Here is a 144,179-nt window from a genome sequence, read left to right as displayed (position 1 = left end):
AGACGAGAGCTGGACTGGAAGTGGAGCAGCCGGGACTAGAACTGGCACCCATATGGGATTCTGGCACTGCAAGTGGAGGATTAACCTAATGCACCACGGCGCCGGCCATAAGAGATGGTTTTTAAAAGCATGGTTTTGGTCATGAAATCCCCTACCTCAAACTCTTCAATGACTTTGTAAGAAGCGCCCTTCAATTGTAATCCAAACAACCTGATACTGGCACAAAAATAGACATATAGACCAACGGAACAGATAGAAACTCCAGAAACTAATCCATTCATCTACAATCAAATAATCAAAGGAGCTAAAATGAATCCCTGGAGCAAGAACAGTCTCTTCAACGAATGGTGCTGGGATAATTGGATCTCCATGTGTGTAAGTATGAAATAAGACCCTATCTTACACTTCATACAAAAATCAACTTAAATGGATGAGAGGTCTAAATTTACCAGCTGATACCATCAAATTACTAGGGAAACTCTGCAAGACATTAGCATGGGCAAAGACTTCCTGGAAAAGACCCCAGAAGCACAGACTATCAAAACCAAAATTGACAAATAGAATTACATTAAGCTAAGAAGCTTCTGTACTGCAAAGGAAACCCTCAGCAAAGAGAAGAGACAACTGACAGAATGGGGGGAGATATTTGCAAACTATGCAACTGATAATGGATTAATATCCAGAATATATAAAGATCTCAAGAAATTCAACAACAACAACAAAGCAAACATTCCAGTTAAGGTATAGGTTTTGAACAAGCATTTTTCAAGAGGAAATCCAAATGGCCAACAGACATGTGAAAAAAGGCACAGGATCACTAGTCATCAGGGAAATGCTACGTGTTTGATCTGCGAGCCTGTTGGTAGTTGGTCGCCCTCAGCGAGTTTATTTTCTCTGAATACATTTGGCCTGGCTGTGAGTTTGTATTCTGTCTCCTCTCTGTTCTGCACTCTTTTCTTACATTTTGGTGCTCCATGTGAGGAGCACCAATCTGGACTCTTTTCCTAACAGTAACTAATAGAGCACCTAAAAGGTAATCTATAGAGGTGATATTGTCACTTTGAGATGCGATGATTTTGAACGGCCCTTGTCTTGACTGTTGAGGATGTTTTTTCCATACTATTTGTTGAATTCTTTACTTAGTATAGGGTTAATCTTATGAGTAAGAAGTTAATTGAAAATATATCTTTGTAAAAAAAAAAAAAAAGAAAAAGAGGAATGAGCATAGGAGAGGCAGGAGAGGAGGAAGAGGGTAGGAGTGAGGGCAGGAGGGAGGGTAGGGTGGGAAGAATCACTGTTCCTAAATTTGCATATATGAAATGCAGGAAGCACATATACCTTAAATAAAAGGTTTCTAGGAGAGGGGGGAAATGGGCCCTTAGGGAGAAGCTCCATCTTCCACTGACTCATTCTGCCTTCAGATCTGGCCCTTCTCAGCTTCTCTGCAATCTCTTCTCTTACCACGGTAAAACCAAAACTCTTGAGACTCTTGAAAAGTCTAAAGGGGCTGTCTTCTGGGACACATCTGTCAATTACCAGAAGGAAGGCTAGGCAGCAGTTGAAAATGTTAGGTAGGAAAGTAGATAGCAGCCTGTGTGTGTGAGAGAGGCCCAAGACCAAAAATGGGAATTTGGTAAGGTTGAATGAGGGAAGAAACACAGAAGCATGCCTTGAAGGCTAACCAATATTTGAATATCAAAAGTCTTGCCCAGACCTGATAACACTGTTAGGTGGGTCCCAGTTCTTCCCCAGGGACATTGTAGGAGAACCTTCCTGGTCCTGTACCAGGAGGGCGATTAGGTCCAGTACCATTTTGCTGATAGAGTCCCAAAAGAAAATTCATGAATTCCTTGCCCAGAAAGCCCTCTGCTCAGCAAGATGCCTGACAAGGGAGGGAGGAGAGGAACAGTGGGCCCATATCCATTAAAGGTCCAGTCTGTATGAAGACTGGGCTCTCTCTTCTTTGCTGAGATACCTGCCTACCCTGCCAGGTACATCCTCATTAAACATCACTAACTTGCTTACTGGTAACGTCTGTCTCATGTCTAAAATTCTTTTCTTACGAGAAGTCAAGAACCAGTGCTCCAGCCATCTCTGCTAACGGAAAATGTCCACTGGTTCTAGAGTTAAGAGTATTTTTATAATGCGATTCTGCCAAAGGAGAGCCTAGTGAGCTTGCATTGGCTCTAGATAAGAGGGGATATAGGAAAACTTGGAGCGGCAAAAATTTGGAAGGCAGTACTTGTTGTTTCTGAATCACTTGGAGTTAACAGTCCAGAGAGTTTAGGTCCGCTGTGATGGGATTTAGTGAAGTTTCTGTATACATCCAAGAAAGTGAAGTAGCCTTCTGCTGGTCTCGCCTGTATCTGTTACCTGATAAATTCCCTTATCTTTCCCCCCTTCCATCCCTGGCCCTTGTAATGAAATGTAGGACAACTCAGAATTCTTCTCTAAGATGAATTTAGTTATACCACTGCTGAAAATCAGGACTCATACAACATAATCAAGAAACAATCTAATGTCTTTCTCTCACTGCCCCTCTAGCTGTTCTTGTGACTGATAGTAAAATGGTGCCATCTTCCTAAGCCCAGCCTGACTCACCAGATGTCAGGTGACCCAATAGTCCAATCACAAGCGTCAGCTCCATCCCCACCGTAGCGGGATTTGCTGCTCCCACTTCCTTACCTCTGCAAAGCTATGTAAGCCTGTTCTCCCAGTACAGGCTGCTGTGCTCTCTGTGCACAGGGGGCAGCCTGTGGGGTTCCCCACACTCAACAACAAACTTTTTCCCTTACTCGGTTGTTTGGTGTGTTTTGTGTTTTGTGGTGGTCTTTCCTTTCAGCAACTATTTCTCTTCTGAGAGTCAGATGGAAATGTCAGCACTTTCAATGACTTTTTGGTTTCTTCTTTGAGTAATAGAAAATTATAGTCACTCTGAATGGCAGGTGCATTCTCAGCTCAATATTTTAAAAATATCTAGTTCCATATAACTATCAAACAGGATATCAACTTGAATTGTGTCCCTCCCTGAGCAGGGGCCCGATGTGGGCTTGCAGCTTGTAGAGGAGAGGGATTGGGTTCTGGCCCTTGTTGCTTTTCTCCCACCTGGTGTTCCTACTTTCCCCACCCTCCTCCACCTTGCTCATCCTAGGTTCTGACTCCATCCACGAGGAAGGGAGGGTGTCGCTCCCCCTCTTCATGGAGGAACGACACAGGACCCTGTGCTGTTCTTTTGTCTGCTCGGCCCTCCCCGGGTTTGCTGCTGGTTCTTCCCGGGTTGGCTACCGACCCTTCCACCTCCGTGGAAGGGCGGTTCCCCCTGCCACTTTCCCCACTTCCGAGGGGGAGCGGCACACCGCCGGCCGGCTCTCTAGGGGGCTGCTCAGGTGTTCCTTCAGATAGATGTTCCCGGTGCATGTTGTCTCTCTCCTCCTTTATAGTCCTCTTCCACCAATCCCAACTCTGCTACCCACTCGCCGAGTACGCTGCTCTCCTCCAGTCAGGAGCAGGATCAGCTCCTGCAGGTCATCACTCAAGTTGGCGAGAGGCAGCTGCGTAGAAGTTGTTACTCCTCTCCCAGCGCCATATTGTGGGAGAGCAGATGCATAGAATAAGTCTTAATTCCAGTAACAGTCTAGTCCGAGTTGCTGCCCACAGGAGGGCAACTAAAGAAAGGATTAAAGTCCTTTTCTGGCTGATAGGCTAGCAGGATGCCACAGCACGTTCCCACTGCTGGCCTCTTCTGAATCTGTAGTTGTGAGGACTCTGGGCATTTTGCCTGCAGAATTTTAAAGCGTGAGTGGAGCTCAGTCCACCATGGCCCCCCGAATTCCTCACTGTAACCCTCTCACCTGTCTTGAAGTAAAAAGGATGGCAACAAAGCAGTTGGAAAAACAGCTCTCCCCCCAAAAAATCATCTCCTTAGAAGTCTTACCTTTATGTCCAGTCTCCCTACCTTTTTAGATCCTTATGTGGTCAAGAGATTGTTGAGTCATGTGAATGTCTTCTTAACATCTACCTTAAAATTACTCAAAGGTGGGGCAGGCATTGGGCTTTGTTGTTAAGCTGCTGCTTGTGATACCTGTGTGCCATATCAGAGTGCCTGGTTCAAGTCCTATACAGCTTCCCATACAGCTTCTTGTAAATGAGCATCCTGGGAGGCAGCAGATGATAGCTGAAGTACCTGGGTCCCCGCCACCTATAAACGAAAGGAGAAACAAGTTCTGGATTTCAGAGGTTTCAGCGTGGCCCAACCGTGAGTATTATGGGCATTTGGAGAGGGACCCAGCAGGTGGACGGTCTCTCTCAATCTCTCTCTGTTTCTGTTGTTCTTTTAAAAAAAAGAAAAATAAATTTTAAAAAATCTTTTAAATTACTAAAAACGTAGTCTTCCTTGGAACTTGCTTCAGTTGCTGATTGCTGTCTAACCTTAAGCTCAAAGCTTTAACATCGGGTTGCATGGAGTTTCTGTGGGTTTCTCACACGTGCACTTTGTCATTGACTTCTGGGCTTTCAAACACAGCGTCTCTTGGGAAGCTGTGTGTGCAACAGCAGCATCTCATAGGAGTGTCAGTTCCAATTCTGGCTGCTTCAATTCCAATCCAGTTCCCTATTATTCCTGGGAAAGCATTAGAAGATGGCCCAAGTACTTGGATCCCTGCCACCCATGTGGGAGACCTGGGTGGCGCTCCAGGCCCTGGTTTTGGAATGGCCCAGTCCTGGCCACTGCAGCCATTTAGGAAGTAAACCAGCAGGTGGCAGATGTCACTCTGGGTCTCTGTCTCTGTAACTCTGCCCTTAAAGTAAACAAATCTTGAAAAGAAAAAAAAAAAAAAAAAAAAAAAAAAAGAACCATAGCTCTATGAGACAAAATGGATTACTGTCTGGAATATAATGTTAACTTTAAAATGCAAATTGCAGGGGCTGGCACTGTGACATAGTAGGCTACGGCCCGAGCTACGCCGATCTGAAGCCAGGAGCCAAGTGCTTCCTCCTGGTCTCCCATGCAGGTGCAGGGCCCAAGCACTTGGGCCATCCTCCACTGCACTCCCGGGCTACAGCAGAGAGCTGGACAGGAAGAGGAGCAACCAGCACAGAATCCGGCCCCCGACCAGGACTAGAACCCAGGGTGCCGACGCCGCAGGCAGAGGATTAGCCTATTGAGCCGGGGCGCCAGTGGTCTCTGTTTTCTTAACTACAAAACGGGAGTCACACTCCCTATAGGATTGCTGTGAAGATTAAGTGAGATAAATAGGCACCAAGTACTTGGGACACAGTAAGTACTCAGAACATGTTAATTTCCTTCCATGTCATGAAAGAAAAAGGCAAAGGCACATGTTCAAAATGGTGCACAACTATCATTGTTATTTACAAACCAGATTTGGTTAAGTCTGTGCACTATTTTAGCTAGCTCATTATTTCATTTGACAGATAGTCATTGAATGGTTACTATGCCACAGATATTTTGAAGATAGCTCAGTAGCTTCAATATCACAGATGAAAAATGGTGTCTTTTCATAATCTCAGAGCTGGACCCAGTGAAGAGACTTCTGACCCAAGCCATATGCTACACAAGAATGAAGTTACAGACACTTGGACTCTGAGCAATTAAAATGCTTAATAAAAAATGACAGTCTGTGGACAGCAGCAGGGCACTTAAGGCCACTCACACTCCCTGCCACCCACTGAGTCACTGCAAAGCTGGGGAAACAGGAGTTCCTGAAGCTACCTGTAAGGCTGGTTATGTCATGTCCTCTTGCCGGCGGAGAGGGAAGGGTTTCAGATGCTGGGAAGTGAGGTATTACTTTGTTCCAGTTTACAAAAAGGGCCTTTTGGACTCCATTCCCAGAAACACTCCCAAGTGACTTAGGGCAGGGCTAAGGAAATAGAATAAATTTTTAAAGATTTATTGATTTATTTATTTGAAAGGCAGAATGAGAGAGGGACGGAGAGAGATCTTCCGCTCGTTGATTCACTCCCCCAAATGGCCACAATTGCAGAGGATGGGCCAGGCTGAAGCCAGGACCTGGAACTATATCTGGGTCTCCCACATGGTGGCAGAGGCCCAAGCATTTGGGCTATCATCTGCTGCCCCCCAGGGAGAGCATTCTCAGGGAGCATCTGGGTCTTGAACCAGCATTCCCATATGGGATGCTGGTGTCACAAGCCGTGGTTTAATGTGCCCTGCCACCATGCTGGTCAGCCCCAGAACACAAATTTTTGATTGATTGATTCTGTCTTTGAATCAAGGAGCTCGTTGCATTCAGAGTGACTGCAAAAACGATGATCTAATTTGGGATGTCACACGCATCACAGCCACAGATCATCACAAACAGATCTGCTGCTTTGATTAATTGTGGGCTGTGCGGAAGGGTGTCCTCTTCTCATCTGCTTTCCCCTTCACTCCATTGGGCCTCTGTTCTCAAAATCAGGGACATGAATCAAATCTCTCCTCCTATTAATAATTCAGATGTTAGGTCATAGCAGTATCAGGAGTTTGGAGCTGGCAAGTGGCGCTCAGAGTTGAGCACATTGTTCAAGGTCACATCTTACTTGAGTGATTCTGGAACTGTGGCATGATTCAGAATAATCTGGAGGATTCCTTAAAATAGAGCTCGCTGGACCCCATCCCCATTTTCTAATACAGTGTCTAGGAGGTGGGGCCTGTGACTGGCATTTCTAGCAAGTCCCCAGGTATTACTGATGCTTCTGGTCTGGGAACCACACCTTGAGAACCACTGCCTTAGTGAATTAAGGCCAAGTGTCCAGGAGTCCAGCACTTTTCCAAGGGGCTCTTGTCTAGGGTCTGCAATGAGTGCTAAGGATGCTGTATATACACCTGTATATGTGGAAGACTTCTCCCCAGGCCTCCTGAAAGGGGAAGATTTCCTTGATGGTAGAGCTAAAATCTGTGGGGAGCAACTCGGACTAGACTAAGTTACTGGAATTAAGACTTATTCTATGCATCTGCTCTCCCACAATATGGCGCTGAGAAGGGAGTAACAGCTTCTACACAGCTGCCTCCAGTTCAGCCAATAAACTGTAGGACCTGCTCCTGATTGGAGGAGAGCAGCGTGCTCGGCCTGTGGGTAGCAGAGTTGGGATTGGTGGAAGAGGACTATAAAGGAGGAGAGAGACAACATGCACCAGGAACATCTAAGGGGAACATCTATCTGAAGGAACACCTGTGCAGCCCCCGAGAGAGCCGGCCGGCGGTGTGCCGCTCCCCTGCGGAAGTGGGGAAAGTGGCTAGGGGGAACCGCCCTTCCACGGAGGTGGAAGGGACGGCAGCCAACCCGGGAAGAACCAGCAGCAAACCCAGGGAGGGCCGAGCAGACAAAAGAACAGCACAGGGTCCTGTGTCGTTCCTCCACGAAGACGGGGAGCGACAAAAATCATGGGCTTTGGAATCAGATCTGGGCAAGGGATCAGGCAGTCTACCACTTAGCTTTGTGAGTTTGAGCAAGTCACTTACTTGATTTTATTCCCAGTTTCTTCATCTGCAAATTGGGCATTGTCAGTTATGAAGATATGGGACTTCTTAAGAATCACCCAAGTGTGATTCTTAAGTGTGGGTGAGTAGGTTAAGTGACTGCTTGGGATATCTGCATCCCATATTGGAGGGCCAGATTGGAAATCCACCTACACTGTACTTCTGATCTGCTTCCTGCCAATACACTTGGGAGACAGCAAATAACAGCCCAAGTACTTGGGTTTCTGCCACCCATGTGGGAATCCTGGATGGAGTTTCTTGCTCCTAACTTCAACCTAGCCTAGCCCTGGATGTTATGGCCATTAGGTAACAAATCAGAGGATAAAAGATCTCTCTCCCTGTCATTCTGCCTTGCAAATAAATTAATCTTAAAAAAAAGTAAAGAATAATCCAACAACTATTTGAGATAGAATTATAAGAGTATAAGCATCCAATTAATGGAACATCTAATTTAGTTTCTTTATGTTCAGATGTGGAAATAAATCTTCAGGGAAAGTGTCTTAGCCAAGATGTCATGGCATGCAGCAGAATCAGGGACCAGAACTTGATCTTTTAAAGCATTCTGTTTTGTCGCTCCCCCTCTTCATGGAGGAATGACACTAAACCCTGCCTAGGCTTCCTATCCGAGTCACGGCACCATTATGTCGCCCCCCGTCTTCGTGGAGGAACGACACAGGACCCTGCGCTGTTCTTTTGTCTGCTCGGCCCTCCCCGGGTTTGCTGCTGGTTCTTCCCGGGTTGGCTACTGACCCTTCCTCCGGTTCCCCCTGCCACTTTCCCCACTTCCGCAGGGGAAGCGGCACACCGCCGGCCGGCTCTCTCGGGGGCTGCTCAGATGTTCCTCAGGTGTTCTTGGTGCATGTTGTCTCTCTCCTCCTTTATAGTCCTCTTCCACCAATCCCAACTCTGCTACCCATATGCCGAGTACGCTGCTCTCCTTCAATCAGGAGCAGGTCCTGCTGTTTATTGGTTGAACTGGAGGCAGCTGTGTAGAAGCTGTTTCCTCCTCTCCCAGCGCCATATTGTGGGAGAGCAGATGCATAGAATAAGTCTTAATTCCAGTAACAGTCTAGTCCGAGTTGCTCCCCACACTGTTTTGTTTTGATCCTCATGTTGGATGGATATTTCCAAACCAGACACTTAAAAACTAGCCCTTTTCATAGGGGACGTCCATTCGTAAGATGGAAATGTTGGCTTGTAATGAGCATTTAGAGAGCCATATTAATCAAGTTATGTGATTTCACTACTTTTCAAAATAACTTTTCCTTAGACAATATTAAGACATATTATAATTTAAATTTTTAAATTTCTTCCTTCTTTATCTTCCTCCCCTCCCCCCTCCTTTCCCTCCTTTCCTTTCAGAGGCAGAGTGACAGAGAGGGAGAGACAAAGAGAGAACTCCCACATGTTGGTTCACTCCCCAAACTATAGCAACTGCCAGGGCTGAGTCAGGCTAATGCCAGGAGCCTAGAACTCCATCCAGGTCTCCCATATCAATGGCAAGGACCCAAGTACTTGAGTCATCATCTGCCCCTTCCCAGGCACATTATCCAAAAGCTGGGTTGGAAGTGTGGTATCCAGGAATCCTATGGTATGGGATTGTAGGCAGCAGCTTAACCTGTAATACCACAACACCAGCTCAAGGTGAAAAGATAATAAAGTATTTATTCTTTTCATGTCTAACTACTAAAAGAAAATTTATATGACGTCTCCAAAAATTGATTTTCTCTTTATTTATAGTGGATTTTCAGGAGAGTCTTCTTGGCATAACTTCTTGGCTATTTATGGAGTTCCTGTCTTTGCTGTTAGAAATAATAATATTCAAGAAAGTGGAAATTAGTAGATGGGAGATCAATTTCAACATGAAAGAGAAAAAAAGGCTTAAATACATTAGTAAAACAAAAATAATCATTTAAAAATTAAAAACACAACTCACTCAAGCTGTATTTGCATTTGTTTGAAATGTGTAAAAACTAGTGTTTTAGAGCCAGCTAAAACTCCTCATCTAGTAGACATGGGTCCTGGAGTACACGAGTGTTGAACTGAGCGCCTGGCCATGGCAGAGAGAGAAATGGAACACAAGACTCCTCTACCCTAGTTCAGTGTTTTTTTTTTTTTTTTCACCATGACAAATTTATCATAATCATTATTCTTGATGTTAAGTTTCATATTTTGAGAAAGCCAGGAAATAAAAGGTCTGTGTTGTATTTTAAGAGACCACAATAGGGGCTGATACTGTGGTGTCATGGGTTAAGCCACAGCCTGCAGCACTGGCATCCCATATGGATGCTGGTTTAAGCCCTGGCTATTCCACTTCTGGTCCAGCTCCCTGCTAATGTGCCTAGGATGACTCAAGTGCTTGAGTCCCTGTATCCAGGTGGGAGACACAGAAGAGGCTCCTGGCTCCCGGCTTTGGCTTGGCCCAGTCCTGGTCCTGTAGCCATTTGGGGAATGAACTAGCAGATGAAAGATCTCTCTCTCTCTCTCTTTCCTTCTCTCTCTGACTTTCAAATAAATAATCTTTTTTTTTAAAAAAAGACCATGATATACTTTAGTGTTCTCTTATTTGCCTTGATATCAGCCAACTGTTTTATATCTGTTTAAAAAATGATATAGGGCCGGTGCTGTGGCTTAGTAGATTAAGCCTCCACCTGTGCCACTAACATGCCTTATAGGCGCTGGTTTGTGTCCTGGCTGCTCCTCTTCTGATCCAGCTCTCTGCTTGTGTCCTGGGAAAGCAACAGAAGATGGCCCTGCATGCACATGGGAGACTCAGAAGAAGCTCCTGGCTCTCAGCTTCCGATAGGCCCAGCTCTGGCCATTGTAGCCATTTGGGGAGTGGCCAGCAGATGGAAGACCTCTCTCTCTTTGTCTCTCCCTCTCTGTAACTGTGCCTCTCAAATACGTAAATCTTTAAGAAAAAATAATGTAAATACTTGTTAAAGACAGTGAGGCAGACTTCATTTAGGAGGGGGCTTGGTGATAGGTATAAGGATTATTGCAGTAGGGGAAACAGATAGGATTTCACTCTGACTCCAAGGACAGTGGGGTCAGGATGGAGGTCAGTAGATGGAAAATAACAAACAGGAAACATAAAGGATAATAGGTTTTTGGCTGAACTGACTTGACCAGATTCTTGCTGAAGGCAGCCCAGGGTGACAAGATATCAAGGGTGGGTTGATACAAGGGGTGGTGGATATTTGATAAAGTGATTTAGCAGGAATCTTGCTAGCACTAGATTCTACAAAGACTGAAGGAAGCCCAAGATTGAACCTAGTTAGGCAGAGGATGCAGAGGAGCCTCACTGAAGTTTGGTGAACGGAGTCTTTGTCTGGACCGGTGTTGTGGTACAGCAGGTTGAGCCACCTGGGACACTGGCATCCCTGAGTGCAAGTTTGAGTTCTGGCTGCTTCTGATCCACCTCCCTGCTATGTGCCTGGAAAGCAGTGCAAGATGGACCAAGTAATTAGGCCTCTGCAATCCATGTGGGAGACTTAGATGGAGCTTCAGGCTCCTGGCTTTGGCCTGGCCAATTCCCAGCCAGTGGATGGAAGATACTTTGTTTCTCTCCCTCTCTCTCTGTAACTCTGCTTTTCAAATAATTTTTTTTTTTGGTAAGAAGCTCTCTGTCACACGGAAATCTACACCTGGTTTATAGTAACGCTGGAATCAATGGTCTATTTTATAAAATTACTTTTGTTGTGGGCATTTGGGTATATTCTGAGCTTCATTCCAGATTCTTGTCCGACACAAAGATAAGCATTCTAAGTTGAGACATTTAAAGGTGCACAAATAACAACAGGACTTATTTAATAGTGTGACCATACATACATTCACATGCAAGTATGAACTGCCCCACATGGAGAAACACCCATCAGGAGTGGGCCAGAGCGGTATCCAAAGGTGGGGAGAGATTATCTGAATAGTCGCTTCAACTATGGTCTGTGGAGAGAGAGGGCTCTCTCCCATCATTGGTAGGGGGTGGTGCCTCTACATGCATGATACCTCCATAAAATTGCATGTGGAGCTTAATACCCATACTTTCATGAAACAGGTGCATCCTGGAAAAGGGGGTGTTTTGATCGACAGGTGGGGGGATAGCATTACTTGGGGGGCTTGCAGGGTCTTCCCTCTCACTCAGACCTAAACTCACTATCTAGTTACAACACACCACTTTGACCCAAGCTCTTATTTTAAGGAGACATAAATCCATTAACTGGATATAATTGCTTAAGTAGACAAGGAAAATATGCTTACAACTATTTAGCTACCTGTATGACACATCCATGTCCAGGTTTATGCAGTGAGGCAGACATTCCCATATGGCATTTTTTCCTATTGCTTTGGAAAGACATACTGATGAGAAACATATCAATGAGAGGTAGAAGGGATGTATTGCCAGCTAAGGGGCAGGGAAGTATGCATATCAGAAAGCCTGTGTTGTCTACCAGCACCTGGTAATTAATAACCCTTACTGCTGGGAAGATGTTGTCCAGGGAGATAATGGAAAAATCCCTTTAAAAAGTCAAATTGACTTGGAGCTCATTTTAATCAGCCTGAAAATGTGAAAATAAATTATTTTGAAGTGATGATATAAATTATGTATGAGTATCAATTGAATATTCAAGTATAATGAGTTTATAGAACACAAGAGAGTGTTTCTTTTGAGATGCTGCAATACTGCTATTGTTAGGTTCAGAGCTCAGCTGATCGTTTATAGGGAGCCTTTGTGCAGATTTGAAAAAGGCACCCCTCTGAGTGCTGCAGCCCTGTGGGTACACGATTGGGCAGGCAGAACTTGGGTTGAATCCTAGCTCTCTTTTGTCCCATTGGCTGCTTTTGTGCAATGCACGAACTGCACTCCCTTAAGTGGCAGCCCCAGTTGCTGTTGGAAAAGTGAGCCAGCAGAAAAGATGTAAAGGCAAGAAAAGCTTGCATTGGCTGTTAGAGAATACGTAAAAGTGATTGATTTCTTCTCTTATCCCAAAACACAACTGCAAGAGATAAAATACCAATTAAGCTCTAAAATGCCAATTCCCGTGAACCTCCGGATGTTAGAGGAAGGCCAAGTGGGGAAGTGGAGTTTTCCTCCTCACCTGGCACTAAGGAGACCATCCTCCCCCAAACTTCTGCCCCCTATGCCTGCCAGTGAAGACCATGTAGAGAGGCAGCAATGAAAGCCTGTCTCTGCCAGGGTGGTGTTAGAAAGGGCTGAGTGGGAAGCTAGGACTTTCAAATCTTCCAGTGCTAAGTAGGCTTCCTACCTCCAGGCAGTGTCAGCAGAGTCTTCGTGTGGGGCCTTAGTGCCCACTCCTGCCTCAGGGTTCACTGGAGACCAAGGAGGAAAACCTAGACTTACAGACCTCTTGCCACAATAAGGCTTCTCACCCTCCTTCCCCCACTGATGTGTTGTCACAGAGGCCTGCTAAAGCAGCTTGAAATATGATCCAGAACTTTGTAACCTAAGAGCAAAAATGTTCAAGATACAATTGAAAGTCATTCCTATTATGAATCAGGAAAATCTCAAATGAAAAGAGACAACCAACAGACAGCAGCATCAAGATTGATGCAGAGGCTGTGATTAAAGGATTTGAAAGTGCTATCGTTAAAAGACAAACAAGACAACACTGCTTCAGGGGCCAACTTTATGGCAAAGTGGGTTAAGCCACCGCTGTGACACAATTTCCCATATTGGGAAAATGGTTCAATACTGAACCTTTCATCTAGCTACCAGCTAATGCGACTCTGAAAGCACCAGAAGATGGCCCAAGTACTGTGCCTCTGCCACCCACATAAGAGACCCAGATGAAGTTCTAGGCTTCGGCCTGGCCCAGCCCTGGTTGTTGCAGCCATTTGGAAACTCTTTGCTTTAGTAACTCTGACTTTCAAATAAATAAATAAACCTTTAGAAAAAATCCTGCCGGCACCGCGGCTCACTAGGCTAATCCTCCACCTTGAGGCGCCGGCACACCAGGTTCTAGTCCCGGTTGGGGCACCGGATTCTGTCCCAGTTGCCCCTCTTCCAGGCCAGCTCTCTGCTGAGGCCAGGGAGTGTAGTGGAGGAGGGCCCAAGTGCTTGGGCCCTGCACCCGATGGGAGACCAGGATAAGTACCTGGCTCCTGCCATCGGATCAGCGTGGTGCGCCGGCCACAGCGCGCCGGCCACGGCGGCCATTGGAGGGTGAACCAACGGCAAAAGGAAGACCTTTCTCTCTGTCTCTCTCTCTCACTGTCCACTCTGCCTGTCCAAAAAAAAAAAAAAAAAAAATCCTTCAATAAGAAATACACACACATACACACACACAAATAAACCTTGAAACAAATGAAAAAACAAACCTAAAAACTGCAGAAAAGAAGTAGAAGATGTAAAAAGAAACCAGATGGCAATTTTAGAATGAAGCATACAATAAAATCAGAATAAGAGATCCAATCAATGAGATCAATAACCGAACACAGAGGTCAGAGAAAAGCACAACGAGCTAGGAGGTAAAATGATGGCAAATACCTCGTCTGAGGAGCCAGTGCTGTGGTGCAGCAAGTTAAGCAGCTGCTGGAAAAACGCCGGTTCCAGTCCCAGCAGTTCCGCTTCGGATCCAGCGCCATGCTAGTGCACCTGGAAAAGCAGCAGAAGATGGCCCGAACGCATGGGAGATCGGGATGGAGTTCCAGGCTCCTGGCTTCCGCTTGGCCCAGCCCCTGCTGCTGTAGACATTTGGGGAGTAAACCAGTGGATGGAAGATCTCTTCTCTCTCTCACTCTGCCTTTCAAATAAATAAAAGAGTCATGAAAAAAAGAATGAAGAAATTCACAAAATGAAGGTTGTAGCTGAATTCCTCCTACCTGGAGCAGCCTCATGGCTGACACAAAGCTGCCATTCTTTTTACGTTGCTATCTCAGAAAGCACCCTCACTTCATCCTATTTTGAGATTTTAGCAATGAAATCATGACGGTAAATCTTACTTAACTTTAATTAATGAAAATAAAAAGCTTGTTGAATGACACAGACTATAAATGAGAACAGTGTTCCAGAATAAATATTGTTTTAAAAAATGTTTGCTAATTTTCACCTACTTGACAGCACTATAGATGTGGCAGCAGGGGTGGGGAGTGAAGAGACTGATTTTTTCCTTGCCAATTCAGTCTCCAAATGTCCACAACAGCCAGCGCTGCACCAAACTAGAGCCAGGAGCCCCAAACTCCATCCAGGTCTCCCACGTGTGTGGCCGGGGCCCTAGCACTTGAGCCATCTTCCACTGCCTCCCAGGAGGCATTAATTGGCAGGGAGCTGAATCAGAAGCAGAGTAGACAGGGCTGCAAACAGGCACTCTGATATGGGATGAGGGTGTTAACCCACTGGGCCACAATACCCACTCCAGAGTAAGGATTCTTGTGGCAGAACTGCGTCTCTTCAGTGTTTAATAAATGGCTGTAAATACTACGTTTCTTCAATGTTTTCCCTCATTGTAACAAATACCTGTGTCTACTTTGCTGTGCCCACCACAAGAAGGATCCCTATTCTTGAGGGGAATGTAGTCGAGACATTTGCTAGGGTTTTTTTTTTTTTTTTTTTTTTTTTTTAGCATATTGAGTCTGTTATCAGTTTTGTCCTCATCTGAGCAATCAGAGCTTTGAGTTTTTCTGAGCCTTTGGATAATGTTCTTTATTTTTTTCTCCCCCAAACTATAGAAGTTAATTATGTGATTATTATTATTATGATTCTCAGTTTAGTATCTGGAACACCTCTAAATACTTTCATCCAGAAGCTTGGTGAACAGCTAAAAACTCCAAATAAGGGTCTCCACAGCTGTTACAAATCCTCCTTGGAGGGCCCATCTTCTTTTTTTTTTTTTTTTTTTTTTTTTTTTTAATATTTAAAAGACTCTTTTATTTTTTTGACAGGCAGAGTGGACAGTGAGAGAGAGAGAGACAGAGAGAAAGGTCTTCCTTTTGCCGTTGGTTCACCCTCCAATGGCCGCCACGGCTGGTGCGGCTGGTGCGCTGCAGCCGGCGCACCGCGCTGATCCGAAGGCAGGGGCCAGGTACTTCTCCTGGTCTCCCATGGGGTGCAGGGCCCAAGCACTTGGGGCCATCCTCCACTGCACTCCCTGGCCACAGCAAAGAGCTGGCCTGGAAGAGGGACAACCGGGAAAGAATCTGGTGCCCCGACCAGGACTAGAACCCAGTGTGCCCGCGCTGCAAGGTGGAGGATTAGCCTAGTGAGCTGCGGCGCCGACCCTATGGAGGGCGCATCTTCTCCTCATCTCCTTCCCTAGCCAGTCATAAGGACTCAACCAGGTTCTCCTATGCAAGAATGTATCAGTCCAGGAACCTCTCCTCACTGGAGAATTAAAAACATCAACATATCTTCTCCGTTACAGTTATTTCTTCTTATTTTTTCCTCTCCTTTCCACACTCCTCTCCCATCCAAATGAGTTTTGCCATTTAGTATTATCCTGCTGTTCTCCCTCCCCGTTCCACACCCCGCGTGATTACAGGAATTCTGAGAACAGTCCTTATAATCCTCCAGGTATGTGCAAAAGGCAGGGGCTGGGCTGGTGTCTCATCTTGTTCATTAAAAGACAGTCTGAGAAAGGCTTTGGTCTCTGCCAAGACACTGTGACCTGAATGTGATAAAGCTGTGGCAAACACTTTGATGTGAATTTGAGTTGATGTTTTTGGTCTTCTTCAGAATCGCTGAGTTCTCTGAAGTGGTGTTTTAAAATGCTAAGGCTTAGGGTTGGCTAACTGTGTTTGAATTAAAATTTTTATGTAACTCAATGTCATATTGCACACGCTCATGAAAGGGGAATGTCCTTGCATGCCCTCTTAGTTCACTCACCAACCCTCTTGATGTTTGGCACTGTGCCTATCACATGCTCCTTAGAACATGCTGTGGGGAGGGGCGGGGCAATGCAATCACTTCATTTAAATAAACAAAATCTGGCCCCACCTCACCCAATACAGCTGTGTTTGAGCAGGACTCTGTTTAGTTTCTTTCCTTCCTTCCTTCCTTCCTTCCTTCCTTCCTTCCTTCCTTCCTTCCTTCCTTCCTTCCTTCCTTCCTTTCTTTCTTTCTTTCTTTCTTTCTTTCTTTCTTTCTTTCTTTCTTTTTTTACAGGCAGAATGGACAGTGAGAGAGAGAGAGACAGAGAGAAAGGTCTTCCTTTGCCGTTGGTTCACCCTCCAATGGCCGCCGCGGCTGGCGCGCTGCGGCCGGCGCACCGCGCTGATCCAAAGCCAGGAGCCAGGTGCTTCTCCTGGCGCCGCAAGGTGGAGGATTAGCCTAGTGAGCTGCGGCGCCAGCCTCTGTTTAGTTTCATGATGAATCAACAAATCAGTTATTTCCTGATAGCAGAAATTTAACTTTGCACCAGCAGATAATAAGCATAGGTTACTTGGTGGTTGCTGTTTATTTTCCAGGCTAGAATGAGATATAATAGTTCGCTAAGATTGTCTATTATTGACTTAGCAGAGACAATTTTGAATGGGATTCAAAGAGGGGAGAGGGAAGAGGAGGAAGAAAGGGAGAGATGAGAAGCAAAGAAAGATCTTTTCATAGGGAAAGAAGAGAAAACAGCTACAGCAAACAACATATAACCTACGCCAAAACTTCCTGGATACAAATTAAGTTTCTTTAGCAGCAAAAAAAAAATATTCTTTTTTATTCTTATTCAAAAGCACAATCCTTTGTTAACATTCAAGTAAAATAGCCGATTAATCCACATCTAAAAGAACTCAATATTCTTGCATACAACATAAAGGGGAAAACATTTAAGAAACTGCCCACAACGTAACTGTATAAACACCATTCCTCCTCATTTGTTCTGTAATCACAACATAAGCCAGGTTCTGCAGCCACCTGTCTCAGCTTCTAAAATGGAGTAATTTACGGCAAAAACGTATTTCATATCTATGTTTTCTGTGATATGTACAGTAAATCTTTGACTATTTGTTATGAAATCTTTGAATGCTTTAGGAGAAATTCAATATTCTCAGATTACTCTCACCTTTTTCTCAGTATGTCCCATGGAAAGTGATGAATCAGACAATTTTTTCTTGTTTTTGTGTGCTGTTAGATGGCAGGCAGTCATGATACACGAAGTCAGCCACAACTGAAGTGATATTAGGAAGGTAAATCATTTGTCCATTTTGTGTGAGTTTCCTTTTTCTTCTCATGTTGTTTTCCTTTAACAGTTGAATATATTTTTATAACTATTGAAAGCTAATTCTATCATTTTGATCACTTTTGGCTCTGTTCCTATTATTTTTCTCTGGTTATGAGTTAGCATTTGCTATTTTTTTTTTTTTGAAGTTCAATAATTTTTGTTTGGATGCTGGAGTTTATGTTACATTTTTAGTGATGACATTTTGTCATCCTCTTTAAAAGGAAGTTGAAATTTATTTTGATAGGCAGTTACTTACAGATAACCTTGCATCCTTTGAGTTTTATTTTTTTAAGATTTTATTTATTTATTTGAGAGGCAGAATTATAGACAGAGAGGAAGAGACACAGAAAAAGGTCTTCCATCGATTGGTTCACTCCCCAAATGGCCACAAAGGCCAGAGCTGAGATAAGCCAAAGCCAGGAGCCAGGAGTCAGGAGCTTCTTCCAGGTCTCCCATGTGGATGCAAGGGCCCAAGCGCTTGAGCCATCTTCTACTGCTTTCCAAGGCTATAAACAGAGAGCTGGATTGGAAGAAGAGCAGCTGGGACATGAACCGGTGCTCATATGGGGTGACAGCGCTGCAGGTGGAGGTTTAACCTACTATACACAGCGCCCACCACTGAGGCATGCTTTAAAGCTTAATTATGGGACCAGCGCTGTGGCATAGTGGGTTAAGCTGCCAGCTAAAGTGCTGGAATCCCATATGGTTCGAGTCCTGGCTGCTCCACTTTCTATCCAGCTCTCTGCTATGTCCTGGTAAAGCAGTAAGAGATGGGCCAAATTCTTCACTCCTGCACCCATTTGGGAGACTCAGAAGAAACTCCTGGCTCTGGATCAGCACAGCTCTTGCCATTGTGGCCAACTGGGGAGTGAACCAGCAGATGGAAGACCTCTCTCTCTCTCTGTCTGCCTCCGCCTCTCTGTAACTCTGCCTTTCAAATAAATAAATAAGTAAATAAATAAATCTTTAAGGAAAAAAGCTTAATTACATTGGTTCTGGTGTTGCTTTATTCTAGAACCAATTAGCCATGTGACTAAGGCATGAATCTTCTCAGATCTCTGACGTCTTCAAATGTTTGAAGAAGTCTCTGTGACCTAGATGGGTGGAATTCAAATGACCCCAAATCCTGTGTCACCTCTTCAGTCTTCATTCTCTTCCTTATGGCCTTGTGGATATTCACTGTACATAGACACAGAATAGTATTCACCTAAGAAATCAAGAGGTTCTTGTGGACCCTTCTGGAGCTCTTCCCTGTGTAGCTTGCTCTGCTACAGTGTTCTGCCCTGCAAAGTATAGCCACCTCAGCTTCATCAAATTTCTGACTCCTCATCCTAGTGAAATTAGCATATACATTTAGGTTTCCTCTCCCTGTGTAAGTCTAAAAATTGTCTCCAGGTAGGACTGCCATATTTAGGAAATAAAAATAATATTGCATTATTTTATTGGAGAGGCAGAGAGAGAGAGAGAGAGAGATAGCTCCCATGCACTAGTTCACTCCCCAAATGCCCACACCAGATGGGGCTGGGAGAGGCTCAATCCAGTTCTCCAATATGGATGGCTCCAGTCATCTGAGCCATAACCACTGTCCTTGACAGTGTTCAACAACAGGAGGCTGGAATTGGAAGCTGGATCTGGGTATCAAATCTAAGCATTCCAGTATGGGATGTGGGCATCCTAACTGGTATCTTAATCACTAGGTCAGATGCCTGTCCTCAAATACACAGTTTTACAAAAAAAAAAAAAAAGGCATTATAATCTGAAATTCATTGTACATCTGAAATTTCACTAAATGTCCTGTGTTTTATTTACCTTCAAGTAGAAAGGCCAATTGTGGGGGCTCACTTCAATTGTTTCTCTTCTCTTAGGAATCAAAATCTTGGACACACTGTGGTCCCATATATGGTGTCCAGTTTTCTAGCTATTTACAGTGACAGGATGATTCTGTACCATTTACTCCTTCTTAGCTAGAAATGAAAGTCCATAGTGAGTTGCACTGTTTGTTTGCTTATGCTTTCAGAGGTTCATGGTCCACATTGCTTTACAGGCTTTGCTTCTGGTCCCCTTGCTATGCATTCTTAGTTAATATCTCTTTTTCTCTAGGTACCTCCTCTTTGGCATATAAGGGCTTCCATGGTTTATCACATAGAACCTCCCTCTTCAGGTCAGGGAAGGAATTGTAGAAATTTTAAAGTACTACTCATTACTTCCTCCCATTCTGTAAACAAATTCTTCATTTTAAATGTAGTCACCACCTGCCCTAGACCTGGAATGTCTTCTCCAGTTATTCTAGTTTCAACTAGTATCATGAAACTTGGCTCAGTCAATAGTTACAATAGTATCTGTCTATCTTTCTATCCATCCATCCCTCCATCTAAGCACTCAAGGTATTGATGTTCTTTCATATGCATTATTTTACCAGGTCTTTGTAAAGACCCAGTAGGTAAAGTAGGTAGGGTAGGTAATTACACTGTAAATACTTACAGATGAGGATATTAAGGTTTAGAAAGGATTGGATCGTCACATCATAAGTGGTAGAGGCAGAACCTGAAACCAAGTATTTTCTTGCTCCAAAGCCTCTCTTTCCATTATTCTGAGAGTCTAAGGTTCCTTCCATGCAGTTCTGAATATTTCATGATACAGTGACTCTGAGAATTACAAATATGTTTTGAGCAATGACAGAATCTTTTTAGAGATTGCTCCAGAAGCAGAGCCTGAGACAAGGATCATTTTAAATAAAAGTATGTTTATTTCCCCCTTCTCTACGATCTGGTGAAATGAACTGATTTCAGTGACGCCGTCTCTGAGAAGTAATGGGTGAACTCCGGGAGGCAGAAGTAGGGATTCTGTATCAGCTTATGTTTCAGGATAGGTAAATGAATGGTAACTCTCCCTGGACAATTGCTGTAAAAGGTCTATCTTCCATGGGTTGAAATCCTATTTTAAAAAATTCTTTCATCTCAATCTAATAATTTTGTGTTAGTGCAAAGAAGTGACTCTGCTGTCACCACACTGGAATGAGAAAACAAACAACATAGACTATAAGAGCTTGGTCAGGGTGTACAGTTTCATGTAGGTCTTATTTTTGTGTTATTGCAAGAGAACTCTATTAAGAAGTTAAAGTTTACATTTTAAATCTTCCTGCAAATATGCAATTTTATTATCTACGACCATGTCAATAATTTATTAAGTTTTCCCAGTTAAACATCAAACCTCTAATAGATTGAATTTGAATAATTCTTGCATCAGTGGAGAAGCAGCATAATAGAAACGATGCATTCAGGAATTTTTTTTTTAAGGAGAAGTGAGCACTCAGGCTTTGCCACTACAGGTTCAATCTTTTCTGAAACCATATGACAACACTCTTTTCAGCTGGCCCACTGTTGTTTGTTGCCTCCCGTCTTTCTAGTTTAACCCCCAAATCTAAGAACACAAAGAGAGCATGTCTAGGGACAATAGGGCACATTTGGAGTCAGTGTCACGAGATCAAGGCAGTTTTGAACAAGACAAACAGAGCATTTGCTCTTGGTTGCTGTGCATCATCCAGCTGTGCCAGTTTCCTGGAGGACCACGACTTTATGGCACTAGAGGGGGAGTTTTTGGTTGCTTCAGATTCTCCCAGTCATACCCTACGGCCAAAGTCAGAAATGGGCCAGCTTTAAGCAGAGTTCCGCAGACTCAGAGTGTTCTCTGCTCATTTACTGGTAAACTGGAACATTATTAAGAATAAACACTCCCTACAATGATCTATAAGTAATGCATGGCCTGGCACTCTTCATTACTAGGAACATGTCCACACACAGAACATAAATAACCTCTTGTGTATGTGTGTGTGTGTGTTTAAAAGAAGTATTTATTATTATTGTTTGGTTTATCTGAAAGGCGAGCGAAATTCCCCCCTCCCCTGCCATCCCCCAACACACACACAAATCAAGAGTGATCTTTCATGCCCTGGTCTACTCCCCAAACGGCTGCAATGGCCAGGACTCGGCAAGCCTGAAGCCAGGAGCCCAGAACTCCACCTGGGTCTCCTACAGGGGTGGCAGAGGCCACCATCTACTAGTTTCCGAGGCACATCCACAGGAAGCAAGATCAGAAGCAGAGCAGCCAGGACTCTAACCAGCATCCATATGGGATGCTGGCACTGCAGGCCAGGGCTTTAACCAGCTGTGCTGCAGCGCTGGCCCTGGGAACATTTTTTTTCCTATAAATTCAGTTGCCAGAAAGCTGTCAGTTACCAAGGGAAGGGAAAAGAGATAAAAAGGAAAGGTACATGCCGTGCCCTTCAGAGATTTCCAGTCTAATAGATAAGAAGGTAACAGATAGCTTCTCAGGCAGATCTACAGCATTCAAGGGCCTGTGTCTCTAGGGATCGCCCTTCTTCACAACATTATGTTGCTTAGAGAACTATCTGGAACTGGGAGGATGAAAGAGGCACTGCAAAGTTAATACTTCCCTTTTTGGATTGAGAGTCTAAGTACAGCCTTAGTGACAAACCTAGGCAGGATCTAAAGATTAGTGCAGCTACAACAGCTACCTGTCAGGCTTTCTCCATGTCCTTTATATTATTTCAATCATTGTTCTTTGCTTTTTTCTCTTAGGCAGAACTTGACTTGTCTGAAACACAAAAACACCAAGTTCAGGGGCAGGCATTTGGTGCGGTGGTTTAAGATGCTGATTGAGAGGCCCACAATCTTTACTGGAGTGCTTGGGTTTCTGTCCTGGCTCTGCTCCAAATTCCAGCTTCCTGCCAATGCACACCCTGGGGGCCAGCAGTAATGGTTCAAGAAATTGGGTCTCTGTCACTCATGTGGCAGACCTGGATTGAATTCCCAGCTCCTGGCTTTGACGTGGCTGTCTGCTGCGGGCACGTGGGGAGTGAACTAGCAGATGGTAGCACTGTTTTTGTCTCATATAAATAAATGGGAAAAAATCCTCCAAAATTAAAATTTAAAAGATGATTAAGAAGAAAAAAGCAAAGTACAAACGTAATCAAAATAAGGGCTTAAATAGTGTTGAAGAGGCAATTTTTTTTTTTTTTTTTTTTTTTTTTTTTTTTTTTTTTGTTACAGGCAGAGTGGACAGTGAGAGAGAGAAAGGTCTTCCTTTGCCATTGGTTCACCCTCCAATGGCCGCCATGGCCGGTGTGCTGCGGCTGGTGTACCGCGCTGATATGAAGGCAGGAGCCAGGTGCTTACCCTGGCTCCCATGGGGTGCAAAGCCCAAGCATTTGGGCCATCCTCCACTGCCCTCCCTGGCCACAGCAGAGAGCTGGGAAGAGGCAATATTAATACCTATTCACATCTATGCCAATACAGCCCATTTCCAGCATTCCAAAATACGATATACTCAAATTAACTATTAACCCCCAATTTTTTTTTTTATACTGAATGTTCCTCAATTGGGTGTTTGGGATTATTTACACCTTTGCCTTTCTCCTGATTATGTGTATTTGTTTGGGGGAATTTTTAGACCTAAAACATACTGTCTTGTGTCTTCCTATTCTTTCTTGTATTCTTGAACAAGAATCATTTTCAAGATCACAAGATCACTCTAAATTGTATTCCATACTCTCTGATGTTTACAACTGCTCAATTGCATCGCTGATCCTGAAGTAAACACTTTCAAATCCATCATCACAGTTAGTGACAGCTTTTATTTATTTAAGATGCTTATTTGTTTTCATCTATTTGAAAATAGTTACACACACATACACACACACACAAACACACACACACAGAATCTTCCATCTGCTGGAATTAATTCCCCTAAATGTCTGCCATAGCCAGGGATATAGGGGGTAGGCCAGCTGAAGCTCATCACATCTTCCATGTGGGTAGCAGGGATCCAAGTATTTGGACCATCACCCCCTGTCTCCCAGGCCCATTGGTAGAAAGGTAGATTGGGAGCACGGAGTAGTTGGGGTGTGAACTGGCACTATGAAATGGGATGCAGGCATTCAAGAAGTCACTTACTTAACCCTCTGTGCCACAATGTTTGTCCCTCTATCTTAAAATTAAAAATTAAAAAAAAATTTCAGTGGTAGAGAGACAGACAATGACAGAGTGAACTCCCATCTGCTGGTTAAGTCTCAAATGCCTGCAAAGGCTGGCTGCAGCTGGACCAGGGTAGAAGCCAGCAGTTGGAAACTCAATTCTGGCCTCTGATGTGGGTGGCAGGAACCCAATTACTTGACCATCATTGTCTCCCAGGGTCTGCATTAACAGGAAGCTAGACTCCGGAGCCGGAGGTAGATATTGGATACAGGAATTCTAAATATGGCATGAGGGTGTTTTCATGGCTAGGCTAATGACCCACAACTTAAATATCAGAACTTTTAAAGTCTTAACACATTTTTATGGGGTACAATATGTTTCTACACAGTGCATACTGAACAAATCATAGTAGTGCTTCCTTCTCCCTGTCATGACTTTGGAGTCATTGAGCTATTCTATTTGTTCATAGAATACACAACAGGTTGTAGTGAACCTCACTGTGCTGTCAAATACCATATCTTTTTCCTTCTGTCTTTCTGTGTTTTGGTACCTATTATCCAACTTTAATTTATCCCTTCTCCCGTATATTTCCCACTTTTCTACATACAGAGCTGACTTTTTTTTTTTTTTTTTTCTAATTGGAAAGGCAGAGTTATAGAAAGGGAGAGAGAGAGAAAAAGAGAGAGATATCTTCCACGCACTGGCTCACTCGGAGGGTGGGCCAATCCGAAGCCAGGAGCCTGGAGTTTCTTCCAGGTCTCCCACATGCATGCAGGCACCGGTCTAAGCAATTGGGTCATCCTCTCCTGCATTCCCAGGTACATTAGCAGGGAGCTGGATTGGAAGCAGAGCAGCTAGGACTTGAATCAGTGCCCTTATGGGATGCTGGCACTGCTGGTGGCGGCTTTACCCACTATGCCATAGAGCCACCCCCTGACAAGTTTTTGAGAAACCACTTTCAACATTGGCAAAACTTGGGAATGGTATCTTGTTGTTTATCTTGAAAATTCATATTTTTTTCCTTTTAAAAGCAATATAATGACAGGAACATCTGCCATTGAAGCAGGCTCTTAGCACCAAATCCTAGAATTCTAAATCTGCTGAATATAACCCAATCAGTTGGGTAGCCAGTAACTAATTCTTACCTCAGGGTGGGGGCAGCCTTGGTTGTGCCTGTCTGGCTGTAGCTCTTAAGACTTTCAGGGCCTTATGCAGAAGTGTTTTTCTCTTAATTTAGACATACTTTAATGAGTTCAACTATGTGGTTTCTTAGATCATCTAAGTAGAAACACAGAAACAGCAAGTCAAGGAAGAATCAAACAGTAGCAAGTAGTGACAGTTAACAGTGTGAAAAGGCAATAAGGGAAACTGGGAAGCAAACAAAAGAATCTAAAAAGCAAACCAGTCAGGATCCATTAACATAAAAGTGGATGTAATCCTTAGGTGAGGTGCCTGAGCTGAGAGTACCAGCAGAGGAAAAAAAAATACATTTGAAGAAGCAAAGGCAGGAAACCCCAAATTTATTGAAAACAAAAAAATATATATCCAGGAAGCTCAGCTCCAAGGATGAATGCAAAGAAACACATAGTCATCCAATAGTATAAATGCTGAAAGTCAAAGACAAAGAGAAATCTTGAAATTAGCACAGGAAAACAGTGTCACTAAAAAGGGAACCTTGGGGGCCCGCGCTGTGGCTTAGCGTGGAAAGCCACTGCCTGCAGTGCCAGCATCCCATATAAGTCCTGGCTGCTCCACTTATCATCCAGCTCTCTGCTATGGCCTGGCAAAGCAGTAGAAGGTGGCCCAAGTCCTTGGCCCCCTGCACCCGCATGAGAGACCTGGAAGAAGCTCCTGGCCTCAGATCGGCGCAGCTCCGGCCTTTGTGGCCAATTGTGGAGTGAACCATCGGATGGAAGACCTCTCTCTCTCTTTGCCTCTCCTTCTCTTTCTGTTGTAATTCTGACTTTCAAATAAATAAATAAAATCTATAAAAATAAATAAATAAAATAATAAAAAAGGGAACCTTGTAAGTTTGGCATCTTACTTCTTGTCAAAATCAGCTGAAGCCAGAGACAGTGGGAAAACATATTCTAAGTGCTCCAAGAAAAAACTGGCAGCTGGGAATCTTATATCCAGCAAAGATGTCTTTCACACTGAAGATCAAATACATGCCCAGGTAAACAAAAACTGAGAGAAATTGTTGCTAGCAGACCTGCGTTACACTACTGAAGGAAGCTCTTCAGGCTGAAACCAAGTGACCCCCATGGTAATACAAACCTACAGGAACAAATTATATTGTTAAGGCAGTTATGGAACTATAAATGCTTATTTTTCTTTTTTCTTAACTGATTTAAAAAGCAATTGCATAGCGCCGCAGCTCAATAGGCTAATCCTCTGCCTGCGGCGCCGGCACACCAGGTTCTAGTCCCGTTCGGGGCGCTGGATTCTGTCCCGGTTGCCCCTCTTCCAGGCCAGCTCTCTGCTGTGGCCTAGGAGTGCAGTGGAGGATGGTCCAAGTCCTTGGGCCCTGCACCCGCAAGGGAGACCAGGAGAAGCACCTGGCTCCTGGCTTCGGATCGGCGCGGTGCGCTGGCAGCAGTGGCCATTGAAGGGTGAACCAATGGTAAAAAAAAAAAAAAAAAAAAAAAAAAAAAGCAATTGCATAAAATAGTATACATATAGTTGGACTTAAATGTAATAGATATGTAGTATTTTTGCCAATAATAGCATAAATAAAGTGCCTACAAGCAAAGCTATAATAGCCTAAGGAATCAACTATAGAGGGTAAAGTAGTAATTATAACGATGCATTGTTGGATCTGTAACATTAATAAATGTAATAAGTAGTATCATGAGGGTAAGTTTCAGATAGTAAACAATTCACTTGCTATTCAGAGTGAATTGGTTATTCTTACTGGCTGCTGAAAGGCAGGCTAAAAATACATTAGGAGTTACTTGTCCTTTATCTGTCCCAGATTCTGGAAACCAGTTCCTGACAAAAAAAACCAGGAACCAGTGAAGAACCAGGTTTTTGCTTTTATAAACTTATTTTTTAATAATAAAAAATGCCACAGCAACACAAATGTAATAAAAAGAAAGTGCTCATCCATGATTCTATCCTCTTGATGACCCATTTTCTCATTCTAAGCATTCCATTTTAGTGTTATTCCATAAGCATTCACATTTCATTTTAAAGAGGCATAATCATTTATATACTTTTTTGCTTAGTATTACACAGGGTATTTCAGAATGCTTAATTATTCTTGATGGTATTCAGGTATATATATGAGCCATTTCTCTCCTTCCTACCCATTCTATTTTCTGTTGGTGGACCTAGAAAGCTTGGAGCCCAATCCTCAGACTTTCTTGAAAAAACAATCAAAATCTCTTACTTTGCTAAAATCATATATATGGCCTCTCACTTTGCCCAAGTGACTAGGTGCTTACACACAAACACAAGTTTCATTTAAAATTCTTAGTGCAAATTTTAAGTTTTGATTTAGACTTTATAAATCTATACTTAATAGGTAGTTTGTAAAGGAACAGTACATTAAAGCATTTTGATTCAGGTGCCCCTGTTACTGGAGAAGGCAGGGTTCTTGTCTTCCCGCAAGAAAGAATTCAGGCGTGAGACAGAGAATAGTGGAAAGCAAAATAGCAAGGTTTATTAGGGTAGGGACATCCATAAGAACGGATGGGCACCTCTCCAGACAGAACCTGAGAGAGTGGTTCAGACTTGGGGAGAGCGAGGTTACATGGTTGAGTGGAGAGAATACACCTGGGCAGGCCAGGCGGGCAGCTCAGCAGAGAGCAGAGGGCTGAGCGCACAGTCCGGTTGAGGCCGGGGTTTTTAAGGGGATGGGTCTTGCCTTCCCTTCCCCCTCTCCTTCTCCTCCTCCCGAACAAAGGACTTTTTGGATGTAAATATGAAAAATTCCTTTCTGAGTTTTCCCACTGAAGTTATCAGACAGAGGGAAGCCTGGCAGGCGTTGCCCCAGCTTAGAGGAAGGATGGTTATCGATGGTGGGGCCGGGGGGAGATAGAAGAGGCAGGGCATTTGAAGTGCAGATATTGGGCTGCACCTGGAAAGTTATCGGGATGACTTTGAGATGTGGATGCTGGACCTAGATGTCAACTCCTTAGGCCTTTGTCATACACATATAAGCTCATTTGTGACTTCCTACCTAACACCCCTATATCCATAAACCAATCTACTATCCTACCTACCTCAAAATCGATATCCTGCCTTAAGCAGTTACCTTGGAAAGAAAATTTTAATTCTGAATTAATCAAGTGCTACAATAGCTGAAATTTGCCCTTTATCATCAGATAAAAAGTCATACATTATTTTAAAATGGCATTTTCCACTACTTTTCTTATAAAAGAATCTCATTTCTTAAAGCACGATATTAAAACTTTTTTCGAGAAGTGCAGTAACTGTATCAGCCACTTCCAGGACATGGCCTACACAAGGAAGTAAGAGAGAGGTATTATAACAATTTCAAGTCCACCTAGCTTCATATAACAGCTTTCAGCTCACTGGCATTTGCAAAGATTCTATTCTTTACTTCCTGCTTTGTTTTTAACTCTGATATCTAGTGAGAGATTTCCAGGCTGGAACTGTTTCCTTCCTTCCTTAGTATTATTCATTCAAATATTCAGAAAGAGGCACAATCCACTGAGATGTGGCACACGAGTGCCTTCTCTGCATATGCATAAATTAATTTTGGTTATTGGACATTTATGGTGTTCACTCTTATTAAAATGTAACATGCTATATTATTTGAATATATTGCCTGTTTCAAGCCAAAGGAACAAACTAAAAGCAAAGTAGTAGTAAGTACTTTGATACTTTATTTTCAATGTAATTACTTATTCTCAGCACGTTATAATCAAAAGGGGTTGCTGAAGTAAACATTTGATAGTTTATTCATGTGCCCATGGTTACTACCTTCACTAGGTTCTGACACATATACAAAGCTGTTAGTGTGCCTAGGAAAATTAGTGTTAAACTTTAAATACACAAATCACTAATTTTAGAGATGTGTAAAGTACAACCTATCATTTTATTATTCAGTGAAAAACAAGCTGATGAATAAGCTAGGAACTGTTAATACAATTAAAATGACTAACACTGGAGAGAAAATAAATATGCTATATTACAGTTCAAAAGGATCACTGGTATATTACTCTAGATAAATGTAACAAAATAATGGGATCCACTGACAAAACTGGAGATTTAGAAAAGTCATTTCCCTCCTTTGGGCTTGTTTCTGCACCTGTAAAATGAGATTAGTTTACATTATCTTTAAAATCTTAAATGATTTTAATTATTAGCTAACATTACATAATATCTTTTTTAAAAAATATGTATTAATTTGAAAGGCAGAGTTACAGACAGGCAGAGGTGGCGAAAGAGAGAGGGAGAGAGAGAGAAAGCAAGCAAGCGAGGTCTTCCATCTGCTGGTTCACTCTCTAGATGGCTGCAACGGCCAGAGCTGGGCCGATCCGAAGCCAGGAGCCCAGGAGCTTTTTCCGGGTCTCCCATGCAGGTACTGGGGCCCAAAGACTTGGGCCATCTTGTACTGCTTTCCCAGGCCATAGCAGAGATGGGAAGTAGAGCAGCCGAACTCGAACCAGTGCCCATATGAGATGCTGGCACTACAGGCAGCAGCTTTAACCACTATGCCACAGTACTGGCCCCTATATAGATCTTTTTTTTTTTTTTTTTTTTTTTTTTTTGGACAGGCAGAGTGGACAGTGAGAGAGAGAGACAGAGAGAAAGGTCTTCCTTTGCCGTTGGTTCACCCTCCAATGGCCGCCGCGCTGCGGCCGGCGCACCGCGCTGATCTGATGGCAGGAGCCAGGAGCCAGGTGCTTTTCCTGGTCTCCCATGGGGTGCAGGGCCCAAGCACCTGGGCCATCCTCCACTGCACTCCCTGGCCACAGCAGAGGGCTGGCCTGGAAGAGGGGCAACAGGGACAGATGCCACAGTACTGGCCCCTATATAGATCTTTTAATGCAAAGTTCCTCTTTTTTTTTTTTTTATCATATAGACTATCAAAGCACATCAAGAATATCACTTACATGACAACTGCCATCAGTTTATAATTTCTAAAATTCACTTTATCAATTTTTTAAAAAAAATTAAGCTGAGGGGTAGAGATAGGAGAGAGAGCCCCCACCATGGCCCTCTGCCCAAGTGTCAGCAATGGTTGGAGGCTGAAGCTGGAAACCCAATCCAGATCACCTATGCGAGTGGCAGGATCCCAACCACCTGAACCACCACTGTGGCCTCCTAAGGTCCACACTAGCAGGAAGCAAGAATCAAGAAACAGAGCCAAGGACTGAATCCAGACAGTCCACTGTAGGACACAGGTATCCAAAATGGCATCTTACGGGGCCGGTGCTGTGGCGTAGCGGGTAAAACTGCCGGCTACAGTGCCGGCATCCCTTATAGGTGCCAGTTCGAGTCCACTTCCTATCCAGCTCTCAGCAATTGCCTGGGAAAGCAGTAGGAAGATGGCCAAAGTCCTTGGGCCTCTGCACCCGTGTTGGAGGCCAAAAAGAAGCTTCAGGCTCCTGGCTTTGGCCTGGCCCAGCTACGGCCATTGTGGCCAGTTGGGGAGTGAACCAGCAGATGCAAATCCACCCTCTCCCCCTCTTCCTCTGCCCCTCTGTAACTCTTTCAAATAAATGGCATCTTATGTCATTTCTACCCCAAATGTTCATCTCATTAGGCTCTCTTAAAAGTAACACCTATACATGTTTATAGAAATTATCAATAAATACAATCTACCATGTTTGATAATTTTTAGTAAAATACAGAACTGGCATATATGCCTTTAAGTCTGGAAAAGGGGCAGGTATTGTAGCATAGTGGGATGTGTCAATTGGGATGCCCACATCGGAACACAAGTTGAAGTCCATGTTGTTCCACTTCTGCTAATGCATCCTGGGAAGCAGCAGATGAAGGCCCAGTAATTGAGTTTCTGTCACCTACATGGGCAACTTGGATGTTTTTCCAGGTTCCTAGCTTCAGCCTGACCTAGCCTTGGCTGTTGTGGGCATCTGGGAGAGTGAACCACAAGATGAAGATCGATCTCTCTGTGTGTTAAAGATAGTTCTTACCGACTATTTTGCTTTTTTGTTTGTAGGAGATGGCTGGAGTCAAAAATTCCAAATATCATACTGGTATGCACAAAAGTCAAAACATCAAAACAAGCCACTTGGTATTACTATAGCCAAGGCTGAAAATTTATGAACCATTACAGTGAACAAGACAGAGATTTTCACATATTAGACATGTAAGGTATATCACTCAGTCTAATCGCTTCATCTCTAGTGAGGAAACAAATTCAGAGACTTGTCCAGGGTCAGTGTCAGCTGAAAGTTCAGCTCTGATTGAAAGTTCAATTCTGTATCACACTGTCTTCTAGAAACCATATTGCAAGCAATGTTCTGAAGAGTTATGTAGGAGAAATCTTAATGGAATACAAAGGCCCTACATACACAGTACATTTAGTTCAACAACCCATTTAGATCTAGAATTTCTTCTGAGGCATCACAAGTGTCACTCAGTTTTTGCTTCTCTCTAGTGATAAGATGCTCATAAATCCTTGGGAGGCAATCTTTCTTTGGTGGACAAATAACCATAATGTTCTTTCTTAAACTATAACCTGCCGTTTTTTAACTTTTTCCTAGTCCTGCTCTGAGAACCAAAAAGAGTAAATTGTAGATGCCTCTCAAATATTTGAAGGCAGTTATCAATGCAGAGTCACATCCTTCAGGTTTTAGTTTTTGGGACTCTAACTTGGTAAAACACTTCAGGATTTGCCAAAATTTTTTAGAACTTAGAACAGTCCCTTGTGTACATTTAATGCCAATTAGATATTAGCTGCCATAGCGGTCAGTAGAAATTAAGGATTATGTTTGATATTTCTTTACATTTTTCACAACACTTAATGGAAAATGTTTTACTAAAGAATAAGAAAAGGCTTAAGTATTTGTTGATTATTTTGTTAATCAGATCACCTGTATCACAAGCTGGCAAGTCTTGGGGAACTTATTAATATCCTATGGTATACCAAAATACTATGTGATGTACATATCTTATTTTACTAAATATTCACAATGAATCTTTTCCCATATGGTAAAAACAAAAAAAATTACCTTATTTATTTGAAATGCAGAGTTACAGAGAGATCTTCTTCCACTGGTTCACTCCCCAAATGGCCACAAGGGCCAGGGCTGGGTCAGGCCAAAACCAGGAGCCTGGAATACCATCTGGGTCTCTGATGTGGGTGGCACTCAGGCCATCCTCCACTACTTTCCCAAGCACATTAGGAAGGAGTTAGACTGGAAATGCTCATTTGGGATGTTGGCATCGCAGGTGACAGCCTAAACCCGTCACACCACAATACTGGCCCCAGGGTTTGCTCTAATTTGAGACTACCTTTTCATTGCATCCTGAGATAAAATTAATCTTGCAAATGTGGTTTGTCTAACACTTCACACGTTGTTTTTTTGTGATGCATTTTCAACAACTTAAGAATAGGTAGTTTCCGGCAAGCAGATATCTACGGAATTTTTTCATCTATTATTGTGACAGTTTCATAATTCTATTAATGATTTCTATTGTTTCTAGAATAAAGATCAGGTTCCAGGATGCCATCTATGGTTGTGCCACTAACTGCCTTGTACCAAAGTCCATCCCTGTGGCATCTTTTCCCCTTGACCTTTGGTCAGTCTTCTACTTCAAATGCACTTTCCTTTCTCTAGGCTTTCATATTCTGTTCCCCTCAGATAGGAATATTTTTCTTAGGCCACACAGATCTGGATAATTTAGTCTTCTTTCAAGGCTCAGTTCAAACACCACTTCTTTGTGTGACTTTTCCTTGCCTGCCTCACTCCCCCACATTCCCAGTCCAAGAGTACTTTTTGCCCATTCCTTCAGCCCTCCTCAAAATAGTATATTTGTGCAGTGTTGCTCCTCAGTGATACTGTGAAGTCTAGGAGCCCATGGTTTATGCCTATATTTACCCAGCACAGGGTTTTGCATGATTCAGATATTCAATAAATATTTGAACAAATTAATGAATACTGAAGTAGTATGATGAGTACTGAGATTTCCCTAGGTAATCAAAGAAAACATTTAGCTAAACCTTGGTTCTATGTCATATAAAGAAGAGACGATAGGTTCTAAGACAATCTAGAGAAAGAGAAACCTCTCCAGATGAAGTTATGGAAAAAGATCACTGGTAATTTTTTCATTCTTTCTGGTGAGGGAGTGGGGAGTGTTCAAGAATGCAAACAACAGAACTGAGTGTTATATTTGTTGCTTTACTGTTAATTTGACACATCTGAACCAAAGCATTCACAATACTTGATATACTTTGAAGAAAATCATATACTATAGTCTTAGACATAACCACAGAACAAGCAGAACAATTAAAACTACGTAAGGCCTTAAAATATATCCACAGTGTGTATTATTTCAATATTCATTCATTTACAGATTAGACTACATACCGTTAATTTTATTTTTATTTTTCTTTCATTAGTTTAGTCAGGCAGAATTCATTCAAGGGAAGGCAACTTAGTTTTTGTGTGTGAGCTTTATTTTTTACTATACTGGTTAATATAAAAGTTATGAATTAAATGTTTTCTTGTCTCCTGCATCTAGGAGTGAATCATGGTAATTCAAAACAGTAGGCCCTAGTCTTAGAAATAGCCAAAGTGAAAAGGGACCAAAACCAGTCTGTTTGTGGTCTTTAAGAACAACTAAAGGGCTTCCAGGTTTTCACATAATGAACAGTACTACAATTCTACAAGGTTAGTTAAACTTTAAAACAACATTGCATACAAAATCATTCTTGAAGCTCTAAATGCCTTCGAAAATGAAAATGACAATTTTTAAGTAGTTGCTTCATAGTACCAAACTTATAAATCAAAACTAGTTAAAATTTGGTGCTATTTTGACTTCTCATTTACAAGGTAACTAATTGGTAAATTAACAGCTGGAATAAAAATTAAGACTTACATCATTTTTTAAAGGATAAATGTATGATTGGAACCAGAGAATACAGAAAATTCAATGTATTTTACAATAAAATAACCATTTATACCTCTATCCCTGTACAACAGGGTTTAGGTCAACTCTATTTAACTTGCATGTTTTCTTTTTTTTTTATACTTTATTCTATTCTGAGTACTTGTACTTGAATTACTTGACATAGGTTTTTTCTTTTTGAAAGAATATTACATTTGTATACCAGGATAAGATTTAGTACATTGAGATGTCTTAAAAATATTTATAAATTTGTTTCTGATATGCAAAAGCATTTGGCAATACTTTTACAGCATTTAATTTTATAGAATTAATTAAAATTTCATACAGTACTCATCCTGATGTTTAAAAAAAAATTCACAGAAAAAATATAAATTATAGCCTGACTGCATGATACTGTTATTTCCAGTTTCTAGTTTGGTAATTAAAACCTTCATTAAGTCTGTTAACAAATCATTACCTGTACATTTATAAAGGCAACTGACATGATTTGCAAACAAAACCTTCAGGTTTTACTTCATTTACCAAAGAGTGCAGTTCAGCATGAAAAGAAAAACCAGTATGCAAATTTACAGAGTATTTTACAAATTTACCAGTTCCTGTGACACAAACTGTTTCAACCTTTCAAGGTACTGTCCGTAAAGTTCCACATCATTGTGACCTGCACCTTCAACCCACAGAGGCTCCACAGGTCTTTGGCAACGCTCAAACAATGCGAGGCCATGTGAAAAGTCAATGACTTCATCTTCAGTCCCATGAATTATTAATACTGGAGAGGTTATCTTAGAGATTTTGTCAATGCTGTCGGGAAAGTGAAAGGGAAAACAGGAATCAATACATTAATTACATAAAACACATTTTCTTGTGTGCTATACTGGGCAGAAAAGTCAAACAGAACTGTGTGAATCAGTTTAGAAAGGATGGGTGTCTCTTGGATTTCAAGATTCAAAAATTGCTTCTTACATATGTTTTATCACTAAGGCTGTCTAAGATAGTTACCTTCAGGCATTTCTGTCTTGGATATAATCACTCAATGCCACCATGCACCTTTCAATAATGTTGATTCTTAGCACAGAGAACATAGCTTCAAGGAGAGGTGGAAACTAAGAACCATTTCAAATCCATGCTGACTCCTTCACTTTCTATTTCTCCTCTTCATCTTAACGAAAATGACAGCAAAAAGATTTTTTGGGGGGGTTGGTGGTGGTTACGGAGGGTATAAACTCACCACAACTGAAGAATGTAATAAAAGATAAAATTTTGAGGCTGGAAAGCAAATGAAATGTGGAGCTGATTAAAATGATAGGAGAAAACACAATTTTAAGCAGATAGAAAGCAAACTGAAAAACCAATGCAATTTATACCACAGAATATCCTAGAAGGCCAAAGAATTCCCTAGGGATGTAGGCCGGTGACTGAAACATATGGGATTTGTTCTTTTTAAGAAATAGGGCATTCTTCCCTAGGTACCTTCTGTCTCCTTATGCAGCTCAGTAAATGCCTTCCTCCAAAACTTTGGGTTCTGTGGATTCAGACAGTAGTTTGGGCATAGGAAACAGAGATCTAGGAAACACATATTGGCTACTATGAATACATTTTCTGACTTAGCTACCAAGAAGCTGGGCTAACTGCCTTCATCCTCCTTAATGGAGAGCTTTAGAAAGAGTCTTTCTTGTGTTAGATCAGCTCTTTAGTTCTCCACTCATACATATCATATGAGTAGACAACCAAGAATTATTACCACAGGACTGGCACTGTGGCATTGCAAGCTAAGCCTCCACCTGCAGTGCCGGCATCCCATATGGGCACTGGTTTGTGTCCTGGCTGCTCCTCTTCTGATCCAACTCTCTACTCATGGCCTGGGAAAGCAGTGGAAGATGGCCCAAGTGCTTAGGCCTCTGCACCCACATGGGAGATCTGGAAGAAACTCTTGACTCCTGGATTCAGATTGGCCCAGCTCCAGCCATTGTGGCCATTTGGGGAGTGAACCAGTGGTTGGAAGATTTCTCTGTCTCTCCCTCTCTCTATCTGTAACTCTCTCAAAGAGATAACTAAAATCTCCACAAAAAAATTATTATCATCAGAGTAGAACACTTCAAATATAAAATACAGATAAAGCAAATTAAAACATTTTAAAAATTACTTTAAAAAATTATTTGAGAGGCAGACAGAGTTCCCATCTTCTGGTTCGTTTGTGAAATGCTAGCAATGGGAAATCTGGGAGTTGGAAACTCAGTCCAGGTCTCCCATGTGAGTGGCAGGAACTTGAGCCATCACCTGCTGCCTCCCAGGGCCTGCATTAATAGGAAGCTGGAATAGGAAACCATAGCCAGGACATGAACCCAGGTATTATCTGTTAACTTGGGTGTCTTGGCCACTAAGCTACACCCCACGTTCCATAAACACAATCTTTAAAACAGTAACTTGGAAGAGACAGAAGCTACCCAGATGAAATCATACAAAACGACTCTTTAAGAAAAAAATTCTTAGAGGATGCGACGTAACAACTATAAAATGAGAATAAAATCTGAAAATCAATCAGTAAAATACTAATTTAAGTCTGTATTTTGTTAGGCAATATACTACATTGTATTGTTTGTCAGAAAGATGTTCAAAGCAGAGGAATTGAAACTTAAATATGGCTATTGCCACATGAAACAAAAATAAACCCATAGCTGATTCTAGTGATATGATCATATACTCCCAGGAACTTCTCCAAACTTCCTCCTCTACTGGCTAGTGATGAAAACCTTTTTTTTCTTTTTTTAAAATGATGTAGCTAGGGAAGTAGCTATCAAGGAAGAGATCAGATTTCCCAGGACCTTGCTGTGCAGCCTCACCTGCATTGCCCAAGCCCCTTATTTCCATTCAGTGGGAAACTGCAGCTTCCATGGTTACGCTGCTTGGAACTGGTGCAGCTAAAATCATACAGTATGACTGTATCCCTGTGATGATTTTTAGTTTACTATGTCACTGTAATAAAATTTTGGCCCACACACCAATGTCCCTGTTGCTCCTGATGCAATGGACACTGAGATTTCCAAAAAGGGGCAAAGAAATAGGCAGTACTCAAGTGTCGCCCCTTTTTCAATTATGCCTAATTCCAGGCACCAATACCTATCTCTAATCTTACTTTTCTGCTGACTTTCTGCACCTTTTTTTTTGGGCAGGCAGAGTTAGACAGTGAGAGAGAGAGAGAGAGACAGAGAGAAAGGTCTTCCTTCTGTTGGTTCAGCCCCCAAATGGCCACCATGCCCGGTGCACTGCGCTGATCCGTAGCCAGGAGCCAGGTGCTTCCTCCTGGTCTCCCATGCGGGTGCAGGGCCCAAGCACTTGGGCCATCCTCCACTGCCTTCCCGGGCCACAGCAGAGAGCTGGACTGGAAGAGGAGCAACTGGGACAGAATCTGGCATCCCAACCGGGACTAGAACCCGGGTTGCCGGTGCTGCACGCGGAAGATTAGCTAAGTGAGCTGCAGCGCCGGCCAACTTTATGCACATCTTTTATTTGAATTTCTTCTTGCATGGTTGACAAGAACCTGAACCTGCCACCCCATAACAAGGAGTCTTGCTATTCTTATAAAGACCCAACTGATGTCATAGCTTTTGTCCTGTCATTCACAAAAAAATCTTTGTATTGCTGAGACTGGGGAAAAAGACGGCTGAAATTTGCCATATTCTTTCTTTGAGAAAAATAGGCCATCAAGTTTTTCCAACTATGAAGAAGAGCAGGTGGGAATTACCTTTTACCTTGAGAAGTATGAGGAGCAGTAGCTGTCCTTCTTTCTAATCTATCTAATATTGTATGTCTGTAGACTTTACTGTGGCAATACAAACTCATTTTGCAATGCACTTCTTTTGTAAATTAGAAATCATGAACTAGATATCATTTATGAAGTTTTCTTCTTGTTCCTCTCCCCCAGTATTATGTGTCATTGAACACTATCATTATCCATTAGCAGCTCAAGGCAGAAACCCAGGAGTTATATTCAAGTTCTTCTCCTTGGCACCTCACATCCAGACTGACACAAGTTCTGCCTATTTTATTTCTCAAATTCATTCCCTTGTTTCCAATAGTGGTGCCATTGCCTGTAATACAGGCCCTTAGTATTTTCCATCTGAATTACTATTACATAAACATTTCAGCCTTTTGACTGGTCACCTGTCAACACTTTCTTAAAATTAACTTTTCACAATTTCTACAGGATAATATATATAAAATAGAAGCTCATGGCTGAGACAGTTTTAAAAATACCTTAAGTGATAGGAAAAAAAATTCTGCCTACAAGTAAACTGCTTTGAGTATTGCTACTTACTTTGGGAATGCATCAAAACAGTAGGTCTTCTTGGTATCAGGAAAAGCAACCCGCATTCCTGAGGTCAAAGGAGAATGAAGAATAACAGCAGCACTCTCATACCGAGCAGCAAGATCCACAGATGGTACTGTCCCTATACTTTGGCCATATATAATCACATTTTCAGGGCGAATGCCATACCTACAAAATTTAGAAGTTAAAAAATGATTTAAGATAATGTCAGTGAATTTACATTTAAAAATTTAAGTTTCTGAACTGTTACCATCATTTTCAATGCTAAAAAATAATCCCTATTCTCAGATTTTTTAAAATCTCTTTCACTTTCAACTTCTTGAAAAATAATTGCTCAGGTCTTTTAAAATTTCAATCTTAAGAAATAAATTTATGAAGTAATTTGTTATGTTACAATAATTCAACCTAGTATATTTATTTGAAAGACAGAGAGCACATAAACTATCTCCCATCTGCTTATTCACTCCTCAAGTACACACAACACACAACAGCAAGGGGTGGGCCAAATAAAACCAGGCCCCCAGAACTCATCCAGGATCTCCTATGTGGATGGCAGGTTCCCGAGCACTTGAGCCATCAGCTGCTACCTTCCAGAGCCAGCGTAAGCAGGAAGCAGAATAGCTAGGACTGGCAAACAGGTACTGGAATAAAGGATGTAGATGACCCAACTGCACTGCATGCCTGTCCCAGCCTTTTTAACAGATCAAACTGTACATACTTCATAGGCATGAGGAAATTTGGAGAATGGACATTTGTAGTATCAGCACAACTCTTCATGCTGCGTGACTGCTGTTAGCTAGGTATCAACTTTGTTGGTGTCAACTATGGGTTTTGGGATAAACCAGCAAAGACAAGGCTCTAGAGCAGCAGCAGCAGCTGCCACTAAAGCATCAGAGGACTCAAGGCAGTAATAATTTCAGAAGAGCCTAAGTTAAAAAGGACTTTAGAGACCATCTAATCTAGTTGAGTGCTTAATGAGCAGATGTTCAAAGCCACAGTAAGTTAATGACCGACATATATAATTAGAACCCAGGTATACTGTCTCCTAGTACAGCACTCTCTTCATTATAGAACACAGATAAAGAGCTCAAGGACTGTGGGGGAAGGCTGGATAGTGAACACCAGACGCTTGTTATTTTCTGCTGGCCCATTGGAAGGTCAGAAACTGGGGCAGGCATTTGGCACAGTGGTTTAAGTTGCTGCTTGATATACCTGCAAAGCATCTAGTTCCAGTCCCAGCTAGTGTGCTTCCAATTCCTACTTCCTGCACTTGCCTATCTTGGGAGGCAGCAGATGACAGCTCAAGTACTTGAGTCTTTGTCATCCATATGGGAAAGTTGAATGGAGTCCTGGGTTCCTGGCTTTGGCCTGGCCAAGACCTGGTTATTGTGGGTATGTGGGGGGAATGAACCAGTGGATCAAAGATATCCATCCATCTCTTTCTTTCAAATGAAATGAAAATAAATGAAAACATTCAAAAAGGCTCAGAAACTGAGTTTATTAGAGACAGTTTTCCTACAAAATAGATCAAATGATACTTAAGATGATCATTTATTTCTCCCTTTCATTACTGAAGTGCTAACTTTTATCAGGTAAATGAAGTAGAAGGCATGTACCCTAGTTACACATATTTTAGTAAATCACAGAATTCCAAAACTGGAAAGGACTCTGGAGATCATTTAACTCAACCTCTTTACGAGACAGAGGCTCAGAAAACCTAAATAAATTTCCCTAGACTTCTTATGCTTATTGTATCAAGGGCTTAACATGAGAGAAAACCAAGTTTAAAATTCTAAAATATAAGTGCTAAAACAGTATGAGGAGGATTATTTAGGAATTTGTCTACTCTGCCTTTGTTCCTCATTGATACAGCCCATCAAATGTGTTTAAAAAAATCAACCAAGCAGAAAATAATTCTGGAAAGTTTCATTAAAATTGAAATCTGAGAAGATAAACACAGAAGTAGGAAAACTGACCACCTATAAGAGGGAATTATTTTACACAGATGTAGAACACTGAATTGAATATTGATTTTTTAAAAAAGATTTTATTTGTTTATTTGAGAGGTAGAGTTACAGACAGCGAGAGGAGAGACAGAGAGAAAGGTCTTCGTTCCATTGGTTCACTCCTCAAATGGCCGCAACGGCCAGAGCTATGCCGATCCAAAGCCAGAAACCAGGAGCCTCTTCCTCGTCTCCCATGCAGGTGCAGGAGCCCAAGGACTTAGGCCATCTTCTACTGCTTTCCCAGGCCACATAGCACAGAGCTGAACTGGAAGAGGAGCAGCTGGGACTGGAACTGGCACTCATATGGGATGCCGGCACCGCAGGTGGAGGATTAACCTACTGCACCATGGCTCTGGCCTGAATATTGATGTTTTAGTTGAATACAGTTATATTTCTGTATTACTAGGAAACACTAACAATAGACTCTTATCTTAGTACCCTTGGAGCTATATTATTTAAATTAAGCTTATGAATATCAACTTTATGGTATACAAATTGTACCTTAATAAAGCTAATATTTAAAAAATATTACAATGCTCCTGAGTTACATTTGGTTGATTCTGGAAAGTGAGTAACTCGTTTTTTGGTTTGTGTGCCTGCTTTAAGGTCTGATAGACTTGATATCAGCATAGCTGAAGCTATAGTTACTTATTTTTAATTTTTTATTATTTGAGAGGCAAGGAAAAACAATGAGAGACAGAGACATCTAAGAACAGAGCCCCATTTGCTGGTTCACTTCCCAAATGCCCACAATGGCTAGGGCTGGGTCAGGCTGAAGTTGGGAGCTAGGAACTTATTAATCCAGGTCTACCACTTAGGTGGCAGGGATGCAACTACTTAAACCGTCATTTGCTACCTCCAGTAGGGTCTCTATCAGCAGGAAGCTGGGAGTTAGAACCAGAGTTCAAACCCAAGTACTCTGTAATCTTTTTTTTTGACAGGCAGAGTGGACAGTGAGAGAGAGAGAGACAGAGAGAAAGGTCTTCCTTTTGCCATTGGTTCACCCTCCAATGGCTGCCACAGCCAGCACGCTGCGGCTGGCGCACCGCGCTGATCTGATGGCAGGAGCCAGGTACTTCTCCTGGTCTCCCATGGGGTGCAGGACCCAAGCACTTGGGCCATCCTCCACTGCACTCCCGGGCCACAGCAGAGCAGAATCCAGCGCCCTGACCGGGACTAGAACCCAGTGTGCCGTGCTGCAAGGCAGAGGATTAGCCTAGTGAGCCGTGGCGCCGGCCTGTACTCTGTAATCTTAACAGCTGATCTGCTTACCCATGGTTTTAACCACAAGGTCAAATGTCTGACCTTAAAGCAGTTTTAAATTTTATCAATTAGTATTTTCTAAAAGAGATTTTAGGAAGTGAAGGGATAGTTTGGAAGCAATTTATCCTTAAGATTTAAATTCTTTCATTTATTTAGATGACAAAGAGAAAAAGAGAGAGGAGAAGGGAGAGAGGGAGGGGCAGGGAGAGAACCTCCTATCTGCTGGCTCATTCTCCAAATAGCCACAGTGGCCAGAGCTGGGCCAGGCTAAAACTGGGAGCTACCCAGCTACCTCAGCATCTCCTAATGCCTCCCAGCATCTGCATTAGCAAGAAGCTGAAGTCAGGAGATGGAACTAGGATGCAAAGTCAGGTACTATGATATGGGATGAGGGCATTCCAAGTGGCATTTTAACCAGTACAACAAATTCTGTCCATAAACAATCATTTTTATCATTTTCCCATGAACTCTTTATTTTTTTTCCTAAATTTATTTATTTGAAAGTCACAGTTACATGGGAGAGAAGGAGAGGCTGGGGCGGGGAGGGTCTTCCATCCACTGGTTCATTCTCCAATTGGCCAAAATGGTCAGAGCTACGCCAATCCGACCCCAGGGGCCAGGAGTTTCTTCTGGGTCTCCCATATGGGTGCAGGGGCCCAAGCACTTGGGCCATTTTTTTTTTTTTTTTTGACAGGCAGAGTGGACAGTGAGAGAGAGAGAGACAGAGAGAAAGGTCTTCCTTTGCCGTTGGTTCACCCTCCAATGGCCACCGGGGCTGGCGCGCTGCGGCCGGCGCACCGCGCTGATCCGATGGCAGGAGCCAGGTACTTATCCTGGTCTCTCATGGGGTACAGGGCCCAAGTACTCGGGCCATCCTCCACTGCACTCCATGGCCACAGCAGAGAGCTGGCCTGGAAGAGGGGCAACTGGGACAGAATCCGGCACCCCGACCAGGACTAGAACCTGGTGTGCCGGCGCAAGGCGGAGGATTAGCCTAGTGAGCCGCGGCGCCGGCCATTGGGCCATCTTTTACTGCTTTCCCAGGCCACAGCAGTAAGCTCGACTGGAAGTGGAGCAGCCAGCACTCAAACTGGCGACCATAGGGGATGCCAGCACTGAAGGCAGTGGCTTTATCCACCCCCCTCCCCCAACCCTGTGAACTCTACCTACTACTTTTTTTTTTAAACCTACATCCATCCATTTTGTCCTTGGTCTTCAAAGTTAAGTTTTCATATAATTTAATTACCTAAAGAATTCACTTTATATGGAATTTTTCTATGTACTCTTCTTGGAGGGGGAAGTATTTTAAAAGATGTTTTCTAAAAAGATATTATGCCTATTAATAAAACAGGTTCTCCCTAACTGAAAACCAATTAATTTGGAAACGTTAACAAAAACAGTGAGTTTTCTTTAAGTCCACTAGATCTAGTATAAATTAACTCTAGAAGTCAGACAGCTTGGGGCCAATCCTGTGGTGTAGAAGGCTAAGCTGCCAGCTGAATGCTGGCATCCCATAAGAATGCCATTTCAAGTCCTGATTGCTCCACTTCTGATCCAGCTCCTTACTAATGAGGCTGGGAAAACAGTGGAAGATGGTTCAAGCCCTTGGCCCTCTGCCATCCGTGTGGTAGACCTGGAGGAAGCTCCTGGCTCCTGGCTTCAGCCTGGCCCAGCCCTGGCTGTTGCAGCCATTTGGTGACTGAACAAGCAGATGGAAGAGCTCTCTCTTTCCCTTTCAAATAAACAAATACATCTTCAAAAAAAAAAAAAAAAAAAAGTCAGGCAGTTTATCAATGTAGACTATGAGGAATAACTTAAGCTAATATGTTTGGTACACTGATCTATGGATGAGAAAAAGTCAGCAAAGTTAATATATTTTTCAAGAAGTTTTTAAGTATCTTGTTGACTACAAAGCATTAATGCAATTGGGGCCAGCACTGTGGTACAATAGGTTAAGCTGCTGCCAGCAACAGTGGCATCGCATTTCAGAGTACTGATTTTTGAGTTCTGGCTGCTCTGCTTACAGTCTAGCTTCTTAAATGAGGTAAATGAGCCTGAGAAAGCGATAGAAGATGGTCCAAGTACTTGGGTCTCTGCCACCCATGTGGGAGACCTGGATACAGTTCTAGGCTCTTGGCTTTGGCCTCTCCCAGCCCTGGCAGATTTCTTTCTGTCTGTCTTTCCCCTCTCTCTGTCACTGTGTCTTTTAAATAAATAAAATAAATCTTAAGAAAATGGCTTATGCAATTAAACTAGGTTCCTGAAATGTACTGTAATAACCATAGGATAATGGACATAATAAGAAAATTAATAATTTATCCTAATAATTAAAAAAAAAAAACCAACTTGACATCATCAAGTTTAGCAGTCCAGAGTGAAAAAACAACATTTTATTTTTATGGATTGTATTACAAATAGTTGTAATAAGGTATTTTAAGTTGCATTTTCCACAAAATAATGCAAAACAATAAATTATATACTATGCTTATTTTAATCAAAAGTAACTCAGCTTCTTAAACAATGATAGATCAAATAAATTAACTTTTCACCATTCCTTTGAAACTGAAATTCTGAATGTTTACATATCACATAGCACAAAGAAAGTTTATAAAAATCAAACATTTGTCTCTAAAATATACATATATACATGCATTGACACAGAACACAAACCTGAACTGTCTTAAAAAACTTTTGCTATTGCATGAAATTAAAAATTACAATCTGAAAGTTGAACTATTCTTAAGTATATATTGGTAAATATAATCTAAGTAGCATTTTAAGGCATATGTAAATAAAAATAGCTTTTATTGTACTTTTATAGGAAAACTTAAACCATTTTAAGTGTAAAAGTAATGTCCAGTCACAGTTTACCTTGTCCTAAGAGCAAGCCAAGCAGCTTCAATGTCCGCATAAAGGTTCTTCTCTGTTGGCTTCCCAGAACTTGCACCATATCCAGAATAATCATATGAGAATATATTACAATTAATTCGTGATCCCAGTCCTATGTAAAAGCTGCTCATCTGACCAAGATCAACAGCATTTCCATGTGAGAAGAGTAAAGTGTATTTGGCATTGGGTGAGCAACGCACAAACATACAGGCAATTCTGTTGCCTTTACTGGTTCTAGTCATGAAACACTCAATAGCATCCTTTTCTCTAGAAGAGTACTGCCAGTCTGCACGTTCAGAGAGGTGTAAAGTCCAGCGGCTTCCACTTTCATCGCACATCAGTGTGTAGGTTGGATCAGGTGGCAAAAATGCTAATTTTGAAGCAATTTTCCCTGGGCAAGGTGGACAGCAGAAGAGGCAACATAGTTCACTAAATGAAAGATTATTCATCTTCTGGAAAAGAAAAGGAATAGCGAATGTTTTGATAATTGAATGTGGATTTTGCATTCCCACACAATAGAAGGTTAAAACAAAGACATGGTAAATATTGCTGGTCAATGTTTAAAACTATGGTTTTAAGTATCCTATCAAATAGATTTTTGGCATCTTTTTAGAAATATTTTCAACCCTGGGTGAAGCAAATATTCCAGATCAGCAGACAGATTCCAAACAGACTTCAAATAGTACTGTATTATTAACTCATTTAACAAAAATGTGAAAGATAAATAGCATAGGAGTTAGGAATTTATTTATTTATATTTATTTGAAAGGCAGTGAGATAGTATACACTCACACACAGAGACACGAATCTTCTATCTGCTACTTTCACTCCCCAAATGCTTGCAGCAGCCAAGGCTGAGCCAGGTTGAAACCAGGAGCTTGGAAATCAACCCAGTGATGGTGGCAGTGAATCAAGCACTTGAGCTATCACCAGCTGCCTTCCAGGGTATACAACAGCAGGAAGCTGGATTGGAAATGTAGGTGGGACTTGAACCCAGATACTCTGATATGGGATGCTTGGAACTCTGATGTTTCAAGCCAGTCTTCACCTCTGCACCAAACAATTCCATCAAATTATCTTTAATGTAGTTTGCAATTTCTGTATAACTCCATGAAAATTTTCAGAATCCCATGGAGAAGCTAGGGATTTAATGAGAATGTTAATACAGCATTTATGAAGCAGTTACTACTAGTCAGGCATTGGGTGAAGTGTTCTTTGCATACTATCTGTTTAATCCTCAAAGTAACCCTGATTTAGTCACTAGAGTACATCAGCAGGCTATACTGCCTTAGTGGCTTAGAATACTATTTGTTTCAGAATTCTTTCATTTTAGCCACAGTATCAGTGGCTCCCAAAACTCACAAAAAAGTATTTGTATGTACACAATTATTACCCAAACTTAAAAAAGCTGTAAAGTAAAATTTCCTATAGGAAATAATGTTTGGATAAGAAAGAGTACAAGGTTCTTAGCAAGAGAGCTGGGGTGAAATCCTAACCCTACCACTGGGTAGCTGTGTGTCCTTGGGCATTTTACCTCTTTGACTTCATTTACCTCATAAGTATAGGCCAATACCAACACTCAACAGAGTGGCTATGAAGATTAAGTATGATGATGCAGAGAAAATATATAATACAGGGACAGCCATACAGATGGCACACTCAAGAGTGATCCATTTTCTCTATATCTTTTCCCATCAATAACTTACTTTTTAAATTTATCTGAAAGGCAGGGAAGGGGTGGGGGAGGAGAGATCGAGCAGGTGACATCAATCTTCATCAGCTGGTTCACTTCCCAAAGGCCTGCAACAGATGCTGTTGGGCATGCCGAAGCCAGGAGCTGGAATTCAATTTGGGTATCTCAGGCGAGTGGCAAAAACCTAACTACTGGAGCCAAAGGACTGTTCCCTATTAACTTTCTCCTACAATCTCAGGGACAAAAAACAAATACTTGTTTTCTTTATCAGCACTTCTTTCTATCCTTTTTTCTTTTTAGCAGAGACAGACCATTGCTTAGTTCTAGGAAGAAGGTACTCAAAACAAACACTTTCCATAGGTTAATTTTCTCCAAAATACCTAAATTCCAGGGTAAGAAGAAAAAATGTATATCCTCATACCAAAGTGGGCGGAAATCCCCTCAGAGAAGTGACTAATGTGCTGTGTAAAAATCTGAAAAGAAATGAATGCCCCTTCCACTCACTAATGAATCAAAACTTGTTCTACAATGTTCAATACATAGGTGTTAATTTTCCAGTGCAAATTAGTTAAGTATAAAGAAGCAGCAAAACAGCTTAAAAGAGGGAAAAATGGAGAAGTATGACATCAAAGGCTTTAAAAGCTGAATAAGGGAGGGGTAGAAAAATATTTTGGATATTGAGAAACACTTTAAATTGCTATTCTGCCTTTATTCCTTTTCAGCTTCAAAACAAACACAGTCTGATTAAGGTCTTGTTGGAATAAGAATGAAAACAGAAATGACAACTAGTGCTAACTTTAACTGGCTCCCTCAAGTGTGATGAGAATTTTGAGGACATGCACAAGGCTGAGGAGGCAAACAATGTGATGATTTAGCAATGTCTACTACAGAACTCAGCTACAAATTCACTATCCTTCTCCGAGGGCTAAGAATCTGATGAAGAGGATGGCAAGGAAGGGATCGGGTCAGGCCAAAGCCAGGAGCTTCAGCAGGGAGCTGGGTCAGAAGTGTGGCAGCTGAGACTTGAATCACAGTGACTTGATGTTGGTGTCTCAAGTGGCAGCTTAATCCACCGTACCACAACAGCCCCCCGCCCCATGTATTTATCTAGTTATATATATATATAGATATCTATATATAGAAACTGCATGGTTTCTGATTTATCATGTCACTTACGGAATCTGAAACTACTTCTGGTCAGTTATAGGCCACTCTTTTTTTTTTTTTTTTAAAGATTTTTATTTATTTATCTGAGAGATGGAGTTACAGACAGTCAGAGGAAGAGACAGAGAGAAAGGTCTTCCTTCCTTTGGTTCAGTCCCCAAATGGCTGCAACGGCTGGAGCTGTGCTGATCCGAAGCCAGGAGCCAGGAGCCTATTCCCGGCCTCCCATGTGGGTGCAGGAGCCCAAGCACCTGGGCCATCTTCTACTGCTTACCCAGGCCACAGCAAAGAGCTGGATTGGAAAAGAAGCAGCCGGGACTAGAACCGGTGTCCTTATGGGATGCCAGTGCCTCAGGCGGAGGATTAACCTACTGCGCCACAGTGCCGGCCTCGGCCACTCTATTTAGTAACTAGGCTTCTGGAAGTCACAATGATCCAGACTGTCAGTAATATTTCCCTGATTTATTTTTTTAAGCTATACACAAACCTGAGTATTCAGAGAAAAATAATTGGAAACAGTAAGACTGCATAAAATGTAAAGAGTGGTCTATTTGCAACCACCAGAAGAAAAAAAAAAAACACACTTCTGATGGTTACCTTTCGTTGTTAAAGCTTTTTGAAACTTCAAAAATTATTGTTTTTTTATTTGAGACACAGAAAGAAAGCGAGCTTCCATCTACTGGTTCCACTCTCCAAATGCCTGAATGCCCGGAATGGCTAAGGGATGTGTGGGCAGCAGGGACTCAACCATCTGAGCCATCTCCTGATTCCTTGTGGGTTATACATTAGCAGAAGGCTGGAATCAGCAGAGCAGGGACTGGAATCCAGGCCCCCCAGTGTGGGATGTGCGTTTCCCAACTGCCATTGTAATCGCTAGGCCAAATGCTTGCCCTAAGCCTAATGTTTTAGATGAACTGTTAGAAGAAACCAAAATAAATAAGAAAAGTTAAAATTCGATTTATATCAGAGCCTCTTAACACCACAGACAGACACATGGGGTAGAAGTTTGATGATTAACAGAGAGACATGGAAAAGATCATAATATAATAAAGTGACAGCAAAGACATTCAACTGTGAAAAAGTGGGGTGGAGGGGGGCTCTAGAATGTAGGTTAGCGCTATATAAGAGGGGCAAGAGCTCAGCAGACTGACTCAAGACATATCACCACAATATTACTAACAAATAACAAAGGCAGTGAGTGATTTATGTGGGGACACTTAAAAAAGTTCATGGAAAAAATTAATTAAAAGTTAAAACTGATTTTGGTGCAAAGAAAATTAAAATTCTTCCATAGTTTTGTCATAATATGCATTTCCCATGAACTTTATAAATATCCTTTGTAAGCATGGATTTCACATTTTTGTATTAAAATAAATATCTTTTAAAGTATTTTAAAGAGATTTATTTATGTACTTATTTGAAAGTCAGAGTGACAGAGAGATAGAAGCACAGAGAAAGATCTTCCATCTACTAGTTCTCTCTACAAATGCCCACTGCAGCCTTGGCTGGGCCAGGTGAAAGCCAGGAGCCAGGTACTCCATTATGGTGTCTCATGTAGGTGGCAGGTACTTGAGCCATCATCTGCTGCTTCCCAGGTGCATTAGCAGGGAGCTGGATCAGAAGCGTAGAGCACTCAGTACTTGAATTGGCACTCTGATATGGGATGTAGGTGTCCCAAGAAGAGGCTTAACCTGCTGCAGCACAAAGCCTGTCCCCAAAATAAACATCATTGGATTTCATTTTCCACAATCCTTTTGCTATACCTTTGTATAACAGTTCAGTAGCCTATTAATATTGAAACAAGGAAAATTAAATTCACTTCAGTATTCTCTGAGGATCCCTTATGAGTTAGGCACTGTCACCCTAAGACCTAGTATGTAATTAGAGTAGCATTTAACAAAGTATACTCACATGTGAAATAACATTATGGTCTTTAGAGAGTCCTAGATGAAGTAGAGTTTGGTGCATTACATAGAAGCTGTATATTCACTGTGAAGTTTGACAAAATGCTCTTTTTTTCAGTAAAAATGGAGCATCCAAAATACTTGAGATCATAGGACATGAAATTCAGGTGATTTTGCTGGGAAAATTCAACTCTGCTTGAAGATATGGACTGTGCTCCATTAAAATGGAAACCCAAATTTAGCGGAAATTTTTTTAAATGTATCGGTCAGTATTTTTAAGGTTTATTTATTTGAGAGGTAGAGTTACAGACTGAGAGGGAGAGATAGAGAGAAAGGTCTTTCATCCGCTAGTTCACTCCTCAAATAGCTGCAACAGTTGAAGCTTCGACCAGGCCAATCCGAAGCCAGGAGCGTCTTCTGGGTCTGCCACGTGGGTGCAGGGGTCCAAGCACTTGGGCCATTTTCCACTGCTTTCCCAGGCCATAAACAGAGAGCTGGATCCGAAGTGGAGCAGCCAGGACATGAACTGGCACCCACATGAGATGCCGACACCACAGGTGGAGGCTTAGCTACTACACCACAGCACCAGCCCATAGGGGAAATTTTCAAAAGTGTTACATTTGGGGGCTGGGCATTGTGGCACATGAGGTTAAAACCTTGCTTGGGATGCTAGCATCCTATATTGAATTACCACACACATTCCACATTGGTTTGTGACTTAGATGCTGTGTTTCCGATCCAGCTTCCTGTTAATGTACCTGAGAAGACAGTGGATGATAGTCCAAGTGCTTGGACCCCTGCCACCCACATGGGAGATGTGGATAGAGTTCCTGGCTCCTGGCTTCAGCTTGATACTATCCCAGCCACTGCAGGAAATTTAGAGTGTGAACTAAAAGGTTTCTCTTTCTCTCTCTCTGCACCTTTCAAATAAATAACTAAATAAGTACATAAGTCTTTGCCTTTCATTCTACCTCTCAAATAAATTTTTTCAAAAAAAAGCACTAAGTGAAATAAGCAAGACCTAACCAAGTCTGAAATTCAGATAAGACAGTTGCAGAAACAAATTTATTCAAATGTAGAGTTACACACACACACACGAGAGAGAGAGAGAGAGAGAGAGAGAGAGAGAGAGAGAAAACATGAGCATCCATCTACTGGTTCACTCCCCCAAATAACCAAAACAGCTAGGCCTGGCTGAAGCCAGGAGACAGCATCTTCATCTGGGTCTCCCACATGGGTGCAGGGGCTTAATCCCAGTTCCCAGGCACATTACCAGGGAGCTGGATCAGAAGTGGTGCAGCTGGGACTCAAACCAGCCCCTATATGGGATGCCAGCATCACAGATAGGCAGTGGCATTGTCCACTATGCCAATACTGGCCTCTGCTGCAGAACATTAAAACTTATCTCTATCCAACTATATCCAATGTCTCTCCTATCTTCTTTCCCTCTTACCCTTCATAATCTCTTGTGACCATTACTCTCTCCTGCTATAAAATTAACATTTTTATTTTTTAAAGATTGATTTACTTGAAAGGCATTTACCCTGCTCCCCTCACTGTCTTTTAGAGAGTTCTGGGGTTGTCTAAGCAGAAATAATCACTCCCTTGGTTACACACGGCTTGATGGTTTTATGCCCTCTCTCTATTTGACATCAACAGTGTATTTATGGTTTCGCAGGTTGCCATCAGGTAGCTGTTAGATCTGAAAGTCAAGACTTTATTATAAATCCTTAAGGACTGTGACTAGACCAGTACTTACATGCCTGAGGCTTATGTCTTGGCCAAACGTGTACATTTCTATTACCAATTATCTATCATTGCATCTTACTCTCAAGACTCGTCTGCCTTTAGTAGAGTATCACTGTGGCAATCTTCAGCACCACCAATTTTAATCATAGAACAATTTAGGAGGCGTTTCCATCGCTACGCAACCTGCCTCTTTGAGTAGTTTGGGTATTAATGAAATTGAACTTAGGGCCGGCGCCGTGGCTCAATAGGCTAATCCTCCACCTTGCGGCACCGGCACACCGGGTTCTAGTCCCGGTCGGGGCGCCGGATTCTGTCCCGGTTGCCCCTCTTCCAGGCCAGCTCTCTGCTATGGCCAGGGAGTGCAGTGGAGGATGGCCCAGGTGCTTGGGCCCTGCACCCCATGGGAGACCAGGAAAAGCACCTGGATCCTGGCTCCTGCCATCGGATCAGCGCGGTGCGCCGGCTGCAGCGGCGGCCATTGGAGGGTGAACCAACGGCAAAAGGAAGACCTTTCTCTCTCTGTCTCTCTCTCTCACTGTCCACTCTGCCTGTCAAAAATAAAAAAAAAAAAAATGAAATTGAACTTAGAGGTGGATGAAGTAGGGTATTCCCTTTACAGATCTTTGAGGTACAGAAGGTTACACAGGGCAAGTAGAAGAATGCAACAAGCTTCTCAGCATCAGTAATGTCACCCTGTCAATATTTTAATGCTTAATAAACCATTTATTATGAATATCCCCTACTCAAAAATAGTTCAGGATAACTTTGTATATTGCTCTCAGACCTGACTTTGGAAAACTCTTATCTGGGTGACTCTGAAATAGGTATTATTTAATCAACTCCATGGAAAATCAGTTAATATGCCAACATCTTTGAGTCAAGTCTGAAAATTAAAGTCAGCAACAACACTAGTAAGGTCATTTTAGGCTTCTTGAGGCTTAATACTTAACAGTTACATCACCTAAATTTTTAGATGTATCTAGAAAGCTAAGGAATCCTCTCCTATTGTTTGATCTGTGGTAAAGATGGGTATTACCAGTGCTGCACTGAGGCATTTCTGTTACCAAAAAAAAAAAAAAAAAAAAAAAAAAAGAAAATCAAACTGATGATCTTAGTCTACTCACATCTCAATTCTGTCCCAAATGTCAAAAAAAAAAAAAAAAAAAAAAATTGAAAGGCAGAGTGACAAAGAGGGAGAGATCTTCCATCTGCTGGTTCACTCCAGGCTGAGTCTCCAAATGGGCGGCAGGTACACAGTACTTGGGCTGTCACCTGCTGCCTTCCCAGATGCATCAGCAGAAGTGCTGCATTGGAAGCACAGAGACTTCATTTGAACTGGCACTGTGATATGGGATGCAGGCATGCCAAGCAGTGGCTTAACTGGTTTTACCACAATACTTGCCCCCCACCCCCTTCTATATTTCCACTATTCTCAGCTCTGGACAGGAATTTCTAGTTTGTATCCCTGACTTCCATTCTTTTTTTTTCCATTTGGCAGTGCACATACCCAGATTATAGTTCTGGTAGCAGACTTTTTTATTTTTTTTTAAAAAGATGTATTTATTTATTTGAAAGGCAGAGTTATGCAGAGGCAGAGAGAGAGAGAGAGAGAGGTCTTTTATCTGCTGTTCACTCTCAAATGGCCACAATGGCCAGAGCTGGGTCAATCTGAAGCCAGAAGCCAGAGGCTTCCTTCAAGTCTCCCAAGTGGGTGCAGGGGCCCAAGGACTTGGGCCATTTTCTACTGCTTTTCACAGGCCATAGCAGAGTCAGATCAAAAGTGGATCAGCTGGGACTCAAACCAGCACCCATATGGGATGCTGGCACTACAGGTGATGGCTTTACCAGTTATGCCACATTGCTGACCTCGGTAGTAGACTTTGAATACTTGGCCTGGAGGCATATTTTCGTATAGCCATTAAGGAATGTCCCTAGCTCTGTCACCTGTGAAGGCTTCGGAGAACTCGGCCAACACATGACACTTTAAAAAATATCTTGATTCCTTTTCTGGAGGTATACTTAACAGGTACCAGGGAAGGATGAAGTTAGAATTTCAGTCTGTGTATAAAGGAGATGCCAGATTTTTAGAGTTGGGCTCCCAGCCTTCTTTTCCCAGAGGAAGATCTGTTTAAATAGCAGTAAGGTTATTAATTCACAAAATACTACAATTTCTCCTTGAAGTAAAATTAATAACAGCTGGGTTCAGGAAGCTTCAACCAGCTTCACATTAAACCCTGTTGTATATGAGACATGAAGTCACCTTGCAAAGAAGAAATTGTTTGCTAATTATATTTCTCTTATCCATCAATCCCCTTTCCAAACACACACACACCTTTATAGTACAGATATGGAGGGATTATGGAATTTATACAGTCTCAATATAAGTATAATATTCTTTAGCTCTCTACACAGATGCTGTGACCTATCAGTTAATCCTTACTAATGTGGTACAGTTCAGCTAACTATATAAACTGCCATCTCTACCACTTCCTTTTCTTCTGGCTGTCAGCAGCTTTCCTTTAATCTTACTCATCTGTACTAAAGGTCTGAAGCAATACCACTCTTTGAAGATATGAAACCAACATTTACCGTTTGTGCTCAATACTCTGATATCCTTCCTGGCCCCAACAAGCCAACATTTTACTAATGTTTCTCCAAACATGGAAAATTTGCCTTCTGTATATATTTTCTTCAGCAATGTATTACAAGAGCTGGAATAATATTTCAAAGAACAATCTCAATGCCTAATTAAAGAAAACAGGGATAAGATATTTAATAGATTGGGAGGAGACAGTTAATTTTTCAAGACCTTGGATAAATCATGTAATCACTTTCTGTTTCCTCATTTGAATACAAAAGGTAATTGGTCTAATGTTCACTAACATCTCTTTTTGAAGTCCTAAATCTACATGCTCCTTTTTAAATTGACAATATTTTAAGCATATAACAGTAATTAATAACATTGTTATAAAGAAGAATATTTTTTATTTTACAAAAAGTTAAGTTCTAGGTAACACGAGGTTGCTTCAGAAATCAGAAGAAGGTAGAGATCAATATCTAGGAAAGATTCTATGAAAGAGCTAAAATTTTAGAATTAGATAGTAATAATTTCTTGAAACAGAGAAAAGTCCTGCAGGTTAGCAAAATAATAAGAATACTTGTAAATCATGAGAGCAAGAAAGAACTAAAGCAGTGTGCCTAAGTAGAAAGAAAAAATGGGAAAGGGTGGGATTACATACGTGAGAAAACTTGAAAACAAATGTCTGTCAACGCACAGAAAACCATTCTTTAGGCATGGGACAGAATGCTGCAATGATGTAAGCTACTGCATATAAGTCAATGTGGACTTTTACATCAGAATTTGATAGTACTGATGAGTTAAATAGAGCACACAACTTTGTAATTCACATAGTGCTGAAGAATCTTATATATCTAAGATTTCTGAAAAAGGAACCTGACACATTTCAACTTGGTACAATGAAGCAGTGTAAAATACATAGTATTAGGAAACAAAATAAATGGTCTTCATTTCCTTTATATTGCAAAACATAGAAACCACATCCTTTAGTTTAAAATACTTGGGGGTGGCATTGTGGTCCAGAGGGTTACATTTCAGCCTGCAATGCTGGCATACCATATGAGCACTAGTTCAAGCTCAGGCTCCCAGCTAATATGCCTGGGAAATGCAGTGGAAAATAGCCCAAGTACTTGGGCCCCTGCTACCCACATGGAAGACCCGGATGAAGTTCGTGGATTCTGCCAGGCCCAGTGCCAGCTGTTGTAGGGTTTTGGAGGAATGAACCAGCAAATGGAAGATCTCTGTCTCTCCTTCTCTTTCAAATAAATAAATACTAAAAATAAACAAATAAATAGAATCAGTGCTTGGCTACATTTAAAACTGTTTCTCCAAGTTCCCAAATTCTCCAAAACAGTAACAAATATAACTCTACTACATATGATGAAGAGAAATAGATTTGTAAAAATGGTTGAGGCAAAACCTTTTCTTGAGATGAATTTCATAGCTTGGGTCTTTAAGTTTCTGGTAGTTTACATATCTAGTGTATTTCTAATGTAAAAACTTGGGCTGAGGAAGAAAGCATTTTAAGATGGGTGGTTGGGGCCGGCGCTGTGGCATAGTAGGTAAAGCCGCCACCTGCAGTGCTGGTATCCCTTATGGGCACCGGTTCAAGTCCTGGCTGCTCCACTTCCGATCCAGCTCTCAGCTATGGCCTGTGAAAAGCAGTAAGAGATGGCCCAAGTCCTTGGGCCCCTGCATCCACATGGGAGACCCAGAAGCTCCTGGCTTCAGATCGGCAGAGCTCCAGCTGTTGTGGCCGAATGGGGTGTGAAGCAGCGGATGGAACTCTCTCTCTCTCGCTCTACCTCTCCTTCTCTCTCTAACTCTGGCTTTCAAATAAATAAATGAATCTTTAAAAAAAAAAAAAAAAAGATGGTTGGTTGGTGGGGGCCGGCACTGTGGCACAGTGGGTTAAAGCCCTGGCCCGAAGCACCGGCATCCCATATAGGCGCTGGTTCTAGTCCCGGCTGCTCCTCTTCTGATCCAGCTCTCTGCTATGGCCTGGGAAAGCAGTAGAAGATGACCCTAGGCCTTGGGCCCTTACACCCACGTGGGAGACCTGGAAGAAGCTTCTGACTCCTGTCTTCGGACTGGCCCAGCTCCATCCATTGCGGTCATCTGGGGAGTGAACAGGCGGATGGAAGACCTCTCTCTCTGTCTCTACCTCCCTCTGTAACTCTTTCAAATAAATAAAATAAATCTTAAAAAAAAAAAAAAAAAGATGGTTGGTCCATTCGTACTTCCAAGTCATCCATTGGGTTACTAAACATTTCATGTACTACTTTAGGCATGAATGCCATAGACATGTATAATTACAAAATAAATCTTAAATTCATTTAATGATTCTTTACCTGTCACACAAAATTTCTACCTTTTGAAATCTTGTTTCACAATATCTCATTTTTATAAATAAAGGAAGAATGTAAACAGCAGGGGCCCAGGAATTCTGAAACCCACGTTCTAGGTATTCTGTTTAGATGAGCTATTATGCCTTCAACTTCCTCAATCTTAATGTGAAAACACTGAACTATGAGATGTACAGCTTTTTCACAATGGATATACTAAATCTTCTCTGTCCTCTGCATACCTAGGTTTCCTGGGGCATCTTATCCTATTTTACATTGTTATTTGTGACAGGTATTTGGCTAAGACATTATTTGGGATGTTCACGTCTCAGATCAAAGTGCCTGAGTTCAAGTCTCAGCTTTGCTTTTTTTTTCCAGTTTCCTGTTAATGTACAGTCTGCAAAGCAGCATGTGATGGTTCAGGTGCTTGAGTCCCTGCCACTCATGGGGCAGACCTGGATGGAGTTCTGGGCTCCTGGTTTTGTCCTAGCCAAGCTCTGGTTGTTTGTGGGCATTTGGGGGAATGATTTAATGCATGGAAGATATGTCTGCTTTCTAAATAATAGTAATAAAACACCCATCACTATTTTTATATAAGTAGATATAGCTGTTTCGCAGAAAAATGAAAAGATTCCACATTCCCTTATTGATCTTTATAAAGGAGAAAAGTGTAAACCATTTGGGAGTGCTATTAAAAACAAATCAAAACAGTATTACATAGGCAAGAAATTTTCACTGACCTTAATATCTTAAAATCCTATAACCAAAAAATGATAGTTCAAGTAGAAAGTCACTCAATTTTTATCTTTTGTCACAGACGAGAGGACATATTCTTTACATTTATTGAAATTATTTTTTACACTTTGTAGCATTTATGACTTTGAAAAATGAAATGATCAAGATTATGTGTAATTAGGCAACAGAAGGAAAAAGTCAAATGTGTGAGTAAACAAATGGAAGAATATTCGAGAGTAAAGGTGAATTTCTCCCATTCATATGTTCTCCTAACCTATAATTTCTTTTCTAGATAGTCTTCTACGTGATCTACTGCTTAAGAACTCCCTGATGGCTTCCCTCTATACTTGTAATAAAACCAAACTTTCCCACAGGTCCTTAAAAGCTCTGCACAAACTGGCCTTCGCCTATTTCTTCAACCTATCCTTGACACTTTCCTTCTATCACTGCTTTAGTCTGTCTGTCAGCACTTTGAAAACACAAACCTGTTTCCACATTAGTTTGCATATATGCTTTGCTTCCTCTCTACCTTAGTATTCTAGTCTCAAGTACCACTTTTTTTCAGAGATCTTCTAAACCCCAAATGAAAATTAAATTACTCTAACAGCACCGAGTTTTTCCTGGTTATAGCTGAAAAACATGATCCCTGCCATGTATTTCACCTGTAGAATTTATCTGATTAATGCCCAATATCTTTACTAGATTTATGTCTCTGTGGTTAGTGACCATGTTTTCTTTACCACTATATAGGCAATATCTGATCAATAATAACCTATTAATAGAGAAGAGTGAAGAAAATAAGAACCTGTAGATATAATTCAAGACTTGACAGAATATGAACTATGATAGTGCTAACTAAAATAAAAATAGAAGGTTTTTTTTGTCTTGTTGATTAGAACCAGAATTCACAGAACTAATGTAACTTATAGCTTGACTCTGGAAATAATGATAATCTACCAACTTTTTATTTACATTACACTTGATGCATTAGAAAAACCTACCTTTGGATATACTTAAATTCTGAAAGAAAGGCAGTTAAATAAACAGCTTATTTAATTGAGAGTAATTATCACATGTACGACTAATTCTTTAAATGGAGAAATGTTTTACCTTGTAATAAGTTCATTAACTGCAACATATCAGTGCCCTGAATACAAGTCAGACTATGTTTTTTACATACCAAGTTATGAATGAGCGTTCCCTGACAAGGCTGGAAAATCCTGTTTTTAAAAGATTGTTTGGTGGGCTGGCACTGTGGTGCAGCGTGTTAAAGCCCTGGCCTGCAGTGCCAGTATCCCATATAGGAGCTGGTTCATGTCCTGGCTGCTCCACTTCCGATCCAGCTCCCTGCTAATGCGTGTGGGGAAGCGGCAGATGGCCCAAGTGCTTGGGTTCCTGCATCCACATGGGAGACCCAGAAGAATCTCCTGGCTCCTGGCTTTGGGTTGGCTCAGCTCCGGCTGTTGCGGCCATCTAGGAAGTGAACCACTGCATGGAAGATCTCTCTCTCTCCCCCTCTGTCTGTAACTCTGCCTCTCAAATAAATAAAATGAAATCTTAAAAAAAAAAAAAAAAAAAAAGATCATTTGGACAGTGAAGGGCAAAAGTGACATGTTCCTCAACTGATAAATCTGAAAGGCCACTAGAGAGTCAGGTACCCATGAACTATTTTGAAGAATAATTTAAATTTTGTATCGGCAAAACTGAACATTCTCTCTTGTTCAACTGAGGTTTTTGGGGTTGCTTTTTGATGATGCAATATGCTTCTTGAAATGTATGCTAATAGAAAAGATTTATCATCCTTGAAACAAACACTGATTTCTTTTTTTTTTTTTTTTTTTACCCCCGGTATACCAAGTGTACCTAAATGGCAGGTATTTTTTTTCCACTTTTATTTAATAAATATAAATTTCCAAAGTGCAGCTTTTGGATTACAGTGGATTTTTCCCCCCCCATAACTTCCCACCCACCCATAACCCTCCCATTTCCCACTCCTTCTCCCATTCCATTCACATCAAGATTCATTTTCAATTATCTTTATATACAGAAGATCAGTTTAGTATATGTTAAGTAAAGATTTCAACAGTTTGTACCCACACAGAAACACAAAGTGTAAAATACTATTTGAGTACTAGTTATAGCATTAACTCACATTGTACAACACATTAAGGACAGAGATCCCATATGAGGAGTAAGTACAGAGTGACTCCTGTTGTTGACTTAACAATTTGACACTCTTGTTTATGGCATCAGTAATCACCCGAGGCTCTTGTCATGGGTTGCCAAGGCTATGGAAGCCTTTTGAGTTTGACAACTCTGATCATATTTAGACAAGGTCATAGTCAAAGTGGAAGTTCTCTCCTCCCTTCAGAGAAAGGTACCTCCTTCTTTGATGGCCCCGTTCTTTCCACTGGGATCTCGCAGAGATCTTTCATTTAGGTTTTTTTTTTTTTTTTTTTTTTTTTTTTTTTTTTGCCACAGTGTCTTAGCTTTCCATGCCTGAAATACTCTCATAGGCTTTTCAGCCGGATCTGAATGCCTTAAGGGCTGATTCTGAGGCCAGAGTGCTGTTTAGGACATCTGCCATTCTATGAGTCAGCTGTGTATCCCACTTTCCATGTTGGATTGTTCTCTCCTTTTTAATTCTATCAGTTAGTATTAGCAGACACTAGTCTTGTTTATGTGATCCCTTTGACTCTTTTTAAACTTTTATTTAGTAAATATAAATTTCCAAAGTGCAGCTTTTGGATTACAATAGCTTCCCCCCCCCCATAACTTCCCTCCCACCCGCAACCCTCCCAACTCCCGCTCCCTCTCCCATTCCAATCACATCAAGATTCATTTTCAATTATCTTTATATACAGAAGATCAATTTAGTATATATTCAGTAAAGATTTCAACAGTGTACACCCACACAGAACATAAAGTGTAAAATACTATTTGAGTACTAGTTATAGCATTAATTCACACTGAACAACACATTAAGGACAGAGATTCTACATGAAGAGTAAATGCACAGTGACTCCTGTTGTTGACTTAACAAATTGACACTCTTGTTTATGGCGTCAGTAATCTCCCTAGGCTCTTGTCATGGGTTGCCAAGGCTATGGAAGCCTTTTGAGTTTGTGGACATCGATCTTACCTAAATGGCAGGTATGAATTTCAGCCCTCAACATAAAAGCAGAATTTTTACCTTTAAAAATGCCTTGCTTTGCCGGCGCCGTGGCTCCCTAGGCTAATCCTCCGCCTTGCGGTGCCGGCACACCGGGTTCTAGTCCTGGTCGGGGCGCCGGATTCTGTCCCAGTTGCCCCTCTTCCAGGCCAGCTCTCTGCTGTGGCCAGGCAGTGCAGTGGAGGATGGCCCAAGTGCTTGGGCCTTGCATCCCATGGGAGACCAGGATAAGTACCTGGCTCCTGCCATCGGATCAGCACGGTGCGCTGGCCGCAGCGCTCCAGCCGCAGCGGCCATTGGAGGGTGAACCAACGGCAAAGGAAGACCTTTCTCTCTGTCTCTCTCTCTCACTATCCACTCTGCCTGTCAAAAAAAAAAAAAAAAAAAAAAAAAAAAAAAAAAAAAAAGCCTTGCTTTGCCATCTGTTTGGGGTGGTCAACTGAAGCTGCCAAGAACCTCAGCTCATATAGACTATCCTAATTCAAACAGTGGCCAGGATATTCATCAAGAACCCAAGTTCTTCCTTTCCTTTTCCACTTTCAGTAGCAATATCAGGGAATACTAGCACATGCTCTGCTAACCATTTCCACGCTCTTTAGGACTTACAGGATGCAACTGTTGGCAATAAAGATGGCCATAAGCCCCTGAACATTGATTTTTTTTTTTCCTCTCTTCCTTTCACTTTACAGCACCATCATGGGCAGAAGAATAATTTCATACTTCAGCCTTGCTCACTTCCTCACTCTGGAACCCTAAAAATAATGAATTACACATATAGATTATAAGATGTCCTGCTATGGTTAAACAATTCAAGTATTTACATTTTTATAAGCAAATAAATTGATGTATATAGGGTAATATTCACAAGCAGAAACAGGGTAGGGCAGTATGCACTGGTACAAAACTACTGTTTCAACAATCTAATTGTCTATACCTGAAAACACAGATTCACAATATTGTTCAGCAATTTCTTAGGTCATAAGAAACAAAACCCAGAGGTATCTAAATTAACAGGTAAGAAGAGTTCATGAATAAAGCTATGTATTTCTCAGAATTGCTTCAATTTATTACTTTCTTAGCATTTTCTCAAAAGCAGCAGAAATCAACTTGCAGCAAAACTATTAAGTGTTTTTCCAAACACAAATATTAATCCATAACTGGAATTTGTTTAAAAAATATACTATAGTTTTTTATATAAAGTAGTCATTTTATGAGCATTTCTTGGCAATGGTGGTTTGAGGACTAGTACTTATCTATGATAAAGTTTTTAACCATTCTTTGGCAAAGTGAGAAAAGGTATGAGCAAATGTAGTGCATTTAATTTAAATGTGTAACTTCTATTCAGATATTCCTACTTTTCTAATGTTAAATTTTTTGTGTGAAAAATGAAAACTTTTATAAAAAATTAAACAATGGTAACTGATAGTAGGTTTCATTTAAGTGATTTTAATGGCCTTCTTCTTTTAAAAAATTTAACTGGCACAAAAAAATCAAGTTTTAGAACTAATGGAGTTTGGAACTAGACATAAAGGCATTCAAATCAGCTTAGTTATCTTCTAGTTGTGTGGTTTTAGATAAAATGTTTTTCTGAGCCTCAATTTTCTCATCTGTAAACTCTGCAAAATTGCTGGGAAGAAGAAATGAGGCAACATTTAAATTCTGGCCTACTAGATGCAGAAAAAGATGTGTACTTAGAAGAGGCAGACATGTAATCAACAATGTCTTCCTAGACCCTAGAAATCAATCAACTTCTGATTGGTTTTTCATTACTGAGAAGTCTCAGCTCCTCATGACCAATCCCTCCACATGTTTCTGAGGGATCCATTAACTGCTAGCATTATCATACTCAAAATGCAATCTAATATCTTACAACTTGTTATCTACTGCTATGCATTATTTTAAAAAATTTTTGCACCCAAATAAATGTAACTTTTAATTGTGGCTTCCACAAAGGCTTTGAAATTCCCTTGTATTATTTATGATCACTGAAAGCCTGTTATAATTTTGACACAACTACTTTGTGGTAGGTATTCAACTTAGGTATTCAACTTTGTGAAACTAACCTTGGTTTCTCTGACAGTCTCTTCAACAGTTGTTTTCTTTTTGCTTTAAGATTAGTCTTCCTCTATTAAAGCCTGAATTTAAATATCTAAATCCCCAAGATTTCAGATCTTTTCCTTAAATTCTAGACCCTGAATATCTTCATTTGTATTTTCTTCCTCCCCTCCTTCCTCTCTATTCCTCTATTCTATGAAAGGCCTATTTCCTATGTATTTCTCTCTTCATTAAATGTTATAAAATCACTAATATCTCACACCCATTGAGTCTATGATGTACACCGCTGCCAAGTGATGTCACTTTACTATTTAAAATCTTTCCATGGGTCTTACAAGCCCTCTTAAATAAGTCTAAATTTTTTAGTATGCCCTAGTTGATTCCCCACCCCCCATCCTCCTCACTTCCTAGTTTCTAGTCTTATTTCTAAGCACTTTCCTATTCATTTACTCCAGTACACATACTGTTCCTGGATAAGAGACATGCTCTTTTTTGCTTCTGTGACTTTGTACATTTGTTTCCTTCTCTGTTGGTAAAATCCTTCCCAGCCTACCTTTCCCTCTTTATATAAACCAACATTCAATATTTAAAAGTCATTACTTAAATTATCCTTCTTTAAGAAGGAAAAAAATCTCTCCTAAACCATGCCCACGCTGCCTGATTTACACTATCTTATTAAAACTTTTTGCTTTTTGTATATGCATATGCAAGTATTAGATTATGAAGCAAAATGTCTTTCTTATGAATTCTTATATATGAAAAACATAAAAGACCATATTCTAGGGTTTTGTACTAAAGTGTCCTTTATGTATAAAAAGTGCTTCTCACGGCTATTACCTTAATATCCTAAATCTTTACCTAATTAATAAAAGTGAGACTGAAGTCTGTTAGAAGGCTTTGAACAAAATGTAACTTTAAGTGTTTCAGATATAAAGTTGCCAAACACAAGTTCCTAAATGACAGTAGTTTCTTTGCTAATAGCTGATGTACAAAGAATAACTGTTACTTTTGGGGGTGGGGATGGCAGAGCTACCTAGAGAAAAATTATTAATACACTAAGGATACTTAATCAAAAACAAAATACCTAGGTTACAATCTGCAGATGGCATTTTGGGAAAATTTCTTACATGAATTATTTCAATTTTTAAAACAACTAAATTCAGGAGGAAAACAAGTTTGATAGAACTGACATACTGATAAAGTCTTTATTTTTGTTCCTGGAGGTACCTTATTTTAGGTTTGTTGGACTTGGTATGAAGACTTGCTCACAGCAACTTAAAGAGGATATTCCAATCTCCTTCCTTATCTTGACTTATATTAAACATAAACTGTACTTAGTTTCTTAATCGTATTTTTTAATGTCATATCCTCAAGATAAATTTCAGATACTGGAAGAGAGCCACAACAAATAATTTTTTAAGCTGCATGTAGTAGTTTTAAGAGACAAGACCTCTAACTCGATAACCAATTCTAAAAACACACCCTCAAGAAACTGACAGAAGCACCATCGAGGAGAATGAAAAAGTTGTAACTAGAATGACTGTTTGTATCCTAATGACTTTCCAAAGTCTGTGAGCTAACAATAAATTGTTTTTGTAAAGAGTCAATTTTTAGCAATATTGGAGAAATAAAAATTCAACACGGGGAAAATGCCACCAATCAAAAAATCAGGTTTGATCCAAATTTGCTTTTTCTGTGACACTTTATGTGTCTTAGCAACCTCAATTCCTTCAAGTACAAGATGATACCTAATCATTGGCTTCATCAAAGATGATGTGTGTTGACTAATAATGAACTAACTACAATCTGAAATTCTAGTATAAAGACATTCTATAAATACAAAATACCTAAAAAAATCTGCATGATTTTCAAATGAGAAAAGGTTTAGAAGTTGTCTTCAAATGACATGTATTAATAAAGTGTATCACTTTATTGTCTCGTTCTTTCCATCAATGTTTTAGAATGGGAGGGATAAACATATCAAGTAATGACACAGATAATTATAAATTGTGAAGAATACTGGGAAAATAAAGCAACAACACCATATGAGAAGGGGGGACAGGATGTAGCTGCTTTTACTAACTGTTTTCATACTTTTCTTAGGTTATCAGTCTTTTACACATAAGGAAATCATGACTTCAGGTTAAATCAATTTAACTTGACTAAGTTCATTTAACTTTTAGTAGGAGGTCCAGAAACATATGTTTAACTGCAAAACTAAATTTGGTTCAGTCTTCCGTGATTTTGCTAGTTCTGTACAGCTAACGGCCTTAGTGACTGTACATCTCTATCCTTTTTGCCCTACTTGCTAAAGCTTAACCTTATTTAATAGGTCTCACTGCCTCCTTTAATCCCCTTTACTTCCATTTTTTATTTCCTTTTTAAAATTTACATAGAGAAGGAGAGGCAGAGAGGCAGAGAGGCGCAGAGAGAGAGTGTGTCTTCCATTTGCTGGTTCACTCCCCAGTTGACCACAACGGCCAGAGTTGCGCCGATCCAAAGCCGGGAACTTCTTCCAGGTCTCCCAAGCGGGTACAGGGGCCCAAGGATTTGGGCCATTTTATACTGCTTTCCCAGGCCTTAGCAGAGAGCAGGATTTGAAGTGGAGCAGCTGGGACTCGAATCAGCACCCATATGGGATGCCAGCACAGCAGGTGGCAGCTTTACCTGCTAAGTCACCAGCGCAGGCCCCTCTATTTTTTCTTTTATTCCAAAATATTTATCACCTTTTTTTGTAAAAAAAAAAAAAAAAAAAAAAAAAAAGTTTTATTTATTTATTTTGAAAGTCAGGGTTACAGAGAGAGGGAGTGACAGAGAAGTCTTCAATTCCCTGGTTCATTCTCCAGATAGCCACAAAGCTCAGTGCTGGGCCAGGCAGAAGCCAGGAGCTTCATCCAGGTCCCCCAGTTAGGTGGCAGAGGCCCAAACACTTGGGCTGTATTCCATTGGATTTCCCAGTATTAGCAAGGAGCTAGATCCGAAGTAGATCAGCCAGGATACAAACCAGCACCCACATGGGATACTGGCACTGAAGGTGGTGGCTTTACCTGCTATGACACAAAGCTGGCCTGCCTCTCAACATTTTAAGCATTTCATTTGTGATGCATATTATCCATGATTTCTAAGTAGGGGGTAAGTGCTAGGAAAGTTTGGAGACTTTGCTTTGTTTTGCTTGCAGATGAAGAAGACCACCATCTACCAATCCCTCTCCCTGCAAAGAAAAATCACCTAGAACACTGATACATACACAGCAAACACTGGTTGATTTTTCCTTTCTTGCTATTAATTCTTTGAGAACCAGAGACACACACACACACACACAGGGCTTTCAACAGCTGGTTCATTCCCCAAATGTCCCCAGAATGTATTTGTCAAGAACCCAACTACTTAAGACATTATCTACTTCCTCTCAGAGTCTGCAGTAGCAGGAAGCAAGAGCCTGTAGCCAGAGCCATGTATCAAATTGAGACACCCTGAGGTGTGACCTGGATGTCTTTAACAATTAGGTTAAAAGCCTGTCTCTTCTTTCCCACTTTTCATTTTCAGCTATATGCAATAACTTGTCTATCATTTTCACTTTTAATTTTTGAGAAAACAAAATAGACCCTGTATCAGACCTAAATTACATTCAAATACCTACATTTACTCTGAAATTGTTAAAAAAATTTAGGTTGTGAAATCCTAAGTATCATTTTAAAAGCAATGAAAAGACATGTAAAACAAACTGTGGACCATGGCAAAGTGATGATGACAAACGTTAAGGACTGAAGAGTGCCTACTCATGCTATGACTCTTGAGAGTACATGAGGTACAGATGAATCATAAGAATCAGAGTGCAGGTTGAGTATCCCTGAAATGCTCACCATCTTTTTTTTTTTTTTTTTTTTAAGATTTATTTATTTTATTTGAAAGGCAGAGTTACTGAGAGCAGAGGCAGAGAGAAAGAGAGGTCTTCCATCTGCTGGTTCAATCCTCAGATGACCGCAATGGCTGGAGCTATGCTGATCTGAAGCCAAGAGTCAAGAGCTTCTTCTGGGTCTCCCACATGGGTGCAGGGGCCCAAAGACTTGGGCCATCTTCCACTGCTTTCCCAGGCCATAGCAGAGAGCTGGACTGGAAGTGGAGTAGCCAAGACTCGAACTGGAGTCCATATGGGATGCCAGCACTGCAGGCGGCGGCTTCACCCACCACACCACAGTGCTGGCCCCTACTATCCTAAATCTTACAGATTTTGGGGAATATTTCCACAGACTACCAGCTGAGCAACAAAAATTGCAATCGTTGCTCAAAATATTTTAAACATTGGAGCTTTTAGGAAGGAACTTGTATTCTAAAGTGACAATTCCCAGACTTTATGGATTTCAAAAGCCAGTTTAAAAAAAAAAAGTTGAGAGGCCTGCGCTGTGGCGTAGGAGGCTTAAGGTTAAGCCTTCATTTGCAGTGCTGGCATCCCATATGAGTGCTGATTTGAGTCCTAGCTGTTCCACTTCTGTTCCAGCTTCCTGCTAGTGTGCCTGGGAAAGCAGTGGAGGGTGGCCAAGGACTTGAGTCCCTGCACCCACATGGGAGACCAGGAAGAAGCTCCTGGCTCTTGCCTCTGGCCTGGCCCAGTGCAAGCCACTGAAGCCATTTGGAGAGTGAACCAGCAGATGGAAGATCTTTCTCTCTCCTTCTATCTCTGCCTTTCAAATAAATAAAAAAATCTTAAAAAAATAGTGATTTCAGCAAAATGGGTAGGTATTTTTATTGAATATGTTTAGATTCAAAAATACCTCATCACACAAAAATAGTTATATGCAAATTTAAGATCTATATGAGAAAAGTAAAACTTTTAAGGGTTTCTTTAGAAAGAACACAAATCATGAGAATAAATATGACATTAAAGTGTAAGACTTCTAGTCATTTAAAATAAAAAGGCATGCTAAGAAGACATTTTTAAAGCCCACCAAATACTGTTATCCAGAATGTAACAAAATTATTTACTAATCAACAAAAGATATTCCAAAACTAAGCAGGAAAATCACAGGCAAAGGATGAGGGCCGATAAATGAGAGTATTCTCAATCACATAAGCAATCGGAATATGTAAATTAAAACCACAATAAGGCACCATTTCATACTCCTTAGAGCAGCAAAATGAGGTCTAAAGGCTCTGAAATGTGGAAAAACAGATCAATTCATACATTATTTGTACAATCAAATTGAGAGAAAACTAACAGTTATCTAGTAAATTTGAAGAAGCTCATGATTTTCTTTAATGATTTTTTTGAAAGCTGTTACAACTTATAGGAGGCACAACTAAAGACTGGGTCCACCAAGAACTCTTCCTGCATAAAGATTAAGATGTCCAATGGCCAATGACTTCTGAGTACTCTGGTTTATTTGCTTTGTTGTAACACAAAGACTATAAATAATACAGCCACTATGTAAAAAGGGAAGACTGCAATTTTTTTTCTGTTCAAACTTTACTGAGAATAGCTTGCTATTCCAGAAAATCATTTTTCACCAACAACAATGATGCTATTGGTGGCTGAATGGCTAATTCAACATACTTCTTTAAATCTGCACTAGTCACTGTAGGAGTTGACAGTGATTATACGTACTGGGGCAAAGCATCTGATCACTCTTTCTTTCTTTTCTTTTTTTTTTTTTTTTTGACAGGCAGAGTGGACAGTGAGAGAGAGAGACAGAGAGGAAGGTCTTCCTTTGCCGTTGGTTCACCGCGCTGATCCGATGGCAGGAGCCAGGTGCTTCTCCTGGTCTCCCATGGGGTGCAGGGCCCAAGCACTTGGGCCATCCTCCACTGCACTCCTTGGCCACAGCAGAGAGCTGGCCTGGAAGAGGGGCAACCGGGACAGAATCCGGCGCCCCGACCGGGACTACAACCCAGTGTGCCGGTGCTGCAAGGCGGAGGATTAGCCTAGTGAGCCACGGCGCCGGCCCACTATTTCTTCTAACAGTGCTTCTTAGACTTTAATGTGTACACAAGTCACCTGGAAATATTTTTAAACTATAGTATTTGAGTTAACGGGGTAGGGTCTGAGTTCTGCATTTCTAACAAGCTCTCAGATGATTTTGACGTTGCTGGTCTAGCATAACACCTGACAGCAAGACTTGAGAGCAGTGGAACACAAGCATATACACAAAAAAATGCATACTACTTCATTATAAATTATTTATTCTATTTTGGGAAGGGCATAGTCTCCCTTAAAATATGACTATGTTTACTGTTAATTTCATTTTATGGGGCTGGTGCTGTGGTGTAGAAGGTTAAGCCTCTGTCTGTGGTGCCAGCATTCCATAAGGGTGCCAGTTCAAGTCCCAGCTCTTCCACGTCCAATCCAGCTCTCTGCTAATGGCCCAAGCACATGGGCCTCTGCATCCACGTGGGAGACCTGGAAGAAGCTCCTGGCTCCTGAGTTGCCCAGCTCTAGCTGTTTTGGCCATTTTGGGAGTGAACCAGCAGATGGAAGACCTCTCTCTCTCTCTCTCTCTCTGTAACTCTGCCTTTTGAATAAAATAAATGAATCTTTTAAAAAATTTCATTTTACAATAGTATTGCAAAAATTGTAAAATATTTCCACTAAAAATGGGATGTAAGGTCAAAAACCCACATTGCTGGTGAAGTTGTGCACATGTATCCTAATAGCCATGTATTATTAGGCAATTTTGTCAATGTGCAAATGTCATACAGTGTGTTTAAACTAAGGTGACTGTGACATAGACAGTACAATCTTAGGAGACCATCACTGTATATGCAGCCTGTCATTGGCTGAATTGTTATGCACTAAATGACTGCATCTAAGAATATTCCCTAAAGCACTGCTTGGAAACAACTAAAGCTATCATCAACAGAAACCTGATCTAGTCACATAATGGAGCATATACTGTATAGCACTAAAAATAAGTAAATCAGAGCTGCATAAATATAGATAAATCTTGGCCAAGTTGAGTCAAGCAAGCAAGCTACAGGAAGCTAAAAACAATCAAAACAAAGCTATACAATGTGCAGGGATATAAAAATATGTGATTAAATATAAACAGGAAGGATGCAAGTCAACTTCCAGTTTAAGGTTAGAAGTAGGGGAAAGCACTTAAGAGATTTACAAAGAAAAGAGGAAGCTTCATGCTGATTTGTAGTTTTCTTTCTTTAATTGGGTGATGGACAGATGGATATTCACTATATTGTATACTGCCAATACTTATACTGTTATATTATTTCTCTTTCTCTGGATTGACCAAAAACTGTTCCACATAGACAGATGTTTTGGGATATGCAACTCCACAACAAAGGATTCAGGACTACAAGTCAAAAATGCTTAGTTTCAAGTCTCAGTTCTGCTTGAACCTAGGTTAACTGTTTCATTTAAGTAATTCACATAATTAACTTTTGGGGATTTTACTTCAGCTGCAAAATGGTCATAAGATCTCCTTTCCTCTCTAATTCACAAGGCTGTATTTGAGAGGCAAATGGGGCAATGTATGTGAGACATTCTCAACAGGGTAGAAATATAGGAGTTATTTTCAGAATAAAGAGCAAAACATTGGTTAGAAATAAAATCTACTAGTGAATAAGCCAACCAAGTCAATAAATTTGATTTTATCACTGATTATAATATTGTAACACCAATCTTAATATGAATGCAATTACTCATTGATTCTTAAATAATGGCATAAGGACAGGTATTCTCCCTAATATATTGTTTCTTTATGTTAATTCCTCACCAAAGAATTGAAATTCATAATAGCAAAACAAATTAAGAGTATTACATTAAAAAGTATTCTCATATTAATATCACATAAGCAGGGTAACCATTGCTTATATGGTTCTTACTTCCTTTTCTATAAAGCTAGCAGGTGGAACATTTTATTAGCCCTATATTACAGATGGAGAAACTGACTCAGATGCAGGAAAGCGTGCCCGGAGTTGTAGACCAATTCAGTGACAGAATCTCAGACAGACACTACTTGCTTATTTCTTCTGTGTTCATTAAGCTACTGAAAACATTATTTTACCATGATGCTGTAATGGGATTTTGTCCCAGGAAACAGAAATTTCTGTCAGTTGTCATTTCATAAGCATTTCAAAATGGGCAAAGGTACTCAAAGAAGCAAGCTACATACCAACAAGGGACAAAATTAAAACTGCCTAGCCTGCTAAAAATCTAATCCTATCCTTGCCAATTGACCTTATTAATGCTAGAGTGGGAGAAAAGAGGAGGTCAAAATATGAGTGAGGGTGCTATTCATTTCTTGCTGAATCTCAAATAAGGCACAATAAAGATCTCGTGTCTTTTATAAGTTGTAACATGATCATCTTCACTTCTTTTCTTTAAGTAATGATACTGCCCTTGTGCACAAAATAAAAATTTCCCCAAGAGCAAGAAGTTGGCAGTCCCAAGAGAGAACAATGAGAATCAAGGCAACTGTCAAAATACTGTATTGTCTATGATTAGACATGTTATCCATTTGAGCTTATTCTATAAACATAAAGACAACCTATAAAGAAAAATTCGTTTTAATGTAAACAACCCCCCCCCCCCGTTAATGTAAACAGATCAATGTCATCACAACATGTACCTGACTTCCTATTCACACTCGTTGGGTAGTTTCAAACGCGGACATAAAATGTCCAAAATTCTTCTTATTTATTGGAAGCTTTAAAAAAATCAATGAATTATCTTATGGATCAAGCATTATACATTACAATATTAAATAGGAGTACCTTTCATAAACTAACAGCCAAGATTTAAAGGTCACCTTCTCTGTATTCCGTTATGCATCCTTTGCCTACCAAATCTCTCGTACTGACCTGTATCACAGTATCGTTTAAAAAAAAAAATCCTGTGTTGCCGTTAGCAGGCATCTCACCTTGGATCAAAATCCCGACCACACACACACACACACACACAGGCAGCCGAAATTAAACTCTTCCTTCACATCTCTCCTTTACGAAATCTTACACAACTTTGTTCCAAGGTTAAATAAAATTCTGAACAAAAACTCTCTAATTTCCCAGTTTAAAACCGATACCCAATGAGCCTATCCTAGAGTTCCAGAACAGGTAAGCCACTACTTCAACCATCTCAAGAAACAGAGCCCTGGGACCGCCTGACCAGAATCCACAAATCGCTCAGCCCGGTGCAGATCCCATCTCAAATCAAAGCTGGCAGGGACGAGGACACTGAGGAGAAAGCTCCGAGGCACCCGCGAGGCTCTCAGGGAGCCAGGGACGGGGAATGGGAACCTGACCCCATCTTTCCGTCCACCGGGAGGACAGCGAAGGAAGTGAAACGAGACCCTTCTCCGCCAGGAGAGCCCGAGACGGCTGCCGGCGTGCCGGGCCCGCCCCCGCCCCTCGACTCCCGCAGCCTCCCACACCGCAGGGACCCCTTCCCGCCGCCCGTCGCGGAGCCTCCCGGAGAACTCTCTCCGGAGATCCAGATCAGACGGGAGTGGCTTCTCCGTTTTTCCCCAGCGCGGACAGGGATCCCGGTCACCAACAACAAAGACGCCTCCCGCTCCCCTCCCCCCGCCCGGCCTCAGCTCGTGCCTCCCGCGCTGCGGCTCCCGGTCCGGCGCCCCCTCCCCGGGCCGGACCGCAGCCCCACGCACCTGCACCGGAGCGGCCGCGGCCGGGGCGCCGAGCCAAAGGGTCGGTGGGAAAGCTCTGCCGACGCGGTGTCCTCGACAAAGCGCGCCCCGCACTCCCGCCGCCGCCGCCGCCGCCGGAGGACTCTCCCCGCTCGCGGACGGGCTCGGCCGAGGTGGGGCGAGGGCTGCAGTCCCCGGCGGCGCCCGAGGGGGCCCGGCTGGTGCTCTCGAGTCTCGCCTCGCGCCGGCCCTGCTCCTCCACACGAGCTCGAGTTCTGCTGACTAACGGCCCCGGCGTGAGGCGCTGGGGCGGCCGTCGCCGCCTGCTCTCGGGCCTCACGTCCCGCGCGGCCGTGGTCGCAGCCGCCGCCACCTCCCTTTCTGGCACCTCAGACACCGCCACCCAGTCCCAGCCAGGTCTTTCTTCTTTCTGATCCTCTCTGCGCTCCTCCGCAGCCTGCCAGGCGCGAGGCTCGCTCCCGCAGCGGGACAGAGACTGGAGGATAGCCGAGGGGGGCGAGAGAAGTCCTCACTAAGCCAGGAGTTGGTCACTGACTGGTGGAAGGTGCCAAGGCTGACCCGGGCTCCAGCCTGCGAGCAGGCGGGGAGGAGGGACTGAGCCCCGACTCGCCCGGAGTCCACCAATCGAGGGCCGCGCAGCAGAGTTGGTAGCCCTCGGGACTCCGGGAAAGGCTAAGCCGACACGGCAGGAGGCGGGGATTGCGCAAAAGGGTAGCCAATAGGAGGAAAGGCTCCCCGCCCCTCCGCCTTGATGGACTGCCACGTTCGGACCAATGGGGGGATTCTCATTTCGAAGGAAGCGGGATTTGTTTGCCGGGTTTGAGAAAGAGGCTGTGTGGAGACTGGGCGATCGAATCTAGGCCGTGTGGAACGGCCCCGACGAAGAAGGGGGAGGGCGAGAGGCTGCCTTTTAGCCGCTGCAGCGCGTCACGTGGGCAGGCCGGGGGCGGGGGCCGGGAGGATAAGTTCCTTCCGGGTCAGCGGCGGAAGCGGCAGCGCCGCGGGGGTGGGTGCGCGGGGCTTCCCTGCGTCTTGTTCAGAACCCGGTCTGAGGTGGTGTGGTTTCGGCGATGAGCTCCCAGAAAGGCAACGTGGCTCGTTCCAGGCCTCAGAAGTACCAGAACATGTTTAGCTTCAAGAATGACAGATTCGATAAGAGTGCTCAGACCAAGGTAGGAACCTGCCTGTTGTACCGCCTGCCTGCAGGAAGCGTGGTTCATTGGAGGGGGCGGAGAGGAAATGACAGGAGTTGGCGCGGGTGGTGTGGACTGGAGCCCAGGGTTAGTCTTGGCTAACGCTCCCGTCTGAAACACGGGTCTGCAGTAGGAAAACCGGGTGGTGGTACGATCATCTCCTTCGAATTTTGCGCCAGGTTTATGAGGCGTTATTTCTCTTTGGAAAACCCCAACCCGATAGGTCTGTAAGAATGTGAATGATTGAGTGCTTCTAGCCTTGATGTTACTACCAACGTAGCTGCATTTTCTCTTTTGTAAGATTGTTTTGAAGATCCAGTTGTTTGATTAATGTAAAAAAAATCTGTATTTTGCACTGTACTTCATTTCTTCACGAAGATTTCTGTAAACTGGGAGAAAATTCGGACTCTCTCGAAACCCAGTGGACTAGGCGTTGTGTATACTTATTAATTGCTGTCATTCTCTCTTCCTGCCCTCATATGTGGTAATTGATAACAAGGGAAGGTTGAGGGCCAGTCTCACATGAGGTAAACCTCATATTCATATAAACTGGAGTTCAAATTTACTAGATATGTGTCTTGAGTGAATAGTTTAATATTTAATTTCCCTGCATCTTACTTTAGAGTCAGATGAGAACCTGGCAGAGTTGGGATACTAAACTAGATGAATAAATATCGGGATCATAATAGGTGCTTAACAAGTGATTAATTTGCCAACATGGATTAAGAAAATGAAGTAATCTGTTTATGGGTAACTTGTGATCTCCTTTCTTTTACGTTCCTCTTCCCCTCTCTCTTCTACTTTACAAATATTTAATGAGTGTCTAGATAAAGAACCCATTTGAAAAAGAGTACAGGTGATAGTGGTCTTTGTATACTTGAATATTTGAAGATACTTCATTAAGTTCATGGATAAGTGGAATTCGGGACCTCCATTGTGGCACAGTGTGTTGTGCTGCCACCTGACCGGCAGGTGTTTTTTGAGTCCCTGCTGCTCTACTTCTGATCCAGCTTCCTGGTAATGCACCTGGGAAAGCAGTGAAAGAAGGCCCCAGTCATTGGACCCCTGCACCTACGTGGGAGACCCAGATTGAGTTCCAAGTTCCTGTTTTTGGCTTGACCCAGCTTTGTCCATTGTGGCCATTTGGGGAGTGAACCAGCAGATGTGTCTCTCCCTCTCTCTGTACGTCTGCCTTTCAAATAAATTATAAAAAACATTAATATATATGTATATATGCAAAGTTACAACCTTAATTGAAGCTCAGTGGGAGAAGTGACAGGCATTAATCAAATAATTTTTTAAAGGATTTAAAAAAATTTTTCTTTGAAAGGCAGAGTAGAGGGGAAAGGGAGAGAGAGAGCGAGAGAGATCCTCTACGTGGTGGTTTACTCCCCAAATGGCTGTGACAACTAGGGCTGTGCTAGGCCAAAGCAAGGAGCCAGGAGCTTCCTCCAGGTCTCCCATATGGGTGCAGGGACAAAGGTCTTGGGCCATTTTCCTCTGCTTTTCCCAGGCCATTAACAGAGAGCTGCATTGGAAGTGGAGCAGACAGGACTCAAACCAGCACCCAAATGGAATGCTGGCACTTCAGGCAGTGACTTTATCCACTATGCTACAGTGCTGGACCCTCAATCTTTTTTTTTTTTTATTAAGATTTTTTACTTATTTATTTATTTCAGAGGTAGAGTCACAGACAGTGAGGGGGAGAGACAGAGAGAAAGGTCTTCCTTCTGTTGGTTCATCCCGAGATGGCCACAATGGCCAGAGTTGTGCCGATCTGAAGCCAGAAGCCAGGTGCCTCTTCCTGGTCTCACATGTGGGTGCAGGGGCCTAAGCACTTGGGCCATCCTCCACTGCTTCCCAGGCCACAGCAGAGAGCTGGATTGGAAGAGGGGCAGCTGGGACTAGAACCAGCTCCCATATGGGATGCTGACACCGCAGGCGGAGGATTAACCAAGTGAGCCACGGGGCCAGCCCCTTGAACATTTCTAAAATGGCAATATAAATGTGTATAAGATAAAGTATTAGTAATCATTTTATAATTATGTCCGTGGTTGCAGATTGGCAGTTAAAGTAAGAATGTGAACTTTTGTTTGTTCATAGATGTAAACTGGTGAAAGTAAACATTAGAGTAGTATGTGCCTGACTGGTGAAAGGGACTGCTTTTTTTTTTTTTTTTTTACTATGAGTGTTTACATCTGATAAAATTTCTTTTTAAAAAAGATTTTACTTGTATATTTAAAGGCAGAGTTACAGAGGATGGGGGGGGGGGGAGAGAGAGAGAGAGAGAGAGAGAGAATTGTTCTTCCATCTATTGGCTCACTCCCCAAATGGCTGTAATGACTGAGGCTGGGCCAGGTCAAAGCCTGTTGGGTGGTGGCAACTTCAACTGGTTCTCACACATGTATGGCAACAGCATGAAGAGTCATGAAAAAAGGGTCTAGGGAGTTGGGAGAGTATCTAGCAGGAGGTTTTTATTAAATTTTGGGGGTGGTTAAATGCTTCCCTGAGAATCGAAGGATGGGTAACCACAAGGAATGAGAGCATACATCATCCTGTTGAGATTGCTGTTTGTTTTATATTTACAGTTAGTATTGTTTTTACTAACATTTCCTAAATTCTATTTTTTTTTTTTTAATTTATTTGAAGGAGTTGCGGAGAGAGAGGGAAAGACAGAGAGATCTTCCATCCACTAGTTTATTTTCCAGATGGCTGCAGCAGCAGAGACTGGGGCAGGCTGAAGCCAGGAGCTTCTTCCAGGACTCTTAAGTGGGGGCAGGGACCCAAGTATTTGGATCGCTTTCTGCTGCTTTTCCCAGGCTGTTATAGCAGTGAGCTGGATTGGGAGTAGAGCAGCTGGGATATGAACCTGTGTCCATATAGGTTGCCAGCATTGCAGGTGTGGCTTTACTCACTATGCCACAACACCAGCGCCCTAAATTCTGTTTCTTAGAATCCTCAATTTTTTTTTTTTTTTTAATATTCCTGAAGGTGCAGGAGTAAATTTCATGTTCAAATCATTTTGGAAATACTGCATTCTAGATCTCATTCTTAGGGAATCATAGTGCACATTGACAATAATGCTTTGTACTTTAAAAATGTATTTAACTGAAACCTACTTGATTCCAGAACGCTTTGGGTTATCTAATACCTATTGAGCTAATACTTTGTGGGACACAGTTATTTTGGGAAACTCCATCTTCACCTTTGTATGGAGAAGGAAGATGAAAGTCTGGCTATTTTGAAAATAGTTTTATTAATAATAGCCAATATTGTACTTAAGTGTATGTTAGGCACCATGAATGCATGATGCACATGATTTTTATCTTCAAAATAATTCTAAAAGATATGCTGTAACTATCTCATTTTATGTACCAAGAAATTAGGGCTTAGCATTGAATGACATGCCCATGGTTACATAATTAGCACATGACTCTCAGCTGATTAGGTGGGGGGCTCTGTTTTAGGAGACCACAAAAGACTGGCAAGCCAAAAGTCCTCCATTGTTTATATCTTTAAAAAATGTTATATTTTTGTATGTAACAGAAGCAATTTGATTCCAAATTAGGGTCAGAACAGAGAAGAATGAGTTTTATTACCTCTGACTCTAAATACTGCCTGCTTGAAATATTTTAAGGAAAGTCTGTCCTTGTGAGGTATGATGCCTGGAGTGTCACTTGTCACAAATATGGATAGTATAGGGTATATCCTGCTCACGTAAAGTGAAAGTAGATACTAATTCAGTCTTGTTTCTAGCAACTGATATAGGCAGAATGTTTCTTACATTAAAGCTAAATATGATTTGATTTATATATAAAATAACAGGATTCTGTGTTTATAAGGATCTTTATTTACAATAATCAAAAATAGGGAGAAAACAGATATATTAATCAGTAGGAGAATTAAGTGGATTGTGGCAGATGCATACAATGGCATGTTACTATTTTAAAAACTTGGGGCAGACATTATGGCTCAGTGATTTAGACTGCCACTTGTGATGCCCTCATCCTGTATCAAAGTGTTGGTTTCTGTCCTGGCTGGTTTGCGAACCTCCTCCCTGTTAAGGTATAAGAAAAAGGGGCACAGGTTAGTGCCTCCTCACCGGGGCACCAAATATAAGCAAAGAAGCACAGAATAGAGAGGAGACAGAATACAAACTTGCGACCAGACCGAATTTATTCAGAGAAAATAAACTAGCAGAGGTTGACCAGTGTGCACACAGACTGGACACCTGTCAGAGGCCCAGACCCTAGCAGGCTGGTCCTTTTTATATCTTAGGTGGGCTAGGGTAGGGGTGAGAGGTAGGGGTTGGGGGTGAGGGGCAGTAGGTGGAGGCGAGCTTCTCCATACTGGTTCTTCAGGTTTGGCCCACTGGCTTCAAACCTGGGGAAGAATGCAGGGTGTGACTTAACTGGTCTCTTGAAAGAAAGCAGGAGTAACAAGAATCTAAAATGTTTGAGGCTTATGTCCTTGTTCCATCAGTGGTGCCTGGGAGGCAACAGATGATAATTCAAGTGCTTGCATCCCTGTCACCCACATGGGAGTTTTGGCTTCCTGGCTTCAGCCTGGTCCAACCCCCAGCTGTTGGAAGCTTTTGGGGAGTAAATGGATATATCTTCTCTCTCTCCCTCCCTCCCTCTCTCTCTCCCACTCTCACTCTTTCTCTGTCACTCAGCTGTTCAAATTAAAAAAACAAACAAAAATGAACTAGTGAAACTTGCAGATAGTGTGCATGAATCTCAAAAACATGGAGGGAAAGGCACTAGAAACAAAAGAGCATGTGTGATTCTGTGTGTGGTTAAGAACCGTGTTTGCCTTGTATGGTAGGAGGATGTACCAGAGTGGGTAGGAGGAAACTTTCTGGGTTGATGGAAACAGTGAGGATCAGAAGAATGAATACATTTATCAGATCTCATTGTACATACCATTGATGTAAATTTTGTCTCCAGTAAAAGTAAATAGTACAACAAAAGATTAACCCCTCTGATGTCATGAAGTTTTATTTTTGTTTGTTTGCTTTTTGTTTTGGGAAAGTTATAGGGACATTATCTGTATTAGTCCTTTTAAAAATGAAAACTGTTATTCTCCAGAAATAAAAATAGCTTAACAGTCTAACAGATACAGAATATCTTAGCTGGGCCAGCCTTGTGGTATAGTGGGTTAAGCAAGCCACCTAGAGCAATGCTGGCATCCCATATGGCACTAGTTCAAGTCCTGGTTGCTGCATTTTCTATTCAGTTCCCTGCTGATGTGCCTTGGAATAAGTCAAAGATGGCCCACGTATTTGAACTCCTGCAACTCGTGTGGGAGACTAGATGAAGCTCCTGGCTTTGGCCTGGCCCAGCTCTTGGCCATTTGGGGAGTGAACCAGCAGAAGGGAAATTTCTCTGTCTCTGCCTCTCCCTCTCTGTAACTCTGCCTTTCAAATAGATAATTAAATATTAAAAAAAAAAATCGTAGCTAACCACAAGTAGCTATAATTCTAATAATAGTCTTTAAATCTTTTCCAAAGTGAGCCTTCATCTACAAACTCTAGTCATAACATTGAGTTTGTTGCTCTGTAAAGAGTCATATAGATGGCCATTACAAAGTACATTTTGTGCTTAAGTTACTGAGGCTGGATACTGCTTTTTCCTGGTTTCACTTCAGAATAGAGCCATTATCTTAAGTTAGTTGGCCATGACGCCTGACACTATAAAATAAATGAATAAGACTTAACTATGGAAAACCTCACTGTGCCTTTGGTAAGGCTCATTTTGTCCAGGTAGCTTATAATCAGATATTATGGGATTTTTGTCCTATCTCTCCCTGCTCAGAAATGTTGAGCTTTAGGCAGCAGTCCCAGGTTGGTCCAAGTAATTGCTTGTGTGAATAATTTCAGTATGAGTTATGAAGTTCCAGTCATGGAAAGAATGTTATTTCTCTACCAGTGGTGTCAGCAATTAGAGATTTCAGCAGGTGGGTAGTTCCTTGAGCCAAGCAGTTGGGCAGATATAGAATCTGCCTTAGCTGTTTCACGGTGATCATCCCTGACAATCTAGAGGTAATTCAAGTGATACAGAAATCATTTCTTTGATCTTTTTCCAAACTGGGTGCTGTCCATTAAATGAATTTGTGTTAAAGGAATCACCCCTCCCCCCCCCATTGATTTGTTACTAAATTCAGCATACTTTTTCAGTTGTCAAGGTGACTTTATGGTGTATCAGGCATTGTGAGATGCATAAGAATATTCTACCTAATAAACATCACAATGAGTGAAGCTCTTTACTCTTCCCTCATGCCTTTTCCAATATTTTAAGTGTTGACTTCTATTTTTTTTTAAAAAATTGATTTATTTATTTGAAAGGCAGAGTTAGAAGGAGAGACCAGGAGAGATCTTCTGTCTGCTGGTTCACTTCCCAGAGCTGTGCCATGCCAAAGTTAGGAGCTTGGAACTCCATCTAGGTGGATGGCAGATGCATAAGTACTTGGGCTGTCCTCTGCTGCTTTTCCAGGTGCTTTAGCAGGGAGCTGGATCAGAAATGGAGCAGCCAGGACTCAAATCAGCACCTGTAAAGGATGGTGACATCTCAGGTGATGGCCCGACCTGCTGCATCACAATGCTGGCCCCTTTGTGCTATTGCCTTTATCTCCTCCTCCTCCTTCTCCTCCTCCTCTCCTCTGTTTCTTTCTCTCTCCCCCCTCCTCATTTATTTATTTATTGGAAAGTGAGAGTTAGTTACAAAGGGAGAGACAGAGAGAGAAATCTTCCATCAGCTGGTTCACTCACCAGATGTCTGCAATGGCCAACACTCGACCAGGCCAAAGCCAGGAGCCAGGAATTCCATCCAGATCTCCCACTTGGGTGGCAGTGTCCTAAGCACTTGGGCCATCTTTTGCCGCTTTTCTGAGGCCATTTGCAGGGAACTGAATCTGAAATAGAGCAGCTGGGTCAGGAACTGGCGCCGAAGGGATGCCGGCCCCTCACCTCCTTTTCACACAAAATAACTTCATTTATGACTAGGAGACATGCCCTGTGCTTGGATTCCCAAGTTGCTACTACTTGAAGCCAGTAAACCAATTCCAAATGCTTCTTAATTTTGATGCTGGTGTTTTTGCCTTAATCATGTATTTTAGACATTTCATTTTATTTATAATGAACGACAACTGAAATTAATTTGTTTTGATTTGATCTATTATAGGGAATAGTACCATCTTATTGGATAATTTATGAAATTTTATAATTTATTGTCAGCACTTGTTCCTACATAACATTAAATATTATGGTATTAGACACAAAGTATCCTCAAAGTTCTTCATCCAGATAAATTAGTTCTCTGGAGAAAGAGAAGGACATAATTTAAAAGAATTCTCCCTGAAATGGGTTGTTTTCTATTACAGAAACTGTAGTTTAGAGTGACAAAATTTAGGCCGGCGCCGTGGTTCACTAAGCTGATCCTCCACCTTGCAGTGCCGGCATACCGGGTTCTAGTCCTGGTCGGGGCGCCAGATTCTGTCCTGGTTGCCCCTCTTCCAGGCCAGCTCTCTGCTGTGGCCAGGGAGTGCAGTGGAGGATGGCCCAAGTCCTTGGGCCCTGCACCCCTTGGGAGACCAAGATAAGCACCTGGCTGCTGCCTTCGGATCAGCGCGGTGTGCTGGCCGCGGCAGCCATTGGAGGGTGAACCAACGGCAAAGGAAGACCTTTCTCTCTGTCTCTCTCTCTCTCACTATCCACTCTGCCTGTCAAAAAAAAAAAAAAAAAAAAAATAGAGTGACAAAATTTGACAGAGAACCACAGGGCAAAGAGTTACAGGTTGTGACATTTGTTATTTTAAGCCAGAGTACTCCTTCCGCACCCACGGTAGTAGTATTGTGAAGTCACAGGCCGGTGTATGGAGAGTCCTACTTGTTGTCAGAACACCCTTGCTGCCAGCTCACTTCACTCCCAATCATTTGTGTTCTTTTTCTCCTCATTGACTTTGTGAAAGGGAGAAATGAAATAAGAAGTGGATAAAGGAATAGCTAACGTGCCTAATATCTCTTTCTTAGATTTTCCTTATCACTCCAGGCCAAATAGTATTTAAATGTTCTGTTTTTTGTTGTTGTTGTTGTTGTTATTGTTGTTGTTTAAGATTTACTTATTTAAAAAAATTAGAACAAGAGAAACACAGAGCTCGTCTTCCATTTGCTGATTTTCTCCCCAGATGGCCACAACAGCTAGGCCAGTCTAAAGCCAGGAAGCAGGTGCTTCTTCTGGGTCTCCCATGTGGGTAGCCTGGGCCCAACTTGGGCCATCTTGTGTTGCTTTTCCCAGGCCATTAGCAGGGAGCTGGATGGAAGTGGAGCAGCCAGGACACAAACCAGCACCCATATGGGATGCTGACATTGCAGGCAGCTGCTTTACCTGCTATGCTACAGTGCTGGCCTCTGTTTAAATGTTTTGAGTGAATTAAATAAATATTGCTTTTCTGAACTCATGGGATTTATATAAGGCCCTGTACATGCAGGTATTTATCATTAAGTTTCTTTCTTTCCTTGGTAACTTAAGCAGAAAAGGAATTTATTGGAAAGATATTGAGGAACTTTCATGTAGCTTATATGGAGAATTTGTTTTTGTTTTTTGTTGGTTTTGGCTGGGTTTGTAGTGTTTGATGTCAGCCGTCATTACTAGGCAATCACTTCCCCATTTCCGGTTTATATTTCCTAACCTGATGGTAATCTCCCAACCTTTCAGTGCTCCCTCTCTAAGTCCTTTTGCTTTACCTGTTGGAATTAATAGTTCTGTATTATTAAGTAGAGATACATAAAAGTGTTGAAAATACAGTTTCTTTCACTCTGTTGCCCTACCTGACATTTCTTAGGACGCTGTTTCCCTGTAGTCTTCTTAGGTGATGGTGTATTTTCATCCCACGTCTTCACTGATGCTGCCCTTACCCCATCCTCATGTAGAACCCTTTTCCCATTTGATGTTTTAGTTCATTTTCTCCTCACTGAAAAACTCTAGTTCTTCTGAAACACATGCTGTTAGACTATCTCCTCTAGATCTCTACTAACCTTCTAATTAATCCTTATTAGTACCTGGCTCTCTGCCTTTCCACAGATCCTGTTATCATACTTATTAATTGCTACCTGCACATGGATAATTCGTATAACACCTGACCTCTCAGTTTTTAGAACTGCCACCTTGGAAATCTATTCCTATAGTCAAATCCTAAACTTTTTTATTGGTTCTAGCTACTGTACATGTGAACTTTAAAAAAATAAAATAAAACTGATCATCATCTACTTATATGCCTTCCTTATTCCTCAGGTAACTTAAAAAAAGATTATTTATTTATTTCAAAGGCTGAGGGACAGTAAGACTGAGAGCACGCATGAGAGAGCTATCTTCTATCTACTGATTTACTTCTCAAATTCTGCGACAGTTACGGCTACTCCAGGCTGAAACCAGGAGCCTGGAACTCCATCTCTATGATGGCAGGGATCCAGTACTTGAGCCATCATCTGCTACCTTCTCAGGCACATTAGCAGGAAGCTGGTTCAGAAGCAGATTAGCTGGGACTTGGGTATGCAGGTGTTTCAAGCTGGAACTTAACCTGCTGTGTCAGAATGCATGCCCCACTTTTAAAAATCCTGTTAGATACTCCTGTCCTTTAAACCTTTTACTTTTGGCTAACCTCATTCATGTCCTTATTTCCTTATCTAGTTCAGAGTCTAGATTCCATCTATATAATTGCTCTTTTGCACATATCTCAGCTCTCTTGTCCTTTTATCCCTCTGTAGTACTTGACTGACAGACTTCTAACCTTGCTTAGATCTAGCTTTTTATTATTCCCCCAGCACATCTATCCAACTGTATGTGTGTGTATCTGTATGTGTATATTCATTAGCCCCTCCACTTTGACCCTGGAGCTCATCCTCCCTTGCTTACCTAAGGACTTAACTGGCAGAAGACTCCTTATTGTCCATGCCCTCTTTCATCTTCAGTCTTCATTTCTACTGGGTTATTACAATTTCTTTAAAAACTCTAGAAGCCGTGTTCTTTTCTAATTACTGCCCTCTCTGCATCTTTATTGAAAACTCTTGCTTCTTCATCCCCTTCCACTATTTCTATCCCTGTTCATATAGTTTTTAAATACTCACCATTGTACTAAATTCATTTTTTGTGAAGGTCATTGATCTTTGTGTTGTCCTTGGTTAATGCTTAGTTCTTTTGAGTGATAATAATCTGTCAATGTAAGTTCATTGATAGTCAGAAAGGTACCACTCTGATTTTTTTGAAGAATGAGAACATTTTGATGTGTATTTATTCAATAGGGAAAAATTCTCTGTCAGATTTTCTTTGCAAGTTTCTGGAATTTTTGGCCGAAAGTATCAAGCTGTTGTTCAAGACCATATCTACAGTGACAATATGTGTCTTTGAAAGACATTCATCTTGGAATCAAAAGATTTAGGTCAAACTCTTTGCTACTTACTGGCTGTGTGATCTTGAGCAAATTACTCAGTCTCTCGGGCTCTTAGTTAATTCTGCTATATTGTAAGTGTTAAGTACATTTTTTAAATTTTTATTTATTTATTTTTTTATTTGACAGATAGTTAGAGAGAGAGAGACAGAGAGAAAGGTCTTCCTTCCGTTGGTTCACCCCCCGCAAATGGCTGCTACGGCTGGAGCTATGCCGATCCGAAGCTAGGAGCCAGGTGCTTCCTCTTGGTCTCCCATGTGGGTGCAGGGGCCCGAGCATTCGGGCCATCTTCCACTGCCCTCTTGAGCCACAGCAGAGAGCTGGACTGGAAGAGGAACAACTGGGACTAGAACCCGGCACCCATATGGGATACTGGTGCCGCAGGCGGAGAATTAACCAAGTGAGCCACGGCACCGGCCCCGTAAGTTTTCTTTTTAAAAAAATTATATATTTATTTGGAAGGGAGATTTATAGAGAGCAAGAGGGAAAGAGAGAGAGAGAGATCTTCCATCTGTTGGTGTGATCCCTAGATGGCTGCAATGACTGGTGCTGAGTTGGAATAAGGCTAGGAGTCTGGAGTTTCTTCTGGCTCACTTATGTGGGCGGCAGGCGCCCAAGCACTTGGGTCATTCTCTGCTGCTTTCTCAGACATATTAGTAGGGAGCTGGATTTGAAATGGAGCAGCTAAGACTTGAACTGGTGCCCATTTGGGATGCCAGAGTCTTAGGCAGCGCTTAAGGGTTAAATTTTATGAACATGTGCACATGGTGTTTTAACAATGATAGTCCATCTGTCCCTTGATTTTGCTAACCTGTCCATTATGCTCATATGCTACCCTCTTGGTGATACCTTTCCTAGTTAATCCTGTCTGGAATGTCCCTATCCTTTACTGTGGCATTTATTACTCTCATCAAACATGTGTGTTTAGTTATTAGTGTACAAGTCTTTGCTTCTTTCTCTATGTCACACACATACACATATGCTATTTATCACTCAGATATAGGGACTAAAATGTTTTTGTACTACTCACGGTATACACCCTGTAGCAGCAATCCTGTGAGATAGCCAGAAAGAACAGAAATTAAGTAGTTTTTTATTGACATCATATGATTGATTGCTGATATGTGTTAATTCACCTTGTTTTCTCTATTTTGAGAGAGAGAGAGTGTGTGAGAGGGAGAGCGAGAGTACTCCATCAGCTGACTTACTTCCCCAAATTCCTACAATAGCTAGGGCTAGGCTAGGACAGACAGGCACCCAGAACTCCTCCTGGGTCTCCCACCTAGATGGCAAGGTCACAACTTCTTGAGCTATCATCTGTTGCCTTCCAGGATGTACATTAAAAGGAAGCTGGAATCAGGAGCAGAGCTGGGACTTGGACCCAGACACCAGTATGGGATATAGACTTCCCAGTTGGGGTCTTGAGCTAGGCTAAACACCCACCCCAGTTCACATGTCTTAATTGAACCCCTGTTATGTACCAAGTACTGATCCTTGAAGTCTTTATTTAAGAATCTCAACCTGGTAACTAATTTTAAAAGTAGAAAGAAGGTAAATATGGAGCATTGCATTTAATAAACTTTCAAGTTTGACTTCTGTACAGAAATGTGCATTGGTCATGATACATTGAGTTTTTGTACCCATCATCCAGATCAAGAAAATGTTACCAGGGGCTGGTACTGTGGTGTAGCATGTAAAGCCACCGCCTGCAGTGCTGGCGTCCCATATGGGTGCCGGTACACGTCCCAGATGCTACACTTCCAATCCAGCTCTCTGCTGTGGCCTGGGAAAGCAGTAGAAGATGGCCCAAGTGCTTGGGGCCCTCCATCCACTTGGGAGAACTGGAAGCAGCTCCAGGCTTCTGGCTTCAGATTGACCCACCTCTGGCTGTTGCGGCCATCTGGGGAGTGAACCAGTGGATGGAAGACCCCCCCCCCCCGCCCCGCCTCTGTAACTCTACCTTTCTCAAATGTCACCATTATCCTGAGGAAAAGGAAGTATTTCAGAATATAATTAAGTCACAGCTTTTGGGTATAAAGGAAAAGGGAGATTCAAGTACTTGGATGACCAGTCTGAGTCTGTCTTTCCAGAAATGTTTTAGTGGCTATGGAAAAGCATCCTGATGGTTCATATTAAGGGTTATATAAACACTACTACTTCAGGTAATTCATATAAATCAGTGTAATTTAATTTTCCAACAATGATTGATTTGGTCTCTGTAGGATTGTTGGCTTCTAAAAATATCAAGAGTAAACTTGGGCTTTCCCATAGCTTTGGAGCTGATTATATTAACCTTAGTCGTAATTCTTATCCAATTTATCTGCTTATTCATGAGGTTGAATGACCTTTTTTGAACTGAATGGCAGACATTCTCTTTGATATTTTATCTAGTCTATTTCTGTTTAGAATATTTAGGTTTACATTCTAAAGTTAATATACTTATTCAAACTCTGCTTTTGGAATTGAGTTGTCTGAGACATTTTCTTTTTGTATTTATTTCAGCAGTCATGTGACATTAACAAGGAAGTATTTCTTGCTGTCTGTATATGTGGAATAATTTTAAAGTGATGGTCTATCAGCAATAGAATTTATTGTAAGGTTATGTTAAATCAAGTCCAGTTTTGAAGCTCTTTCACAACACCATGGATATGAAATGCAAAGCTAAGCTAGGGATTATTTTAAATGCTTTGTTCTGTGGAGATTTATATATTATTAAATGCTTAGCCCTTTCCTACCAGGTGGCTGACTTGTTTGTTTTGTAATTACTTATGTCACTGGAGTCATCAATTTGAGTAATGTATTTGACATCATGGTATATACTAATATGTGTGAATGTTCAGTATCCTATCATTAGCCCTTATCACAAGACACTCTAGTAAAATGATATCATGTTTCCTGTAAGCTTGAATGACATAATGAAGCTAGATCCAGTTTTTAATAAAGAGAATAGTCATGTGGGTATTATCATCTATTATCTATATGAAAGAAGATTATGCTTATTTTTATATATATAATGTTGTCTCTTGAATTTAAACTCATTATTATTGAACCATGGGTGTTCGTTGACCCACACATGATGACTTCAAGGCCAATTGTTTCCTACTATATTTAAAGAAAAAAAGTCCTTGTCTACCATGATAGCTAACTAATTTGAATGCTTCTCTGGGGATGTGTTTATTAAGGCCTTCTTTTTGCTCTCTAGTGAGATGTCAGTCAGTTTTACTGGGGCTGCTAATTGAAAATGGTTGAATAAAGTTGTACACAGTTATCTCTCATTACTCCCCAGATTTCATTGAAAAGATATAAGAAAAAAATAAAACTATGATATTAGAAAATTGAAAATAGTGCTGGTAGCAGAACATTCAGGAGAGCAGCACAAGGACAGGCCACTGCTCTGAGGCCTGAAGAGACAGTGGAATCTTTGTATACTCAGACCCTGTCTTAGGGAGAAACATGAGAAGGAAGTGGAATTCTGAGAATGGGAATATACCTGAAGGGTGCTTTTTAATCTAGGTGTGGATTCTGACAAAAAATCAGGTCATTTAGAAGAAATAAACAAGCTGTTCTTTATATTTCTGCATATAGAGACTCTTTTAGCAAATACATTAAGTAGTTAAAGTAAGACTAAAATAATTTAAAAAGTCACAGAAATTTAAGAAAGAAGTAGACAGGACTAGACTGATACAAGTGAACATATGAGTCTGTAATACAATGCAGATGGAAGTCAAGGTTTTTTTCAGTCAAACTTTAGAATAATGCCAACACAAAGTCAGAAAAATAACTACCTAAAATGGGAAGGTGCCATGAAAATACAAAGCAGTATTCCTGATCATTTTTGGTCTTAGTGCTTAATAGAAGTCTTATACTTGGAAGTGAGCATGCTTCCTGTGGATACTAAAGCAAAAGCTATAAGCTGTTACTTTTTATCCTGTCAAGCAGAGCCAGGGATTATATATGAGATCTTCAAAAAGTATATGGAAAATACAAATAAATTTAAAAAAATGGAAAATGCATATTATGAAAAAAACTATATATGAATTTCAATTTTTGTGCCATGCAAAATATCTTTTAATTCTATTTTTATGGACTTTTTGAGGATCCCTTGTTTAATTAATACCTGAATTCAGTTCCTAGGCAATAATGATTTTCTTTTTTTCTTTAATATCTATTGATTTATTTGAAAGGCAGAGTTGGCAGAGAGAGTGGGAGAGACCGAAAGATTGTCGAATGAATCACTCCCCAAATGGCCACAATGATGAGATCTGGGCCAGGTTGAAGCCAGGATCCAGGAACTCCAGTCAGGTCTCCCATGTGGGTGGCAGGGGCCCAAATACTTGTGTCATCATCCACTGCTTTCCTAGACACAGTAAAAGGGACTGGATCAGAAATGAAGCAGCCAGGACTCGAACAGGCACTCTGATATGGGATGCTATTGTTGTAAGTGGAAGGTTAATGATTTTCAATTCTGCCTTGGTAACCCATTCTCTATCTAATGCTGATTAATATATACTAGTACTAGCCCTTTCTGTATTGATAGAAATATTTTATATCACTGTTGTCCGATATGGTAGCCACCAACCACGTGTACCTACTAAGTACTTAAAATGAATGTGACCAATGCAATTGAGTAATTGAATTTTAATTCAATTTTAGAAGCTCCGTATGGGTAGTGGCTTTTATATTAGCTAGTGTAGATTTAGGCTGTCACTCTTAAGTAGGGGCAGAGTGCTAAGCAGTACTGAACTTTATATGAAACCTTATATAAAGTGCATGATTGGAAGCCATACATACTATGTTCAGTTAAGAAAGGTAATATAAGACATAGAAGAGAACTTTTGAAAAGTGTAAACAGGGACCTGTACTGTAGAAATGCTGGCACCCCATATGGTGCTGGTTCAAGACTTGGCTGCTTTACTTCTGATCCAGCTCCCTGCTAATGTGCCTTGGAAAGTAGCAGAAGTACGTAGGTCCTTGCCACCCAAGGAGAAGACCCAGAAGGAATTCCTGCCTCCTTGCTTCATTCTAGCCCAGACCTGGCTATATTTTCATTTTGGGAGTTAACCAGCAGATGGAAGATCCGCCCCCCCCCCCCCCCCGCTTCCCTCAATCCCCTTTCTCTTCCCTATCTCTTTGTAACTTTGCCTTTCAAATAAATAAATAAATAAGGTTTTCTTTTTAAAAAAGAAAAATGTAATTGATAGCCTTAAAAGCTAAAAAGTCTCTCAAAATCTATAAAACAAAATAGACTTATTAAAGAAGAGTTCTATGTTGATTCTTTTTTTTTTTTTTTTTTATTTGACAGAGTTAGTGACAGAGAGAAAGAGAGACAGAGAGAAAGGTCTTCCTTCCGTTGGTTCACCCCTCAAATGGCTGCTACGGCTGGAACTACGCCGATCCGAAGCTAGGAGCCAGGTGCTTCCTCTTGGTTTCCCACACGGGTGCAGGCACCGAAGCACTTGGGCCATCCTCCATTGCCCTCCTGGGCCACAGCAGAGAGCTGGACTGGAAGAGGAGCAACTGGGACTAGAACCCGGTGCCCATATGGGATGCCGGTGCCTCAGGCGGAGGATTAGCCAAGTGAGCTGCGGCGCCAGCACCTCTGTGTTGATTCTTAAAAACTATAGTGGTGTTTGCAAAAATGTAAAGTCGGGCTGGCACCGTGGCTCACTAGGCTTATCCTCTGCCTACGCGCTGTCACCCCAGGTTCTAGTCCCTGTTGGGTCGCCAGATTCTGTCCCGGTTGCTCCTCTTCCAGTCCAGCTCTCTGCTGTGGCCCAGGAAGGCAGTGGAGGATGGCCCAAGTCCTTGGGCCCTGCACCCGCATGGGAGACCAGGAGGAAGCACCTGGCTCCTGGCTTCAGATCAACGCAGCGCACTGGCCGTAGCGGCCATTTGGGGGCTGAACCAACGGAAGGAAGGCCTTTCTCTCTGCTCTCTCTCTCACTGTCTAACTCTGCCTGTCAAAAAAAAGAAAAAAAATTTTTGAAAAAACTTTAAAGTCAACATCTTAGTATATTAAGGGTGACTGAATAGTACCAAAGATAAAGCAAAAGACTAAATTAGTGATTTCAGAGATATCTAAAACATCTAAACAGCCAAAGTGATAAAAAAATATGAAATGAAATTGAGATACAGGTGATAAAGCTAAGAAAACTACTGTCTAAAGGAAGTCAAGAAAGCAAGGAAGGTGAGATACAAATAATAAAAAGTATAAAGAAGAAAAATATTTTCTGTGAAAATCTTAGATCTTCAGATAGAAGGGGTCTCTCAGGTATTATAGGAAGACGTTACTTGAACATATCATGATGCTGTTTTTGCATTGTAATGATAGAAATTCCTTCCAGCTTTCACAGAGAGGTGGGGGAAAAAAAGAGTACCCTTAAAGCAGCCATAATCCTGAGATATCAAATTTCTCATCTGCTTCCTGTAGAACACAGGACAAGAGGGCTGGTGCTCTGGTGCAGTGGCTTAAATCCATGGCCTGCAGTGCCAACATCCCATATGGGCACTAGTTTGAGTCCTAACTCCTTTACTTCTGAATCAGCTTCCTGCAATGTATCTGGGAAAGCAGCAGATGATGGCTCAAGTGCTTCGGCTCCTTCACCCTTCTGGAAGACCCAGATGACACTCTTGGTTTCTGGCTTCATCTTGGCCCAGCGTGGTCTTTGTGGCCATTTGGGGAGTGAACCAGCAGATTGAAGATATCTCTTTCTCTTTCTCTCTCTCTCGCCTTCTCTCTCTGTAATTCTACCTTCCAAATAAATAAATAAACCTTAAAAAAACAAAAAAAATGGATAAGGTATACAAAGTGCCTATAAGAAGTATTTTGAATTTAGAATTCCTTAAACAGCTAAATTATGGCTCTGATACCCAAGCAAAAGAATCATCCAGACTAAAAATTTGTCAAAAAATGTGTATATACTTCAGGATGTACTACAGAATATATGACATGTGGTAGAAGAAAAAAGTGATCTCCTATGAACCTAGTGCAGTTAATTTTAAATAATGGATGATATTATGTGATAAAAATGTAATATTGTTTTTATGTTGAATCATAAATAAAAGATGTACAGTCTTTGGAAGAAAAATCTAGACCCATAGTTACATATTTTAACCAAATTTTGGGATTAAATACAAGCTGAAGGTCTTGTTTGGAGGTGGTAAAGAAGCCATAAAGAAGAAAAATGTGTTACCATTACAATTTTAAAGTCTGAGTGTCTCGTATTTATTTGATACTTGTGCTGGTAGGCAATATAGAAATGATAGGAGACCTCATTTTAGCTTTCATGATGTTATTTGTCTAGTTGGGTAGATAAGACCCTGGTGTATATGAAACAGTAGTGAGCCAGCTAGTCGTTTTACTAAGATGTTCTTACATAAAAAGCTTATGATTAAAAATAACACTTAAGGATTTAAAATGAATTTTTAGTTGAATTAATAAGGTAAAAAGTTGCACTACAGTATTATTTATATACAATATCATTAAAAGCATGGAATTTCTGCTCTTTGTAAAAGAAGCTATCTGAACCATCTTATTCTCTGTCCGTTATCAAGTCACATGCATTTCAGGAAAGGCTGAAACGTGATGGCTGTGTAACTTTCTGTACATTTTCCATATTATATTTCCTGGTTCTTGTAGTTAAACCTTACTTCCCGTTTTAATATCTGATTGGTAAAGGGTCAAGGAAGATAGGAAGGAAGAGAAATTTTAAATTAAGCCTGTGCCTCACTGTGGACTTTGAACTGAAACCTTTTGAAGACCTACTTTACTTAACATTAACAATAGTCATGGAAAACATAAACTGCCTTTTTCCATTCTCTGATTTGTCAGAGATACATTATCTGGCACTTAGTCCCATTGTGTTGAATTTGCAAGGCAATCGGTCAGCCTGGATCTGCAGTAGGTTCCTATCAATCCAGATCCTTCTGAAAGCCTAGTTTGAAGACACCATCCAGTTGATTGTTTATCTTATTTAATTACTTTTTGGGAAACAATTTAATAGTTTGTCACACTGTTGCAGGAGTCTGTGGTTATTACAATTCTTTTTCTCTGCTGGATTCATGTCTCATGTCCAAGAAGAATGAGGAACATGGAAAACGAAGAATCTGTTAACCAGAAGTGATTTATTTGAAGAAAATAGTGAAGTTAAAGTAAAAAATAAAGAAAAAAATCTCCTGGCACTGCTGAGAGAAGTCTCTGTAGGAGACACTCTTTGAGGGCTGATTGTCTAGGAATTATAGGCTATAAAAAGGGGCAAGTCTCATGATTGGTCTGGGAGAGGGACAGTTTTGATTGGTTAATTGGATGAAAGTTTCAGTCGAGACTCAAAGACAACAGAAACTTTACTCCAAGGTGTATAGAATTCTCGTTACCTTCACCTGTTACAACAGCACAGAAAAACCTATCTGATTACAAGGACTAGAGCTGACCTTAGCATCCTCCACAGAAGCTAACTGATTTCTCTCAGGTCCTCTTAGACTAATCTCCGCTTGGTCCTTGTCTACCTAAGCTAGGAGTCTGTCTTTCTATTAATAGCAGTCTTTACATGTATGTAACTTTACTGTTTTTTATTTGTTAGAGAGAGAGAGAGATATCCCATCTACTTGCTGGGGCTGGTCTGGGCTGAAGCCAGGAACTAGGTGTACAACCCAGGCCTTTCTCACATGTGTGGCAGGAACCCAGTTACTTGAGCTGTCACTGCTATCTCCCAGGGTCTACATTGTCAGGAAGAAGGAGACAGAAGCTAGAGCCAGAAATGGAATCCAAATAAGTCCAATGTGGGGTATTGATAGACTAAACACCCATCTCCTATTTTTTTTACAGCTAAATAGTACTCCATAGTGTATATATACTATAATTTCTTTATCCAGTCGACAGTTTATAGACGTCTAAGTTGATTCCATATCTTAGCTATTGTGAATCATGCTGCAGTGAATATGGGGGTACAGATAACTCTTTCACCTGCTGATTTCTTTTGGTTTGGGTAAATTCCCAGGAGTCGATGGCTGGATCATATGGTAGGTCTGTATTCAGATTTCTGAGGTATTTCTATACTGTCTTCCACAGTAGCTGCACCAGTTTACATTCCCACCAACAGTAGATTAGGGTACCTTTTCTCCCACATCCTCACCAGCATTTGTTGTTTGTTGATTTCTGTATGAGAGCCATTTTAACTGGAGTGAGGTGAAACCTCATTGTGGTTTTGATTGCATTTCTTGGACGGCTAATGATCCTGAGCATTTATTCAAGTATCTGTTGGCCATTTGAATTATCTCTCTTGAAAAATGCCTGTTCAAGTCCTTTGCCCATTTCTTAACTGTGTTGTTTGTTTTGTTGTTGTTGAGTTTCTTGAGCACTTTATAGATTCTGGATGTTAACCCTTTACCCATTGTGTAGTTTGCAAATATTTCCTCCCATTCTGTCAGTTGCCTCTTAACTTTGCTGAGTGTTTTTTTTTTTTTTTTTTTTGTAGTACAGAAGCTTCTCAGCTTGATGTAATCCCATTTGTCAGTTTTGGCTTTGATTGTGCCTCTTGGGTCTTTTCTAAGAAGTCTTTGCTTATGCCAATGTCTTGTAGGGCTTCCCCAATATTCTCTAGTAACTTGATGGTATCTGGTCATAGATTTAGGTCTTTGATCCATTTTGAGTGGGTTTTCATATAAAGTGTAAAGTAGTAATCTTGTTTCATACTTCCGCATGTGGCAATCTGATTTTCCCAGCACCATTTGTTGAAGAGACTGTCCTTGTTCCAGGGATTGATTTTAGCTCCTTTGTCAAAGGTAAGATTGTTGTAGATGTGTGGATTGAGTTCTGCAGTTTCTATGCTGTTCCATTGGTCTACATGTCTACTTTTGTGACGGTGCCAGACTGCTTTGATTTTAACTGCCCTGTAGTATGTCTTAAAATCAGTTATTGTGATGACTCTGGCTTTGTTTTTGTTGTATAGGATTGCTTTAGCTATTTGGGGTCTCTTATGTTTCCATATGGACTTTAGCATCATTTTTTCTAGATCTGTGAAGAATGCCATTGTATTTTGATTGGGATCCCATTGAATCTATAAATTGCTTTTTGTAGTATGGACATTTTGATGATGTTGATTCTTTCAATCCATGAACATGGAATATTTTTACATTATTTAATTTCTTCTTCTGTTTCTTGAATACAACAACACATCAGAAAGATCATTCACCCAGATCAAGTGGGATTTATCCTTGGTATGCAGATATGGTTCAATGTGCGCAAATCAATCAATGTGAGAAGTCACATTAAGAAACTGAAGAAGCCGTCGCCGTGGCTCAATAGGCTAATCCTCCACCTAGCGGTGCCAGCACACCGGGTTCTAGTCCCGGTCGGGGCGCCAGATTCTTTCCCGGTTGCCCCTTTTCCAGTCCAGCTCTCTGCTGTGGCCCGGGAGTACAGTGGAGGATGGCCCAAGTGCTTGGGCCCTGCACCCCATGGGAGACCAGGGGAAGCACCTGGCTCCTGCCATCGGATCAGCACAGTGCGCTGGCCACGGCGGCCATTGGAGGGTGAACCAATGGCAAAAGGAAGACCTTTCTCTCTGTCTCTCTCACTATCTACTCTGCCTCTCAAAAAAAAAAAAAAAAAAAGAAACTGAAGAACAAAAACCATATAGTTATCTTAATAGATGAAGAGAAAGCATTTAATAAAATACAACATCCTTTCCATGATGAAAACTTAAGCAAATTGGGTATAGAAGGATTTTTTTCTCAACACAATCATGGCAATTTATGACAGACCCATGGCCAGAGTTCTATTGAATGAGGAAAAGCAGAAGTATTCCCCCTAAGATCCAGAACCAGACAAGGATGCCCACTCTCACCTTTGCTATTTAATATAGTCCTAGAAGTTTTAGCGGAGCCATTCAGCAAGAAAAGAAAATCATAGGGATACAAATTAGAAAGGAAAAAATCAAACTATCTTTATTTGCAGATGATATGATTTTGTGTATAGGGGACCCAGAGAAGACTATTGGAACCTATAAAAGAGTTTAGTAAAGTAGCAGGATATAAAATCAACACACAAAAATCAATAGCCTTAGTATATACAGACAATGCCATGGCTGAGAAAGAACTTTTAAGATTAACCCTGTGGTCAAGCTCTGAGGTGTAGTTTGTAAAGCTGCTGCCTACAGTGCCGGCATCCCATACAGCTGCCAGTTTGAGTCCTGGCTGCCTTACTTCTGATCCAGTTCTCTGCTATGGCCTGGGAAAGTAGTAAAAGATGGCACAAGTCCTTGGGCCTCTGCACCCACGTAGGAGACACAGAACAAGCTCCTGGCTTTGGAATCACCCAGCTCCATCCGTTGTGGCCATTTGGGAAGTGAACCAGTGGATGGAAGACCTTTCTCTTTGTTTCTCTCTCTGCCTCTTTGTAACTCTGCCTTTCAAATAATATATAAATAAATAAATAAATAAATATTTTTTTTAAAATCCCTTTCACAATGGCTCCAAAAAGAATTAAATAGCTTGGAGTAAATTTAACCAGGGATGTCAAAGATCTTTATGATGAAAATTACCAAACATTAAACCTCAAACTCTTAAAAAAAAAAAAAAAAAAAAAAGGAAAAGAGAAACAGCAGACAAATATCCCATCAACTCTTTCAATTCCCAAACACCTGCAGTGGCTTGACCTGAGCCTCGTTGAAGCCAAGAACCTGGAGCTCAGTCTGGGTCTCCCACATGAGTGACAGAGATCTAAGCACTTGAACTATCACCTGCTGCCTCTCAAGATGCCTGTTAGCTGGAATTGGAACTGGAGCTGAGACTTGAATACAGGTATTCTAATGTGGAAGGCACGTGTCCCAAGTAGCATCTTTTTTTTTTTTTTTTTTTTTCAGATTTATTTGAGAGGTAGAGTTACAGACAATGAGAGGGAGAGAAGAAAGATCTTCCTTCCGTTTGTTCACTCCTCAATGAGGCCACAACGGCCAGAGCTGGGCCTATCCGAAGCCAGGAGCCAGATGCTTCATCCTGTTCTCCCATGTGGGTGCAGGGGCCCAAGGACTTGGGCCATCTTTTATGGCTTTCCCTGGCCACAGCAGAGAGCTGGAATGGAAGAGGAACAGCCGGGACTAGAACCGGCACTCATATGGGATGCCGGCGCCTCAGGTGGAGGATTAATCTACTTCGCCATAGCACGGGCCCCCCAAGTAGCATCTTAATTGCTGTGCCAAATGTCTGCCCTGAAACCTTATTTTGAATATGTCTTCTACTCTAAAAATATATTGTCTGGTCCTTAGTTTTATTTTTCTCCATTACTTTTGTCTCTCCAACTAGACTTTGAGCACCCTGAGTAAGGGACTGTGCATTGTAAATCTTCTGAATCTCTTAGATGCCTAATATAGTACTAAGTACATACTAACTCATACTTTCTTGAGTAGTCTTTAGACAATGAAGAGATTGTCATCATACATATTGTGGTTAAGTCTAACCCATGACTCATTTTATAGTTTGATATGTTGGAAGGAGTCCTGAACCTAGAGTCTGAGTGACACCAGTAGAATTCTCTGACTCCTAGTGTTGTTGAGTCACTCTTTTTATAAACTTGGATGTGTTACATCAACTATGTATAAGTTAGAATAACAATAAATAGCAATACCACTTATATTAGAATTCCGCAAATGGATAACTTGAGAATAAAGCAAGATGAATTATAGGACAAATTCAGATTTTAGAAAAAACTGTAGAAATAAAATGCAGTAGAACTGTATTATGTTAGAGGTGGTTTGTGTTCTTCATTCAAAATATGTTTTAATCTTATCCCTTAGCTTTTTATATTTTTGTCACCAAAAACATGTTTGTGGGCAGGGGGATCACTTAGTGATTAAGATACCTGTGCTCCACCCTGGAGTACCTGTATTCTGTTCCTGGCTGTGGCTCTTAACTCCAGTTTCCTGCTAATGCAGACCTTGGAAGGCAGCAGGTGATGATGGCTCAAGTAACCAAGTTTCTGCAACCCACATTGGAGACTTGGATTGTGTTCCCAGTTCCCAGCTTCAGCCCCAGCACAGTTCTGCATGCTACAGGAACTTAGGTAGTAAACCAGTGGGTGGAAGCTCTTTCTCTTTTCTCAAATATATAAATAAATCAAATACATATTTTTGTCATGCTGTCATGTTAGGTAAGAAATGCTCTGAAGTTAGGTAAGGTATATGAGTATTGAACTTTGAGCTAAAGAAATCATAGTACAAACCTAATTTTTTCTTCATGTATTTTGACACCTGAATCCATCCTCAATGTCAATAGATAATTCACATGCCATATTAATATGACCAGAGCAAAGAAACTGTCTGTGAAGAAGTTAACTAGCTTTGGGGCCGACACCGTGGTACAGCAGCATCCCATATGGGTGCTGGTTCAAGACCTGGCTGCTCCACTTCCCATCCAGTTATCTGCTGTGGCCTAGGAAAATAGCAGAAGATGGCCCAAGTCCTTGGGCTCCTGCACCCATGTGGGAGACCCAGAAGAAGCTCCTGGCTCCTGGCTTTGGATCGGCTCAGCTCTGGCTGTTGTGGCCAATTAGGGAGTGAACCATAGGATGGAAGACCTTTCTCTCTGTGTAACACTGACTTTCAAATAAATAAATAATTTTTTTTTTAAAAAAAGTTAACTAGCTTTGTGATAATTGCTCTCTTATACCTGCTAAAACCATGGACTGGGGCCAGCGCCATGGCTCACTTGGTTAATCCTTCGCCTGTGGTGCCGGCATCCCATATGGGTGCTGGGTTCTAGTCCTGGTTGCACTTCTTCCAGTCCAGCTCTCTACTGTGGCTCGGGAAGGCAGTGGAGGATGGCCCAAGTGCTTGGGCGCGTGCACCTGGCTCCTGGCTTTGGATCAGCATAGCTCCGACTGTAGCGGCCATTTGCAGGGTGAACCAACAGAAGGAAGACCTTTCTCTCTCTCTCTCACTGTCTTAAGTCTATCTGTCAAATAAAAATGGACTTAAAATGTTGATTTATTTTAAATAATAAAATGATTTGTGGATGTTGCTAGTTATTATGCTTGAAAAAGTTAATTCCATAAATTCTTAAAATATGTTATTAGGAGGAAAAAATAATTATTTCTTTTCATCTGATGCATGTTAAACAATAGTCAGTAGTTTGTCTCTTCTAAGATCACTGACTTGGGGCATACCGTACTGGTTGGACAGGATCTCATATTGTGACTAACTTTTAATGAGTGCTTATAAAAACATGTGCTGCTTCCTGCTACTGTACAATTGCTGTCTGAGTAGGGCCTTTTACATTCCATTTGGAAATGTACATGGGTTGGCCCATATTGCTCATGATTTAGTTACCCTAAACACCCTCAAAAAGTTGAGAATCTGAAAATGTAGTAGAATAGTTAATCTCCCTCTCAGTGTATAACAGAGATAATTTTTTCTTCTTTAAATCAATTTTTCTACCTTTGGAGTTCTGTTTTGTGCTTCTTAAACAAACCACATAGTACTATGTACTGCGTTGTTTCCCTAGGAATGAGTCAGCAGATTTGGCCCTGTTTATAAAGCAGTAAAATACCAGTGTTAGAATCTAAGTCAAAACACTATACAGATGGTGATGTATATGCTGCACAATTGTGATATGTTTCTCTTTTATCTCTTAATATTTAGAAGACCTTGAAAGCCATAGGGGAACATTTTCCACTTAGGACTTACTAGTGCCTCTGTACCAAAAGCTATCTTTTTATTGACTCTGCCTCTGCTGTTCTTGATTAATTTTGTATCCTCAAGCAAATCTGTTAATTTTCCAGGCCTCAGGTTTCTCATCCACAAGATGAGGATAATTATGCCTGCCTGTAGCCACAGGAATGTTGTAAAAATAGCAGGGAGAATTTTTATAAAGGACTAGGCATGTAGTTTATAGTATTTGTGTACAAATTATTTCACTTGTTACTGTTTTTATAATAAACACAAAGAAGCATATTTAATAATGTGTAAATAATTCTTCCTTAGGAGTGGTTTTTTTCTAGATAGTTGACTAGAGTACAGTTGTGTTCCATGCATGTAAAGTCACAGAAGGACTTGACTAAGCAACAGAACATTGACCAGAAACATAAACAAGTAAGCAGGGAGTTAAGTCATAAGGATAGTAGAAGTTTCCTTAAAAAGAGCGGAACACACACACACAGACACACAAAGCTATTGCTATCACTTGTTGGGAAATAATGTATCAGGATTTCTCTTTATCTTTTCCTCAAATGTTCATTATTTTCCTATTAATTGAGATATATCATTTTCTGTGTGTGATGAGGATATGGGTGTGTGAACAGTGGAGGCAGATAGAAAAGTTTCATTGATATAAAAATACCCACATTTCCTAGCTTCTTCCTAATTTTGGATTACCTGAGATTTGGTCTGACATTTGATTTTATCACTGAGGAATCGTTAAGAGATTGGGGAACTTGAAGAAGCAGTAGTTTCCTACCCTTTGATGTTTTTAGACTAGTCTAAATTTCAGGAATAGGAATAAAGGATGGAAATTAATTATGAATTATGTTGTTTTTCTGAGGAAATAGTACAGAATACAGATGGCTTCTATAGCATGCTATACCAGTGTCAAACATGTCTGACTTAAGGAATTTTATACAAACAGAGTGAGAATATAGGGATGATGTCTTTTGATATAAAAATTTAGAAAAGTTTCTTAAATAATAGCTCTTCCAGATCCCTGACATAAATTGTTAGTAGAGATTTTCTGGTCAGTTCTGAGGTTTTTCTGGAGTCCTTTAGATATTTAACATAATTACCATAGCATACAATCAGTCTAGTTTATAAATACTGTATGTTTAAATTTCCTTTAGTCGCTTGCTTGGAACTCAAAATTCATCTTCACAAATAACTGATACTTTCAGTGATGAAACTAAAAACATGAAATCTAGTTTCTGAAAGAGGGGCATGTGGAATAAGGGACAAAATAATGGATTTGGAGTTAGAGGGTTTTGAGTCTTCATTGTAACACTTTGTGTAATCTTAGATTATTACATCTATCTGGATTAGTTTCTTTATTAAATCGGAATAATACTATTTGTCCATCAGAGTAGTTGTAAGGAAATGATAAAATTAACTGTAAAGATAGATTTCTGTGTGTGATCAATGGTAAGTATAGCTTGGTGGTAGTTATATTTATCAGCTATTTTTATTTGTATTGTGTTTAACCTATATTAACCAGTGTTTTTAGTGCCACTATAATAATAATAATAATAATTTTCTAAAGGAAGATACATCACCTCCTTAGTAGTCATATTCTCGGTACCAGAGGTGTAGTGGGAAGCATATGCTTCTAGAAATGCTAACTTGTTTCACCTGCCTAGGGCAGTGTTTTTTAAATTTGGCATGCTGAAGAATGGTCTTGCAAGCTTCTTTAAAATGCAGAATCCCAGCTGCCAGAAATTCTCAGTCCATAAATCTTGGAGTTAAGTCTAGGAGTCATCATTCTTAACAAGCCTGGAGGGTGATGCTGATGTACCTGGTCCTCATACCGCACATGAAACTACTCCTGGTAATTACCTTTTCCTGTATTTGATACTCAGATCTGATACTCTAGTCTACATGAGTAGCTTTGTGAAGATCAGTCCCTCTTAGTTTATGCATTTAGGTCTACCTTGGGAGGGTGTGGGTGGGAATAGAAGACAGTGGTTGTTATCATAGAAGCTTACCATGTCTGAACTCCTTAACATTAATCATATCTTGCTGTAGAGAATTCCCCTTTTCTTAATTACAGGTTATCAAAGTATGTTCTGTACAACAGAAAGTCCTGAAGTACAGAATTACAGTCTCAGGAGGTGGGGTCTAGAAATCTGATGTACAAAGAATTTAAGAGAAGGCAGAGTGTGATTCTGCACTACCAGACCTATTTTACTTGGGACAGGAAAAATAGTAGAACCAGAAAGGAAAGTAGAGATCAAGTTGTGGAGAGCTCTGAAAATCAGTCTGAGGAATGCTTTTAAGTATATATATATATAACCAAAAAGGGAATATAACAGTTTCCTCTCAAAAGGTAATGGTGGGATAATGGATTTTGAGATAGTGACATAGTAGATAGTACCAGGAATTGGTTTTCCCAGCCAGACAACAATTGCACTGGCAGAGTCTGTCTGATGGAACTGTTTTGATACTCTGAAGCTTCAGAATCTTGGAATTTCTAGGGGGAAGGTTTGGACAGTAAATTTTGATTAGTATCAGCTGCGGCCATATATGTGTTCCAGGAGCAGCTTGTACTCAGCTTGCAGAGGACAGAGTGGGCAAAAAGGATCCTGTCTTCCAAATAATGGAATGTTTTCACTGGTTATTGACTGATTATTACTTCTGATATTAGAGGTGCAAAAAGGCTAGTGGCCACTGTTGTACACCCTCCACCCCATTATTGCAAGCCCCTTTCTCTCTGGATGCAGTGACTTCCAGATAATTTTAAGAACTAGCTCTCTTCCTCTTCTTCCTTTCATTTTTCTTTTTTCTCCATTTGGAAGCCAGACATTGAAGTCTGTGACATTTAGAAATAACTTCAGGGTAAGCATTTGGTGCAGTGGCTTAAGCTGCCACTTAGAAAGTCTACATCCTGTATTAGAGTGCATGGTTCAACTCCTGGCTCTAATCCAGATTCCTGCTAATATACAGCTTTGTAGGTGATAACTCAAGTACTTGGCTCTCTGCCACTGCCACTTGCTTGGAAAGCCCTGATTGAGTCTCGTGCGCCTGGTCCAGCCCCAGCTGCTAAGGGCATTTGGAGAATGAACCAGCACATGGAATCTCTCTGTTTCTCTGTCTCTCTGGATTTCAAATAAAATTTGAAAATAATAATTTTTTAAAAATATTTATTTATTTATTTGAGAGTCAGAGAGAGAGAGGTCTTCTATCCATTGGTTCACTCCCCAGATGGCTGCAATGTTTGGAGCTGTGACCATCTGAAGCCAGGAACCAGGAGCTTTTTCCGGGTCTGACATGCAGGTATGGGGGCCTAAGAATTTGGGTGGTCTTCCACTGCCTTCCCAAGCCATAGCAGAGAGCTGGATCAGGAGTGGAAATGCTTGGACTAGAACCAGTGCCCATATGGGATGCCGGCACTGCAGGTGGCAGCTTTACCTATTACGCCACAGTGCTGGCCCCCGAAGATAATTATTTTAAAAATCTCATATATGGGGGAAATTGGAAAGATACTTCATATACCTAGGGAGAGGTGTGTGCTCAGAAAAGAGTTGAGAAGGCTGATTGTTGGTACAGAGATAGTCCACAATAATAGAAAGAAAAAACAGAAAACAGCAAACCCTGAGGGAGGGGAGAATTTGATTTTATGAGTTGTTGCCACATTGTTAGATTAAAATGTGCAGTTCTCAGTGAAAATCACAAGGCATACAAAAAACGAGGAAAAAACAGCCGATTCAGAGGAAAAAAAGTAAAATCGTCTCTTGAAGAGATCTGAAAGTATCCAAAAGGTTGTGGAGAATGTAAAGAAAACGTATGACCAAGGTGGAAACCTGGGGCCAGCATTGTGGCACAGTGAGTTAAGTAGCCTCCTGTGACTCTCCTATCCTGTGTGGCCTCTGCTTGAGTCTTGGCTACTCTGTTTCCAAACCAGCTCCCTGCTAATGCAGCAGGGAAGAACGGAGAGTGGCAGAAGATTGCCCAAGTAATTGTGTGCTTTACCCATGTGGGAGACCTAGATGGAGTTTCAGGTTTTTGACTTCAGCCTGGTCCAGCCCTGGCTATAAGAGTAATTTGGGGAGTGAACCAATGGATAGACTATTTCTCTCTATTTCTCCTCTTTTCTGTTACTGTGCCCTTCAAATAAATAAGTTTTTGTTATTAAATAAAAGATGAAAACAAGAATAACAACATAGAAAACCTAAAATGAAACCAGAAAGGAATTCTGGAACTGCAAAATACAATAACTGAAATGAAAAACACATTAGAAAGAAGTGACTTATTATATACAAGGAACTCTTTAAGATGATCAGATTTCTCATCACAACTTTGGAGGACAGATGACTACGAACTGATATATTCCAAATGTAAAAGAAAGCTGTCAACCAGAAATCCTAAATCTGGTAAAACTGTTCGTCAAAAGTAAGGGATAAGTTAGACCTTCTCAGATAAACCTAAGTTGTGGATGTTCATTGCCACTAGACCTGCTGTCCGAGAAATGCTTAAGAGTCCTGGAAGTTAAGGTTGAAAGGACACTAGACAATAATTCAAAGCTATATGAAAAAATGAATATCTCAGTAAAGTAGTGGGCAATTATAAAACCTAGTATTGTAATAACTATGTAATTCTACTTTTTTTTTTTTTTTTTTTTTTTTTTTTTTTTTTTTGACAGGCAGAGTGGACAGTGAGAGAGAGAGACAGAGAGAAAGGTCTTCCTTTGCCGTTGGTTCACCCTCCAATGGCCGCCGCGGCCGGCGCACCGCGCTGATCCGATGGCAGGAGCCAGGAGCCAGGTGCTTTTCCTGGTCTCCCATGCGGGTGCAGGGCCCAAGCACCTGGGCCATCCTCCACTGCACTCCCTGGCCACAGCAGAGGGCTGGCCTGGAAGAGGGGCAACCGGGACAGAATCCGGTGCCCCGACCGGGACTAGAACCCGATGTGCCGGCGCCGCTAGGCGGAGGATTAGCCTAGTGAGCCGCGGCGCCGGCTCTACTTTTTTTCTATATGATTTAGGAGACTAGTACATTTAAAAAACAGTCTGAAAGCTAGTATTATAAGTTTGGTTTGTAACCCTATGTTTTGCTTTCTGCATAATTTAAGGAATGCATTTAAAAGAGTGGTTTATGTTTTTGGATGCACAATGCATGAAGCAGAAATTTTCTGACAGCAATGGAAAGGGGTGAGGAGGTAGCTTAAAGGAGCATTTTAAAAAAATATATATTATTGAAAAATTTTTTTAATTTTTTCTTTATAGGGATAGACAGTGAGAGAGAGAGAAAGGTCTTCCTTCCGTTGGTTCACCCTGCAAATGGCTTCTATGGCTGGTTCTGCGCCGATCTGAAGCCAGGAGCCAGGTGCTTCTTCCTGGTCTCCCACGCGGGTGCAGGCACCCAAGCACTTGGGCCATTGGGCCATCTTCCACTGCCTTCCTGGGCCACAGCAGAGAGCTGGACTGGAAGAGGAGCAACCAGGACTAGAACCCAGCGCCCATATGGGATGCCGGTGCCTCAGGCAAAGGATTAGCCAAGTGAGCCACGACGTTGGCCCCTATTATTGAAATTTTTGAAAAAGATTTATTTATTAGAAAGGAAGAGTTACAGAGAGGGAGAGGGAGAGAGACAGATCTTCCATTTGCTGGTTTACTTCCCAAATGACTGCAATAGCCAGAGCTGTGCTGATCTGAAGCCAGGAGCCAGGAGCTTCTTCTGGGTTTCCCACATGGGTGCAGGGGCCCATGTACTTGGGCCATCTTCTGTTGCTTTCTCAGGCATATTAATAGGGAGTTGGACTGAAGTGGATCAGCTGAGACTTAACATGGTGCCCATATGGTTGCTAGTGTTGCAGGCTGTGGATTAACCTGCTGTGCCACAACACTAGGCCCATGGTGTTGAAATTAAGCTGGTATTAGGGCGTTATAAATTCAGGTTGTTAAATGCAACCTTCATGTTAATCACAAATAAGAGATGTAGAATATACACAAAAGGAAATAAGAAAGGATTTAAACATTTTACAACCAAAAAACTCAAATGTTAAGGAAGAGAATGATGAGAAACAGAAAACTTTTAAGGCACATAGAAAACAAATATTCCTTCTGCTGAGAATTTTTTGTGTGTGTTGTACATTGTGGTTCTTTCTTAAATATTTTCCAGTATTCATAACACAAAATTAAAATTTTAATACCAGAGTTCTTTGTTCAAACTCTGACTACGTCTTTTAAAATTTCAAGAGATTTATCAGTGCAGTGTTTATTAGAATACTTCAGAAATACTAACTTATTAACATATATAGCATCAATTTAATTTAATTTTTCCTTAAAAGTAAGTAAAGTCAAGAAAAAAATTAAGTAAAATATACTTTGGAAAGTAAAATTGACTTAATAAAGGTTTCCTCCCCTGCCAGAAGGAGGTATTTCCTCAGCATGTTTCTGCCTGCAGGCAGGTGTGACTGTTTAAGTGTCCATGAAAATCCGGGCAGTTTGCTTGTCTGCTGGAACGTATCTGTAGGTAGTTTATAGATAGATCCTGTCTGTATACTAGCAACTGATAGTTTCTACTTACTGATTGAGAGAATAGTCTTCTGTTCAGGATGATCAAAACTCATTTTGTATTCAGCCTTTGGATGAAAATGCGATTGTTTATTTTTGCAGATGTTGTTTGTTAAAGATTTCAGCAGTGACAAGGAAAGTGGGAGGAGGGAATCAGATACTATTTCTTAACTAGAAAAAGCTTATGTTGTAAGTAGTTGGACAAGAGGGGCATTTTGAGTATTTCTAGCATATATTTTCACTTCTTGCAGTTATTGGTGTCTTAAAGACTTGTGATTAGTTTAGAATGAATGGGAGGAAGATGGACTACAGGGAAGAAAATTATTTTATTTCACAGTGTAGATATACCTCACATTATGCCTTAGGTATCTTTTAATGTTTTACGTATTAAAAAAACCAAATATTTGTTTTTTTTTTTTTTTTTTTTTTTTTTATTTTTGACAGGCAGAGTGGACAGTGAGAGAGAGAGACAGAGAGAGAAAGGTCTTCCTTTTGCCGTTGGTTCACCCTCCAATGGCCGCCGCTGCAGCCGGCGCACCGCGCTGATCCGATGGCAGGAGCCAGGATCCAGGTGCTTTTCCTGGTCTCCCATGGGGTGCAGGGCCCAAGCACCTGGGCCATCCTCCACTGCACTCCCTGGCCATAGCAGAGAGCTGGCCTGGAAGAGGGGCAACCGGGACAGAATCCGGCGCCCCAACCGGGACTAGAACCCGGTGTGCCGGCGCCGCAAGGTGGAGGATTAGCCTATTGAGCCACGGCGCCGGCCAAATATTTGTTTTTGATCTAAGTGTGTATGTATATGTATTAGAACACTAAGTTTATATTTTGCTTGGAAGAGATGGGCTGAAATTTTTTTAAAATTCTTGTGTTGACAGCTAATCTCTAATTAGCTATATTGAACAAATGTAGTTTAAAAAGAGGGAAACCTATACTGACTTCGATTTTACATTTTTCATTTGAGACAATGAAACTACTATAACTCATTTCAAAAGTATTTCTGGGCTATTTATATGACTAGCTCATTTTGTGAATAATAGAACACATAAAAATGATAAAATTCAGTAACAAATTCAGATATATCTTGACTGCCAGGGTCAAAAAGCAAAACAAATTTTTCAGATGACACAGGAGACATTTGCTTCAATATCCATATAATTATGTGCACTCCTTATAAATTCAGTCATTCTTGTTTTAATACAACTCAGTTGACTTGAGCAATGTGCACATATTTTGAACTTTTTTTTTTTTTTTTGACAGATAGAGTTAGACAGTGAGAGCGAGAGACAGAGAGAAAGTTCTTCCCTCCGTCGGTTCACACCCCAAATGGCCACCATGGCTGGAGCTGCACTGATCCGAAGCCAGCAGCCAGGTGCTTCCTCCTGGTCTCCCATGCAATGCAGGGCCCAAGCACTTGGGCCATCCTCCACTGCCCTCCCGGGCCACAGCAGAGAGCTGGACTGGAAGAGGAGCAACCGGGACCAGAACTCAGCGCACATATGGGATGCTGGTGCTGCAGGTGGAGTATTAACCAAGTGAGCCACGGCGCCGGCCCCTTGAACTTTTGTATAATGGTAATATAAATGTGTGTAAGTATTAGTGATCATTTCTATAATTATGTCTGTGGTTGTAGATTGGCAGTTAAAGCAAGGATATGAACTTTTGTTTTGTTCATAGATGTAAACTGGTGAAACAACATAAGAGTAGTATGTGCCTGACTGGTGAAAGGGACTGCTATTTTTTTTTTTTTTTACTATGAGTGTTTACATCTGATAAAATTCCTTTTTAAAAAACATTTTACTTGTATATTTAAAGGCAGAGTTACAGAAGATGGGGGGTGGGGGGGGAGAGAGAGAGAGAGAGAGAGAGTGAGAGAGAAACATCTTTCTTCCATCTGTTGGCTCACTCCCCAAATGGCTGTAATGACTAGGACTGGGACAAGCCAAAGCCTGATGAGTGGTAAGAACTTCAACTGGTTCTCACACGTGAGTGGCAGTGGCTCAAGCCCTTGGCCATCTTCTGCTTCCTTCCCAGGTGAATTAGCAGAGAACTGGATCAGAAATGGAACAAGACTCAAACTGGAGCTCATATGGGATGTTGGTGTTGCAGGCAGCAGCTTAACTCTCTGTGCCACAATGCCAGCCTCTAAAATTCCCTTTTTAATTGGAACCATAATTAGTTACCTATAAATAAAATATGAGAATTTGCAAGGTCATTAGAAATTTATTGATATTTATAACCAATGCGTTTTTCAAAATTAGAAAAAAATTTTTTTAAAATATTGGAAATAATCATATTGTCAAGTAGGAAGTAGGTTAAGTATGCAAATGATATATTAAGTCAGAGACAATAGTGCAGCTAACATAAACATGCTTTAAATATATATAGAAATATGAAAAATTATGATTAAAAGTTATAAAACAACATCTACAGAAAAAAACCAAAATTTTTACACACATATGTATATGCTTGAAATTCTGGAAAGTGTAGAATTTTGGAGTGATGAGAATTGTCATTTTTTTCTTCATGCGTGATTTTATAAAATTTATATAATATGAATATATGTACATTGTTTTATACATTTTATGTTACATGTAACATTTTAAAAAAACTGTTTATTTATTTGAGAGAGTTACAGACAGAGAGAGGGAGAGACAAAGAGAAAGATCTTGCATCCGCAGGTTCACTCCCCAAATGGCGTCAATGGCCGGAGGTGGCTGAACCGAAGCCAGGAGCCTGGAGCTTCTTCCAGTGGGTACAGGGACCCAAGTGCTTGAGCCATCTTCCACTGCTTTCCCAGGCCATAGAAGAGAGCTGTATTGGAAGAAGAGTAGCAGGGACTTGAACCAGTGCCCGTATGGGATGTTAGTGGCAAAGGCGGAAGCTTATCCTACTGTGCCACAATGCCGGCTCGCTATAACATTGTTTTAAATGTGTTAACAATATAGTTATTTTTGTATACAAAAAGAAATTATTAATCTTTTAATGTCATATACCATTGGTAATACATAGTAAAAATGCATGTTAAGTGGCAGAACTAGTTGCAAAACCAAGCAGTAGGCAGATTATTTATAGATAACTGGACAGAATATGAAGGAGATTTTTTCTTCGATTTTTATTTATTTGAGAGAGAAACAGAGAAAACTTCCTTCTGCTAGTTCAGTTCCCACATTTTCTGCAACATCTGGGCCAAAGCATGTTTCTGCAGCCTGTTTCTGGAAAGCAGAGAACCCAATACTTGAGCCATCACTGTTGCTCCTGGGGTTTGTGTTACAGAAAGCTGGACTCAGGAGCTGGACCTGGGCATTGAACCCAAGTACTCTGTTAACAGGATGCATGTGCCTTAACCAGCATCTTAACTGCTAGGCTAGCCACCTGCCTCTGAAAGAAATTCCCATGTGAAGTTTGAATGTTGTCTTCTCCTCTGCCCCACTTTTTTTTTTTTTTTAAGTTTTTTAAAGATTTTATTGATTTACCCGAGAGATAGATTTGCAGATATTGAGAGGGAGAGAGAGAGAAAGGTCCTCCATCTGCTGGTTCACTCCCTAATCGGCCACCAATGGCTGGAGCTGTGCCGATCCAAAGCCAGGAGCCAGGAACCTCCTCCGTGTCTCCCACTCGGGTGTGGGGGCCTAAGCACTTGGGCCGTCTTCTACTGCTTTCCCAGGCCACAGCAGAGAGCTGAATGGGAAGTGGAATAGCCAGGACTCGAACCAGCGCCCATATGGGATGCCAGCACCACAGGCTGAGGATTAACCCACTGCGCCACAGCAGTGACCCCTCCACTCATGTTTGTCTACCTGTAAAATTGACTCCTAAAAGTCTTCTTGGAAACATGATCAAGTCAGCAGGATAGCTACAATATGAGAAATTGAGCTTAACTTCTTAGATTGTGTGCATGTGTGTGTGTAAGAAAAACTCACTGTACTTAGAAACATTAAAATATGGATTTGAGCTCATTATACAAGATTTTTTTTAATGCTCTAGTAAGTCTTCCAATTATAAAATTTTCTATTTTAAGTTCTTCTAACACTTGTATGTGAATTTTCTATCCACTGAGCTAGATGCCACAGTAAGACATTATTAGCAAAAAAAAAAAAAAAACCCAAATAGTTTTGGACCAGTATTCCTCATGAACATAGACAAGAAGTCCTCAATAAAATATTAACATACTGGACTTTCCAGTAAATAAAAAGAAAAGTGCATCACAACTAAGTGGGATTTTATCCTAGGAATGGAATGGGTTTGTAAACAGCTGGGACTTGAACCCAAGTGTGGTTTGGAAGAATCAATATTGTTAAATTGTTAATTCTCCCCGGAGATGATTGATAATTTCAGTGTAATCCTAATCAAAATTAGAGCAGATTTTTTTTGTTGGAATCAGTAAATAGACTCAAAAATTTATACAGAAAAAAAAGAAATTGGAACAGCTGAACAATTTGGAAAAAGATCACATTTAGAGAACTCACGTACTGATTTAAGAACCTACCATAAAGCTACTGTGATTGAAACAAGGTGATGTCAGTGAAAGAGTAGACCTGTAGACCAATGTAACAGAATATTGAGTCCAGAAATAGACCCATACATACTTCATTTTTGACAAAGATACATAATCAATTCAATGGTATGGGAACATTTGGACATTTTGTAAAATTTTGAAAAAGTCTCTACCAGGATTCTTTACCAATACACAAATGCACTCAAAATGGATTATAGACTAAATAATAAATCTAAAATTACTGAACTTCCAAAAAAACTGCCACTTTACGTGGGAGATCCAGATGGAGTCCTAGGTTCCCAGGCCTGGCCATTTGGAAGTGTGCCAGCTAATGGATGATACTTCTTTCTCTTGGACTGCCTCTCTCCTCCTCCATTGCTCCCTCTCTCTGTCATCCTGCCTTTCAAGTAAATAAGTAAATCTTAACAACAACAACAACAACAAAAAACCAACACTACAGGAGAAAACTTAAAATTGATCTAAGGGAGACATCATAGGTGGGATTGCAACCATAGACATGAGGGAGCTTCACAGAGTGATTGAAATGTGTATTTTGGTTGTCAGATTCTTAGTACTGCATACCTAAAATGGGTGAATTTTACTTTACGTATTTTTAAAACTGACTTAATCTATGTTCTTTTATTCAATTATTGTAGAAAGAATAGAATTAAAGTTAACATTCTACATCCTTTAGTAAAATGATTGCTTCTATCAAGGATCATGGATGAATGCTAAAACCATGAAATAGAATGTTATGGAATGGTATATTGACATTGACTTCTTTGGAGTTTGCTGATCTTTATAATTTGAGTAGATCTGTGTCACCACCTTAAGCAAGTGACCAGTCAAATTTAACAATGCTGACCAAGGGAGAAGTATGTATTATGTCCCTCCTGACTTTCAATAATAAAAAGTATGCAGCAACAGCAGTACCTAAGAGCTATTCCAATCAAAGAATACCTCACCTGGATGTACTTTAGAGGAAATGTAAGAGATAAAGCAATGAATTAAATTACACTATTAGAAAACAATTAGATAAATCTGAGATGTGGAATATTCTCTAAGACAACTTGATTGATATTTTCAAAAACATCCATGTAATAGGGCATAAAAGGTGCCGTGCTGAGGGTACAGTGCTAGGTCAAAAGAAAGATGACAGCTTAACAGTGCCTAAATACTGATTTGATTATGATTTTGAGGGGAAAAAATAGCTCAAAGAAAATTTCAATATAGACTGGCTACATTCAGTGATATTAGGAAGTTACTTTTCATTGTTTTGAGGTATAGCAACAGAATTGTTACATGGGAGAAAGTCTTTATTTTCAGGGTATGGGAAGTATTATTAAGTAGAAGGAAGTCTATTTCCAGTATGAGTTTTAAGAGGTAGAGTGTCTTGTTAGTGACTTAAGTGTAGTCCCTACCCCACAAAAAGCAGATGGGTAAAAGTTTAATGATTGTAGCTATATATTTATACTACTTTACCTTTTTCCCTGCAAGTTTGACATTTTTCATAATAGAGGGGAATGTTTTTTAAATATTTATTTATTTATTTATTTATTTGAAAGGCTGAGTTATAGAGAAGGAGAGACAGAGATCTTCCATCACTCCCCAAATGGGTGCAGTTACCAGGGCTGGGACAGGCTGAAGCCAAGAGCCAGGAGCTTTACCCCGTCTCCTCTGTGGGTAAGGGGTTCCCAGGAATTTGGGCCATCTTCCACCACTTTCCCAGGTGCATTAGCTGGATTGGAAGTGGAACACCTGGGACTGGAACTGGAGCCTGTATGGGATGCTGGCACTGCAGGCAATGTCTTAACTGGCTGTGCCATAGTGCTGGCCCCAAAGTTGGATTGGGGGTCAAGCGATGTTTTCAGAACTCAGTTGAGAGTATTTTTGAAGATGGCCTTCTAATATGAAGTGCATTCTTTCAGATCACTGCATTCCTAGGAATAGCTTTTTTTTTTTTTTTTTTTTTAACCACTCTGCTGGGCACTGTAACATTGGCCTACATTGAGAACTGAGACAGAAGCATTTCTGTAAAGTGCTTGAAGTGCTCTGTGTTGTGGGGATGTTTTTTGAGAACTTTGCTTACTATATCACGTGGTGTTCTTTGGGAAAGATGAAACTTTGCATTTTAATAACAAGAATAATTGTGTTGCCTTTGAGAAACTGGGTTTTTGGTGTGTTACAGATATCCAGTTATGTTATGCTGCTGAAAAGCTCAGATCTCACTTTTAGGCAAGCTTTAGCAGGTGCACTTCCCAGCTGTTCCTTACCATTTTCTTATTTTTCCTGCCTGCCCTTATTTTTCCCGTTATTCTGATTCCTTCCTCTGTTTTTTGGTTGTATTTATTTTGTAAGATACTTTGTGTGCAACAATGTTCTAATGGTATTAAAAGAAATTGAAATAATGTAGTTTACTATAAGAAAGTTAAAATCTAAATGACAGGTTTTCTCTTTTTTTTTTTGAGAGTTTTTTTAAAAGACTTATTTATTTGAAAGGCAGAGTTACAGAGAGAGGGGGGGAGAGATAGAGAGATCATCCATCTACTGGTTTACTCCCCAAGTAGCCTCAGTGGCTGGATCTAGGCTGATCCAAAGCCAGGAGCTTTTTCCAGGTCTCACACTGGGTGCAGGGGCCCAAGCACTTGAGTCATCTCCCATTGCTTTCCTGGGTGCATTAGCAGGAAGCTGGATGAGAAGTGGAGCAGCTGGGACTTGATCCAGCACCCATATCAGATGCTGGCACTGTAGGTGGGGCCTTACCTGCTATATCACAGTGCTAGCCCTGGTTTTCATGTTATTGTCAGTCATTTAAGTTTGGCAATCCAGGGATCCTATATCCTATAGCCAAATTTAGGAAAAGGGAAAATTTCTAGAAAACTTAATAGATATTTTTAAATGTAATTCAGTAAGATAAAAATGTGCCTAATGAAAAATTACATTACTCACTTTCGAATGGTATCCAAATTCCTTTCTCTTATAGTATATATCTTCTGTCCATTAAATAAAAAACACTTCTTTAGCATCAGCACTTTGATCCAATGTTATATTTATAGTTTGTTCTTGCTACCTTCTTGGAAGTTGCAATCAATCAACCAGTCTCTTTTTGAAATTGTTATATGACTTTACCATATTACCTGACAGCAAAAGGCATGGAGCAGGCTAGCATGCTAAAATATGTACATGAATTAATGATGACTAAGACATTATATACAAAAGTAGGAGTGTTTTTTGATGTGCTTTACGTTTATTCTAACTTAAAAAATTCATTTAATATATGTGGTTTCTTCTTTAGCTGATTACTAAGTTTGGTGGGATTTTCCACTGAAATATTTTTGTTTTTTGTCTCTTTTTTTGGTCCTCCTTTAAAAATCTGGAAACTTCATTGTTGAACTAAATTATCCTGAGAGGCTTTTGTATTTGTAAAACTAAGTTTTGATTTTATATTTTATATTTGAGCACACTTAAATCTTAACCTTAATAACTTAAGATCTCCCAGAGTGAGGGATACATTAATATTAATTGCCAAACTGAGGTAGTTGTGAGTGAGGTAAGATTCGTCTCCTTTGCTCCAGGGAAATGATTCCTAGACCTAGGATTCAGCTTTCTGCGCTCACATCTCTGGAATTTTCTTGTAGTTTACCAAATATGGTCAAACAAGGTGTATCCTTTTCTTTTGTTTTGTACCTGTTTTTAAGTACTATTCATTCAAAGTCTTACCCTTATTCATTTCTTAACACATAAAAATCAAGTTAAAATTTGCAGTAGTGTCTGTCAGTCATGTGAACTCTGTACAACATCTCCATTTATACTGCTTCACACATCACTCACAGGACAAGTTCCCACAAAGACCTGTTTTGTTCTACTGTTGATCCACCCTAAAGAAACCAGTTTCCTAACTATGCACAGCTTTGTAAATCAAGATGAACTAGTCCGAAATTGGACACAGAAACAAACAAGAAACCAAATAATGCCTCCTAATTAACAAGCGCAAAGTATTAAAAGTAGTAAAACTGCAGGTAATAAGATGGTCTGTATTCTAAGAATATTCCTTTTGGAAAGCTTCTGTGACATTCATATTGTAATCATAGTTCCAAGTCATTAGCTCATTCCTCTTATTGTTAGAATTAAGGAAACAAAAGTCACTGCTTTCAGTGAGATTTTGTAAGCAAAAGAGAACAATGAGAACAATTGATGAAATGTGAACTCCATTTCTGCATGTTTCTTAGCCAGCCTGGTTTGTGATAATAAAGGGCTGAGGTTGCAGGGCAGAGTATTTGGAGTGTAGACAAATTTTCTTTCTGGTAAGCTAGTGGATCAAGGGCAAGAGGGGAGATAATGACATTCAGCAATTGGTTTCCCCAGGACTCTGCGTCTCTGTCAGGAAGAAAGGAATGCACCGATACATAATTCATAGATAGCAGAATATATTTTTCACGATAGAGTTAAACTCGAACATAATTTATTCACAGATTAATTTATGTATTTGAAAATATCCTTGAAATATTTTGTCTTTGAATAAGTGTTTTGTCAAATTATTTTCTTTTTGTATAGAACTTATAGTATCAACACTGTTCAAAAGGTGTGCTTTATTTCAGATGATTTAGAGTATACATTATGCTTTTAACTCACTGACCAACAGCATTTCAAATAATCTGTGTCTTTGTGATGTGTTTCTTTCTCCCCTGAGAAATTTTTAAAAAGAAACAAAAGGAGCAAAGAAAATTTAAAATGTCCTCTATTCATTATTCCAACAATGGGCAAAGACCAAGCTTCCACAGCCAAAACAAAGTAGACAATTCTCAGAGTACTCAGAGAAAATAGGTAGTCTAAATCCTGATTCAAATTGGTATGTTACAGAATTTAAAACTGTTAAAAAGAATATATGACCATTTACATTTTTTTATCCTTCTCTTTTCTCAACTTTCTTTTGAAAAGAAAATTAAAAACACTTTTTCCCCTCTTCAAGCCCTTTCTTCACCAGGATATTCACGTGCATGTACTTGTTTTCTGTTTTGAAGATACCATATTAGCAGGGGAAATTTTCTAAAGTATTTTTCCTAACATGAGAATACAAGAGGATAAAATTGAGTAATGAAATAAATGCTTTCTTGCTTCCAGCTGCTTCTCCCTGGCAGTCCTTGTTCAACTTATATGGTCTCTGCTCTCCCCCTGCCAGCGGACAATTCAGGACTGATTTCTCAGTTTAATTCCAACTCACTGGTAGGATTTGTATTGTTAAAATAGTAGTCTTTAAGATAGGAGTTAGGATTCATTTTATTGCATTTTTGCTGAGGCATAATTTATGTCATAAAATGCGCATGTCTTCACTGTATAGTCTTGAGTGTTAATAACATAAATATCAGGGTGAATGGGGGGGACTTGCTCAATATATACCTGCCAGGATGTTAAGAAATTTCTAGATGATTCTGCACTACACCCTGTTAAGATCCATTGCCTTTGTAAAGAACCAAACTGAATAGTGTATGTAAAAATGCACAGTGCTTCAGAATGTTATACAGATTAAATTTTGTTATTATTTCTTAAAAACTTAACGTTTCTCATATGCCTTTTTATAGGATTTGTCATTTAGGCTCATGAGTGAAAAATCTCAATTTGTTTTTCTATTTATTTTTAAGAGAATTAATGCAAAACTTCATGAGGGAGTGTGTCAGCGCTGTAAAGAAGTTCTTGAATGGCGGGTAAAATACAGCAAATACAAACCATTATCGAAACCTAAAAAATGGTGAGTTAAATTTCTTAATTACCTTAGCAGTGATATTTTTATATATATATGTATATTTATTTATTTATTACAGCTTACTGTTTAGTTTCTTAATTTTCAAAATTGTATCCAACTAAGTATTAAGATAAAGAAAGAAAAAATTCCCTTGTCTCAAGTAGAATTTGCTTACTGATTCTTCGTTTACCACGGGAGACAGATTATGGAGAATAGATTCATCACTCCCTGTCCTATTCTTTCATAAATAAATAATGCACTGCTTTTATAAAAGGTGGGTTAGGGCAAAGAGTAGAAAGTTTGTTTTGCAAAATTCTATCTCTGTCTGAAGAGATAATATTTACTATAGTTGTATTTATAATTTTTTTATGAAGTAGAAAAACTGTTCCTCAGGATTATAGATAAGGGCTATAATCAGTAATCAAACCTCAATATGTAAATTTCACTCATGTATAGTTTTTTTATACTCTGTACTAGCTGCTGCATATAGAAAACACATAGTATTTATCTTTTGGGAATTTGTTTCATTAAGCATAGTGGTCTCCAGTTGCATCCGTTTTGTTGTAAAAGACAGGAGTCCATTTTTCATATGGCTGAGTAATATTCCATCATGTTTATGTAAATATATATGTATGCCACATTTTCCTTACCCAGTCATCAGTTGATGGACAACTTAACTATATGAATTGAGCTGCTGCAAACATGGGGGTAGAGGTAATTCTTCCATATGCTGATTTCATGTCCTGTGGGTAAATTCCCAGGAATGGAACGGCTGGGTCATTCTTAAAAGAGATCTAACCGTCTAATTCAATCCCTGAGAATTACTGAAATGACAGATTGTCATTCATATAAATAAATCACTAGGTTATTAGTTTATGATTTCATATGTTTGAAGATTTGGTTTAAATTTTTTGAAAAATCCTAGATTTTGTTTCTCACCTCTCTGTCCCTAACTCTGTATACTACTGGGATTCTCTTATATCATGCGTGTATACATCTTGTGTGCCCCCTTCCATCCTTCAGCGCACCTGAGCAAGGATAGTATAGGAGGGTCATTGCTGTGTCAAACAGATGTGATTGCTTTATATATAAAAGTAAGCATGTCCTTTGTGCTTTATGAGTTTTAGTTTGGAAATCTATTTGGTAACTATTTAGAATGTGATAAGTTTGTTGCTTTATTTTTCTTTAAGTTATTGAGCAGGTATTTATTCCTTCTTTTATGGGAGGAAATTTTACTTGAAGTTCGGAAGGTTAGTCTAAAAAATAACGATACTATAACCTGTGGTGTCTGTCTGTTGGAAAATGATGTCAAATTTTTTGCAAATCTAAAGTTCAAGCTATAGGATTATTGTTTTCTTGAGAATATTTGATAGCTTTTAGTGTTACAATTTGGGTGATTTGTGTTGCCTACAATCCTGCTTTTTAATACATAGAGGTAAAAACTTCAAGTTTCTCTCTTTCTGAGTTTTTTGTTATTTTCCAGCATTTTCTACCAAAAGAAAACACAGTTGGTAGGTTTTATGATCATTGGCCCAAATTAGCAGTAGGGAAATTTGGCAGCTGTTTACAGTATTGAATTTTAAGTTTCCATGAATGAATTAACTGTATCTTCTACTATAATTTTAGGTGCTGGTTGGGCAATAAATCATGTTCTTTTGGTTAATAGACCTAAATATCAGATTTATAGCTGTCTGAATATTTTCAACGTCTTTTTTTCCTACAAAGTTATTTAAGATTGCATTTCCAATATTCATCTTTTCTTGGTAATCTTTTAAAAAAATTGAACTCTATAGGACAATTGCTTGCTGTATCTTAGGATGCTGCATGGAGCACCCACATCCCATATTGCAGTGCCTGAGTTTGAGTCTCAGCTCCATTTCCAATCCAGTTTCCTATTATTGTACACCCTGAGAGGCAACAGATGATGGCTCAAATACTTGAGTCCCTGACACCCATAAGGAAGACTCTGAATGAATTCTACTCTCCTGGCATTACCTTCACATAGACCTAACGGTTGTAGGCATTTGGGAAATAAGTCAGTGGATGGAAGGTTGATGTCTCAAGCGATTCAAAGATGGCTGAGTAGTGAAAAGATATGCTGATTTTGACCAAGGGAAGATAATAGAAGAAAAGTGGAGGAAGTGCATTCCCAGGGGAGAACTGGAGAGAAGTTTACAGTGGAAATTCTACAGAAAGGAGATGCCTTGGAGCACTGTGGATATTACAAACACTCAACAATGAGTGGGAATACCACTAGTGACTCTCATAGCTGGGGGCTAGAGGACACATCAGCTGCTGAGAGTGAGGTGAGAGCAGACTGTGGAAGCCCATGTCATTGATGATATTGCCTGAGGGAGAGCTTTATAGACCACACTGACTTTGAGTCCAGCCTGGAGCCCTAGCCAGGGACAAGTTCCCTGGTGAACGAGAAGCACATTTCTTTCTCCCCATATCCCAAAAAGGTGCCCAGTCACCAGCAGGGAGAAAGAACCATCTTAACACCAGTAGAGGCTACAATGGCTCTAATACAGGCATGTGACTTGGGGATTTTATCAGAAGAACAAATCCAGATTCCTCACTGACTATGAGTCTGGTCCTTTGGAGGGTTAGTAGGGGGCTGGGAACCCACTTAAGATTGTGACGTGTTCCCATCCCCCCTACCCTATCACAGGCTCTGGAGCTCAAACTGCCAAGGCAGAGCACCTACAGCCAGCTGCCTCTGGGAATGCCTCTGCACTTCCTGTGGATGGGGCAGGCTGATGGAGCTGAGAGTGGATTCTTTGTGCCCTGTGACTGTGGGAGCCTTGCACATTATCACTGTGGAAATTCTGCAACTGCATGATAGGGCATGGGGTGTAGCTGGGTCCCTAGGCAATCACCATGTCTGGCTTCAGAGGCTCAGAGCTGTCTGATTTCCTGGAGTGGGTCATTGCAGAAGATTCCATGTTCACACTGAGGACCACACAGATCCTTTGTGCAGTTCATGCCCACAGAGATCTTTTGTGTGGTTCATGCACCTGTGTGGGTGGAGGTTGTAGCCACTGTGGGCTAACACTGGTCATTGATCTCATTGGAAGAGAGGTGAGGCTGTAATTAAGCCAGCTGAAGTGTTCATATGTTCCCTCCTGCTGACAATACAGGAGATCTACTCCACCCAAATTGGGTGTCGCCCTGGACTCTCACCACACCCTGAGCAATGATCAGAGCTCCCTGGCCTCACACAGCACATGCCTCTGGATATCCACTGAAGGAGCAGATACTCCACTAGGCCACAGGGGCATAGTTCAAAGGTAAAAGCCATCAGGAAGAACACTGAAAAGTGTTTCCACAAATGCCTAAAAATAAATGCAGGAATACAAGAAACAAGAACAAAGAAGACAACATGACTCCCCATAAGGAACACAGCAACACTTCAATATTAGAATATGAAGATGAAGAGATTGATAAAATGCCTGAAAAAAGAGTGATCATAAAATTAGCCAGAAACATAGAGAAACAAATTCATGAGATAAAGAAATCCATACATAATATGGATAAAATATTTTGCCAATAGATAGAGATTTTGAAGAGAAATCAAACTGAAATAGTAGAAATGAAGGATTCAATATGCGAATAGAAAATACAGTGGAAAGCCTCAACAACAGACTTGGTGAGGCAGAAGAAAGAATATCCAAGCTAGAAGATGAATCTTTGGAAATATTTCAGTCAGACAAAAAACAAAAAGAAAAATAAAAAGAAGAAATTAGAAAAACTAAAAGTAATGAAGGCATGAAAAGAGAGAATGGATTAGAAGGCCCATTCAGTGAAATAATAACAGAAAACTTCCTTAACTTGGAGAAAGAAAGGCACATCCCAGTAAAGGAAGCACAAAGGACTCCAAATAGACATAATCAGAAGAGATCTTCATGATGACACATTATAGACAAAGTTTTAACAGTAAAAACAAAAAGATTCTAAAATATGCACAAGAGAAATGCCAGATTACTTTCAGAGGATACCCAATTAGACTAACATGATTTCTAATCAGAAACTTTCCCTACAGGCTAGAAGAAAATGGCAGAAAATCTCCTAGTAAAAGTACAAAGGAAATTCAAAGCAAAAAGTAGGAATATTTATGAAGCAGTGGTAGTACCGAGTCATTAGTTATCATGGCCTAAATTCTCCAATTAAAAGATACAGATTGGCCGAATGGATTAAAGAATGAGACCCATCTTTTTGCTGCCTACAAGAAACACATCTTACCAACAAAGCTACTCACAGAAAGTGAAAGGATGGAAAAAGATATTCCATGTGATGGAAAGCAAAAATGAACATATTTAGCCATACTAATATCTGACAAAATAGTCTTTAACATAAAAAAATTAAAAGAGACCAAGAAAGGCATTATGTAATTATCAGGGGATCAATTCAATAGGAAGATTTTTTTTTAATAAATGTAAATTTACAAAGTGCAACTTGCATTGTTGTGGCTTTTTCCCCCATAACCTCCCTCCCATCTGCAGCCATCCCATCTCCCACTCCCTCTCCCATCCCACTCTTCATCAAGTTTCATTTTTTTCAATTATCTTTATATACAGAAGATCAACTTAGTATATACTAAGCAAAGATTAATACACATACATACACCTAATTACAGGGCACCTGGCTATTTAAAAGAAATGTTAATGGATCTAAAGGGGAATATAGGACTCCAGTACAATAATAATGGGGGACTTATATACTCCACTTTCTTCACTGGACAAGTCAACTAGACATAAAATCAACAATGAAACTACAGAGCTAATCTACATGATGGAGCAAATGGACCTAATTAATATCTACAGTACATTTCATCCCACAGTTGCAGAATACACACTCTTTTTATCAGTACATGGAGCAGCTTTCTATAGGATGGATCATATGCTAGGCCATAAAATGAGTCTCAAAAAATTCAAAAAAATTTGAAATCATGCCATGTATCTTTTCTGATGGCAATTGAATGAAGCTGGAAGAAACTATAGAAAATATGAAAACACAGGAAGACAGATTCATGGCAGTCCCAGTCAAAATGCCAACAACATTCTTCTCAGATCTAGAACAAAGATGCTAAAATTCATGTGGAAATATAAGAGACCCCAAAAAGCTAACACAATCTTAAATAGCAAAATCAAAGCTGGACACATCACAATACCAAACTTCAAGATCTACTACAGGGTCATTATAATCAAACCAGCCTGCTACTGGCACAAAAATAGACATGTAGACCAATGGAACAAAATAAAAACCCCAGAAATTAGTCCACACATCTACAACCAACTAATCTTTGACATATGAGCTGAAATCAATCCCTGGATAAAAGACAGTCTCTTTAACAAAATGTGCTTGGAAAGTTGTATGTACACATGCAGAAGTGTGAAACAAGTTTCATATCTTATACCTTATATAAAAATCAGCTCAGAATGATCAAAGACCTAAATCTGTGACCTGAAACCATCAAATTACTAGAGGAAAATCTCAGGAAACTCTGCAAGGCATTGGCACAGGCAATGATTTCTTGGATAAGACCCCCGAAGCACAAGACAGTAAAGACAAAACTAGATAAATTAGATTACATCCAGCTAAGAAGCTTCTCAACAAAGTGGAGAGACAGTGAATAGCATGGGAAAAAATATTTGCAAGCTATGTAACTGATAAGTGATTAATATTCAGTATCTACAAAGAGCTCAAGAAGCTCAGCAATAAAACAGTCTAATTAAGAAATTGGCAGTGGACATGTATAGGAAATTTTGAAAAGATGAAATACAAATGACCAACAGACATATGAAAAAATGCTCAGGATCATTAGCCATTAGGGACATACAAATAAAAATCAGATGAGGCTTCTCCTCCCTCCAGTTGGAATGGCTGTTATCCAAAACTCAAAAAACAATAAATGCTGGTGAGGATGTGGGTAAGAGGTACCCTAATCTACAGTTGGTGGGAATGTGAACAAATACAACTATTATGGAAGATAGTATGGAGATTCCTCAGAGATCTGAAAATAGATCTTCCATATTGACCCAGCCATCCCATTCCTTGTAATTTACCCAAATGAAATGAAATCAGCATATGAATGAGTTATTTATACTCCCATGTTCATTGCAGTTCAATTCATGATAGCTAGGATATGAAATCAACCTGATGTCTATAAACTTTTGACTGGATAAAAAAAACGTGGTGTATATAAAAATGAATGAAATACTGTCTTTTGCTACAAAATGAATACAACTAGAAACCATTACGCTTGGTGAAATAAGCTAGTCTCCAAAAGATAAATATCATGTATTTTATTTGCTATGTAGCAGTTCATATAGAATACCAAATAATGTAAAGGACTTAAATTGTCATTTTGGGATATGATTGTCATTTTTAGCCATTGTTTATACTCCTGTGGAACTGTGGTCTTTCTGCTTTTTACTTGTTGAATACTATGATTAATGGTGAATTAATCCTGTGAATATAGAATGGATTAAAATTATTGCCTTGCAAAAAGTGATGAAATGAGGGGAGGGTGGGAGGAAGATTAGGGTAAGCAGGGGAGTGAGGGAAATGTAGTTTCCTTCTTGCAATTTTGCCTATGAAATGTATAAGATCTATTCTATTTGTATTAATAAAAATAATAAAAAGCTAGTGTTATATAATAAGAAATCATTTAAAACCGCCTCTGCCTTATCAATTTTCTGTTTTTAAAACTCTTTTCTATGTAGTATATGTTTACCTTCATTTATGAATATGAGAGTATATAAACAGTAATATTAACTATTAGAAATTTTCCAGATGGTATATTTAGATTTAGAATTTCTGAGGTTATTTATTATAGATAGCTCTTGGATTTTGTCTGTTTTTGTGTATTTCTTATGGTCTTTATATTTTCATTTTTATGACTCCAGAAGAATTTGCATACTTTAAATCTTGAAGAACTAGAATATCCTTTATTCAGAAGAACATTAAGTCTCAGTTCAAAGCAAAAGGAAGCAGTATTAATAGCAAATTTTTTTTCCCCAAAAACTTAGAACAACTTTTGAGAATAGTTGATTGTGAATACACAAACCTGATTGTTAGCAATTGTGTCTTATCCTGGAGTTATTGAAGTCCCTGGGATTAAGGCAGTTTGTGGTGGTGTTCCACTACCTTGTAAGTCTTCCAAAGACGTCCATTCCATCAAGGAGATGGTGGCTAAAAAGTACCTCTTGAGATGCTCTTATACATCACACTGAGATAGATGTAGTTCTCCATATGCTAGCTCACAATACAAAATGAAGGAAATATAATGTGTAGAAATACCGAAATCTAGATAACAAGGTATTACAACCTAAATATTGATCTCCAGGAATAAAAAGCCCCAACTAATGAAAACAAGTCATAATTCATGAGATCCTAAGAAACTACTAGCAAGATCTTGTAGAAAAGGGAAAATAAAATGTTTTGCTGGGCCTATTCATTTGGATTTCTCTCACTGTCCAGACACCTTCAGAAATAAGACTGCTTCTGTCTTCCAGGGAAAACATCTCTTACGTGGGGGGTCTCATGGCCTACTTCAGGGAAAGGTCACACAGTTTTTCTGGTATCTGCTGTTTCTCACATCATTTAAACTTAAAATATTCAGTATGCCTGACTATATTTTGGGGTAGCATGTTCTGAACCCCATTAGTCTGAATATGTTATTTACTTAAGAGGGTCATTTGCCTGGCCTAAAGCATCGTGGATTTCAGATTGTCCAGAGCACATGACATTGTAGGTACAGGGGAAAGCCTAATATTTAGCTCCTTGCTAATGTGCTCCAGAAGCAGCAGATAATGGCTCAAGTACTTGAATCCATACCACCTACATAAGGAGACCAGGATGGAATCCTAGTTCCTGTTTCAGGCTGGCCCAAACCTGGCTGTTACGGCCATTTGGAAAGTGAACCAGAAAATAGATCTCTCTTCCTCTCCCTTTCTCTCTGTTACTCTGCTTTTCAAATAAATAAGCAAATATTTTTTAAAGAGCATGTTACCTATTAGTGATGCTTAAACAATGTGTTACTGGTATTACCTTTTAAACTGATAAGAACAGATACTACCTTTTAATATTAAGAGTCTGATACTCAAAGCTTTAGGTTTTTATAGAAATAAAGTGAAAGGCTTGTGGTGATAAAAGCTCTAGGACCGGCCAATGACATTGAATCTGGGATCACACAATCTGTACTAGGATTCTCCACCTATTTTGGCTCGTGTCTTTTGATCTTAAGGGCATTACCTGCTACTCCCTAGGAGAGGGCCACTGTAGTGCTGGGAAAAATCAATATAGGCTTGAATAAGAAGGTTCAGACTATTAAGATCATTAATATATGTAAGAATGTGGTTCAGGACAAATGTAAGTCTTTTGTATCAAACCTTATTTTTCCAAGTGCCTTGTTTTTGGCTTTTGAAAATGAAACCAAAAGATAGATTAAAACCATTTATTACCATTTTTGGTGAACTTCAAGTCATTCATGAACATTATAAATAACCTTGAATATGGAGTTGAATTATTGGAAAAGCAAGATATAAAGTAATGTGTGTGATTCCTAAACAAGAAAGTAATCTTGACATTTAAATACATAAGGTCCATTTATAGGCTTTTTTTTTTTTTTTCCTGGCAGTAGAAACATAAATGGTTAAAAGGTTTTGTCCCCTTCCTCAGGGAATGCAAGGCCAGAAGTGAAATGAGTTCTTTATTCTGGGCTCAGAGGGATTAAAGGTTTTACTCAAGACAAAAGTAAAGCAGATGGATTTAAGATTCAAATGCAAATTGTATTCTACTTTCTCACAGTGATCTCTCACTATTGTATTTATTCATTCCAAAAGTTCTACTTCTCTCTTCACCTGAGCCTATTGCTCTATTAATTTTTTTTAAAGCTTTAATTATTTATTTGAAAGGCAGAGTTACAGAGAGGTAGAGAGAGAAAGAGAGAATAAGAGAGAATGAAAGAGGTCTTCCGTCTGCTGGCTCACACCCCAGATGGCTACAAGGGTCAGAGCCACACTGATCCGAATCCGGGATCCGGGAGCTTCCTCCTAGTCTCCCACATGGGTGCAGGGGCCCAAGAACTTGGGCCATCTTCCACTGCTTTCCCAGGCCATAGTAGAGGGCTGGATCGGAAGAAGAGCAGCCAGGACATGAACCAGCGCCCATATGGGATGCCGTCACTGCAGGCAGTGGCTTTACCCGCTATGTCACAGTGCTGGCCTCGCTCTATTAATTTTTACAAATGTCTTCTATCTTGTTTATGGAAATTGTTACTGCTGAGTGCTAACCTGCATTGCTTCTGTAAATACTTTTATCTGTGGAAAAACAAATATGTCTTGCTATCAGATCCTGAAATGCCTACTCTGGTATCTAGAAACTCCTTTCTGCCTTTTGTTGAAGGTAACCAAGCAATCTTTTGCCTCTATTAATAAAGACATGTGGTAAAAAAACACATTATGTTAATATCTCTAGCCTACTTCTTTTCCCTTTCTATGTATTAACAACAGTTGGAGATAATACTACCTTAGCTAGCTGATGTCTAACATTAACATAGTAGAAGAGAAGGGAGAAACAACAAGCCACAAACAGTTTTGGGTCTCATCTTACAAGTGGACCTGTAAGTCCTCTATCTCATCGGTTCTTACTTGGTAAAGGGATTTGGGGAAGATTTTTGTTCCTTAGGTGACATTTGGCTATGTCTAGCTTTTGAAAAATTTGGTGACTTACAGGTAGTGAGCAGTAGATTCAAAATTAGAGTATAGAGGGGTTTTTTTTCCCCCTTGAGATTTCTAATTCCTGACTTTCATTTTAATGTCAGATCCCTAAGGTTTGACACAAAGTCACTTGTGATGACTTTAAACATTCCTATATCTTATGTTAACCAAAACAGAATTTTCCCCTATAGAATGAAAATATACCTGTTAGAAACACCTTGCCTTATGTAACCAGGTTTTCCTTAACTTTCAAGAACCAAGAAACTAAGCTGAGTTTTAAAGGTAATTTACTAAAATACTCCCCCTTTAATTTAGAGTGAAATTGTCTCTAGGAAGAGTCTAGGATAATGATGAGGGATATTACCCCAGATATAGCTCTGAATTTCTGAGAAAAATAAAAGATTATTAGGGATGACTGACAGGAAACTGGGTTTAATCTGCAATTATTTTAAGTAGCATGTTGAATGTGCAAGACTCTGTGCTATAATTTATAGAAGATACCAAGATGACTCTCTGACACCAAGCAATTTACAGTCTTGTCTGGGAGATGAGTCTGGTGTGGTGTAAGTATGTAGCTATTTTAGGGCTGTATGAGCTAGAAGTCTCTGCAAACCCACAATGTAATGCTATCCCTCTACCTATCAAAATGCTCTTTTTCCTGGGATGTACCTGTATCATCCAGGACCTAAGTAGGGACACCATGAAATATGGGTATTAAGCTCCATGTGGAGCTTGTAGAGCTATCATAAAATTCCCAAGTAATTTCATATGTGTAGAGGCATCACCCCACCCCATGAAAGAGGGCCCTTTGTTTTGCCACAGAGCACAACTGGAGGTGCTATACAGGTAGTCTCTCCTCTACCCCTTTTCCCTTCAGGCAATTCTCTGACCCACTGCCCATTCTCCATGGGGCAGCCCATGCTCATATATATGTGTGTGTTCACTTTCATCTTTTGAATAAATTTTGTTATCTCTTTGTGCACCTTATACATGCCTGCACATAGAAATCTTCTATTTGTGTAGGACAAGAGCCTAGAGTAAGATTAATATAGTGATGCCCACAATAAGTCCATGCATAACTCTGTGGCAGGTTGCTAAAAGTGTTGGATTTAACTAAAAGGGAAAGAGACTGAGAGGATACCAGGTGAGGCTACAGAGGAATAACGGAGTGAACAAATGGGAGTGGTCTACACAAGACATAAATATAGGTCGAAGAATGTTTGTGTAAACAGTGTTTATAGGAAACTCTGTGAGGAAGCACCAGAAAATAGAGGGAAAATGGACAAGACTCCCCATTTCCCTTTCATACACAGTACAGATAATCACAAGTTCTTATATCTCTTGTCTTTTGCTTCCTCAAAAATTGTCATATATTAATTTGCCTTTCACAGTTTTCTTTCCTCTTTATATGTAACCTTGGTGTTCCATAAATGGTAATCTAAGTTGCCTGTCAAAAGGAAGTTTTGGTCTGCTTTGAATATACATTAAATAAAGGGAAAACAAGACTCGGAATTTTGGTTTAGTAGCTGGGTTTCTAGCCTTATTAGAAAACACAGCTAGGATATTTTGTTCTTTTGTTGGATACTACCCTTTTGTCCTATTGTGTGTACCAATGTAGGGCCATATAGAATGGCCTCATTGGTTGTATTTTTCATTTCCTGTATTTCTTATAATAGACTAATGCTTTAAGGTTAATCAGTGATATGGAAGTTGTGTCACCAAATTCCAGGAGTATTAAAGTGTTTGGGAGTACAGTTTAGTAGTGACTTTAATGCCTGTTTTTTTTTTTTTTTTCCTTGCCCACAATCTTGGGTCTTAATTCTAAAGGTTAAAGGTTGACAGATGTTGTTACTTTCAGTGGTTGCTCATCTGTACATGAAGACTGTTGATTGACATTGATTGGTGCAGCAAGCTTTAATTTTAAATCACCTGCCCTAAAGTATTGAATAATTTCTTTTCTCTTTTTTTCTAAACTATTCTTGGTCAGAAGTAAATATTTTGTACTCTTTCAAGAATTACTGTAATCCAGTGTATTACTGCAAGAAGTAGTATAATAGCTCCATTTACTTTCAAATATATCTAGAGAAACAAGGAAGTGAATTGTAATTTCTCCTACTTAATATCTTGGAATTTGAAGATATTCTCTCTTTAAAAGCATTTTATTAATAGCATATGATGTAATCCTCTACTATGGCTTTAGAATCTTCTGTTGAGTCCAGGTTATGTAAAAGTCACTGCAGGAAATGTGACCTCATGAAACTATCAATGCTGAGTTTCTGTTATTTATACACCAAGGGTGGAGTAACACAGTTCACTGTTTACAAAAGCACCTGCCTACTCCTCACCTATATACAATGGAGCCCAATTATGGTAAAGGTTAAATAACAATAACCAGGAAATGAAAACTAGGCCTGAAAAGTTGTAGCAGAGTAAATTTTATTTCTAACAAACATTAATCTGTTTTATGTAAGAGATCCTAAGAAGCTGGAGGAGAAATTTTACCTCTCTCTACACAGATCTTTGAGGTGTTGGTATGTTTAAATACGTAATATAAAAAATTTTGTTACTCTCATATTGATATCAGAAAGTATTTGTTTTTCAGCTGTGAGACTGTAGAGGTGATGAATACAGTGATTATGGTGTAACCTAGTACCACTGACTTTGTTCAGCACTTTATGTTAATGCTTATGAAGAGTGAGACTCAAAGAAGTTTATGGGACTTGGAAAGATCATTTGACAAGGACATACCAAAACTGTGCTAGAGTCTAGGTTTCTTTCCCCCAAAACACAGTTTTTTCCCTATTAATTTTTGTTTTCAAAATAATAACTTCCATAGTTATAGTAGTCCATTGAAAACTTCAGATTCTGTTTCTGGTTTTCATCCTTAGAGCATACATTCATTACCTTTTAATTAATTTTCCTACCTTTTGTGTTTTTTAATCAAAAAAATTGCAAACATTTTTAGAAAGTGTTGCAATCTCCTTTGTCGTAAACATGTTTTTTAGGGATGATCTGTGTTTTTATTTGGCCATTTCTATACTAAAAGGACTAGTTGTGGTATATGCATGGGTATATTGTTTCTGGGAGTTACATCCCATAGAGAAAAGAAAAGAAGGTGAAACTATCATTTTAACATTTCTGATGTTTTCCTACTAGTGAGTTCACAAAATATTCAAAATATAGCCATTTTCAAGGGAAATTAGATAAATTGATATTTTAGTGAATTTAAAGTTTTTTTTTCTTACCATGAATTTTATTAAAAAAACACCCTGGAGTCATTACATACTTTATTTTTAGAATTGTTTTAAAATACTTAACAGGTTTTATAACAACTTGGAATGCATGTCTCATAAAATATTACATAAGCCATTCTCATGCTTATATCAAGATTCTTTGGATTGGTAAATTTAGTACTAATGTTAAAAAAAATGCAGAGACTCTTACTTTCAGACCTCCTCTTGTTCTTCTCTCCATGAGGGCATAAAGCCTGGTTTAAGAGTTTTGAAAGAGAAGGCATACTAAAGGTCCACATTTTTAACAGGAACAGGAAGGTTGTAAGGTTCAAAAGCTTTATAATTCACATTTTTACAAATATATTTCACCTTTATATAAAGGAAAAATACCATTTTAAGTGTATGCATGTATCCTTGTTGCCATAAGATAGGTATGTTTATATCCAGAGGTACAGTTCTAGCAAAACTTAGTTGATTTTCAGAAAAAGTTTAAATTTTAAAAGAGTATAATTATTTTTCAGCAATAGCATTCATTCTGTTCTCTGAATTTGGCGTTATCTTCTTAACTAGCATTAGGAACCATGGAAAACCCTTACTTGAATATCCAGGAAGTATTATTTTGATGTAGGTCAACAGTGTGGTTATATGTATATGGATTTCGTAGAGTTTAACAGATTCTTGGGACCCATCTACCAAAATTCTGGTTATGTAAATAATGCATGGATCCCAGGGATCTGCATTAAGCTGTGCTAGTATTTGATTCTTAAAGACAAACTGTTTCTTAGTACTAGATTAACAATTTGGAATCTGGAATCACAACCTTTTGACTCCAGTTTCCAAAACAAGAGATCCCATTTTAAACAGTTTTTACATGTGAATGTGTATTTTTATTTTTTGGGAATAAATATACAATAGTGCGATTGCTGGGTTGTATGTTAAGGCCATGTTTTTAAAGGAAACTTCCAAGCTATTTTCCAAAGTAGCTGAACTTTCTGCCCTTTGCACCAGCAGTGTATGGAAATTCTAGATGTCTGCCTCCTCAACATTCAGGATTGTCAAGTTTTGGTTTTTATTTTCAAGTTTTGTTCTGTTTTAGGAATACATCAGTACCTGTATCTCATGATTTTAATTTGTATTTTTCTGATGACCAGTGGTGCTACTAATACCATTTTCATTTGCTCATTTTGCAGCTTTCTTTTTTAGTGAGATGGAGAGATCTTTTCAGATCTTTAGCTCATGCTTTTGTGCTTTGTTTTCTTATAACTGAATGTTGGAAGTTCTTTATATTGTATACTACAAAGGAGGTCTGTGTTTTACAGATTTTTTTTAAATCAGCATTTGGCTTTTTTTTTCATTCTTCTAGTAGTGTTTGCTGAAGAGAAAAAACTTTTATTTTGAGGAAGATGCATCTAGTAAATCATGATTTATGGATCATGACTTTGTGTTAAACTATGTTTTCTTCTTGAAATTTGTATGATTTTTGATTTTATATTTGAGTTTATGATCCTTTTCATGATTTTAAGGCTATTCAGTTTTTTTTTAAAGTTTTATTTATTTACTTGAAAGTTAGAGTTACACAGAGAGAAGGAGAGACAGAGAGAGAGAGAGAGAGAGAGAGAGGTCTTCCATCCACTGGTTCACTCCCCAGTTGGCTGCAATGGCTGGAGCCAGGAGCCAGGAGCTTCTGCAAGGTCTCCTACACAGGTGTAGGGGCCCAAGGACTTGGGCCATCTTCTACTGCTTTCCCAGGCCATAGCAGAGAGCTGGATCAGAAGAAGAGCAGCCAGGGACATGAACCGGTGCCCATATAGGATGCTGGCACTGAAGACAGTGGCTTTACCTGCTGCACCGCAGTCCCGGCCCCAAGGGCTATTCAGTTTTTCAACATCATTTGTTAAAAACATTGTCCTTTCTTCATTCACTTGCCTTTCTACTGTGTTTCACGTTATTTGGGTCCATGTATGTGAGTCTGTTTCTTGACTGTATTTTGTTCCATTTATCCGTATATCTGTCCTTTCATTGGTACCGTACTACCTTGATTCTTGCAGTTTTATGGTAAGGCTTGAAAGTGCATAATGAGGGGCTGGTGCTGTGGGATAGGCACTGGTTTGAGTCCTGGCTGGTCTACTTCCAATCCAGCTCTCTGCTATGGCCTGGAAAAGCAGAGGAAAATGGCCCAAGTACTTGGGTCCTGGCACCCACGTGGATCGTTTCAGCTCCAGCTGTTGTGTCCATTTAATGGAAAGTGAACAGGTGGATGAAAGATCTCTCTCTCTTCCTCTCCCTCTGCCTTTCAAATAAGTAAATAAATAAATAAATCTTAAAGGAAAAACAAAAGAACATATCAAGAGTCCTATAACCTTGTTTTCCTTTTTCAAAATCATTCTGGCTATTACCATTTCTTTGCTTTTTCTTATAGAGAATCAGCTTGCAAGTTTCTTCAGAAATGTCGTTAGACATTGCCAGCAAAGAAATAAAGCTTATTTCTGTTTAATGGCTCTTTATTTTGTGAGTTTACTACTAAACTATCTTAATTTCTAGTACCTTTTTTGTAGGTTCTTTAGGATTTTCTATGTAGACAGAGTATTTTGTGTGTGTGTGTTGTAAAAGTTTATTCATTTATTTTTTTTTTTTTTTGACAGAGTGGACAGTGAAGAGAGAGAGAGAAAGGCCTTCCTTTGCCGTTGGTTCACTCTCCAATGGCCGCCGCGGCCGGCGTGCTGCGGCCGGCACACCGCGCTGATCCGATGGCAGGAGCCAAGTACTTATCCTGGTCTGCCATGGGGTGCAGGGCCCAAGTACTTGGGCCATCCTCCACTGCACTCCCTGGCCACAGCAGAGGGCTGGCCTGGAAGAGGGGCAACCGGGACAGAATCCGGCGCCCCGACCAGGACTAGAACCCGGTGTGCCGGTGCTGCAAGGCGGAGGATTAGCCTATTGAGCCGCGGCGCCGGCTTATTCATTTATTTGAAAGAGTTACTGAGGGAGAGGCAGAGGCAGGGAGAGAGAGATCTTCCATCCACTGGTTCACTCCTCAGATGACCACAATGGTCAGAGCTGCACCATATTGAAGCCAGTGAGTGCAGGGGCCCAAGCACTTGGGCCGTCTTCTGCCACTTTCCTAGGCCACAAGCAGGGAGCTGGATTAAAATTGGAGCAATCAGGACTCAAACCAGAGCCTACATGGTATGCTGGGGCTTAACCTTCTATGCCATAGCACCCGCCCTCATTGTGTTTTTTCTAAATAGAGTTTTATTTTTTCTTTCTCATCTGTATGACCTCTATTTCTTTTTCTGGCTTTATTGTACTGTCTGGGACCTTCAATATGATGCTGAAAGGGAGTGGTAGGAACGAGTTTTCTTGTCATGTCCCAGATCATTTGGGGAAGGTATTCAGTCTCTTGTCATTAAGTGTAGTGTTAACTGTGTGTTCTTTGTAGATACCTTTTTATCAAGATCAAGATGGTTCCTTCGATTTATAGTTTGCTGAGAGGTGTTATTATAAATAGTTGTTAAATTTTGTTAAGTGAGCTTTGTCTTCATCCATTAAGATCTGAATATGGTTTTTCTTTTCTTTTCCTGCTTTGATGAACTACTTTGTGGAGGTTGGGGGGTTAGAATATTAAATCAGCTTTGTATTCCCAAGATAAAGCCCACTTGGCTGAGATGGTTATGTTACTGACTTGCTAACACTTTGTCATAGATTTTTACATGTGTTCATTTGAAATATTGGACTGCAGTTTTCATATCTTAATATTAGAGGGCCTCATCAAATGAGTCGGAAAGGATTCCTGTGGTGGGCAGTTAACCTAAAAGTTAAGATGCTGGTTAAGATACCTGCTTCCCAAATAGAACTGCCTTGGCTTGATACCTGATTCTGACCCCTGACTTCAGCTTCCAGCTCAGGCAGACCCAAGGAAGCTTAAGCAGTTGACTTCCTGCCACCCACATGAGAGACTTAGATTGAATTTCCAATTTCTGGCTCCCACCTGTCCTAGCCCCAATCATTGTAGACATTGGGAAGTGAACCAGCAGATGGAACTCACTCTTTCTGCTTCTCAAGTAAGTAAATAAATACCATTTTAAAAGTGTTCTTCCCTATTTTGTTTCCTGAAAGAATTTGTATACCATAAGAATTTTTAAGTATATTAATTTGAGAGAGTAGACAGAGAGCTTCCATCCAGTAGTTCACTCTCAAATGCTTGTAACAGCTGGGGCTGGGCCATGCCAAAGTCAGGAGCCAGGAACCCCATCCAGGTCTCTTACATGAGTGGCAGAGACTCAGGTACTTCAACCATTATTTGCTGCCTTCTTAGACACATTAGCAGGAAGCTGAATCAGAAGTTCAGTATCTAGGACTCAAATTAGGCAGATACTGGAAACAGGCATCCTAAACTGCAGCTTAATCCACAGCTCTACAATGCCTGCCCCTTCATTCATTTTTTCTTTTTTTAAAAGATTTATTTATTTATTTGAAAGTCAGTTACACAGAGAGAGGAGAGGCAGAGAGAGAGAGAGAGAGAGAGGTCTTCCATCAAATGGTTCACTCTCCAGTTGGCTGCAACGGCTGGAGCTGTACTGATCTGAAGCCAGGAGCCCAGAGCTTCTTTCAGGTCTCCCACTTGGGTGCAGGGGCCCAGGGACTTGGGCCATCTTGTACTGCTTTCCCAGGCCATAGCAGAGAGCTGGATTGGAAGTGGAGTAGATGGGTCTCGAACTGGCGTCCATATGGGATGCTGGTGCTTTAGGCCAGGGCGTTAACCCACTGTGCCACAGCCCTGGCCCCTGCCCCTTCATTCTTGATAGTGTTAATTTATATCTTCTTCTTTTTTTTTAAATATTTATTCGTGTATTTGAGAAGTAGTTATAGACAGGGAGAGAGAGAGACAGAGAGAAACATCTTTCATCTGCTGGTTCACATCCAAATGGAGCTGGGCCAATCTGAAGCCAGGAGCCAGGAGCTTCTTCTGAGTCTACCACGCGGGTGCAGGGGCCCAAGTGCTTGGGCCACCTTCTAATGCTTTCCCAGGGAGCTGGATCAGAAGTGGAGCAGCCAGGACTTGAATCAGTGCCTGTATGGGATGCTGGCACCACAGGTGGAGGCTTAGCCTATGACACCACAGTGCCGGCCCCTATACCTGCTCCTTTTATTTTGATCAGCCTGGCTACATGTTTTTGAATTATATTGATCTTTTCAAAGTGCCTGCTTTTGATTTCACTGATTTTTCTCTATTTTTCTGTTTTCAGTATCATTGGTTTCTGTCCTCATATTATTGTTGGTTATTCATTTTTGTTAATTTTGAGTTTAACTTATTCCTGCTGCTTATGGTAAAAGTTTGGGTAATTCTTGATCATGTTAACATAATATTTGATTATATAAATTTGCAAGAACTTCTTTAGCTCCATTTCTTAAATTTTGATGTCATTTTTATTGTCATTCAGTTGAAATATGTTCTCATTTTTCCTTCTGACTTCTCTTTTACCTATGGGTTATTTAGAAATCTTTTGTTGAGGGGTGGCGCCGCGGCTCACTAGGCTAATCCTCCGCCTAGCGGCACCGGCACACTGGGTTCTAGTCCTGGTTGGGGCGCCGGATTCTGTCCCCATTGCCCCTCTTCCAGGCCAGCTCTCTGCTGTGGCCCAGGAGTGCAGTGGAGGATGGCCCAAGTCCTTGGGCCCTGCACCCCATGGGAGACCAGGAAAAGCACCTGGCTCCTGCCTTCAGATTAGCGTGGTGCGCCGGCTGCGGCGGCCATTGGGGGGTGAACCAACGGCAAAGGAAGACCTTTCTTTCTGTCTCTCTCTCTCTGTCCACTCTGCCTGTCAAAAAAAAAAAAAAAAAAAAAAAAAAGGAAATATTTTGTTGAATTTCTAAATAGTTGGGCTTTTCTCAGATATCCTTCTGTTATTGATTTCTGGTTGATTTTATTGCACCAAGGGTATATACTCACATACATTTCAGGTTTTTAAAATTTTGTTGAGCTTGTTTTTATGACATAGAGTATGCTCTGACTTGGAGTATGTTCCATGTGTACTTGAAGAGGATGTATTGCTCTTGTGTACTGTGGGGGACAGAAAGGTGGGACATCTTTTCTGCTTATCATAAAGGTTAAGACCAACATTGCTGTTTAAAAAAAAACCAGGTTAATAAGAGGAAAACATGATAGATTTGTTTATTCCAAGTTTTAGTGACATGAGAAATCAAGGCTCAAGACCCGGGGAAAACTGTTTTATGCTTAGGTTCAATACAGAATGGAAGCCTTGTAGAAATGTGAATGGACAAAAGAATATGATCTAATGGTAACAGACTGATAGAATGGAAGAAGGGGATTAACACCCATCTGTTTAGATTATTCTTGGCATCTCTGTTTTTCTTCCTCCAAAGTATGGAGCAAGACTCCTCTGGAATGACAGAGTAGGTCAAAGAAGTTCTGTATGGCTAGCTTTAATGCAGAAATATGGGAAAGCTCACAGTAATGCTAGTAGTTTCTATGACTTGCTTGAGGAAGAGAAATTCCAGTTTATGTTGGTTACTTTTGATGAAGAAACACAGCCTGGAACAGAAGATCAGTGAGAGTCCTTCCAGTCTCTTTTAGTTCAAAGTACTCAACATACCAAAGCACAGTTTGGGATATTGTTTTCTTTTTTATTATTATTATTATTAATTTGACAGGTAGAGAGTTATATATATATATATATAGAGAGAGAGAGAGAGAGAGAAAGTCTTCCTTCCGAAGGTTCACTCCCCAAATGGCCACTATGATCAGCACTGTGCCGATCTGAAGCCAGGAGCCAGGTGCTTCTCCCTGGTCTCCCATGAGGGTGCAGGGCCCAAGCATTTGGGCCATCCTCCACTGCCCTCCCGGGCCACAGCAGAGATCTGGACTGGAAGAGGAGCAACCGGGACTAGAACTGGTGCCCACATGGGATTCTGGAGCTGCAGGTGGAGGATTAACCAAGTGAGCCTCGGCGCTGGCTGGGGATATTGTTTTCTGACCTGCAACAGTGGAGTGTTCTCTAAGTGTCAACTAGACAGGGAGAAGGAGAGACAGAGGGAGAAAGAGAGATTTTCATCTGCTAGTCACTTCCCAAATGGCTGCGATGGCCAGGCTGAAGCCAGAAGCCAGGAACATCTTCTGGGTCTCCCCTATGGGTAGCAAGGGTCCAAACACTTGAGCCATCTTCTGTCACCCTTCCGAGGCCATCAGCAGTGAGCTGGGTCAGAAGTGGAGCAGCCAGGATGTGAACCAGCACCCATGGGAGTTACCTCACAGGTGGTAGCCTAACCACCTTTGCCATGTCTCTAGCTTCAGGCTTCTTGTAGTTCTTACCTTTGTTCCTCTTATAAAAAGTGTCTCTTTTCTCTGGCTGCCTTCAAGATTTTTTCTTTTTTCTTTCTTCTTTAGCAAATCAAATGTGATGTATCTTTGAGTGATTTATGTTTATTTGGCTGTGGCATTTTTCCCTTCGTGGGTGCTCAGAACCTTTTGGAATATAGAATTTGATCTCTAGAACATATGCAAATATATGCAGATTGAACAACATTAGAAGAAGTCAAAAAATTTCTGGAAACAAATGAAGATGACAATATGACATATCAACTTAAGGGATACAGCAAAAGCAGTGTTAAGAGAAAAGTTTTTATCAGTTGGTGCCTACATCAAGAAATTGGAAAGGCTCCAAATAAATGAGCTATCAGTATATCTCAAGGACCTAGAAAAAAACAGCAAACCAAACCCAAAACTAATAGGAGAAAAGAAATAATTAAAATTAGAGAATAAATAAACAAAATTGAAACCGAAAGAACAATACAAAAGATAAGTGAAATTAACAGCTGTTTTTTCAAAAAAAATAAACAAAACTGATACATCATTTTCACAACTAACAAATAAAAGAGGGAGAAGACCCAAATCAATAAAATTAGAGAAGAAAAAGGGAACATAATGATAGATACCATGGAAATAAAAAGAATCATCAGGAATTACTGCAAAGAGTTGTATGCCAACAAATCCGGAAACCTAGAAGAACTGGATAGATTCCTGGACACATACAACCTACCTAAATTGAACCATGAAGACATAGACTAATAACCAAGATGGAAGTTGAATTAGTAATAAGACCTCCTAAGAAAGAAAAGTCCAGGGCCAGACAGTTTCACTGCCGAATATTGCCAAACTTCTAAAGAAGAGCTCCAATTCTTTTCAAGCTATTGAAAACATTTGAAAGGGAAAGAATCCTCCCAAATTCCTTTTATGAGGCCAGCATGACCTTAATTCCTAAACCTGAAAAAGATACAGCAGAGAAAGAGAACTACAGACCAATTTCTCTGATGAACATAGATGCAAAAATCCTCAACTAAATATTAGCTCATTGAATCTAACAACACCTCAGAAAGATCATTCACCTGGACCAAGTAGGATTTATCCCTGGTATACAGGGATGTTTCAACATTTGCAAATCAGTTGATGTGATACATCACATTAACAAACTTAAGAACAAAAATCATATGATTATCTCAATAGATGCAGAGAAAGCATTTGATAGAATTCAGCATTCCGGGACAGGCGCTGCGGCATAGCTTGTAAAGCTGCCACTTGCAGTTCCGGCATCACATGGGGGTGCTGGTTCCAGTCCCAGCTGCTCCACTTCTGATCCAACTGTCTGCTGTGGCCTGGGAAAGCAGTGGAAGATGGCCCAAGTTCTTGGGCCCCTGCACCCTCATGGGAAACCCGGAAGACACTCCTGGCTTTGGAACGGCCATTGTGGTCAATTGGGGAGTGAACCAGCGGGGGAGGACCTCTCTCTCTTTCTCTCTGCCTCTCCTCTCTCTGTGTAACTCTTTCAAATAAATAAACAAATCTTTAAAAAAAAAAAAAAGAATACAGCATCCTTTCATGATGAAAACCTTAAGCAAATTGGGTATAGAAGGAACATTGCTCAACATAATGAATGCAATTTATGACAAACCCATGACCAGCATCCTTTTGAATGGAGAAAAGTTGGAAGCTATAGCTAATACATATCAGTGAACAATTCAGTGGTTTTTAGCGTGTTATGCAGGTGTGCAGCCATCACAGCAAATGAGTTTTGAGCATTTTCATCATCTCATTTCATCCTCTCATTCTTAAGACTGTTTTGTCTATCCTTGTTGCTGGAATTTCTGTATAAACTTTAGGGTTAGCTTGCCAGTTTTTGCAGAAAAAAGTTCATTGTAATTTTAGTAGAGGTTGCAATGATCTGTAGATCAATTTGAGGAATATTGCCATCTTATCCATACTGTCTTCATTCACATAGGATGTTTTTCCATACATTATATCTAGTTTCTTTCAACCACGTTTTATAGTTTTTAGTGTATTGGTCTTGTACGTCTTTTGTTGAATATATTCCCAAGTATTTTATTCTTGTTTGGCTTGTTGATAAGTATATAGAAATACAGTTGATTTTTGTATATTGATCTTATTTTCATGTGTTTTAATGATTTTTTAATTCTAAGAAGATAATTATCAGATATTATTATTTTGCACTTCATTGTGCTATATGATGAATTTAAAGTGAGATAAGATAAAATATCTGAGATTGAAATCTATGAGTTTTGATTTTAGGTTTTTCAACCTGTGCATTTAGCCAAACTCCTGTTTTCATCAAGTTAATCTTAAGTAATTGGTAAAAATTAATAATTGGTTTTCTTTTCCACTTTTAGTGTTAAGTGTTTACAAAAGACAGTGAAAGATTCTTATCACATAATGTGTAGACTTTGTGCCTATGAACTTGAAGTTTGTGCAAAATGTGGAAAGAAAGAAGACATTGTTATTCCGTGAGTATTTCCACTCATATTTCAATTTTACTCTTAATAATTGATAGATGAATTTTCTTTTAATGAGACATTCAACAATTCCTAGTCTTAAGTAGCATTATATCACACTAATGTTGACTTTTTTCCACTTGAAAGGAAAAAACATCATAATTATTCAAAAAGTTTCTATCATTGCAATAAAAATAAAAGTATATTTTAAGGTGATAAAATATTTTCTAGGAGATTCACATTCATTACAAAGGGATTATAACAGCATTTCAGCAACATGTATCATGTATTAATTTCTTTGCATCTACTTCAGTTAAAATAATGTTATAGTTGGTTGGATCTTGAGTTAAGTTAGTCTTCAGGGATCTTTTTGTCTATGCTGACTTCATGAGGCTTCTATTAATAATGAAATGTAGTGATAAATGTCTTTTGAATCTGTATAGATAATGAAAGCCTGGGAAATAATTATTTTTTTCTTCTATCTTTAGATTTAACAAAGAACCTGAAAAGTCTGAAAATATTGACAGTAATCTAAGTTCCAACTGTAGAGGAAACTGCAGAAGAAATGAAGAAAGCGATGATGATTTAGATTTTGATCTTGATTTAGATGACACAGAAGATTAACAACCCAGTTGATTAATGGAACTACATTAAAAGTTAGTCTTTGAGAACATGAGATTCTGACTAGCTTTTGACTTTGTTAGTTTCACAAAAGATGCTTTGAAGTCTTAATGAGTAAGTCAGAAAAAGTTGTAGGAAATAGAATTTGTACATGAACAGTGTAAGTTGTATATGATATTTGAATAATTGTAAAACTTTGAGAGTTTTCTTATAATAAATTATTAAATTGAATATACTACAATATCTACTGCAGTAAGAATTGGAGTATCATGATGTAATTCATGGGAATTATTTTGGAGAATATATTTCCTAATAAAGAATTAAACAATATTTAGAATTGATGACTGTGTAAGAACTATTATGAAAAATGAGATGACATTATCTTATTGGCCTCAAAAATGGTTCTGGGCTAAGTACCTGTTGATAGATTGATCTCATGTAAATGGCCCACATAGCAAAAACCCATGACATTTGCTTGTTACAAAGCTAAGCATTTTATGTTTCCATAAAAGTGTCTAACAGGGACAGCCTTGTGGCATAATGGGTGAAGCTGTCACCTGCAACACCAACATCCCATATGGGTGCCAGTTTGTGTCCCGGCTGCTCCACTTCCAATTCAGCTCCGTGCTAATGACCTGGGAAAAGCAGTGGAAGATGGCCCAAGTGTTTGGGCCCTGGCCACCATGTGGGAGATGCGGATAAAGCGCTTGACTCCTGGCTTTGGCCTATCCCAACCCTGACCCAAAGTTGTGGCTATCTGGGGAGTGAATGAACAGATGGAAGATCTCCCCCCCTCCCCTTTCTGTCCCTCTCTCTCTAACTCCTCTGCCTTTCAAATAAATAAATAAATCTTTAAAAACGTTGTTTAACAAATGTATCCAAATTTTTCTGGTAAAGTATTTTTATATATTTTACCATATTATTTGTTATCTTTTCCTCTTGTGAAAGATACATACAGAAAAAGATCCCTAGAGTTTGTATGTATCGTTTAATGAATATTTGTAAAGGAAAGTTCATATCTTTACACTCAGATGAGGAAACTGCCAGCACCAGCAGCCCCCTGGGAAGCTCTTTCTGTGTCAGGTTCATCTGTTTCCCATGCTGGGCACTGTCCTGAACTTTGTTTCTGTTTCCTTTATCTACTCTACTCCCCATGTTTATACCTAAACAGTATAACATTTTACCGCATTTTCTTTATATTTTGGCTTATATGGGTGTGTGTGATTTAATTTACTGAATCACTTGAAAATAAACAGCAATAATTTTGAACACTTAAACCATGTAAATTATTTTGTATCTGTTCTTGTTTTCATTGTTACAGAATTTTTGAGATTGATCCATGTTGTTAAAAGAGCTACAATTGATTTTTCCCTGCTGTGTATTATTCTGTGCATTAATATATTATAGTTTGTTTATCTTTTGTAATGTTCAAAGATATTTGAATTGTGGCCGGCGCCGCGGCTCACTAGGCTAATCCTCCGCCTTGCGGCGTCGGCACACCGGGTTCTAGTCCCGGTCGGGGCGCCGGATTCTGTCCTGGTTGCCCCTCTTCCAGGCCAGCTCTCTGCTGTGGCCAGGGAGTGCAGTGGAGGATGGCCCAAGTGCTTGGGCCCTGCACCCCACGGGAGACCAGGAGAAGTACCTGGCTCCTGCCTTCAGATCAGCGCGGTGTGCCAGCCGCAGCACGCCGGCCGCGGCAGCCATTGGAGGGTGAACCAACGGCAAAGGAAGACCTTTCTCTCTGTCTCTCTCTCTCACTGTCCACTCTGCCTGTCAAAAAAAAAAAAAAAAAAAAAGATATTTGAGTTGTTTCAAGTTTTTCTGTAACAAACAATAGTGGTGTAAACATTGTTACATATACACATTTCTGTTGTGAGTTTTTCTAGCAGTGGTAGAAGGAATCATGTACATGCATCTTCAGTTTTACTATCTAATGTGGAACTGTTTTTCCAGAGAGGCCGTTATCCCCTTTCCCACAACAATATATTCCAGTTTCAGTGCTCTGCATCCTTTCTAACACTTGACAACAGACTTCTAGATTTTTACAATTTGAGTTTGTGCAATGATCTCTCTCTTACTAATTTATGTTTCTCTGATTACTAATACACTAAAGCCCCTTTTTGTATTTGGCTTTAGTGTATTAGTAATCAGAGAAACATAAATTGGTTAATAGATAATACTAGGAAATGATTTTTGTTAGCTCTAGTAATGTTACTTTAGAAATGTATACTGAATTATTTTTAAAGGATTTATTTATTTATTTGAAACATTTACCGATATACAGGGACAGAGAGAGATTTTTTGTTTTTTAGTTTACTCCCCCAAATGTCTGCAACCATTGGGGATGGACAAGGTTGAAGCTAGAAGTCTGAAACTCTATCCGGTTCTCCTACATGGGTGGCAGGGGCTAAGTACTTGGGCCATCTTCTGGTGCTTTCCTAGGTTAATTAGTAGGGAACTGGATTGGAAGTGGAGCAGTTGGGACTCCAACCAGCAGTTATATTCTTTGCCAACATTGCAGCTGGTAGGTACCTGCTGTGCCACAACAACCAGACCCCATACTGAATTATTTGTGGGTGTAATGTCAGTTTACTTTAAAATAATTCAACATAAAAAGTGATGATATACAAAACATTTTATTAACATAAAAATATGTTGCCTAGGAATAATCAAAACGTACGCAAAGTAGGACAGGTATCATGGCTTAGCATATCCCATATGGGTGCTGGTTCAAGTCCTTGCCGCTCTACTTCCTGGATTTATCCAGCTCCCTGCTAATGGCCTGGACAGGCAGTGGAGGATGTCCAGCATACTTGGACACCTGCAACCACATGGAAGACCTGGAGGAAGCTCCTGACTCCTGGCTTTGGCCTGGCTCAGCCTTGGCTGTGTGGCCATTTGGGGAGTGAACCAATGGATGGAAGATTTCTATCTCCTCTCTGTTATTCTGCTTTCAAATAAAAGAAAAAGGGGGGGAGGGGCTGTGGTGCAGCAGGATACACTGCCTGCACATCCCATATTGGAGAAGCCTGGATTTGATCCAGTTTCCTGCTAATGCACTTGGGAGATGATGGATGGTAGTCCAAGTACTTGGGTTCCTGCCATCTATGTGGGAAACCAGAAAGGAATTCCTGGCTCCCAGCTTCAGCCTGGCCTAGCCCTGGCTGTTGAGGGCATTTGGGGAGTGAACCCAAGGATAGAAGCTTTCTGCCTGCCTGTCCCTTCTCCCTCCCTCTCCCTTTTTCTCTCTCACTTTGTCTTTAAATAAGTCTTTTTAATAAAAGTATCTAAGAACTGTTTACAAATATATGAAATTTTATTCAAGGTGTTAATGAAAATGGAGACTAACATAAATGCGGAGAGATACCATGTTAGTGATATAGAAGTCTCAATATTCTAAGCTTATAATCTGAAAGGAAATTTCCTACATAAATTTATCTGGCCTCTTTTTGCATGTAAATTTATTTTCTGGACTGTTTAATTTTGTGATTAAGAAGCCAACTTGGCATTTGGCCTTGCAGTTAAGATTACTCACATTCCATATTAGAGTGCCTAGGTTTGAGTCTTGGCTGTGCTTCCAATCCCAGCTTCTTGCTAATGCATACTTTAGGAGACACTTAGTGATATTTCAAGTGGTTCCGTCTCTGCCACTCACATGAAACCTAGAATAACTTCCCAGCTTCCAGCTTCAACCTAGCCCAGTCCTGGCCATTGCAGTGGGTGTTTGGGAATGGGAGCTCTCTTTTAATCTCTCTCTCTCTCTCTGGTTAAAAAGAAATCTAATATAAATTTGTTTCCCATGTGAATGTGTTGTTACAGTTCTTCAGATTACCAAGAGAAAATTTTAACAGAGTATCACCTCATGACTTACAAGTATACTAATAGCTTTATTTCCTTCTTTAGTGTTAAGAAAGGTTGTTTTATAAACAGACTTGATTGCTTAGTTCCTATATATTTCTTTAGGAATTGCCCTTTTTTATTTATAAACTATTTTTGTAATATTCACTTATTTATTTTCATTTGTTTGAAGGTCAAGAGAAAAAGAGAGAGACATCTTCCACCCACTGGTTCACTCCTCAAATGCATGCACCAGTTAGGGTTGTGTCTATCCAAAACCAGGAGCCAGGAATTCCACCTAGGTCTCTCACATGGGTGATAGAGACCCAAATTATTGGCTGCTTCCCGTGTGCACGTTAAGAGGAAACTGAATCAGAAGTATTGAGTACCTGGAACTTGAACTAGGGACTCTGATATGGGATATGGGTGTCCCAAGTGGTGGCTTAAGCCACTGAGCCACAATGCCCACCTTTAACTTTTTTTTTTAAAGTCATATCAATGAGATGAAGTTTTGTTTTTTAGTATAAATATATATTTATACTAATTAGCTTAATGTAATGTTTGTTGCATCTTGATATTTGGTAGGATTTCAGAACTGCATCACCTAATCTTTTATTTATTTATTTATTTTTTTGACAGGCAGAGTTAGACAGTGAGAGAGAGACAGAGAGAAAGGTCTTCCTTCCGTTGGTTCACCCCTCAAAGGGCCGCCATGGCCAGTGCGCTGCGCTGATCCGAAGCCGGGAGCCAGGTGCTTCCTCCTGGTCTCCCAAGCGGGTGGAGGCCTCAAGCACTTAGGCCATCCTCCACTGCCTTCCCGGTCCACAGCAGAGAGCTGAACTGGAAGAGGAGCAACCGGGACAGAACCGCTGCCCCAACCGGGACTAGAACCCAGGGTGCTGGCGCCACAGGTGGAGGATTAGCCTAGTGAGCCGTGGGGCTGGCCATGCATCACCTAATCTTAAATATTACTATATTATGGAAGTTCCAAAATTCTGACTATAAAAATCATATGTGGAGCTCCTCAGCATATTTATTTCTGGGATCTTGTGAATCATTTGTTCTGGATTGTAGCCCAGAAATTTTTTCCCCAACTTCTCAGGTGATTTTAATCATCAACTGCAACAACTACAATTAGTTGCATATGGTACAGAGCCATTCCCATTCCCATCTGCTCTTGCTAGCCTCCAGAATAGAGAATCCCTTTATAATTTCCTCTTACAGCTTTTCTTGCAACCCGGAGTAGCAATAATCTGAGGGGAACCTGCAGAGAGATTTTTGGAAAGATTTACTTCACTGACAAGTAGAAAGTCCTGCCTGAATATGGTTGTGATAAGACTTACCGTTTTAAAGGCTGTTTGTGTGCATTCTGCAAAAGAATTAAGGTTAGCTAGCTAGATGTTAAATCACTATCAATCACATGGTAGCAGTAATGATAATATCAGTTGTGTTGTGCTCTTGTAGATTCTAAGCATTTTGCATGTTAACATACTGCAACCTTTGTCAGCCTTATGGAAATGGAAACCACAGAGATTAACGAGTACCTATAAAGCTGGTTAGTGACAGAACCAGGGTTTAGATTCATGATATATTATGCTATCACTGCATCCCATGTCAAAGGCCTTTGTAAAGGTAAATTGAAAAAGCTGTAAGATGGAGGGCATTGCATGGCTGTTTATTTGGTGACTAAAAAGGCTGGAGGCCGGTGCTGCGGCTCAATAGGCTAATGCTCCGCCTAGCGGCACCGGCACACCAGGTTCTAGTCCTGGTCGGAGCGCCGGATTGTGTCCCGGTTGCCCCTCTTCCAGGCCATCTCTGCTGTGGCCTGGGAGTGCAGAGGAGGATGGCCCAAGTGCTTGGGCCTTGCACCCGCATGGGAGACCAGGAGAAGCACCTGGCTCCTGGCTTTGGATCAGCGCGGTGCGCCGGCTGCAGCGCACCAGCCGCAGCGGCCATTGGAGGGTGAACCAACAGTAAAAGGAAGACCTTTCTCTCTGTCACTCTCTCTCTCACTGTCCAATCTGCCTGTCAAAAAAATAAAAAATTTAAAAAAAAGGCTGGAAAAGTTAAGAGTCATGATAACAGTATTTACTCATCCAAGAAATAATCACTGAGCCACCTTTGTGTGTACTGCACTATTCAAAATACTTGGGGTACAACAATGAACAAAATGAAGGTCTATGGCCACAAGAAGCCACTTTTTATGGATGGAGGCAGACAGTAGGCAATAAACCCAAAAAGAGCTATCTAGTTAAAAGATCGAAAAGTACTATGGGATGATTAAGGCATGGTGGGATGATTGAGAGTCTGAAGGCATGTATAGGCTGGGGTAGGGGGGAACAAAAGGGTGGGGAAAAGGACATGGCTTTTGAAGAAGGTGTCTAGTGAGAAAATGGCATTTACACAAAACCCAGAAGGTTGAAAATGGAAAAGAATGTTCCAGATAGAGGAAACAGCTATTGTGAGGCCTCCAAAGCAAGGCTGTAGGAGTGGTTAAGTTAGAGTTGTAAGAGATTAGGTCAGGGAGGTAATGGAAGGTTGGATCATGTGAAACCTACTTTTAAGATGTTTATCTTTGGTTTTTAGCCATTTGCCTGTAATTTCTTTACAGGCCTTTTTGTTTATGCGAAACAGGCCTTTTTGTTTATGCGAAAGGCAAAGGGAGACAGGCAGCTTTC

The 144,179-nt window shown here is 40.4% G+C and overlaps 2 protein-coding genes across 14 annotated transcripts; one reads left to right on the top strand and one right to left on the bottom strand.

Moving 5' to 3' along the window:
- Positions 1-32,972: 32,972 nt before the first annotated feature.
- On the bottom strand, positions 32,973-71,349 carry ABHD17B (abhydrolase domain containing 17B, depalmitoylase). 4 transcript variants are annotated; one of them, XR_001793316.3, is made up of 5 exons: positions 71,214-71,349; positions 44,187-44,656; positions 38,035-38,214; positions 34,719-34,985; positions 32,973-34,520 (listed from the first exon to the last, which is right to left on the bottom strand). XR_001793316.3 is itself a non-coding variant. In XM_051858763.2 (5 exons), exons 3-5 carry the CDS (start codon positions 44,651-44,653, stop codon positions 34,301-34,303), a joined length of 867 nt encoding a protein of 288 aa, XP_051714723.1. In that variant the 5' UTR covers positions 44,654-44,656; positions 45,911-46,041; positions 71,214-71,346; the 3' UTR covers positions 32,973-34,300. The 4 variants fall into 4 exon arrangements, 3 of the variants coding, with proteins under 3 accessions (XP_051714723.1, XP_069906870.1, XP_002708250.1); XM_051858763.2 differs by lacking the exon at positions 34,719-34,985 and adding an exon at positions 45,911-46,041 and having other exon boundaries at positions 71,214-71,346; XM_070050769.1 differs by lacking the exons at positions 34,719-34,985; positions 71,214-71,349 and adding exons at positions 60,151-60,296; positions 62,794-62,987.
- Positions 71,350-71,359: 10 nt separating this feature from the next.
- On the top strand, positions 71,360-138,941 carry C1H9orf85 (chromosome 1 C9orf85 homolog). 10 transcript variants are annotated; one of them, XM_070050793.1, is made up of 6 exons: positions 71,414-72,385; positions 105,314-105,568; positions 113,669-113,770; positions 114,187-114,293; positions 136,942-137,055; positions 137,532-138,941. In XM_070050793.1, exons 2-6 carry the CDS (start codon positions 105,554-105,556, stop codon positions 137,665-137,667), a joined length of 474 nt encoding a protein of 157 aa, XP_069906894.1. In that variant the 5' UTR covers positions 71,414-72,385; positions 105,314-105,553; the 3' UTR covers positions 137,668-138,941. The 10 variants fall into 10 exon arrangements, 9 of the variants coding, with proteins under 9 accessions (XP_069906894.1, XP_051714729.1, XP_051714725.1 ...); XM_051858769.2 differs by having other exon boundaries at positions 105,310-105,568; XM_051858765.2 differs by having other exon boundaries at positions 105,310-105,584.
- Positions 138,942-144,179: the final 5,238 nt, after the last annotated feature.

This window comes from Oryctolagus cuniculus, chromosome 1, assembly GCF_964237555.1.
Source record: "Oryctolagus cuniculus chromosome 1, mOryCun1.1, whole genome shotgun sequence".
Lineage (NCBI taxonomy): Eukaryota > Metazoa > Chordata > Mammalia > Lagomorpha > Leporidae > Oryctolagus > Oryctolagus cuniculus.
The sequence above is the reverse complement of the archived record's forward strand: the minus strand, read 5'-3'. Positions and strand labels throughout refer to the sequence as shown.

Coding starts and splice junctions, on each gene's coding strand:
- C1H9orf85 (XM_051858765.2), top strand. CDS start 105,447: ATGCAGGGCCCAAGCACTTGGGCCATCCTCCACTGCCCTCCCGGGCCA. Junction 113,771..114,186: donor AGTTTAATTCCAACTCACTG/GTAGGATTTGTA, acceptor TTTATTTTTAAG/AGAATTAATGCAAAACTTCA. Junction 137,056..137,531: donor AAAGAAGACATTGTTATTCC/GTGAGTATTTCC, acceptor TTCTATCTTTAG/ATTTAACAAAGAACCTGAAA.
- ABHD17B (XM_002708204.5), bottom strand. CDS start 44,653: ATGAATAATCTTTCATTTAGTGAACTATGTTGCCTCTTCTGCTGTCCA. Junction 38,215..44,186: donor TGGCTTGCTCTTAGGACAAG/GTAAACTGTGAC, acceptor TAAATTTTGTAG/GTATGGCATTCGCCCTGAAA. Junction 34,521..38,034: donor TGTTTTGATGCATTCCCAAA/GTAAGTAGCAAT, acceptor CTTTCCCGACAG/CATTGACAAAATCTCTAAGA.